The sequence below is a fragment of the Mesocricetus auratus genome, unplaced genomic scaffold (assembly GCF_017639785.1).
Source record: "Mesocricetus auratus isolate SY011 unplaced genomic scaffold, BCM_Maur_2.0 Super-Scaffold_100006, whole genome shotgun sequence".
Lineage (NCBI taxonomy): Eukaryota > Metazoa > Chordata > Mammalia > Rodentia > Cricetidae > Mesocricetus > Mesocricetus auratus.
In genome coordinates, this window is record NW_024429190.1 from 68,360,202 (window position 1) to 68,504,380 (window position 144,179).

Here is a 144,179-nt window from a genome sequence, read left to right on the forward strand (position 1 = left end):
TTTCAGTGTCTTTTAAGGCCACCTGCTCCTCTACCTTTGGGACAGCCACATCAGTGGGAAGTAGAAGTGCATTTGTAGTTCCTTACCTTGGTGCTCATTTTTCTATGGGGATGTCAGTGGTAGTGAGAAACCCTGTTTCTAGAATAACCCCAAACCACTGCTTCAAGACCTATATTTGTTGTTGACTGCAGTCTATACATGTACCTCAAATACCCATGCTAACAGCTTCTTATCCAAAGTAGCACTACAGGGAGATCACAGAATTCTTAAGAGCCATGGTCCACTGTGAGTCCTTCAAGTTATTGGGGTGCGATCCTAAAATCAGCCAGTAATGAGACCCTGATCCTTCTCTCCTCTCTTCCTCTACTGCCCCTCGCTGTCTCTCTTGGCTATGAGCTGAATAGTTTTGCCCACCATGTTCAGAACTTGCTATGGACCACTTCCTCACCACAGAGGCAACCAACCATTAACTGACACCTTCCGGACTGTGTGACAAAGTAGCCCCTTTCTCTTTGTAAGTTGTTTGTCTTGGGTATTTGTTATAGGTTTGTAATGCCTTTTTCTAGTGTTTGACTGATTGACAAGTTCTGGAAAGTTCAAAGAGTTCTGCCAATTGGTCTGATTTTGTATCTGAAGACTATATTCTGAAAGGGATCCTAAACTAATAACAGCATACCTGCTTGATATTCTCCAGGGTTAGTTTTAGTTTTGAGACAAAATTTACCAAAAAAATATGAGATTGTAGTTCTCAATGGAGGCTCTAGCACATCTGAGTGGGGGGTGGAAAGTTTTGGAATTGAGGTCAGTGGAAACAGGAGGACCCCTGCAGCTCTCTGTACAACTCATTTTGCCCAACTGGTGAGCACCAGGTTCGGTGAGAGACTATGTCCCAAAATTAACGTGGAAGAACTGCATTGTCTCTGTTGTTGCTAAAGGAAATGATTTCTTGATGCTTAATATTCTTCCCACACTTCTGATGCCAGGATGAAAACATTCTATGCATATGATGGACAGTGTTAAAAAAAACTCTTATTAACAAATCTACAAGCTTTATGTCCATTTAGGAGATAGTAGTGTAAGCACCGAGTCTCAGAAATCTGAAGAAAATAAAAGAAAACTGGGTTTGCAAAATGCAGTCTGGAATTGCTTGTCAGATTCTAATGAGTGGGTGTTGAAGCTTTGGGTCTAAAAACCCCCTCCTATCTTATGACTTTAAAGATATGTACTTGAAATTAAAGTTTTACAACAAGGTAAGAACCGATAAAGACACCTGACATCCTCTGTTCTTCGCACGAGATGTGTGCACATATATTAACATGCACACACAAGTACCACTTACATATAAAATAACAAATTCAAAATTTAAAAATGATAAAAAGAATGATCAATTCTGCAAAAACTACAAAACAATTCGAAGCGAGTAAATATATACATATATAATTTATATACACACATGTATAAATTATATATACACATATAACTTTGGAGAGAGAGAGAGAGAGGAGAGAGAGAGAGAAGAAGAAGAAGAAGAAGAAGAAGAAGAAGAAGAAGAAGAAGAAGAAGAAGAAGAAGAAGAAGAAGAAGAAGAAGAAGAAGAAGAAGAAGAAGAAGAAGAAGACTTCAGGTGTGATCTTTCTGGAAGGTGTCTGAATAACAGACCTTGAAAAATCTAACTAAATATAAGATATCTCATGCAATTGGTTAGGGATGTATATTGGCTTTACTTGGTAGATGTTGACTTGTTTTCTGAGGAAAAAACTATGGTAGCTAGCTCTAATTGACTATTTTGGACTAGTTTGCCAGGGAAGCTAGAGCTCTGCTGTCATGTATTATTGTTTCTGTTTACATTTGGTGCCTCAAAAATGTGTGTGTGTGTGTGTGTGTGTGTGTGTGTGTGTGTGTGTGTGTGTGTGTGTGTCCTGACTTGAGTGTTAGTACAGGAGATGGGATTTCTACAAGGAACATCCTAATCTTGACATGTGTGTAGCTAGTTGTTCCAATTTTAAAAAAACTGTTGGTTGGTCTTTGAGAGAATAGGAAATAATTTTCATTTTACATGACTTTTAGTAAGTCAAGCTTCTAACTTTTAAAAATGCTTATTATGATTGCCAAACTTTGGGGTGGTTAGAGCAAAAATAAAATTTTTAAAATGTAATAAAACCTCATTGATATACTCAAGTTTAGAATACAAGTCATATTAGAAAAATACTGACATCATTTTCTAAAGTATTTTGATAAATAAGTCATTTATTGAAGTCAGGCATAGTGGTGCATGCCTTTAATTTCAGCATCCAGGAGGCAGAGGCAGATGAATCTCTTTGAGTTTGAGGCCTCATATGCAGAGTTCCAAATCAGACAGAGCTGCATGTAGAGACCCCCTGTCTTTTCAAATGAACCATTAAACATAACTTTTGCCTATACCAACCAGTTCTCAAAAAAAATAGGCTTATAAATATAACATGCTGCACCTAAAGGGACGTTCCAGTGGTTTCAACAATTAACATAAGCAATAGGAGAATTTCTTTAGAGGTGGCTGAATTGGGTTCAGTGTAAATATTAAGTCCCAGGACTGGCTTTAAACTTTGGTCTACGCATTCTGCTCAATGTAAAAATATTTCATTTTTCCTTTTGAGGTTCTTGGGATTGAAGCTAGGACCTTATACACACTGGACAGGTACTCTGCCGCTGAGATGTAATCTCAGCGCTTTTTAAAAACTCTAACATTTATATTGAGTCAGGGTCTCATTAAGTTGCCCAAGCTAGCCTTCTGTTCATTGCATAACCCAGGTAAGTCTTGACCTTCCAACTTTCCTGTCTCAGGCTGCCAAGTGCTGCACTTTTAACCCATGGCACCTGGGGCTGGCAAGCAAGCAATTTCTTTTTTTTTCCATGTTGTTTATTTTTATCTGCATGAGTTGTTTAGCCCATATGTTTGTATGTGCGTCACATGCATGCAGTGCCCATGGAGGCTGTGAGAGGGCAGAAGTCACTGGAGAGCTAAAGTAGACATGTGCTTCCCTGTGAGTGCTAGGAACTAAATCCAAGTCTCTGAGAATGCAGCAAGTGCTCATAACCGTTGAGCCATCTCCAGGCCCTAAGCACAGGCATTTTCTGACCATAACTACTACATTAAAACTAGAAGCACATATAAGTATATACACAATGGAATATGACTCAGCAGTAAAAAAAAAAAGGATCTGTTTTTCACTTACAGGAACGAAGACTGAACTACGGAATAGGGTGTTAAGTGAGGTAAACCAAGAATAGACAGACAAATCTTGCATAGTCTTGATGACATGTAAATACTAAAGACTTTGATCTCAGGAAACTAAAGGGAAAATTAGTAAACACTGGGGACCTGGAGAGGAGGGAAAGGTGGAGAAAGGATTAAAGGGTTTCAGAGGTGCAGCTGGATAGGAACTTCTCATTTCAGAACACCACAGGATAACCATAATTGACAGCAATCACTTGTACATTCCGAAATAATTAGTAAAGAAAGTTTGACTGTTATCAACACTGAGAAGTGATGAATGTTTAAGGTTATATATGTACCAATTACCCAGCTCCAATTACTGCACGTTGTTGTACATCTGTTCAAACAGCACAGTGTATTTCATAAACAAATACAACTACTATGTACCAATTAAAAAGAAAACACATATTTACAAAACAAATCAGAAGATAAGCAGAAGGGTGAAGCTATATCTAACTGAGGAATCTTTCCCATTACAATAAGGCAAGAGTTTAGCATTGGTGGCATCGAAGGGCTCTTTTAGCATCCAAAGTTTGATAAAGAGTTCCCCTTTATGAATAGTTTATGATGTTCTAGGTCCTATGCTAATCACCTTCAAAACATCACCCTTTGCTGTGATTCTGGCAATGACTCTTTTATCAGAACCTATCTTCTGGATCCCTTTGCAAACATTACCTCTTCGATTCTCAGATCTTCTAACAGTTTGTCAAACTGGAGATCATTATTTTCCTTTTCTAAGTTAGCTGCAGAATTCTGGAAAAATCAAGGCCCTATGCTGCAAGTGCACTCTTTAGTTTTGCCAGCCTGCTCATTCCCCTTCTGGCAAGTGCAGGGTGGCAGGAAGCAGGGGAGTGGGCAGAAATGGAGAGCAGCAGGCCAGGTCAGGCAGCAACCTGAGCTGCAGTCAGCCCAGAGACACAAGTGGAGAATCTGAAACTAAATCCAACCCAGTCAGGCTGTAGATTCCAGAGCCAAGAAACTCAGATGCAAGCTAGACTGCCAAGTTGCAGCAAGAGAACCCTGGAGTACCAGTGTGAAGGAATTAGGCCACAGAGAGAAGCAGATCCCAGCTGTACATTTTTAAGGATTTGTTTACCTATGTATGTGCACGCACGTGTGCATGTGTGTGTGCTGTGTTATGGAAGCCAGAAGGAACTTCTAGAGCTGAAATTACAGGTGACTGTGAACCACCCCAGGTTTGGGAACTGAATTTGGTTTTCCTGAAACAGCTACACGAGCTCTTAACCCCAGAGCCCTCTCTCTCCAGCTGCAATCTTGTCCAATCTTGCAGTTGCGGATGAGAAGAAATTGGATCGAGTTATATCTAAACACAGCACATAATGGGCACAGAGGGCCCTTGAGAAACAGCCGGCCGTATTGTCGAAGGAAATGACTGGGGCTTGGGAATAGTCTGGGTTCTGCCACTCACTAGATGCCTGATGTTGGGCAGGGCTAGGGAACATTGCTGAGCTGTCGACTCTTTGCCTGGAGTAGAAATATTAAAACAGAAAGGCCTAGTCACTGACTCCCAGCCTATTCCCGACCAGGGCTGCATCTGCACAGCACTGGAAGCAGCCACCGCGTTGGAGGAAATGCATGCATCAGGATCTGGAACACTAGGAATGCAAGCCTGGAAGCTGGTGCTACTGTTACTTTTGTTATTGTATGCAAAGAAGCAGACAAAATGGAGATCCCCTTGCTGCTAAGTATTCTCATGGAAGCTGGCAGGCATTTGGTTTGTTTCTTTTGATGTTAACTGGACCCAATCCAGGTGTAAGAAGGTTCATCGTGAATCTCCAATAGGAGAGAAATCTTCCAGCTGCTGTTTGTTTTCATGGGTTTTTAAAAGCTTCCATGTAATTCAGCACAGATATTTGTCAGATAGATCTGTTTCCTTTTGGTGCTGTGCCGGTCTCACGCCCAGCACAGTATGCCCATTTGATGGAGCCAGGGAGCAGACGTGAGAGAGAAAGACCCCGAAAAGAGAATTTGCTGTTTTTAGCACGTCTCATTGTCTAAAACAATGGGTTTCATTATGACATCTTTATAAGAATGTGTATCATGTACTTTAAGACTATGCATTACGCCCCAACATCCTCTCTGGTCCCCATCCACTTTCTGCTCCTGTCCTCCATCCCCCTCCCCCAGCAAATCCCTCTTCTACCTTCAGGTTTTATTTTCAGTTTTAAATCTGAATTCCACAAACGAGAGAACATGCGAGATTTGTCTTTCCAAGCCTGGTTTATTTCATTTAACATGATGACCTCCAGTCCCGTCTGTTTTCCTACAAATGACTGAATTGCATGCTTTATGAGCAAATAAAATGTATTGTGTGCATATACCACACTTTCCTCCCATTCAGCCACTGATTTCCTCTGTTTGGCTATTGTGAACGGTGCCAATGAACATACACAGAAGCATCTCTGTTGTATGCTGATTTAAATTTAAGGAGGAGTTTTAGCATGCTAAATAATTCTACAAAACAGCCATTCATAGTTCCCAAAATGAAATAGAGCCTTTCCCAATCCATTGTTCACTATCTTTGTTTTTTTATAATAATTTCCAATAGATGTATGATGTGGTAATTCAATATATTCTTTTCCTGTACTCATTTACTCTCAAAGAAACACAGTAACTGTCTTTCAGAAGATAAAGAATAAAGAAAGAAGGAAATGGAGGAAGGGGATGATGAATATGGTGCCAAGAAATGACCAATTTTTGTCTCTGGTTTGGATGTACATTTACATAAAAAAACAAGAGGATGGAACACTGAAACAGATCACTGCAGCACCAATAAAGATGCTAAAATTCTGTTCATGATTAGCTGGATGCTGCTGGACTGACACAGCACTAGAATGGCTTTCAGAAGGAAGGCATAGCTAAGCAATTCATCTTAGACATTCTCATTAGCCGCATTCCAGGATGCACAGAAGCCAAGGCCTGGGCTGAAATACCATTGTGCTCTAAACTGGGCAGTGTTCTAATTTACTCATCCACTAAAGTGTGCTGCTGCATAGGGGATGGTACATTAGCCATTATCTTCTACTAGTCACAGAATGTCTACACTGTCTGTAGCCCAGGGACTTTTATACATGCAGTTGCCTCCCCTTAATCCTCATGCTTTCTCTGGCCCATATCCACAGAATTTCTAGTTTCAACACAGGGGTCACTTTCACACAAAGGCTTTCTTGATTGCCTGGAATGGATGAAGACCACTGTACTCCTTTTGTTCACTCACTGTCTTCCTTCCCACAACTTCTCCTCATCCGCTCCCATGAGTGGATCCCTTGCACTACATAGAGTAGAGTATCCTCCATGTCTATTCATTACTGTACAGTAAACATAGTGCCTGGCACATTATAGATACTTAAAATTGCATTTGTTGAGTAAATGCGTGATAAAAATGAATGTATGCAAATAGAATTAGACTAAAGAAGAGAGTCACATAAATACTCCTCCATGATGTCTTACTTAGTCTCTATTGCTGTGACAAAATACCACGACCAAAAGCAACCTGGGGAGGAAAGGGTTTATTTAATCTTACAACTTTTGGGTCACAACCTATCATTTTACCTTGATGGAAGTCAGGGTAAAAACTCAAGACAAGAACCTGGAGGCAGGAACTGAAGGAGAAGCCATGGAGGAGTGCTGATTTCTGTCTTACTCTGCCTGTTTCTCTTTCACCAGCAGGAGCACCTGCCTAGGGTGACACTGCCCACAATGAGCTGGGCCCTCTCATCTAAATCATTAATCAGGAAAATGCCCCCTAAAGACTTGTCTACATGCCAATCTCACAGAGGTATTTTCTCAATTAAGATCCAATCTTCCCAAATATTTGACATTTGTGTCATGTTGACAAAAACCAACCAGGACACATAGATGTTATATTAATTGGAGTACCATTAGCTTCAATGACAAAAGCTAAAATTTTAACAGCTTAATACAATAGACATGGGTTACTTGGCTGGATGATAATCTAGTGACTCTCCTCCAGTCAACTGAACACCAGGCTTCACTATCATTGGGGGAAAAGGGATGGCAGAAGAGAAGTCCTGCTTGCCTCTTCCCAGTACCTGCCTGGAAGAGATTCAGGCAGTTTCTTACACTTCATTTAAAAAGAAACATACAGAATACTAGCACCAAGAGCAAGATGATGATAAATGGGATACTTGTCTGGACATCCCCCCATGTGACACTATTACAGGTAATATGAAGGGCCAAGACTTTCGGTAGACAGCATAACTAGCCACAACAAATAACAAGCCAATGCAGACAAAATAAAGCCTCCACTGAAATGCACCGGTCTCACATGGCTGGTTAATTAGAGAGATTTCTGCATCATTTTGACTATGAACTCATGATCCTAATAAGAATGTTTGAATTACTAAGACTAATGTTCACAAAGCTCTTTTCAGGTTCCTGGAAACTTCCATAGATTTCCCAGGTGTCCCATGCTGTTATTAAATAGTGTATACTATTTGCCTTGACTGCCGACATTCTCTTCTAATCCCCAAACCTACCCTTATTTATTATCAGCATTCCAACAGAAGGTGGCATGAATGCATGCCTGTAAGAATCCTTAAAATATTTTAAAACAGAAGTAAAATAGAACGGCATGACATCTCTGTGGATCTTTTTTATTAGCATCAAACAGAAGAAATAATTTGAAGATCTGTAAGTGAGGATTGCTAACCAACTTCTTTGAATGCTTTACAAACACAAAATACTATCTAAATAATAGCAGATGATAAAAAAACTATATATACATAAAACTATATATAGTTTAATATATATTCCTTAAGATGAATTTATTAAAAATCATGGGTTCTACTGTGATATATGACATAGGAGGAGACTTTTATTGTGAGTTACTTTCTTGGGAAGGCACACTGATCTGGTGAGTAAGGGTGCAGTGGTGATTTTATTTGGGGATGGTGAATCCTCTGCTGACTGCTTCTGTTCTCCTGAACAATCAGTGAAGTCCCAGATACTGGCTGCTGGTAGCCCAAGGCAGATGGAATATCTGACCTGATAATTATGTGGCTTTAGACTCCATAAAAACAGGTGACAAATTGCTAGGTTAAGGCCAAAGTGATGTAGGAATCATTCCTTGCAGAAAGGCTATAAAGACGTAAGTTTGTGTCTTCATTTTCAGTGGCCATGACTTCAAAGGGGCTGCACACTAAGGTTGGGTGAACCACACAGATGGTGTCCAGTTTTTGCTCCAAAAGGTGCTTCTTTGTTGGACTGAGGAAAAGAGAGTTTGGGAAGAAAAGAAAACTCATTGAGTAAAAGCACTACCAACTGAGCCCTGTGGCCTGAGTTCAAACCTAGGACATATATAATATGTAGTAGAAAGATGAAACTGATTTGTTCATATGTTCACTGTGACACACACACACACACACACACACACACACGCAAGCAATGTAATTTTTAAAATTATAAAGAAACACACTGGGCTGTGATGGCATATACCTTTAATCCTAGCTCTTTGGAGGCAGAAGCAGGCAGATGTCTGTGATTTAGAGGCCAGCCTGGTCTACAGAGTAAGTTCCAGGATAGCCAGAAATAACTTTTTTAATTTTAATAACCTTCCTACTTTTAAGATACTGATGCTTGTTTTCTTTTGGAGACATCCTTGTCCATGGAACAACATTTAGTGAAAGTTGGACTCTTGTTAATGAGACTGTTAATTAATGGAAGAATGGATGGAGAGGATTCTTTTTTGACATTCTGTAGGGATTGCTAAAGAAACAGATCTTTGGTTCCCCAACCCCCTGCTACACTGTCTTTGGAGACCTGATATTTAACTTCTCCTTGCGTTTGAGTCACATCTTTCAAAAAAATTCATTTCCTTGCTTGAATTAACTAGAATCAGTTCCTGTGGTTTGAGACATGAGAACATAACAAAAGAAAAGAATTTAAAACATGTAATCAAATAATCACCCAATATGAGAATTCAAAAATACAATAAATGATTTCTTTTATGGTTTTAATAGTTGAGCAATTCTGTCAAGCAGACGACTCTGAAATCAGATCAGTCCAGTTTAAGGCCACATTAGATGCCAAAGAAATACCAAATTCAGATCAATTGCTTTGCATAGGACCAGAGATATTGCTAGTAACAGTTACTGATCTCTAATCTATATGTATTCTATTCACTGACAACTAGAAATCCATGTATTCAAGTAGGAGGGTAGACGTGAAAGGTTTCCCAAACTCTATTTCTACAGACTGTCACTGCTCAATAAACTGGACCAACAGAAACCTGGAAGTCCTATTCCCTGTCCCTCAATGACACATCATGCCATCAGTTAGCAATCCTGGTACTTTGGCTCTCAAGGAGTATCTTGGACTCCTTTTCCTTTCTCTCTCAACAGTAACTCCTCTATGGAAACTCTATCAACCTCTTCAGAACTGTCACCTCACAAACATGTAGGAAGATACATCTAGAGATTTGCCTGTTAAAAAAAAGTTTCTTCCTGACCACATTTATTCCTCATTACCAGTCTGAAGGAGAAAGAACAAGAGAACAATACATCAGAGAAAACACTGAAAATGCCTCACAACCTTCCAGGTCTTTGTTTGTAAAGGCCTAATCCCTAAAGCCCAAAGATTAGGGTGCAGACAAGGTATCTATGCCAGAATGATGAGACGAATATAATTTCCCAGAAACAAGGAAATTCCTGAGGTAGGAGAGTAGGTTGAATAATAAACAGAGACAGTCTGAGGGTCTAAATTCAGAGGGCATCTGGGATCTACTTCCTAGGCATAGTCCCTATAATAGTTGAAACCCTTCAGTAAGGGAATGACTGTCTTTGCAGAGATTTTGACACCCCAACCATTACAGGCAGACCCTGGATCTGAAGACTCATATGAAAAACAATGACCAATTCTCTGTGCTAACTCGGGATTGAGATGGAGCAGATGACTCAACAGTGAGGTGGCTTTATTCACACTCAAAAGTTTAGCATCACAGAAAATACTGGAACCATAGATTTAAAATAAGGAAGAAAGGGAGGAAGGAAGATGATAGGTAGCTATTGTTAAGATTTTCTACCAGTCTAAGAAGCTGGGAAGCATAAATAAGATATGAGCTTGAACAGGCAAAATAAAAAGGGAAGAAAAATAGAAAGTTTAAAGGACACCCACTTCCTTAAATGTAGATTTTCTAGAAACCCACCTGCTGCTACAAACTGTCCTTAAAACATTGGAAACTACTATAATCTTTTCATAAATATACAGTCTGTTCTAAAGAAGGCAAGGAAAAGCCACAGGGGTCCAAAAAAAGGAGGAAATGGAACTATAATTTGAGTGTCAGCAGCCGTTAAAGCTGTAAATGCCCTAGGTTTAATGACCACTTGGAAGACAAGAGATGAGAACTTGGCCTGTGTGAACTGGAGTATTGGAATTGGATTCCTTGTCTAACACTAAGGACTGTGCATTAAGAGAACTTAAATGGAAAGGCAGGCTATAAAAATATAAATATACCTGAGGCAAAAGATTACACACAAAGTAACTATAAACACCTCAACTCAGCTCCATGTGAAAAAATGAAATATATCAGTTGTAACAAAATTCTCAAGACTGGGGAATGGGCAATGTGTGAAAAGAGGTTTAAGAGTTCATGGATTGGAAGGCTAAACATTCTGGCATAGACAGCCCTATTTGTGCAGCACCCTTGACTGAGTCACATCAGGAGATGGCATCATGATGGGACCTCATGCATGAGAAAGCGATCAACACAGCAAGACCCAAGTCAACACAGCAAGACTCCAAGTGGGAAAGACTCAGGCTCACTCTGTCATAATGACTCAGTCTCATGGAACTCTAATCTTTTCTGATGGTAACCCCACCACAGCAGTGGCTTAGCTATGCCCCACCAGACCCCACTGTGCAATGTTTTTACCACCTAAACACCACCACACTGAGAGGCAGGGCAGGAAATCTACAGCCAAACCCCAGAAGAGCACAAACAGAGAAAACAAGCTTCCTCATAAATCAGAACCCGAGTCCTAACTCCACAATGATCTGGAGTTGGAATTTGTTAGTACCTACTTTAGAAAACCAAGGCTGATCACTGTAGTCACAGGTTTGAACAAATTTATGCAGAATCTAATGTAAGTTCCCTTAGAACATGGGTTGGTAGTCTATGGTAATTTATGCAAATTTGTTGCATAAATTCTGTAATCTCAGAACCAAAGCACTTTTCATGACACATGAAAATGATGTGAAATTGAGAGTTCTATCTTGAATTAAAGTTTTATTGAAACATCCACTCATTTATGCATCTATGGCTGACTTTGTCCTATAACTATAGTGTCAATGTAACAGAAAATATATGCTTCTCACCACTTCTGGGTGCACTACACATCACAGCGGTAAAGTCACAGCTTGAAAACATTTTCAGTGTCACTTACACAGCTACACTACACGTGATTCAGAAGTACAGGAAACTGATTTTAAGTGGTCTCGGTACTTTATGTAACAGGTTGGGAAATGTGTAACAGGTTGGGGTGTGTAAAGTACCCGTGTACAAAAATACAATAGTGATTCAGGCAAGACCATTGTGTGATGACTTTCAAGGTACAGCAGTTGCTTTTCTTTCATGAATGCATTGGTTTTCCTAGGGAAAAAAATGTTATAAACTGATTATTTAGACCCAGGGATCTGTGAGACACTTTCCCATGAACTTAGTTTGTCATGTCAGAAAAAAACACTTGACAGTGTTTGTGTCACTGGGAGGACTCAGTATTTCAGGGGGAAATTAAAACTTGAAGAGACAAGTATCCTTTACCAATAGCTTCATCATTTCCTAATACTTATTTTCTGATGATGTGGGTTAAAATTCTATGAACACTTTATATTTTTCAAATGTGGTATTTTTGATATTGCACAATAAAATGTTTTAAATTTTTGGATAATCTGTAAAACTCAGTGAGGCAATGTTTTTCACATGACCGAAGTTTAACATCATAAAAAAAATCCTGTGTGGATGAAAAACATATTCAAAGTATAGAACAGTCTAATGAATTTTAATGTGTCACAATATGAAAATTGCCTTAACAAGCTTTCAGATTCCACACTGACTGACTTTTAAGAAGCTGTACCTTGTTGAACAAGGATGCAGTATAGAGGAAGAAAATCTGAAGTTCCCTGAAGGGGTCTGAAGATGCTGTTCTTATATAAACATTGCGGAGTTCTTATAAGTCAGCAATGCAGAGGATCCTGAGACCACAACGTTTGAGAAATTCTCCTACAAACTGTGCACATGTCGACTTACAGGGCTAAACAGCGCTGCCAGTGGCTTTGGGTAGCCATGAGTATAGTTTGTCTAAACCCTGTAATGATGTTTTATTACAATTTTACTGTTGGTCGTACTTTTTCCATTACCATGCAGCATTTGATTGAATTCTCTGTCTACACTGAGTCATGACACTTTCTGTGTGCTTACAACTATCTGAAGTACCTAATGCAGGTGGGAAACAGAGCGTAAAGGTTACAGACTTTCCTTTGGCCATGCATCATCCTTGGGCCTCATTCACACCACCTCTTGCTCTTCAGCTGCATGTAATGACTGCACTGCCCAAGAGGGCACCTGCTGGTCATAGTTAATGAAAGGCAGCTGACCAATTAAAATGACCTGCATGTATAAAAGTATAACGTCTACAACAGAATGAAAAGCATGTGAACTAGCTCAGTATGTTTATGTTAGATACCTGTTGTTATGATAACTAAGACATCTTAGATATGTAAAATATATTCTTCAATAAATTCTCGTTGTTTCTCTTCCTTTTTGGAAATGGTATGAAGCTCAGCGGTATAGTGGGTGCCAGCATATGCAAGGTCCTGGATTCCAGGCCAGCACTAAAATGAGAGGAGGGGAGAGAAAGAGACACAAAGAGACAGAGGAGAGAGAAGTGGGAGGGAGGGAGGGAGGGAGGGAGGGAGGGAAGGAGGAGAGGAGGAGAGAGAGGGAGGGAGGAGATGGGGAGAGAGAGGGAGAGAGGAGAGGGGGAGAGAGAGGGAGAGAGGGAGAGAGAGAGGAGAGAGGGAGATAGAGAGGGGGCAAGACAGAGAGAGAGGGAGAGAGAGAGGGGGGAGAGAGAGAGGAGGGAGGGAGATAGAGAGGGGGAGACAGAGAGAGAGGGAGAGAGAGGGAGAGAGAGATTACATGAAGCCACTCAAAAAGTTTAAGTAGCGCATGCGGCCTGGCCAGTGTTTTATTTTTATTGGACGGCACACACTAGTCTAAGGGTATTAACTCAATTAAGTTTTAACTAGTTTGAATAAGTGGTTCCATTGTGTGCATAGCCTCCAAGAAGTCAGCTTCTTCCTTCTTGAGATATTTAAAGAGTTGTAATCCTTAATTAAAAATTGCTGACACATGGTTTATTGTTCTCAGAGTGGTCATGCAGCTTCAAACACTGCTGTTTAAATCAGTGAACAACCGTGCTTCATCCTGCCCTTTCAAAACAGCCCAGTTCAAGTGCTTCTCTCTCAGCTAAGTTCCAAATTTCTACTTCTACAGTGTGAGTAATTGCTTTAAATCTATTTTGCCATTAATATTAAATGTCAAAGAATCATGGTTCAATAGAGAAAAGCAAAGCTATAGGGACAAGTTTGTGATTCAGCTTGTGGGAAGGAAATGAAGCAAAAATAAAATAGAGCAAAGTCTTGAAGCTGCTGCATCTCTGCCTTGGAATGGCAGCAAGGGTGGGAAGGGGCCACAGTAAGAGGCAACGGTAAGAAAAAAGGCTGTTCATTTGCAGCAGTCACAATTACAGCTCTCAGAGCTCCCTCCATACAGCTATGAGTGTCAAGAACAGTTGCAGCAGGTAGCAATGTGTTCTCGCTGCCCAGTGATTCCCCAAATGTCTTCATATACACTCCAAAGTTTGTTCTCTAGTCTAGACATTAATTGGCCCTTAGATTTCGACAAACCTTTCCAATCTATTATCTGTTCTGGGCTTGGGGTGAGGTTTAGAGGAAACTCTCACAAGGCTTACCCATACTGTGCTTTGAGAGCACATAACTGTTGGTTTCTCCATGAGAGAGGAATTGGTCAAGAATGACTCATATCTTGGGTCTTGCCCATACCTGACTTAGATGACAGATGAGAACTTGGATGAAAAGCTAGTGCTGCAATAGCTTAAGACTCTTGGATCTGTTAGGGGTGGGGTAAATGTATTTTGCATGAGAAAGAAAATAAGTTTTGGAGGCCAGAAGATGGGATTAATGGACCAAATGAATGCTCCACATGCATTTCATACTCAGGTGTTGACATTTTGACAGCCACTGTACTTCTGGTACCTAAAGTTAGCATTTTAAGGAGGTAATTAAGGATAAATTAGGTCATAGTGGTGACATCCCAATCCAGAAGGACTGTTGCCCTTATAAAGGAATAAAACCCATAAAAATGTACCACAGATAAAAGGTCATATGATGCTATATCCATTGTCAAACCCAGGGAAGAAAAAAAATGTCACAAAGCAACTCTGCTGCACTTTTGTCTTAGCAGTCAACCTCTGTAACTTTGAAAACTAAAATTCTGATGGACCTGGTGGTACAGGTCTATAATCTCAGTTACTTGGAAGACTGAAGCTGAAAGATAACAAGTTCAAGGTCACCATGGACTACAGAGCAAGTTTAAGCCCAGCCTGAGCAACTTGGCAAAGCCTTACCTTAAAATAGAGAGTAAAACAACTGCTGTGAATGTAGCTCAGTGGAAGAGCAATTATCTAGAATATCTGAGGCCCCATGTTCAATCTTTAATACTCTGACACTGGTATAACAGACTCCGAGACCTTAGCACAACTGACACCATGCTAGAGGCTCCATTGTGACCTTAGAACACAGCATAGAGACCCCAACACCAGCCAAAATGAGAACAAAGATCTAATCTATCAAAGGCATAGTCCATAGTTCCAGGGTCTGGGAATGTCCCCAATAGGGCTAGCTTTGCTTTTTGGCCTCTGTAGTTTCACCTCTCACTAACTGTTCTTGCTAACTGAAGTGTGTCAACCAGATGTGGTTTTTATGTATATAAGGCAAAGAACGGTGAGGCTTGGGCTGCATGATTTAGGCAAGTTCCCCTTGCAGTCGCCAGTCAGCAATACAGATGTTCTATTTGGCTTTAAGAGTGTCCATGTGTTCTCTGGTGGAATTGCCTTACAACACTGGAATGAATGGAAGTAAGGAAAAGATGGAGGGAGAGAGGGAGGGGGAGGGAGGGAGGAGGGAGGGAAGGAAAGAGGGAGAAATATTTTGTTTCTTAAGACATTCAACAGATAGTGTTCCTCATCACCACCACCATCATCATCATCATCATCATCTTCATTATAGCAGCTTTAGAACACTAATATAGGACCTGACCGGTGCCAAGAAAGTGAAATCCTTGTTTGGCCAGTGGTAGGGAGGAGCTGTGGATTATACCTCTAGTCACTGTTACACTATCTCCCACAGCTCTATCACCCAAATCGTTTGCTCGCTCCTCAACCATGAGACTAAATGTCTAGGGATAATATTTCTGTGAGTCTGACATATCTCAGCTAACAATATCCATGAAGTGTAATACACCTAGGATGTCAAAAGCTAATCCAGTCAAGGGCAATATTTTTGCAAAATGTTGAAAGTCAATAACACTAGAAATTTATTCTGTGATCAAAAAGGAATGAAGTGGGTAAAGGGCAGATTTATCTCAGATTTTATCCCACTGGAACACTATAAAAGGATCAAGAAAGATCTCTGAAGAAAGCTGCTTTTGATATAAAGGTATAAATAGTTATATGCAAGTTTCATCCCTGACCCCCTGCTATTATATAACATAGCATCATTCGGTTTCCTTCAATTCCAAGTAGCTTAGTTACTTTATTTTTAATTTAGGATAGTAGTCTTACAGGAGAGAAAAAATAGCTTTGACTTTACCATACAGAAGGTCTTAGCTTGGACCCCTGTAATGAAAGGCAGTTAATAAGAGAAAAAAGTTTAAGAACATGCATAGACAATATATACACAGGAGATGAGTAACAAGGCTTAACAGCCATCTTCAATTGAACAATTTGCTAATAATTCTACTAATAATAACAGTTAATAATAATGGTGTTGGGCAAAGTGATCAACAAAGACTTGGAAAACAGTGTAAGGTTTGTTATACAGACTTAGACCACTGCTCTCTCCACTGATCAACATGCTTAGTAGTTTAGTCATCCTTATTTCTCTTACTACTGAGATAGAAACATCCTTACAAATGAATGTTACCTTTATAAACCCCCTCCACAGGAGAGTAACTTCTACTCTATTCTCAGGGTTTCTCCAATTTCTCCCTATTTCTCAAAGTAATTATCATGCCAAGGAGGTGTATTTTGGGGTGGCAAATTGTTGTGGAATAAGCCTTCTGTACACTGTGTCAGATGGAAAAGCCAAACTGAGAATGATAGGATGAGGAAAGGCAGAGTTAAAGGTGTCACAAGCCAGACAGAGAATGAGTCTGACACACGAAATGGGACAGAGGTAAAAGCCACAAGCCTTGGGGCAGCACACAGATTAACAGAAGTTGCAAGAGGTAGTTAGTAACAAGCCTGATCTATTGACCAAGCATTTATAAGTAATCTTAAGTCTCCATGTTGGCTATTTGAGAGCAGGAAGTTGGCACAGAAAAACTCAGCCTACAGCCTGTTCTGGTCTCCTACAGTATCTACCTCATAAAGTGTAAAGAAATGCGCGCGAGCGCACACACACACACACACACACACACACACACTTAGAAATTTTTCTAACACATAACAGATGTTAATAAATGTTAATAGATATTATTTGTAACACTTAATACCAAAAGCCTTTATTACTGTATGGTTTTTTTTCATTTTTTATTTGAGTATAGTGTTTCAGGCAATGGGGACTGGCATTAGGTGGTATGACAGCATGCCCAGTGACCAGACAGAGAGAAGAAAGTCTAATGGGAAAGAGTTGTGAGATGTTTCTCAGTGGTTTACTGTCTCTTCCACCAGCCAACTTCTATTTGTAGAATGGAGACCAGAAGGTTCGGAGAAATGTTTAAGATGTTGAATTTGCCAGTTTTTCTGTCCAAAGAGGCAGGAAAGGAGGTTCTGTCCTTGTTCTTAGTGTTTTTGCCTCGTATCGCAACAGGAATCAGTACATTTGTGAAGACAAAGGACAATTATGAGGCCAGTGTAATCTATTGTGGAAGTCCAACCAAGATCTACAAGTGGTGATGGAGAGGTCAAGCCCAGAATCGACTTGGCCACAGCGAAAGTGATGAACCGTGGCTGGGAAGGAGAAGAGTCTCTGACATGAGGAAAACGACACAGCAAATGACAGAAAATCAGTTCTGCGGATGGCACCAGGCTCTTCAAGTTCTTATGAAGGTTCCTTTACTCTGAGGACTCTCGCTGAGCAGGCTCAGACTGTACCAAACTGAAGAGGATATGGCATGTAACAGGTTCATAACTAGGCAAGTCTAAGGTGTGTGGGAAAACTAAGGTGTTAGGTGAAAGGTCAGTTTTAATCCCTCTTAGGAGAAGCCCTGATCTCTGGAGAGGCGTTCAAGTACGGAGAATGAGCCCAGGGAGGCATATGATTATTCTTTGATAACTGTGAGGCCTGAAAACTAACTTAAATTTATTTCCTACCCAAGAAAATGAGGATGCAACATACCCACCTGGGATATTTACAATGGGAAGCAAATAATTTAACTTGGGTTGTATATGAATGCACATTGCCATTGTCCAACCTATTTCCATTTCTCAGGAAATGTCAACCATCATCATCTTCAACTATTATTATATAACAATATACTATTGTATTGTGATCATGGATGGGCCCACTATACAATCCATTCTTACAAGTTATATAAGCATAGCACCTTCCGTAATTTCCCATACCTTCAGTTTCTCACCTGCAAAATAACAATTTTATGTCTCTGGGTTAGTAGAAGGAACTTCGGAGCGGTAACTAGTCAGACACCTGGTTCAGTGACCTGGTTCATGTAACCAGACAGTGGCATTTCTTCTGAGATGAGGCTGAATAGGGTAGCCCAGGCACCAGGAAGTGCAGCGGAAGTTCCGGGCTGGTGAGGGTTTAAAGTACACAGAGAGTCCTTTGAAGATATGAAGGTGAAGGTCCTTATTCCGTACTTGGAAAGAAGTGTTTTGATTCTCTGAGGTGACCTCTTGTCACCTCTCTAAAGCTAATAAGCGAAATCGAGTCGGTTTCCTGAAGGACGGGACCCATTAGCACTCAGCGTTACCTTGGCTTCTAGAACAGTGCAGGGCTCTCTTGAGCTACCGGCTGAATCCACTGAAAGCTCGGGCCTAGCGCCCACTGTCCAGCAGAGGCCGCCCTGGGCCGGGACTCCTGGGACCAGTGCGCAGGGAGGGGGAAGGCCAGTGGGTGGCCCTGTCCTCGCAGGAGGGCCATGTGGGCGGGGTTTGGCAACAGTGCAGGCGGGCCCTGGGCTCGCGCAGCTGGGATGGAGCAGAAGTGCGCCTGGCGCCGCAGGGCACACAGCTGACTCTGCGCGCCACCTCCGCTTCGCCTAGCGCCGCCAGACACCAAAGCTGCCACCGAAGCTGCTTGAACTGATCGCGCCGGGCGGTCAGCACCACCCCCTCCTCCCGCAGCCCACCGGGCGGTAGAGGAGCCACCGGTGCCCTATGCACTTGGTCAGCCCCAGGAAACTCTTCTCTAGCCGCGTCCAGCTCGGTACCGAGCGCCGGAGTAACATGGTCTGCAAGGCGCTCATCGCTCTCTGCATCTTCACCGCAGGTACTTGGCGCGCTCCGCCACGAGCCACGCGTGGGGAAGCCGGCACCAGGCTCCGGCTGAGCGGGGTGGGGGGAGCGACACCGGGAAGTAAGTCGCCACTGGAGGGTAGTGGGTCCGCAGGCGTGTGCGCACTTAGATTTGAGATGAGCGGTTTTGGCGGTCCTGGAGGGGAGAAAAGATTGGGTCTTTGCGGCGGCAGATTGTGCCCCCCACAAATTCAACCTTTGTGAAACAGGTGGCCGGCTAGCTGGCGCGTTAGAACACCAAACCCTGCAAGGAGACGACTACTCTCTACAGCTTCTCTTCTTCGCTGGGGGAGGGGGAGGTGTTGTCTCAGAGCGCACCTGCCACAGTCCCAGACACCACTTTTTGCCTTGGTTTGTCCTGCCATAGTACTCAGAGTCAGGGCAGACGTATGATAAAGCCACTGCTAAGAGGGCTTCAGCACCATGCGCGCTCAAGCGGGCTGGTCATCGCTTCAGGACTTAGAGGTCTCTGAAACTCCCGCGTCTCTTCTTATTTAGGCTTAGGGATGATGCAGCATGGTCTCCGGGGCAGCGGCCCAGGCTGGGGTCCAGTTTGCAATCATCGCAGGAGAATTGCAGGTCTACTGTGGCCAAGGTCCTCCCCCCCAAAATGTGCTTCCTGAATGAAATTAGTAACTTGGGTAAAAGCAGGGTACACACCCCCTTCTGCCTGTGCCCCCATTCCCAACTATCATTCTCTGATTCTACACTGCCTCTGTGTGTGACCCGATGGTCTAGGGACTACTAGCCAGCTGCCACGACCTTGGGCAGACAACCCAAGTCAGCCCTTGGACTGCAAAGATGAAATCAGGCACCATCGTCTGGGGTTGGGTACCTAGGTTTTTATCCAAAAAAAGTGTAGCTCAATAAAGGACTATGGATAGGGACAAGGCACTGGGGGGGGCGTTTGGTCGAGAGGAGGACAGGGAAGAGTAACCCAAGAGAGCAATCTGGTCTGTTTGAGAAAGGATCCAAAGCCACTGATTCAAGATTCAAGCTTTAGTTCAACGCCCCCCCCTCCTGTGTTGCTTGGATTCCTGTAAATGTGCCTCCCACCCCAGCCCAAAAGAAGTCACAGCTCCTTGAGAAGAATCTGGAAGCTTCCCTGCGCCTCTCAGAGGATAACACAGTTTTAAGGGAAAGTTCCCCAGCTTGAGCCAATAGCGCACTATTTCTCTGCAAGGTCTAGAGACCTGCCTGCAGATCTTTCCGGAACAGTCGGTGGGCGGCTTCCGTGGCAGCAATCCTCTTGGGAGAGGAGCCCTTAGACCTGACAGTGTAATGGCCTTCCCAGCTGGATTGCCTCCAAAGGTAGTTCCCTGGTCCTCCAAGGAGAAATGATGACCCGGAAGGAAACACTTTTACGGAGCTTAAGAAGCCTGCAGTGGGCTAATGGATAGATTTTGTTTGCTAAATTGATTTTGTTCCAGTATCCATTTATTATTTATTAGTATGCCTAATATCTTTGAACACTGGCACTGGCAAAACAAAAACACAAAAATGGGTTAATCCTAACAAGGAGTTCAGATAAGATGGTTTACTGATTGATTGGTAATTGATTATTCAGTTTCATTAGTCTTACTGTTCAGCTGTGTTCTGCTGAGAGAAAAATATCACCCATCGGGCCCTCCCCTCCCCAGAGCCAGGTGGCTGGTGTTTCAGAGACTGGTTGAGCAGCCCCAGCCCTATGCCCTCCAGGCTTCTACTGGAATCAGGGCCATCAGGGTCTGGAAGCCCAGGAAGACACATTGCCTCTTTCCCTTACTTGGTCTTCATGTTGCTATCCCATACAGGGAGCCATGACGCTGGGGGCAGCTCTCTCTGGAGTTTGTGGATCTCCGTGAATCTTTCCTTGGACATTCTGTTAATAAAACTGCTGACCATAAATAGGCTGGAAAATAATGTCAAAATTATCATGAGCGCCTCCGATTCCAAAGTGAAACATTTTCAGATTGACATATTTATCTAGAAGGCTCTGGATAATGGCAGGCATGTTCCGGCAGCTTGTCCTGCAGCTTCCCCAGCAAGCCATTCACCAAAGGATGTTTTTTTTTTCCTGTTCTATTTTTCTCTCCAGTTTTAGAGGCTTCAGAAAAACTTGAACAAAGCCTTAAAGTGATACTTCAGTGAACCAGAGACAGTGCTTGGCAGGACTTTAATGTTTAGGTTTAACAAACCCTTTTGATATATGCATAGTGTTTCATCCAGTATACATTACAGGCACTTGAAAATATGAGTGCATTATCAGCAGCCTTGACAGAAGACAGCTCAACATTTGTCCCCTGAATTACCTTAGGTGGGATGCATAGGAGTACTACATGGGAATTAAAATTCAAACTCCAAGGTTTGGCATAAGAACTATGCAGAAAGGGAGGGCAAAGACCACTGAATGACTTAGCTATTCTGACCTATAAGGCTCCTCACTTTTGTTCCCTCCACTGTCACTGCTGGCCCTTGGAGCTGGGTGGCCCCACTCATTTAAAAAAAAACCCTCGGTGAGATATATAAGGTATATAGAAGCTATTCAAATGGTCTTTTTAAACACTTAAGAAGACAAGAAATTCATTATGAGAGGAGTTCATGTATATGAGAAGCCAGTAATCTGGCTTCTGTCTACCACAGGCCTGGATAAGGAGGAGTACAGTGCACCCCATTCCCAAGCACCCTGGGGCACTCATTGGTCCTCTAGTCAACAAGACCAAGGGAGCTAGAATTTCAGTCTGCCCACCAGCAAGGGATCTGTGTGTGTGTGTGTGTGTGTGTGTGTGTGTGCACGTGTGCATGAGTTCTAATCTGTGTGTGTGTGTGCTGTGCACGTGTGCATGTGTTCTAATCTGTGTGTGTGTGCGTGTGGATGTGTGCATGTGTGTGTGCCTGTGTTCTGGCTCCATCAGCCCTCTCTTCTCTGCACAGCTGACATCAGCCACTGCTCTTTGCCGGTACAAGTTCTCATGTGTGTCAGTTCAGTGGCTGCATCACAAATGTACTGCAAAATCACCATCTTTCCCCAGCAAGGTGTATTGGAGTAACAAGGGGGAGTTGCCCACCTTCCTTTCACCTGAAATCTGTGGTCACAGTGGAAGACATGATATCTTCCTTTGTATAGAGACCTGAAAACTGCAGGCTCTTTATATTGTTCTCTGACAGAGGCAAAGCTTCTATGAGATTCAGGTGGATTCTGCAGTCTGACTATTTACAGTACCTACCAACTACCCTGCATTTCCCATATTTAAAATATGAGAATGTTAACTGACAGAGCATAGCTACAAGTAGACAGTGCTGGGGACATGGAAAATGTCCTGTAATGTTAGTCCTTGATGTTCGTAACTTTAATAAAGATAACTCTATCCAGCCCTGAGTACACAGGTTCCCCTCCCCAAATGCAGAACCCTTGTGTTTGCACTTGGACTCTGCAGATCACAGACTGCAGCTACCATGCCAAGGCTGAGGACCCTTCCAGCAAACTCGGTATGCAAATTAGGAAGACAGTCCACCGAGTCACTGAATTCCTAGTTTAAAAGGTTAAGAATGTAGTACAATGATCAGAAGGAAAAATGGGGGTCAGTTACAATTAAAGTAAAATCAAATCCTCACCAAGGAATTTTGCAAACTGATGAATTTAGAAAGCCCAAGTCAGCTACATCTATAAGGTCAGATCCCCAGAGCAACACATTTGCGGATAATTCAGAGTAAATGGGCCATTTTATCTGATGGTTCTGAGTGACTTTCTCCAGAACCCAGAGTCCTCAATAATGGCCTGATCTCTAATTGACCTGCTCTAATTGTGCTAGTGTTTTTATGAAGAAAATACTGGTCAAGTGTTCATACTAACACAACTTTCTAAAGCAATAATTTTCTCCGGGGGGGGGGGGAAGGGGGAGGGGAGCATGGCACCTACAAAAACAAAGAGTGGCATTAAAAAAATGTTTATCACCTCAGTGAGTCCAGAGTAGTTGAACTATGTACCTCCTTTTAAGAGTATCTGTCGAGAAATCAGTGTTTAGGAGTCAACTATTTGCCTTGCTCGTGAGATATCACGTGAAAAGTTAATGTTTCCTGTGGAAGACAATACCAGATCTAAGAAGTAGACCGGTCATGTCTGCTTCTCCCTGTGGTTGCTTTCTCATGGGATATTTGGGGTCAATAGGTTATCGCTCGGTTAATGTGCTAACAGTGTGACTACAAAGCCAGACTCATAGCGTGTTTATTACATCCTAAATGATTTAAATGACAGGATCTGATGTGATATTTTCTAGTGCATGCATCTTTTAAATATTCGTCATAATTCCTTACACTAGCACAACCCATTTATTTCAATGATATGTTTCTAACATTGTTTGCAGACCTTGAAAACTTTGTCATTTTTGTAAGTAGTAAGAATGATGAAATGACATAGAGAAGTATAGGAATCTGTCCACAGATGCTTTTACTAGGTGTGGTTATAGTATCAATGGAAAGTATAATACCTTAATTTTCCTTTGCCCCACATTGCCATATTTAGCAAATGAAACCTTAGGCTGTCCAGTCACATTTGAATTTCCAGTAAGTAGTGTTTCTAAATATATCTTGTATAATATTAAAATTCAAGTTCACTGGGGGAATACTGTGTTTTACCTGGCAACTCTGTTTTGGTCTTTTGTCTTCAGACTACCTATGCAATGTGCCTGCTGTAGGATGACCTTCAGTTTGAACCTTGTTTCCCGGGGCCTTAGCTAACCAGCACTGCTTCAGTAAGAGTCTATTTGTGGGACAGACATAGAGATTTAACAGCAGCTCTCTTGGTTACAAACTGCATAGAGGGATTGGAGAGATGGCTCAGTGGTTAAGAGCACTGTCTGCTCTTCCAGAGGACCTGGTTCAATTCCCAGTCACCCAAGTTACAGCTCACAACTGTCTGTAACTCTGGTTCCAGGGATCCCATACCCTCACACAGACATACATCCAGGGAAAACATCAGTGCATATAAAATAAAAATCATTAGAAAAAGAACTGCATAGATCAGGACACAAAGGAAGTTTGCACTCCAGTGAGATATTTTGATTCTGTTTCCATACCAATCAACTGTCTATGGTTTTGGGTTTCTGACCAACAGGTGGCATTTCCATGGCTTCTTTCACTGGTCTTAATGAACCTTTCTGACCCTCTCTTTTAAAAAGAAATAGTATACTTCTAATAGTAGCAATGTTTTTGCCTAGAGCTGGATTTAGAAGCTGCCTGGAATATAGCTGGCAGCTGATTTAAAGGGAACATTACAGAATAGCTTTGGATTTCAGCACCCATTTTCTTGCCAACATCTTAAGACATCTTACAAATATTAATTATATAAGTTTTATATAATTCCTCCTGGATAGATTTATGGATATCACTTAAAAAGCTGTAGCTACATAGACCCTGAGGCAACACACATTAGGCAGAATTTTAAGGCAGATATTAAAAAGTCTTTTAAGCTATTTAACTTTGGAAGAAATTTGCACTCTTTATTCTCAGGGAAAAATCTGTGAATAGCTAACTGTTAAGTAAGGAAAATTGTGGAAAATTACCAGGTGTGATATTTAGAAGACATGTCTATTTGATATGAATGGTAAGCAATGGAATAAGACCTCTCCTTACATTCCAAATTCTGGTTTTCTTTTCCATAAGCAAGTAAATGAAGACATAATGTTCAATATGGGTGTTGAACATGAAAGGAATTAGGTGGGAGAGGGAATGCTTTTTTTCTGCCTGTGGTTGTAAATTTGGGACTACCATTGGTTAGATCATGTTGCATTTCCTAATATATAATTAATAAAATATATGTTATCCTTTACATTTGTGATAGCCTTTCCCACTTTGTATAGTCAGTCCCAAAGCATAACCACATCATTGGGTTTAATTACCCATCACTGCATTCTTGATGGAAAACTACTGGTGGTGTCTGAGATCTTAATCCACTCATTTGGTTATAATTGTGGAACTTATAAACAACAAGTATCCATTTCTAAGAAATTCTAGAAGTTATTGAGTCCGTGATCAAGGTGCTAGTGGGTTCTGCATCCTGAGCATGTACTTTCTCTTTAGCGAATGGAGCCTTCCTTTGTGTAGCTTCGTGGTAGATGACTCTAGGCAGCTCCCTGGGAACTCTCTTATAGCCACTATTCCATTCATGATGGCTTCACCATCATGATCTAATCACATCTCAGAGCCTCTGCCCCTCCTCATAGCACCTCTTTAGGAGATATGATTTTTAACACACAAATTTGGCTCGGGGAGGGGGGTGTTACTGGAGGACCAGAGAGATGGATCAGTAAGTAAAATCTTTGCCAAGCAAGTGTGAGGAATTAGGTTCAAGTTCTTGGTACCTGGGTGCAGAGACACAGGTCTGTAACAGAGAGAAAGGGGAAAGATGGAGAGTGTGAGGGAAACTGAGGTCCTCTTTCTTTGCCTGGTAAGGAGGCAAGGCTTTGGTGGGTAGGATGCTTGTCTGTCATGGGTGTTCTGGTACCATGAGAGGCAGTAACAAAGCATGCCAAACAAGAAGGAGCCCTGGTTGTTTTGACTTAAAAATGCAGCATTGACAGAGGTGGTACTTAGAGGAAAGTCCCCAAACTCTCCTTCTTAGAAGCACTGATCAAATATATCTGAGCAGAGACAAAGGATAAACTTTCAATAATGAATGATCATTCATCATTTGTATCTTAGGAAATGCTTTGAGGGAATTGTGATGTCAAATTACATATGGAAACAGGGTAAGTGTAATGTTGAAATGGAAACAGGGTCAGAAGGTAGGAAGAGCTATTCAGAATTTCACTAGATGACTTGGGTGTAGCAAGGGATGCAGAGCTGAAGGAAATCAAGAAGATTATCTGATGCTTGAATGGAAGAGTAGATAATGTAAAGCCTTCTTTCGCGCAACATACTTCATTCAGTCCTTCAAGACACTGTGATTCACTTTCCTTTAAATATTATGCCAAGTTCACACACAGTCTAGCACTTCCATTGCTCCGGTCCTACACATAACCACTGCCATTTTTTTACCTGGTGAACTGCAGTGGCCTCCCAGATGTCAGTCCTAGACTTTTCTTCCTGAGATCTGCTTTGTACAGGGAACCATCATTGGATCTGTTGGAAATGCATGGGGGCCTCACTGCTCTGTGCTAAGTCCTAACCCCATTGCACTCAACTGAAGGTCAAATCCTTAAAGAGACAGTCAAAATTTGCCCAAGGGGTCCGTTTGCTCTTGACCTGGGTATCTTCTTCAGAGTCCACTTGCCCACTTTGTCCCAGCCACCCTTCCTTTCTTACATCATGCTATGGTTAGCTACTGTCTAAAGCAAACTTTTTTTCAAGGGTTCACATGGGGAATTTTTCTAACCTTCTCTAAACCTTTCTGAAACTGCCCCAAATACTTAAGATGAGAGAGAGACAGAGAGAGAGAGAGAGAGACAGAGAGACAGAGAGAGAGAGAGAGAGAGAGAGAGAGAGAGAGAGAGAGAGATTTCTCCAGTGGTCTAAAAGCTATCACTAGGCCACTTCTGATGGGGATGCCCTTCTGTATATATGTTTCTTTTATTGGTTGGTGAATGAAACACTGTTTAGCCAATAGAGGAAGGATGATAGGCGGGACTAAGGGGAAGAAAATTCTGGGAAAGGTAGGCAGAGAGAGAGAGTGCAAAGAGTTGCCATGTAGCCTAGGAAGGAGTAACAGGTCTGGACCCTTCTTCGGTAAGATAAGACCATGTGGAAATACTTAGGTTAATGATTAAAAGAGAGCTAGCCAGTAAGAAGCCCTAGCCATCGACCAACAGTTGTATAGTTAATATAGTGTCCGTGTGCTTATTTGGGGCTGAGAAGGGCGGCAGGGCCTGGCAGGACAAGAATCTCCAGCAACACACTTCTTCTAGGTTTCACCAACACTAACCAGCAAGGAACTGGGGACCAAACCTTTAAAAAGCGAACCAATGGGGACATGGCAGAACCAAAAGGTAGCACATTTGCCTAACTACCACCTTCTCAATAAGCCCTACCCTGACCAATGTGTTAAAATTATAGTACAGTCTCGCTGCCAAGTCTGTGTCTCTGGTACACTTACGTGAGTCTGGCCTGTGCTTTCTTCACTTCCTGTGTCCCTTCATCCCTCACCACCACATCTCACTCCAGCACAGTTTCACAGGGGGTTTTGTCTCTCCTGCCTGTTCCAGCAGTCCTCGATGACAGAATACTTTGTGGCACACAGTGGGTCCTCAAAACGTATTTGCAGGATTGACAAAACACTTAGATGGAAACTTTCCATAGGCCATCCATAAATGAGACATTGCAAACTTGATGACCACCAGGTGTTCATGTCTAGTGTAATGCTTACACAGAGTGTTTTAAAGAAACAGCAGTGAGATCGTTGGTCCTCACTTTACAGGAAATAAGCTAACAAACAAAGAACCCTATCTAAGCTTTAAGATCAGCTATTTTGTAGCTATACACATATGGAATCCTGGAATTCTTCTTCTAAACTATAGTGCCCCTGCCTCTGAGCATCATTTTAGAGTGGTTGAAACTTCTTAACTCTGTGGCCAATTAAGAAAATGTCACCTCTGAGCTGGGCTAGGGCGGTCAAGGATATGATAGGGAGCCACAAATTGAACCACTTTGAGAATTTTCTCAATAACTAAAAATAGCTTAGTGACAAAATGTGGTTTGAGTCTAAAGGAAATACAAATGGTAGTTTCCCAGCAAAGCCTGAAAGAGCTAGGTAAATTCAGACCCTGAGTATTGCAGGTGTAAGTCACTAACATGCTCAAGGAGACAATGGGGAATATTCTTGGCCTTAGAGACCCTGTATTATAGCTTTCTTAATGAGTCTGAAACATGAGTTTTGTTTTTGTCTAAGCAATGCCTACAGATGATACTGAAGTTCTGGCTAAAATCAAGCCTGTATCCTAGAACAGAGAGGAAGGATGGGAGGATACTTGCTATTTATCCTGCAAGTAGACACACTTCTTGACACCGTTAATGTTAACTTTACCCAGCATTGCACATGCCTCATCTTTATCATACAATGTTTCCTCCCCCCCCCCCCCCACACACAAAGTCTGGTACTTTCCTTCTTATTCAAAACAAGAATGATTCTTTATGTGGTAGCTTCCAAGAAGAACATGATCTTTTTTTTAAGATTTTTTTTTATTTACTTATTATGAATACAACATCCTGCCTCCATGTATGTCTGCACTCCAGAAGAGGGCACCAGATCTCATTGTGGATGGTTGTGAGCCACCATGTGGTTGCTGGGAATTGAACTCATGACCTATGGAAGGGCAGTCAGTGCTCTTAACCTCTGAGCCATCTCTCCAGCCCTGAAGAACATGATCTTTAGAACATACTGATCTTGATGATGTCAACATGGAGAAGCAATTTATAAGTGAGGGAAAGATAATGGTTTATTTAAAACATTAGACTTATTTATTTCATACTTCTGTTTGTCCATCCCTGCAAAAGGCAAACTCACTGTCATCCATGATCAGTGGCCTTGACTGTGGACAGACAGGAATCAAATTCAAATGATCATGGGTTTGCACTGCAGGACCTGTAGGGAATGTGTGGTGTTGAGACTGTGGCATTGCAATAGAGCAATGTTGTAAGAAGCAGTTGAAACGAGTAAGATGAGAAGCAATGTCTAATATCTTATGGGAGGAAAAAGGGCATACAGCAAGAAGAGAAAGTTTGGGGACCCCAAATCTCAAAATCAAGTGTGGCTGCAGATGGAGTGATGTTCTGTCATTCTGAGACCAGGGCTGATCAGCGAAGACACCCTGTATTCAGCATTCATCCTGAGCAGGAGTAGTAACTGCCTTTGAGTGAATGGCTACGCTACTGTGCAAACATGGCTACAGTTTATAGTTGCCAACATATGGGAAAAGAAAAACCACAGGATACGTGTATGCCTGCATTCAAGGGGGTTGGAAGGATAAGGTGAGTCTCTCTCTCCCCCCATTTCTCTGAAGTTTTCAATAACATACTATGAATACTTCAAGCCCATCTTTTGCAACAGTTCATGTGGCTATCGTAACTGCCAGACAGCTGTTGCAATTCTCAGCCTATTGACTTTAAAGTCATTCTGACAGAACCTCTAAAATAAAATGAGAAAGGTTTACTGATGCAATGGGCAAAGGTTTTAGAAAAAGTGACTTAACATAATAATCTTAAATTTTCTAAACTTGGGTGCTGTATAAGGTAGTGCTCAGGAATGCCATCTTGGATCATTTTTTAAAGATTTTATTTACTTATTATGTATACAGCACTCTGCCTCCATGTATGCCTGCAGGCCAGAAGAGCGAACCAGATCTCATTACAGACTGTTGCGAGCCACCATATGGTTGCTGGGGATTGAATTTAGGACCTCCATAAGAGCAGCCAGTGTTCGTAACTTCTGAGCCATCTCTCCAGCCCCTCTTGGATCATTTTTAAGGGGTTCTGAGCTATCAGATCAACTTAAGACATGTTATAATTCTCTTCTAAAACCTAAACTCTCTTCAGAATTTGTTACTATGGAATCTACTTTGTTAACACATCCTATGTTTCTCAAAATCAAAATTGTCAGCTTAGATATCAAATAAAAAATAGCCTTCAGAAGACTATATTATTTCTTTCCTTTGGCAACATTCAATATATGATACAATCTTTTCAACAAGGTAATCAATATAGTGTGGTTTGGGAAGATGCTGGAGGAGTCATTATTAATCCTTTGCAGCATTTTCAGAGAAAATGAGGGTGTGCTGGGGACAGGAAGACAGAGCAGCAGGAACCTGAGTTCTGACTCCAGCCAACCCCCTCCAATGTGACAAAACTGTGTGCATGTTGGGGACCAGCTTGTTAATATTGTTAGCTTTACTGGGTACCACACATCCCTCTGCGTTTGTTTCCGCGGCATCATAATCTGATCCTCCATTAGCCTTGTGAGGGATGCAATACTGTTCCCAATTTGCAGTTGAGGTCGTGGGGCTTCGAAAGTTAAGTAATAAGCCATTCACCTGCAGTCAATAAGCAACGGAGCTAAGATTCGAGCCTACAACTTTCATCTTTACCCACTTCTACCCTCGCTACCTTGAACTGCCAAGATAGTTGCTAAATCACTTCGTGTTCCCAACTTTGATTCTTATCTCTGTCCCACGTGCTACAACTGTGGTTGAGAGCCTGCCTTACATCAATCTTTCCTTAAGCTGTGACACTGAAGTGGTCACTTTCCTCTCACAGGATCATCATCGGTATTCGAGGACCCATTCAGCCAAGAACAGATTGCCTATACACATAGTAAGAGAGGTAAATGAACCCAAATCTGCTTAAGACCCTTCCAGGTGTGCATATGGAAGGGTCTAGGTTCCATTTTCACTAACAGAATGTCAGCTCCTTGTTGAGGTAGATAATTCCAGGTAGGTAAGATTAGACGCCTGTGGAGTTTTGTTAGACCAGAAAGTTAAGACCTTCTCATGATGTCAGAGGACTCAAAGATGCTTAATGAAACTCTAACTGGCCCAAGATGATGCATTTTGATTATCAATGAGAATAATAATTGGAATAGACTGAAGCTTACTAAATGTGTTTGCTAATGAGCACAAAATGATTTTGAAACCAGGACAGTGAAATAACACAGATGTTATTGATCTTCACTAGAAGATGCTAATAAACCAACAGATTATTTTTGAAAAATAATATATAACTACAGAGAATCAAGTGTTGTTTATTCATTGATTTCCAGATCTCCCTGCCTTTATAATGTGAGGTACACTGTGTGATGGGCCATATGATGAAGAGCTGATTGGTTGTTTCTGCAGAGGTGTTGCAGCTAGAAAGTCCAGAAGGTGCAATAGAAACAGTTACCTTGATACACAGACTCATGAATTAGGGGCTTTTGATCAGTGGTGGCCTACATCTTGAAGTGTGGCATAACCACACTTGTCCCTCTCGCACCATCGCTTTTGATATAGTCCTGCCACATTCAAAGGGAACCGACATCCCATTAAGCTTCTTCAGCCAACTTGGGAAGGTGATAGTGAATCCCATGGGAATGATGTCAGAAAGTTCCAGAAAACAGGGAAGCTGACAGTCTCAAAGGCCTGGTTTTTTCAGCAAATAGGTTATAAGAAATGAAAGAAAGAGGTTGAGAGAAAGATGTGCAGAAGAAGGAGAAAGCTGTAGACTGCGAGGAGACTTGAGAACAGAGCAACCAATCCCAACTACACAACTTATTCAGGTTTTGAACCAAGCCAAAACTCTGTAATTAAGTGATGACATTTAAGACACATTTGTGAATGAGAACACTGACTTGTTCTTTAATGAGGCTAAGGTTTTGTTTCTTTTAACCATGATAACCATATACACATTATTTTCCAACGATCTCATCCTTTAGAGACCCTTATTATTATACTTAGAAAAAATGCCATTGTTCCTAAGATTTGCTTCAAAATAATATGGGAGCAGGAAAATAGGGTTGGTTACTATATGAAGTAACTGTTTTCAGTTAGTAACCATTGAGTAAAGGGGATGCAGGGATTCTTTACTCTGTTCCATTTAGTAGGTGATTACATTTTTGTTATAGAAAGTTCTTAGAAAGGAGCTCATCCTAGCCCAGAGCCTGTCTTCAACTGACTCACAAAAGAAAAACTAGTTTTCTCCGAAGGAGTCTCACTGGGCATATGAACCACACTGATGAACCTGCCCCATATCTAGCAATAGATGGCCAACACAAAATGAACTCAGTGGTAATTTTTGGAGATTTACTTTGTCTCATTTGGGGGAGGGGCATTTTTGTTTTTTACCATATAGGTCTTTTACTTATATATTATGGTTTCCAGTTTGGCATTTTTATGGGATTGCTGTGTGTTTGAATATATGTGTCTCTGTGTCTGTATGTATTAGTTGTGCTTTTTTTTAAATCTTATTATGGTTAGTTTGTTTTAGTTGCCTGTTTGTTTACTAATAATAGAGGGACAGGAAGAGTGTGGATTTGGGTGGGTGGGAAGGTGGGGAGGATCTTGGAGGAACTGTGATGTGGTACAGACTCAACGGAGTATATTGTATGGAAAAAATCTATTTCCAATAAAAGTTAAAATTATTTTTTAAAAGGCTGTTCTCTCTCTGCTGACCAAATCTGATTTGAGTTATTTGGGAGTGTGAGTCTCTAGAGAGAAAGGGGCATGTCTTAATTTCACACCCCTCCATCCCATGCATGAGTCCATGGAGCAAATGCTCTCTGCTCATTAAATTTAACTACAGAAACTGGAGCCTGATGGCCCAATGTAAATGTTTTCTTGTAAACATTAAGTTCCCTGGCTTCAGGGAATCCAAAGTCCATTCAGCTTTGCCCTTTTCTCTTTAAGAGGTAAGACTTAAAGGCTTAGTCAGAGAAGTGACATATTAACACAGAACAACAAAGATACCATCTACTGCCACTCACAGGAATGTAGATGAGCACAGAACCCTGTGGGACCAACTTTGGGGGAAAATAATATCTTGGTAGAGGAAAACAGTCTGGGATGTACAATACAACGTGAATTGGGACTTGCATAGAGATGGGTACCATAAGGACCTAGAGAGAGAACAAAAGACAGATGGAAGGCTGCTTCATCTGATGACATAGGAGCAAATGACTTAGAAAGGAATTATAATTGCTTTCCAGAGAAGCTTGTTATGTTTGGGCAGTCACACCACCAGCACATTCTTACGAAAGAAAATTCTGCGCTTTCTATTTATGTGGACGAAGCAAGGATTGTCTTGCAGACTCCTTGAGTTGAGTCAGGGCTAACCGCTATGGGGATTCTTAGAGGAAGGAGGCAATCCAAGAGCATCCTCTGAAAGATACACTTCTTGGGAAAGAGGGGAAAGTGATACTTTATAGGTGTGTGTTCTTGTTTAAATGCCAGTTTGTTCTTACAATGCACAGCCCAACCTTTGAAATGCATCGTCAAAACAGTCTATAAGCACAGCCTGGAATTTCAGCACTCAGGAGAGCCAGGAAGGCAGGTATTCAAGGCTCTTCAGCTAGAGAGTGAGTTCAAGACCAGCCTGGGGCACACGAGACTGTCTCAAAACAAAATAAAATAAAACGAAAGGACAAAAACCAGTTGATGATAGTGTTTTAAAATACACAGCCATGTACATGTCTCCAAGATATGTATAACTAAACTATACCTCAAATGCTAAAGCAAAATCCCCAGAACCTATAGAGGCCAGCAAATGAGGACCTCTGACAGCAGGTATCACTGTGGAAATGAAGCGGTTGTCTGACCTAGTGTCTGTCTGGGCTTGGCCTCTCTTCTCCTTCTCAACTTTGCCTGCATCTACAGTCTCAAGGGTTTGTCCAAGAGGGTAGCTTTCCTTTCTGGGCTTTAATGTCACTAGAAAGACACTTCTCTCCTTTGAACTTGGGACACCAGAGATCTATCCTGGCATCATCAACCAAGACTGCAGAGGATTGGAAGGATGTGCACCCTCCTGGGACACACTCTTCTATTTTCTTCATTACCCAGCAGCTGAGGTTGCCAAAAGTCAACCTTGTCCCTAAACACTGCCTCCTTCGAACTGCTGGGAGCTTCTTGTCACCCTGAACTGTGCCAACTGCCAAGCTTGGTATAAATATAGATTAGCTATTGTCTCCATTTCCTAAGGCTCCGCAAAAAAATCACCACAAAATTGTATGGCTTAAAACAGCAGCCATTTCTCTTTTCATGGGTCTGAAAACTGAAGTCTCTCTCTCTCTCTCTCTCTCTCTCTCTCTCTCTCTCTCTCTCTCTCTCTTTTTCACCCTCCCTTTTTCTCTATCCCTCTCTCTTCTTCTCTCTCCCCCTCCCTCTCTCCTTCCCTCCCCTCCCCCAAGGAGCACCCTTTCTTTCCTCTCTCAGCTTCTGGTAGCCCCAAGTTTTCCTTGGCTTTAATCCCTGCCTCTGACTTCACAGGACCTTTCCCCCTCTGATGCTGCTAGCTGCCCATGTGCATTCTCTCTGATAAGGACATTGAATATCAACCATGTCGTATGGGACTAGCACTCACCTTCATTCAGTGTGACTTTCTCTTAACTTGATGTCATCTGCAGAGACAGTGTTTCCAAGCGTGGTCACATTGACCATTCTAGGAGTTTTGGTGACTAAATATGCTTTCTTGTTTTTTTGCTATAATAGAAAGGTGTGGGGGTGTTGTTGTTTCATTTTTTTGTTTATTATTCTTATCATTTACCTATTCCTCTTCATGGGAAAGATGAAGACTGTTTAGATCAGATGTTTCCTAGTCTCCCTTCAGTGGGAATTAGAAGAGGATATTTCTTTACTACACAGAGACACCCTACCTAGCCCCTGACCATTAAATAACAATAGCATGCTGTGCATTGTGACAAACAATAGAAAAATTAGGAAAAAGAACAAGGAAGAAAATGCCTTTATACATTTCAAAAATATGAGACTTACTGGAAACCAGCAGTAGAAATGAATGTGGTTTTCAGTGCCTCTCATTACAGCTCCACACAGACGAAGGGATTGTGCTAAGCAATAGCTGCTCTGATTGGCCGGCCATTCTGCCAAGTGTGGGAGGTCTTAAGGTGATTCTAGAACTTTCTTATTTGGACAGGGCTATAGCAATAGCATGTGTGCTATTTTGGATGCCTATTTCATGTCTTCTCTGTGACTTTTAAATACAACGCTGTCATCTATAGCTGAGAAGGGGGTTTCTGGAGGTGTAAATCAGTATCCTGCTGGCTCTCAGTATAGCCCATTGCTGTGTAGCTGGCACCTGTGCTCTGTCTGGGACAGGATCTGTTTCTAAAAACATTGTTTTCTCATTTCTAAGTAGTGTGTTATGAGATGTGGGGATGCAGGAGGTCATGAGAGCCCTTTCTGGAACAAAAACACATAAATTGTGACATTTTAGGAGAATGGATGCCTGTTTGCTACTGTAAACTCTGTATGTGTGTGTGTGTGTGTGTGTGTGTGTGTGTGAGTGTGTGTGTGTGTGTTTGAGCTTTTGTGTGAAATGGGGGAGGTGCGCTATGTATGATGTACATAGTGTTTCCTTTCATCTTCCTTTACTAAAACAATTGGAATTTTCTAAAGGCTATCAAGTAACATAAGAATGACTCATTAGAGAAAATTAATATTCAAAAGATTCATATATTTCTAGAGAATCTAAAATTTCCCTTCCCTCCCATAGACAGGTAAAATGTTTCATACTATAAGACCCCTAATCATACCTATCTCTCCTGAGGAACAGCTAAGATGTTATTCTGCAAATGTGAATATTGATTTGGTCCTGAACCTACATACTTGAGGGCCTTTTTAAGTTACAGCTCTTCAGAATGAAAACTATCACTTGGAACTCCTGGGAAGAACACAGTTTTATCCATTGGAGATTTCGTGACTTACAGTGTTTACCTGTGTAAGTTAGAGAAGGGAGGGTCAAGCTCTGGGTCTCTAAATAGACAAACCTCTTGGAGGAGAAGCAGGCTCATGCCCAGATGAGACATTGCAATGCAAGAGAATTGTTTCATTATATTTTTAAGATCTCAGAGGGAGTCACTGAGCTGCCAGAATGATGTGGAAAGAGCCCGGTAGCCAGCGTCGGTGCCTTAGAGACTGGGAGTAAAGAGCTTTCAGGGTTTTGTTTTGCTTTCTGAAACAACTGAGATGAAAAGAGTTAATCAGGAGATCTCTGGTTACATAAGGGTGAACTGGTCAGATGGGTCATATATCTGGTTTGGGGCACATGTTTTAGATGACCAAACTTTTCCATGGAAGATTGTACTGGATGATAACTCTCAGAATAAAGGAAATGACAAGAACCATTAAAGGTTGAAAGTGAGCTTCTCTGCTACTGACATCCGAGAAAATCCTGGCCTCTCCAGAGACATGTGACCAAGAGAGTGAAGCAGACAGGTCCTGGAGGGCCTGATGGGGCTGGAAGTGGGTCACAGTTGGTGAGGGAGGTGCTGTCTCTTGGCAATTCAAACTGACTTAGACTTTACCAGCTCCCCCTATACACACTCCACCCCACCCCCACTCCCACCCCCACCTCCATGGTTGGGCTGGCTACCTTTTCAGAGGTAGCATCCTTTATAGTCTGAGACCTGACTTGAAACTTTAGGGAAAACCAGGAGTAGGTCCTGAATGCACCCCCAAGCTCCAGGCTCAGTAGGCCCACAGAACTCCTCTGGAAATGACTGAGCTGGGGACATCCACCGTTTTGAGTTTCTGGGAAGGTGCAGAAAACCTGAAGTAGAGAGTCAAGTTGGTATTTAATGGGTTTTTGGTTTGTTTGCTTATTTTTATTTTTGTTGGTTTGTGTTATTATTTTGGTCTTTTATCTATTTTGGTCAAGCTTTACCAATAGCAGCAGCTTGGACTTGGAAAAGTGCCTATATTCTTTGCTGCATCATCTCTGCAAGTTGTTCTCTTGTAGTTGTTGTTTGTTTTACTTTTAGCAGAGGGTCTCACATATATCAGACTGGCCAAGGATAACCTTGAATTTCTGATCCTTCTGAGTGTTGGGATGGCAGGCGTGTGTTCACCATGCTCATTTTACATGGTGCTGGGGATCCAACTAGGGCTTTGTAAATTCTTTTTTTTCCTTTTTTTATTTTAATTTTAAATAGCTTGTTTTACATGTCAATCCCATTTCCCTCTCCCTCCCCTCCTCCTGCATCCCCCCACAATCCCTCCCATCCCCACACCCTATTGCCAATTCCTTCCACATAGGGGATATCTAGAGTCTGTCATTTCACTCAGGGTAGGGTCCAGGCACTTCCCTAAGAGTCCAGGCAGAGAGATCAACCCTCTTTGTGTTATGGACACACGATGTCTGTTAGTATTCGAGGGATAAACACTGATCCACTGCTCAGGACCCCATAGGTAGCCCATGCCTCCTCACTGACTCTCACATTCAGGGGGTCTGGATCGGGCCCATGCTGGCCTCCCAGCTGTCGGTCTGGGGTCCAAGAGCTCTCCCCTGTTCGGATCAGCTGTCTCTGCTGGTTCTGCGAAAGAAAAACCACATGATCATCTCACTAGATGCTGAAAAAGTCTTTGACAAAATCCAGCACCCCTTCATGATAAAGGTACAAGAGAGATCAGGGATAACAGGAACATACTTGAATATAATAAAAGCAACATACAGTAAACCAACAGCTAACATCAAACTAAATGGAGAGAAATTCAAAGCAATTCCTCTAAAATCAGGAACAAGACAAGGCTGTCCACTCTTTCCATATCTCGTAACTATTGTACTTGAAGTTCTAGCTACAGCAATAAGACAACAAAAGGAGATAAAGGGGATACAAATAGGAAAAGAAGAAGTTAAACTTTCACTATTTGCAGATGATATGATAGTTTACATAAGTGACCCAAAAAACTCCGCAAGGGCTTTGTAAATTCTAATCATGCTCTCCACCAATTGAGCTACATCCCCAACCCAGCTTCAGAATTTGTAACGACCCTAATCTGACTTGTGTTTGACTAAACGACTTCCAGCTCCCAGCTTCAAACTTGGAACTATAAGAACAATGCAAAGTTCTGCCCTTCATATACACTGAATAGTTCTATCCTATTGATGCAGATGACCTAGCCTAGCATGTTCAGAAGATACCCACCAACCCTGAACCTACATGACAGCAATGTCTCCTGGCTGTCATCGAAAAGGACAGGTAGTGGGTCCTGGCTGTCATCTACAATAGTGATGCTGGCCCTCCTTGTGTTCCTGAGTGACCATCTTACACTGTTTGTATATTTTTGTGATTTTGTTTTTATAAAAATATTTTTAAACATTACATGTAAGTAATGCTGGATTTTTTTGTGATAAGGAATTTGGCACAAGCATTGGCTGGGAGCTGTGTAAATTTGGGTAACCTAATTAGCAGATCAAAATCAACCTGAGAAATTTAGGCTGAAGCCATGTAAAGTTATTTTCTAACAGTGTTAGGGCCACGTGGCTTTCAAAGAGTATTGGATTAGCCCGGCCAGTACTTTCTGCTTGTACAGCTCTATTTTGAAATAAAAGTTCCGCTTATACGTGGAAAATGATTAAGATCTGCATAGGCTTAATTTAACAAAGATTATCAACAACAGGTTCTGGTGACTGAAATAAAGTGCAACAAATGAGCTTACATCTATATGTTTGCATGTTTTGAAAAATGAAAAGAAAAACCTTATTTTAAAATGTATTGCATAGTTGTAATAAGGTCACTAAGAAGAACCAGCCTCCATTGTCATCCATTAACCAAAAGGATTACGTGGTCATTTTTGGTATCTCTTGTTTAATGACCTAAAATGACTTCTTAACCTAAGACTTTCCCAAAGTCAATTGATTCATGCATGAACACCTACAAGTCCATGAATTGTGTGAATCATATCAAACATGCTGTGTCTTCTGGTTTGGTACTATTTTGGGGGCTGGTGGGGGAAGAAGACCTGTAGCTGTTACCTAATACCTAGGTTCTGTACTTCCAGTGAAGTTAAGAACAGCTGATATTCGTTCTGTGTTCAATTTGACCATTAAATGATTTAGACTTAAACAAACGCACAAGTCTCCTTGGAATGCTTTAGTAATTATTACAGTTTACTTGAGCTGTGGCTTCTACCACATCCATTCATTTTGCCCTCAGATCATCCTCAAAGGCAGAGGTTGACTTTTCAAGTTGTGGATCAGGAAATGGAGGGGCAAAATGGCTCAGAGACATGGGAGTCAGCCATGGTTGTTTTGGCCTCTTGGTCTTGTGAGCTTTTCACCAGAGTCAAATATAAAGAGAATCCCAAAAGACCCAGTTTAAGGGTAGTGACTGTGGTAGAGTGCTTGCCTACCATAGTGAAGCCTTGAGTTTAATCCTCAACTCAAAAACAACTACACACCCTCCTGTTCAATACACAAAGCTCAATAGTTTAGAGACCACTTTGACTAATAAAGTTCCTCAGTCATCGGCAGGGAGATATAAGCCACAGACACCTATCTCCACACTGCCTCCGACCCAGCCTGAGCATCTCTTTTCAGAGTTCATATCTATGCCGGTGAAGACAAGCTTCTTGATTTCAGTGCAGAAAAGAATTTCAGAACAAGTCAGAAGCAAAGTGGGAGTTTATTGAAACAATTCTTTGTCAGAGTGAAGAGATGGGCTGTTCTCGTATGCTTTCTACTAGTATGATAAAACACTGATCAAAACCAACTTGGGAAGGAAAGGATTTATATGGTTTGCATCCATCATCAGAGAAAGTCAGGACAAGAACTCAGGCAGGGACCATAGAGGCTGCTGCTCACTGGCTCCTTCCATTTGGCTCGCTCAGTTTGCTTTCATATACACCCCATGATCCAAGAGCAGCACTGCCTACAATGGGCTGGGCCCTTCCTCATCAATCATCAATCAAGAAAATGCTCCACAGCTGCCCCACAGGTCAGTTTGGATGGGGACATTTTCTCAACTGAGGTTCCCTTTTCTCAGATGACCTCAAGAGTTTGCGTCAGTTTGGCAAAAATACTAATCAACAAAACTGAACCAAAAAAAAAAATCAACAAACAGTGCTTGGGAAAAGAAAAGTACACACCCAAGAGCATGGTTGTTGGCATCCCAAGAGTGAGGCGTGCTCAATTGTTTTTATAACAGCCATATGTGCCATTTGGGTGGCTACGGGAGTTGTGTCTCACAGAGTTGCTTAGGAACCTGGATGAGATCACAGGTGATGACTGAGGTGAGATAACAGCTGATAAGGAAAAACTGTAGGTCACAAGGTTCATAGAAGAGAAAGATAACACCATGTTACCATAAACAAAGTTTAAAGTCTTGTTTATGGAATTTCTCAGAAATTTCAGGTTCAAATCTGAGAAAGGAGTAAGATTGCACTCAAAGATCATCTGTGCTTAGGCCTTGAGCATGCCTCATTGCTATTTTAATATTCCTATTTAGTATATGGGTTCTTTTAGTTTGTTTTGTTTTTTAGAAGGAAGATTGTCTTTGACTAGCAATCTTTACAGCAGGTTCTGTTAACTTAGTCTGCTGGAATTCTTGCCTCTGGACTAGCAAAAGACTGCATCCAGGCTCCAGTCCTTTCCCTTCCCATACTTCTTACTGTCCCCTGCCTTTTCATCCTGCCTCCGATCAAAAGAAACCAGACTAGAGGTTTGTAACTGTGTTCCATAGGATGGAGTTCTTCAGGATCTTTCTCTGTTAATTCTAATAAAATCGTTCATAAGACACCTGTGGCTTTCCCAGAGCATCTGGGTGCAATGTGCCAGTCCTCACAAGATTCCGATTGTCAACTGGTGCTCCCATTACAGACGTGAGAGAAACCAGGACACCGGATTGAGGTGACATGTACAAAAGCTACAGAGCCAGGACTCCATGTTGATCTTATGACCCTAGCTTGTGCTTGTTCATTGCACGACATCTGTCTCTGTGGTGCTCTGAGGGTGTCAGGAAGAGGTGAGGTTGAGTACACAGGTGGCGTTTATCCTGTGGGGCCATCTTTATAGAAAGGTGTTGGAGAGGGAGCTGCTTATAAAAGAAATTCCAAGTGAAGGTAAACAGGCCATTCCCAAGAGTTTAAATTGGAAGGATTTTTCTAAGAGTACAGAATGTTCCTCTACACTAAGCAAACAAAGACTAACCAGACCTGTGACAAACAAGAAAAGTTCTGAGCATGACATTTTCTCAACCTGGAAGTGCAGCCTATGACTTAGAAGACACATTTTGTGGGGGGGGGGTGTTGAGAGGGGGTGCGCTTTTTTTCTTTCAGAAGCAAACCCAACCAAAAAAATAATAGTAATAATGATAATGATAAAAGAAAACAAGACAGATGTAGTAACTCCATGTCCTCATTGGCTTTTTGCAAAATACTATAGAAATTGAAGTACAATAATTATTGTTATTTCTAATGTTAAACCTTTTTATTAGATGAGAGTTTGATATTAAGTAAATGGAAGAGATTTTTTTTTAATTTTTGTCTTTTAAGACAGGGTCTCTATGGCAGCGGCTGCCAACCTGTAGGTCAAGACCTCCACAAGGGTTGTTTTTCAGATATTTACATTATAATTCATAACAGTAGCAAAATTATGAAAAGCAATGAAATAATTTGATTTCATGATGTGGTATATTTCAACATAAACTACTGTATTAAATATGGCAGCATTAAGAAGGTTGAAAATCACTGCTTTGTATAGTCCTGGCTGTCCTGGAGCCCTCTCCCTCTCTCTCTCTCTCTCTCTCTCTCTCTCTCTCTCTCTCTCTCTCTCTCTCTCTCTCTCTCTCTCTCCACACACACACACACATATATATATATATGGCTGGTCCCTAACTCACAGTGATCAGTGATCTGCCTGCCTCTGTCTCCTGAGTGCTGGGGTTAAAGGCATTTGTTACCATGACCAGCAAAATCTTTTTTATGGTGTATCTATTCACTTATTTAGTCTTATTTTTTATTTTAAAAACAATTGTTCAGTTCCCTAACATTTTTATTAGCAAATAAATTAATTATCCATAATAATTGGCTTCATTATGACATATTCATACATGTATATAATGTAGTATTTAATTCCTTTCTAAATTATTTATTTTATTTTTGAGATTATAATGTAATTACATCCTTTACCCCTCTTCTGTTTTCCCTCCAAACCCTCCCATATTTCAAATTCATAGATTCTTTTTTCATTAATTTTTGTTACATGCATTTTTACATACACATATATACTCCTAAATATTACTTTTTCCATCTATATAATGCTACTTGTATGTTCTTATGACTGATCATTGGTAATGAATAACCACTTGGTGTGATCATCCCTGGGGAAGGCTATCTCTTCTGCTCTCAGCATTCCTCAGTTATCTGTAGCTTTGGGGGTATAGTTTAAGCCTTATATTCTTTCTCCAAGCCACTTCATCAAGTGTCTTGTTGTCCTTGCTTCTTCAGCTCACGTTTAAGTAATCATGTTGGCAGGACTTTATGGGTATAGCTTCCTTTATGGGTAAACTCCCTGATCCTTTTGCTACTAACAATCTTTCTGCCCATCTTTTGCAATGATCACTGAGTCTTAGGTGGGGGAATTCTTTTGTAGATGTATCCCTTGGGATTAGGCACCAGAGGTCTGCATTTTGATTGGTTGTAGTTTTTGTAATAGGCTCTAGGTATGTGTATCACGACTAAACCCTTAGTGTTATCATGCCATGCTAGTAGTTGTGGTTCACAACCATCATAGTTGGTTAACTAAACTTCACTATGAGTAGTAAGAGGTCAAAAAGAGAAAGAATAGGATGGGCTCTTTAATAAATGAAGTTCATTGCAGTAGTGGCAATCATACCTTGTCAGTAACCAACAGCTCTCTGATTAGACTTAAGACCAGCTCAACAAGATAGAAATTATACTAGCCAAGTGTTGATTGCTTGCCTCCTTTGGAAGTTTGCTTGTAGAAGAGATGTTTTTACAATCAGGGTCTACTGAAGGTTCACACCTTAAAATTCACTGGGAAATGCCTGATTTTTGTGTCTCAATTTTGTCTTCTAAGATATTTACATCTGAGAATAGGTACATAAGATGATGGAGAATGGCATGCTGATACAAGAAATTGTTCAAGTTGTCAGTCTGACTGGGAGCTCCTGTGATGGAGGAACCTCTCAGACAGGAACCTATTCTAGATGTTCAAAGGATGTGGGCTTGAGGACCAAGGCTCTGCTTTGAATTCTATCTCTTCTATATCACAGAGAAGGAAAGAGAGGGACCTCACACCTATTGAACCTAACAAAGTGCCACCTGCTGTGTTGGGCACATTACACACATTCTCATATTTTGGAAGGTTGGTGCCACTGGTTTCTGTTTCCAGTTGAGAAAACAGATGACATGGGATGCAATAATCTGCCCACGACTCTAACCAAGCACAGTGCATTCAGCCTTTGGTGAGTGTAAACCCAGTGATCAAACACAGGAGGTGAAGAGTAATGAGACACTTTACAAGTAATGGCATAGGGGACAACTTCTAAAACAAGTTCTTCCCAAACAAAGAAAGGAAAGGGCTGGTGTAACGGTGAATGTTTGCAATCCCAGTTCTGGAGAGAGTGAGAGGCAGCAGGATCACCCATATTTCCCTGGTGTGAACTGGAGTTTCCAGGAATGTGGGAGACACCTATGTTAAAGATTCTAAAAGGTTACCTAACTGACTATAACTTCTGTGATTATAGTGAGTTTGGATGCTGCAGATACATAGCCAAATTACCATGATGCTTTAGTCCCTTAATAATGGCATTCATTGCCCATCATCTTATCAAACCTATGTTTTTCCTATTTTTCTGTGTTTTGTCTTCGTCTTTAATGAGACAAACATCAAAATCTCCATGTGGACTGTTGGGTGATGGGAGATTAATTTACCCAGAATAATCCTGATATGTAGTGGTGCTTCCATAAATAAGTTTCTTTCCACCTGGTCCCACAGCTCTTCAGTCCTAAATAAACACACTGAGGCTTATATTAATTATTAATTGTTTGGTTGATGGCTCAGGCTTCTTATTGGCTGGCTCTCTCTTAATTATTAACCCATTTCTATTAATCTAAGTATTTCCACATGGTCTTGGCTTACTGGAGAATGCCGGATGTCCTATCTTCCCAGTAGCCACATAACGTTTCTCTTCCCAGGCTTCTCCTAGTCTGGTAGCCCTGCCTATACTTCCTGCCTGGCTACTGGCTAATCAGCATTTATTCATCAACTAATAAGAGAAACATATATTCACAGCATACAGGACACCCCTCAATCACTACACTTCTTGTTGGTAGTGCCATGATTTTGCCACTTAATTTGCTTGCTAGGTTGATGGGGTAGAAAGGGTTTGGTTTTGTTTTTTGGGAGGTTTTGTTGTGGTTGTTTGTTTTTGTATTTGAGTCTACTCGGCTTTTTCTAAAAAGCAGAAGCAAAAGGGAGACTCAAAGTAGAGGCTCCTGTGTAAATGTGGGGACAGGGAGGGCCAGAATAACACTTTGTTCTTCCATTGTTTTTCTCAAGTGAGGATCTATGGAGAGCTACAGCACAGAGAAGAGAATTGAGTGGGGATGATATGCTCCCTGAGAGAATGTGTATGGCTGTCAGGCATCTTTTGAACAGCATTCCAAAGTGTGGTGAACAACTTTCACGTCCCTTCTTGAAGCAGCTATAGTCCATTGTTTCGGGAGAAGTGGAAGGAAGACAACAACCAGGCTATACCCAAACAGGCCTGTAGTACTTCCATTGCAGGCAGGAGGTCCAGAGTGTTGTCCAAGCCTGGGACATGGTAGATAATGTGGACAGGATATCTTCAGCATTGGTAGGACCTGACAGTATTTCATTGCTTTAAGTGACAAACTGCTTTCAAAAAACCACAGAAAAGACTCACCACAGAAATGCTGTTTTTATTGGGTCTTTTGTTTGTTTAACATTACTTCAGAGATTGCAAATGATGAGCAGCATCTAAACCAAGTGATATGAAAACAGGAGCAACTTTCTGATGAGCTGGAGTGGTGGGAAAAGGGTTCATAAAAATGAGAAATAGTCCCTACCTCAAAGGGATGTGAGTATTAAGTCAAAATGGCCTTTAGTGCATTTTAACATGCAGTCACACTCAATAAATGTCATCTCCCAGTAGTATTCATGACAGCAAGAGTTACCTCTGCAATAAAATCAATAGCAGTGAATACATAAGTAGTAGCCACATGAAACTTCTCAAGATTTTCTTTTAAAGAAAAGGTCTACAACAGAGCTGGCCAATAAAACTGTCTTTGATGTTGGAAATCTTTCCTCTCTATGTTGTCCTACTCAGTAAGCCAAGGGCTGCACCTGACTACTGAGCATTTGAAGTGCAGCTAATGCAAATGAGAAAACTAAATTCTCACTTTATCTAATTTACATAGCTACACCCAACAAGTCATCTCTACATCAGACAGTGGAGGTCTAGCATCATAAAATTAGAAGATGTTCTAGCTAGCACAGGTCTGCCTGGGTCTTTTGTATATACATTATGTCTTCCAGTTTAGTGTTTATATGGGATTCCTGAGTGCTCAAAAGGGAAGGAAGGAAAAAAAAGAAAGAAGGAGAGAGGGAGGGAGGGAGGGAGGGAGAGAGGGAGAGAGGGAAGAAGGGAAGCAGGGAAGAAGAAGGGATGGAGAGAGGGGGAAGAGGAAGAGAAAGAGGAGAAAGAGAAAGAGAGAGTTTATCTAAAGTCTTCATTTTCACTGGCCTTAACCATTTTATAGATGTGACTGAGAAAATCAGTGGGAAATAGCCTTGGCCAGGGTCACCATAGTAAGTAAAGGACTGAGTTTGTACTAGAAGCCAATATTTCTGGTTTCTTGGGGGGAAATTTACAATATTCATCACTGAAATTCAGTTGTACTAGCTTGCACTTCAGAAAGCCACTGTTGCCCAAGTATTATGAGCTTCAGTGTCCGTATCACCCCCCCTTCTCACTCCAGGCACATTCCTGTTTCTTTGGTACCTGGTATGGCACACATGCTGTTTGCAGTAGGTCTAGAGTGAGCCATAACTCACTAGCAAGTATTTACTCTCTTATTTTGACAATACCTAATTGTAACATAACATATCCTAGCAGTTGGTCTACTACAAAGTGTTCAGCATCACTGTTCTCACAACTAATCCTTCTCATATTGTTACTTTTTCTGAATAACAAACATACCAAAAATACTGATTTTCTTAGATATTTATAAAACCAGAGATCAGCTACTTTATCCTTAAAAAGTTGAGGATGTCAAACTATTTAATCAGGTCATATAGTTGAGAAGGGGCCATCAGGGGAATTTGGGGTGACAGAGAAAAGGGAAAGGTCGAGAATCAGTCTCCCCACATAGACAGTCATCACAATGGCAAAATATGTCTAATTTAACTGTCCCAAATTCTGGAGTTTGTTAGAAGGATTTCAGCTTCAGGAGTATGATTGGCTGGTAAACTGTGGCGAATTCCAGTTGTTGCCAGTACCTAAGTACTGAGGAGCAGCTCTCCAAAGTAGGCAGCAGACAGAGCCTCAGAAAGCAAAAAGGATTCTGTCTTCCAAAAATTAGGGGTTCATTATCTGATTGCTACTCAAGGGCAGCTATTCTTTTCAATGCTGTGATCCTGCTCACACTGCTAAAGTAACTTCCAGAGAATATAAAGGACAAACATTATTCTTTACCCTACCCACCTTCTCTTCAGTTTTCTACCTTTCCTCTTTGGGGAGATAAACATTTAAAGTCTAAGACATTTGAAAGCAACTGTATATATGGGGAGTTAGAACGTACAATCATAAAAAGGCATAGACCAAACAAATCTGTGTTCACTCAGGTTAACACCAGCACTGCAAAAACCTGTCCTGCTCAAGGTTCAAAAACAACATAAGAAACCTGGAGAAAGAAAACGGTCACTGCAGTCATTGCATGACTAGATTCAAACATCTGATTCTCACCTACAGAAAATGTATATGTATGGGCAAACAAACGGGAAAACATGACCATTAAAGGGAAGAAGGCAATAAAAAATTTGCCTGAAAATGACCTGGTTGAGGCTTACTTACACATTTCAAAGCAGTGGTCTTAAAGACATTCAAAGAACTCAAGGGAATATGGAGAAAACTAAGGAAATCAATTATAAACAAAGTGGAACTATCAATAAAGAGACAGAAAGAAACAAAATTCCCGGAGCTGAGAGGTCCAATAACTGAACTGAAAAGTTCAGTAGATTGACTCAAAGTCACATTGGGGCTGACTAGAAACACTCAGTGGTTTTGAAGCAGAACAACTAAAATAATTTGATCTGAAAAATGAAGAAAAATTACCAAGGAAATCAGGACAGAGTATAATGTATCGGTGGGAAATTACAGCATTACATTATGGGAATCCCAGAAGGAGAAGAGAAGGAGAATGAGCAGGGAGATTAATTTTCAAAAGCTCCCAAACTACCCAAATTTGATGTGAAATGTGAGCACAAATACTTAAGAGTCTCATTGAACTCTAGAGAGGATGGACTGAATTAGTCAGGTCCTCTAAGGAAGGGAGCTGTAGGATGACTACATATGCTAGAAGGATTTATTAGAATGCTTACAGGATGCAGTCTGGCTGGTCCAACAATGAAAAATCAAGAGTCCAGTAACCATTGGTCCATGGGCTGTGTATCTCAGGAGTCCCAATCTGGTGCTGAAGGCCTGGAGATTTCCTGGAGAGCTGCTACTCTTCAGTCCATATTAGAAATCTAAAAAAGCCAGCTCTTTTCTTCTTTTTTTGTCTTTTTAAAATTTAAATTAGAAACATTCCTATTTTATATATCAATCCCAGTTCCATCTCCCTCCCATTCTCCCAGGCCCCTCACCAACTTCCATCCCATCCCTCTTCTGTTCCATAGAAAGGGTGAGGCCTTCTATGGGGGTTCATCAAAGTCTGTCACATCATTTGAGCAGGGCCTAGGCCCTCCCCCATGTGTCTAGACTGAGAGAATATCACTCTATGGGGAATGGACTCCCACTGTCCATTCATACACTAGGGATAAATACTGTGCCATTACTAGGGGCCCCATAGACTGCACAGGCCTCCTAACTGATACCCATGTGCAGGAGGCCTGGTTCTGTCCTATGCTGGTTTCCAAGCTGTCAGTCTGGGGTTCATGAGCTCCCCCTTGTTCAGGTCAGCTGTTTCTGTGGGTTTCCCCAGCATGGTCTTGACCTCTTTGCTCATCACTCCTCCCACTCTACAACTGAATTCCAGGAATTTGGCTCAGCGCTTAGCTGTGGGTCTCTGCTTCTGCTTCCATCAGCTACTGGACGAAGGCTCTAAGATGGCATGTAAGGTAGCCATCAATCTCATTATAGGGGAAAGGCATTTAAGATAGCCTTTTCCCTATTGCTTAGATTCTTAGTTGGGGTCATCTTTGTAGATCTCTGGAAATTTCCCTAGTGCCAGGTTTCTCTTCAACCCTATAATGGCTCCCTCTATTAAGGCATCTCTTTTCTTGCTCTCCTCTATTCTTCCCCAGGCTCAATCTTCCTGACCCCTCATGTCTTCCCCGCCTTCTCCCCTTCTTTTTCTCCTGACTCCCTCTCCCCTCCCAAGAAGCCAGTTCTTGTAACAGCTAAAGAGTACATCAGAAACAGGACGCAATTGCTAGCAAGTGTGAAGGCAAGCAGCCAAAAGTCAGAATTTCCACCTTCCCTGTCCTTTCACCGGGGCTGCCACCAGAAGGTCCTGTCTTACATGTGGTTTGTGTCTTCTCGTTCCTGTGGTATCCTTTTTCAAAGCCTTTCAACTGTGACCTACTGTGAGAAAAGCATTAAGCTGACCCACACTGGGGTCATTCTACCAGAGAGCTGACTATTATTTTCTAGACTATCGAAGTGGCACGAGCAAGGAAGGCCGCAAAGCTAACACAAACCAGAGAGGGCTGATAAAAAAATGGCAACCAAGAGTCCTGCATTACCTACATCAAAACCTAGATCAAAGGGAGGACAGTAATGGAGAAACAGGTGAAATCCAGAGAAAATCTGAAACTCGGTTAATGGCAATGCACTGACAATGTTGAAAAGAAGGTTGTCAACAATGTCAATAATAGAGGACGGCAGTGAGGAGTGCTTGGCAATTCTGTTATTGTACGAAGTTTCTGCAAATCTAAATTCACTACAAGGGTAACCTCAAAGCTTAGTTTGGCTCCTTGTTAAGGGAGTCAAATCAATAAGTGGTTTAAAGATGTTAAGCTGACCAGAAACAAGGGTGGAAAGATGCCAGCTCTCAACTGACCTTCTCTTTGTCCCCTTTGCATTTAATCCAGAACCCACTCATGGGATAGGGACACTCACACTTAGAGTGGGTGCCCCAGTTAACTCTCTCTAGATGCACTTTTGTAGACACACCCAAAGCTATGCCTCAACTCTGCCCTAGGTGTCTCTTAATCTAATCATGCCGATAATCAAAGTCAGCCAACAAAGAAGAAAGCCAACGGTATAGACTCAATCCCAGGTCCAGCAATAATGAAAGAGTAGGGGTTTGTAACCAGTGTGCACATGGACGAATCAGTGGAAAGAAAGTCACTGGGAAGCAACATCAAACATGGAGGGATTCCTGCCAAATCATTTTAACAGAGTTTTCCTTCAAAGCTGGCCAAGGGCTGGCACAGCAAAGGTGAGGAACATGATCAGCTATGCCTGGCAGGATTCTCACTAACCTCATATGGGAGGATTCTCATTAAGACTGGGCCAAGCAGGCCGAAGGCAGGACAAGGGTCCAAAGAGAAGGCCTGTGGAGAATAAGGCTCAGTGGAGCCTCATGGAAGTCGGGGAAAAGGGAGAATCTTTACCATCACTCGTCACTGTAATGTCACTTGGTTCCAATCTGAGTGACTCCCGTGGTACCAGCATTTGTCTAGCGACTTGACTCCTCTCTGAGTGATTTAGTTGTATCTGTTGAGTTGGCAGGGAGTAGCCTGGGCACAGATCCACGTGTGATTTCCTGTCCAGCACCTGGATCTTGGCCTTACCATCATTGGTCAGTATCCCCCCAAATTGATTGGCATGTGGAGTCTGGAGACAGCAAGTTTTGCCATTTTGCATGTGACTGGACAAATAATCTGGTACCTACAATCCACCAGGCAGTTCTTTCTCACACCAAAGGCCTTCAAATCATCTTTCTAGCCAATAAATGGTTACACAGATGGAAGAACTTTATAAACATGAATTCCACGAGCCTGCCAGTGTAGGTGAGGCAGATTAACAACAGTAAGTCTTTATATTTCTGTACATCCAGTACAGTGTTGGTACACTCTGTGTAGATTATTCCATAATGCCCATAAGCGCAGTCTCTACTCTTGGCACAGACTGTCACATTTGTTTGTCATTTGGGTTACTTCTGGAGTGATATCATCCATGAAAAGCCATCTCATGCAATGAAGCAACTTCACACAGAACAAGTTCTGGATTTGGGCCAAACTCCAATCTAAAATGATTTGCACAATAGCTCCATTTCTCCAGGTTTTGGCCATTGAGACACCTAAGAATTCTGTCTGCAGGGTGACAGATTGTATCATGGGGAGTGTTAATGCAAAGGGCTTCTCAGAGGGAACCCAGCAGAAGCTGACATTGGCATGGAGGCTGAGCTGTTGAAAACTCAAGTTCAAAGTTTTTTCTGGGTAATTTTTTTCAATGGCTTTAGTTCCAAAAACAATTTTCATAGGCTACCATATCCTGACTCTCCCAATTCCATAAATATTCTGAAGAGACATGTAAAAGGTCTTGAAATCTAACTAAATGCCTGTCTGCATATAAGGTCTTCTTGTTCTGTAGTCATTGGACTTGTGACTTCCCTGAGGAATATTTTTACATATGGAGGAGGTAAAACGGTGGCTAGAGTCTTGGGCAGAATGCGGCCATTATTCAGAGCACAGACAGTCAGCCGACACCCTGATGCTTACATGGGTTACTTGTTGAGGCTGCAAGCACAGAACTCTGTAGTCTGCCCAGAAAGCATGGTATGTGTTTCATTATTTCCGAAATATTAAAGGTTTTTCTCCCTCTTTTCGTTTTTGATCCTTACAAATCCCTTTAATTTTAACACCATCTCCTAGCCAACATTCACAATAAAATTAATGTGTGCTATGACTTCATTTCTTTTCAGCAGTTTATGATATTTAAGAGCAGGCCGACCATAATTTATTTATAGAGTTTGATCCTGTTTCTGCTCTTCTATTTCCTCTCCTGGAAAGCAGAGGGAAAGAACTGTAAATATATCAAAGAAATTAGACATTGAACTTTACTTTCCCCCAACTGCAGCACATAAAATTAAAGCATTTGTCTCGAGACAAAATTAAGAGAAAAGACATTGTATCATCTGAAAATCAGATTACAAAAGCATCAGGTCTAGATAATGATGTTTGTTCAGGTCAGGAAATAAAGAAGTTGATTTATTCTGGTTTTGAGCCCTACTAACTTTCTGTGGCTACCATACTCCATAACAAGCCCTTTCCCCCTTCCTGGATTTTGTATCATGTCATCTTCAAATAAGATGTGAAAACTTTTACATTTCTTATTCTGATTATTTGTTACTGGGTATAGAAGGAGGAAGAAGGAAGAAAAAACAACACTGGAGCGCTCATTAGTTGAACCAGAAACTAAGTGCACAGTCAGCCTTGATCCCCTGACAATATTCTGTTAACTGCAGAGGAGAGGCAATCTGAGCTCCACTATATACAGTGCATTCTTTCGCCATCAATCATCTTTCTATCCATATATCCCCAAGAAGGAACTCCTCCTTTTGATCATTTACTTCTGTTTCCCCTTTGCCCAAAAGTGTCAAAAGGCATGATAGAATTAATAAAACCTGAAGTCTCTGGTTTCTATTCATTCTGAGAGTATGGTTTTATCCCATAATGAAGAAATGCTTCAAGAGACAAAAGCAAATCATGGGCTGCTGTTCATGATAAAAATTAGAAATAGTTTTTCTGACAGAGAACCCACCAAACTAGACTGAACAGAAGCATCCAAGAAGCCAGGTTTGGGCTGCTAGTCATGCCTTGCTAGTGGCCACTGGGAAGGTGGCCAAGGCACACTCCTAGAGCTTCTCCTGAAGTTGAGGGAAAGGAGCAGAAGAACTACTGAGGTCCTCCTACTATTCCCTCTCAGTTCCAGAAATTTCCTGGATCACAGGACCTTGGCAGTGTGTCTTAGTTACTCTTCTTTTAATGTCAAGAAACATAATGACCAAGGCGACTTATAAAGAAATATTTAATTGGGACTTGCTTACAGTTTTAGAGTGTGAATGTGTGACCATGATGTCAGGGAATGTGGAAGCAGGCAGGTAGGCATGGCACTAGAGCATATATCTGATCCCCAAACATGAGGCAGAGAGAAAGAGAATGAACTGGGAATTACTTGGGATTTTGAAAACTCAAAGTCCACCTCCAATGACACACTTCCTCCAGCAAGGACACACCTCTTAATCCTTCCCAAACAGTTCCACCAGCTGGGGAACCAATGACTCACATGTACGAGATTCTCATTCAAACCACCGCACAGTTACATTGAGGGATCCAAACCTACTTCGTGGCCTCATTAGGTAGAACATCTGTTGCTTTTATTGTTGGTATGACCAAATATTTGACAGAAACGATTTAAAGAGGGAAGTTTTTATCTTGGCTTATGGATGCCTGGTCACATGAGAATGACAGCAGGAACATATAGCAGAGGCTAACTACTCAGTTCATGGCAGATAGGAAGTAGAAAGTAGAGAAGACAAAAAGAAAGACCGAAAGAAGCCAGGATGGAATATATCCCCCATCCAAAGACACACCTTCAGTGACCCACCTCCTCCAAGTAGGCCACCTCCTGCCTTCTGAATCTCCCTATGAATTACTATAGTGCTGTAAACTATTGGGAGGGCATTTACTCATTAGATCAGAACCAAGAACAAAGCCTCTTGGAGACTCCATCATGGACCCATCCAGAGATGTGTTTCCTTTTTTCCATTTTTTAAAATTTGTTTTTATTTCATTTTACATTCTAACCATAGTTATCCCTTCTACCCTCCCTAGCCCACTACCCTCCCCCCCCATCCACCTAGCTTATTGGAGCCCATTTCCTATGGTGAGATGCCATGCTCAGTCTTAAGGTATGAGAGAGGGGCCTGGCCCTGCCCCAACCTATTGTGCCAGACTATGTTGATTCCTCACGAGAGCCCTTACCCATGAGGAGGAGATGTGATTCTTCAACCTCAACACAATCAACTTGACAATTCATCCTAACCATGGCAGACCATGTAAACTTTATATTCTCATGAGTTTACAGACATTCAGGGAAAAAGCAAAGACTTTAGCAGCTACACCAGGGTTCCAGTGCCAGGGAGCATGGAGCCTCACCCAGAATGCCATTTTGCTCAAGCTGAGTGCAGTTATCACCCACCATTTTATCCTACATAGCATATGTGTCTTTCCTCCAGTCAGAGGACAGCAGTGAGAAGGCTCAGGGCCTCATATTTTACCACAACAGTTAAAGTGTCCATGTGGCTGTAAAAACAACCATGTCTCCAGAGGAATAGGGTGTTTTGAAAGCACCTGGTCAGAAGGCATGGCCTTGGGACTGCTCCTCCCTTCCCTGGACAGTTAAAGCTCAGAAAGGAAAGGTCACCAGGTAGAGCATGGTGTGATAGAATCAAATCCCTCCTGGGAAGGTAGCTCCTGACACCTTCTCTTTCAGCTGCTCCTCTCTCTTGCTGTCATGCCCCTGCCTAACCCCCCAGCCCCACCCCCGGAATCAACCATGTGCAACGTGTAGCCAGCAGACAGAGCTTTGTTTCCCACTCTTCCCAGAGTTCTAGAACTGATAGTTTGCTATGCATTCATCTTGAGATTTGTCAGCAGAGCTCCCAGGCCTCCCCGGAGTTGGAGGAGCCTGGTTGCATCTTTGGTTATTGTCAAAGTCTTTGGTTCCCTCAGAAAAACAAGGCAGTTCACAATCAGATGCCCAGCCTAGGTGCAGAGACAATGATTGCAATATCCTCACTCACATGCATTCCAGCCACTCTTCTGGGTTGTAAAACTCAGGTAAAAAGAAACTTCTCTCAGTATGAAGAGGCCACACTTTCCATAGCTAAATTTTAAAGTGACAACCTGTGGACAGGAGGTAAAAATACCCAGAGGTATCTGAGGACTCAACCATAGTAGACATTCCAGATCATTCTTTTCCAAACCTTACCTTTGCCTGGAGTGTGGCCCTGTCTCCCCTCTCAGGTCTGAGTAATCTCTAAAGTGTTAGGGACAGAAAACTTCATCTGTCAGTCACTAGCAGTTAGGTTCAGGCAAGGCAGACCTGCCTTCTAAGGGTACAGCTGGTTCAAAGGGATCTCAGTGCTCCCACAGAGCAGTGGGAGGAAAAACTGGACCAGGAAAAGGTAAATCTTTCTTGTGCCTGCCCTGACTCCATTGGGTTTAGATCCAGCAGGCATCCACTCCAACTGTGAGGGAGCTGTTCGGTCACCTGGCAGATGTGCTTTGAGGTTTACAGAGCATGCTCATCCTAGAGACACTCTTCGCCAGTGGCAGATCTCTAACCATGTTGCTTCCAACCTGTCTGCGTGTGCTGGGACAGAAATTGGATTTCTGTGTTACCACAAGTAAAACCTGATCAGGAACCAAATGCTTGGCCTCATAATTTGCTTCTGTTTTCCAGAGGCAAAGGTAAAACCTTGGAGAAACAGACCAATCCTTAGGAGGCAGCATGCAAGAATTGGGGGGGGCTGTTCTCAGCTCTCCCTCTGCTTCCAGCCCTTAGCTCTATGACGTGAGTAGTCACTCAGCCTCTGCTTTTAAGGCTTTGTGTCTGCAGTGAACAGTGGGATACAGAGATCTCAGAAACGAGCACTGGACATTTGGGGGCAAGTTAATACTAAAGCTTATCAATTCTAAAGTAGTATTTCCAAAAATTCTTTTATTTTTTTACCTTTACCACATATGAAGAATGTGTCTCAACTAATATATCATAATTTATCATCAACATTTTCCCTCCCCTTTTCATTATAATTGTTTATTTTTTGAATCTATAATATATAACTTCCCTCCTTTCTTTTCCTCTCTCCAAATCCTTTGATGTACCTCCTTCAGATTCATGGTCTGTTTTTCTTTGTTGTTAGGTATGTATGTACGAATGTGTATGTGTATAATATATAAATGCAAATTGCTCAGTCTTAATAATGCAGTACATATATTTTCAGGACTGACCATTTGGTATTGGATAACCAATTCTGTGCTCTTCCATGGGGAAGGCTATTTCTCCTGCTCTCAGCACTCCTTAGTTACCTGTCCTTTGTATAGGGTTGACATCTCCTGAGTTTTCTCCCTTTTATGTAAGCATGTCTGTTGGTGTTGTCCTTACTCAGGTCTTAATCGTGAGACTTCACGGATGTGGCTTCTCTGACATTTCTAGAAGACACAATCTCACAGCAAACCTCTGGCTCTTATGATCTTTCCATCCCCTCCTGTGGGATGATCCCTGAGCCTTGAGTGTAGGAGCTGTGTTATAGATGAATCAACAGTTGGGAGCGGGCTCTACAAATCCACATTTTGATTAGTTGTGGTTTTCTGTAATGGCCTCTGTGTGTTGCACGTAGACATTTCCTTGATGCTGCCTCTTCTCAACAACACAGGGAAAGGAGGTACATCTGAGATCCATACTTTTGAGACTTGGTTCCTAGACTGAAAGTACTTATGGGAAACATCTCGGAGCAGTCAGGCCAGCTCTTGGGCCTCCTTCTTCTGAGATGTTCTGAGTTCTGCACTGTGGGATCATCTGTTCCATGCCTTCCTCTATGGCAGGGAGGAGCTGGCTTGACTTTTAAGCACCCTTGCCTGTGATCCTAATCTTCTTCCAGCCTAGTCTAGATTCTTCTTTCCAGGAGAAAATTCTCAAGGTTTCTGAGGAGTCTGAGTTATTACAGCCCAGTTGCTGGATGCTGTCTTCCCCTCTCAGAGCCACAGGACACCTTGTACAGCCACAGCTCAATGATTTTATGTCATGGGCATTTTTCCATTCCTATAGAGTTCTTTGAGGTCACTGGTAGGGACAGTGTCTCTAGGGATTGTGCAAGGGAGAGAAGGAATATGGAATCAGTGTTCTGTCTCTGAGCAGGACAAAGATGGAAACATGAGAATCCCTGAGTCATGCCTGGTGGAGCAAGGCTGTTTGCTCCTTGTAGCCTGCCAGAGGCAGAGAGAGCAACCACTCAAGCATCTATAAGGCCTCACTCTGCTGTTGGAGGAATCCCTTCTTTTCCCATTAAGCATTGGATGCATTCAATTTTGCTTTTAACAATATATATAAAAAAAAGCCGTGACAGCACTTTCAACCATAGTCACTCACTCAATTTAAAGACTCCTATGTGTTGCCTCCATAATTTCTCCATTTAGCATTGGGATGTATATATTTTGTGCCATAGCAAGAAGGTAACTTCATTAAAAAAACACAAATGTAAGTCTAAAAGTTTCTGAACACTCTGCCTTTCATACACGCGCAGATGAAACTGGATGTTCTCAGAAAGTCTTCCATTGTGAGTCATTCTCCCTGACATTCTGTAAAGAGTGTCTTGGGATCCGGAGCCATCTTTGAGAAACTTGTTCATTTGTCATATTTGTAGAAAATTCCCCAGTTAATATACAATGTAGAACTCCGCTACCTCTTCCCTTGGTCTGCAGAGACTCCAAGAAAGCAGCAAAGGCCCATCTAAGAATAACTACATTCTGGGCTCTTTTGTTTGAAATGTTAAGTCCTTACAGTGTAACCTAGATGATTCCCTCCCGGATCCAGAAAGGGAGACAAAATGAAAACTGACAATTTGGGCACAAAGACTCAAGGACAGCTGGAAGGGGGCTCAGTGGCTACAGTCATGTGCTTCAAAAGAATTACAGTTGAAATCATTGATTCTGGCACACGTCATCTGCCTTATGAGCTTTGGTTCTTGGGAGATCATTTCCCTCATTTGCAGATAGTAAGACCATCATACTTTTGGCATGACTTTTCCTGAGAGGAGACACAAACAAATGCTGACTTATCCCAAATAGAGCCCTGACAACAGACCAAAGAAACTAAGTCCAACTGGCTGAACCAATGGATTGATTGGGTTTGCTTACAGAAGTACGGGGTTACTTGCAGAAGTATTTACAGGAGCAGTGATGGTTCAACGGCAGCTGCATCACTGAAGCACACACCAATGCTGCCTCCCTGAACCTCCATGCATGATTTGTGGGCAGCTGGAAAGGTCAGAGGGTCTCTTGCCTGAACTTGTTACTGCTTACATAACCTTGGAGAGAAGCTTTGGAGATATTATATTACAGTAGCTTCCTACAATTTAGGATTGTTCCTGAGTCTTGTAAGTTTCCTGTGTTTCCTGAGTTGGGAAGAACCTCTCTCCTCCCTACAGGAGGGATTGTTGCTATTTGGAGGCAATTTATATACAACAGTACTGTAAAATGTTATTCTGAAAATTAAGCAAAACAATGTAAAAATGTATTCTCTATAATGACATCATATTTAGGGACTTAAAATGATCACTTTTCACATGTTTCTAGGAGCCTTGTTTAATATTTTTGTTTCAGTTTCAATGTTTTTGAATCAATGATTGGTTTCATAAATTCACATTGTATAGATCATAAACTTGAGTGAAAAAAAAAACTTTAATGAGACCTGCTATCTAGGTAATGCTGGAGAACACGTTGAAGAGAGTCGTATTTCCCCCTACTAAATACAAGTAGGCTTTCATAGTATTTCTGTTTCCTCCTTATAGTATACTGTAAACAACCAAGAAAAACAGAGAAAGAGGAACCAACAAAGAAAGAGAGAGACAAAGAGAGACAAAAACAGAGAGAAACAGATAGAGGGAGTGGGAAAGAAAGGGAGAGAGAGAGACAGAGACAGAGACAGAGACAGGGAGGGAGGGAGGGAGGAAGGATAATAAAACAGCTCAGGGGTACAACTGAGGACACTACCTTCTGGATTCTGGTAGTCAGGTTCCTCATCTGTTTCTTTGCCTTTAAAAAGAGTCCAAGATAAGGAAAACTTACATATCCCACCCCCACTTACATTCTATGGTAGTACAGACTTCAAGATCAAGATAGCCATGAAGTTATAGGCTGTATAGAATATGCAGATTTTGGACATCTACTTTAACAGATTACTGTTCCCCTTGTTTTGATGTGGCTGTTTTATCAGGTAGTCCACAGAACTGAAGGCATCAGGGTTTGAGAGGTAAGCCTTGGATGTGAGGAAGACAATACTTTTATAGTACTCAGGGATAGGAAGTTTCCAAAATAATTTGGTATGCAAAATAGGTAGGGCTACAGGAGCAGAACATAAGCATAACAAGTTAGTCCCTCCTGAAACAACGACATGGTTGCAAGGTGGGAATTGACAAGGTACTCATTAGTGGTCAGATAATCTTTTGAAACAAAGGTAGGGTTGTAAAATGGTTATAAACAACTTTTTGAAACAAAGACGTAATTGCCATTCCTATAACATGCAGTGCAGAACCATTTGTAGTTAAGGTTCTAGTTGGGTCATAGTCCAATCTTTAAGAAACACTGGCTTAATCATAAACAGTAATGAACCTAGTTTATCTTTATCATAGGATGGCTTTTAACCCTAAAAGGGAGGCAGGCTGGTTCTTTAGTAGCAAACCATGAGCAATCCAGCCTCCTTCCCTGGCATAGTTAGTAGTTCTACAGTAGTCTCCTTGTGTCTCTGTGACATGCGTCACTGGCTAAGTTACTAGCTAAAGACATGACTCAGCTTCAGAAGACACTGGGGCACATTCAGCAAAGATGCACACAGATACTTGGCCAATTGCGAACAATGAGTTGTTGTCTTTTTCATCGTCAGCACAATCTGGGGAAGGAGGTACTGTTGTTATCCCATCTTATAGCTGAAGAGACTGAAGCCATGGAAGAGGAAAGTAAAGTGACTTACCCAGGTCAAAAGTAATGTGCCTGAGGTTCAGAAACTGTGTGTGAACAGTGATTTCTCCTCCCTCTGTCTGAATGCAGCATGAACACTGTCATCTCATATAATTCAACAGGAGCCAAAATCCACAAATAATAGACCTAAGAAAACCAGCTCTTGTTTTTTTGCCTCTTCTTTAAAACAATAATGCTTGGAAGATGGCATTTTTACAACTCATAGGACCTGCGATGCATAATAACCCATTTCAAGATTTATGTGTGCTTGGATGCCAGCAAAGCCTGCCAAAAATACTTTCCTGGTTTAAAAAAAATAAATGGATTTGGCTAGCTTTCACCTTTCCCAGTGGTTTTGAAAAGTTTCTTTTGCAGTTTGAAAGACAAAATACAGATTTAATTATCTTTTTCTAGATAATGTTCTAGCCGCCTAATTACACTAAAAGCATTAATTGTAGATATTATGAACAGCACTGCACAATAAAACATTTCCTCATGATTTAACCAGGCACACCAATTAAATAAAGTCCTGAACATCTTCCCCCAAAGCCCTTATTATCTCTGCATTCTCACAAACAAATAGCTCATTTACATAGAACCTGTAGCAGCAGGTGCAAGATGCGGTATACATGTGCTGATGTGTGTGGGAAACCGACATAAACAGCAGGGGCCAGTGCTAAAGGGGGTAATGTAAACATGCACAGGAAGGTGAATGCAATGGCCATTTGCTTCTGAGCATATACACCCACAGAGCCTGGAGTGAAAGGGGTGGAGCAGTTGTAGGTGACTCCAGGCTACCGGTAACTGCAACCTCTGGAAGTGTTAAGCAAAGGGAGGCAAACTTGGTGAAAGAACTAGATCTCTGCCATCATACCCATGCACAGAACGGTGGGGCTTGGTGTCGGACATGTCACTGCTATGCCAGCTCCATCAGCTCTCATCGCTTCCATTTCCTTGGCCATAAATTGGGTCACTTGAACTCTTTAAGACGAGAAACCCTGGTACACACTAAATGCCCAGTTGCACTTCCCTTCCCCATTTGTTTCATTCTTTTCCATCCCCAAGTTAGTTTTCCCTTGTTCTTTCTTCACAATTTAAATATTAATTCTGACAGATGCTCCAGAATTCTAAGCCCCAGTACAATTACTTGAAGAAAGAATCTAATTGACCCAACTTGGGTAAGATTTACCCTATTCATCAGCTGTGGTTGGAGAAGAGGAACTCAGTATCTGAGTATGACAACAGGGCCTGCTCCTTTGTAGGTTGGGGGTAGGACATTTTAGGAAAGAGTTCAAGGACTCTATAACACTTTTGAAATAATTATAAACATTAATAGTTGTTAAATAAGTTACTTCACATGCTTTACTATTTCTCATTATAAATGGTAGTTATTTTAAGGAAAGAGAGGAGAAGTCAAACTTGTCAGTGGCATTCAATAATTTCATAAAGTAAGATCACTTGAAAGAGTTCTTTTAAATTTGAAATAGCAGATACATTCAATATTTGTTTTCTTATAAGAAATAGAAGTATTTAAAACGTTAGCTACTATAAGTTGTGTCAATCTCAAGGGATAAAGTTGAGAAGTTGTAAAGTTTGCTGCTCAGTCTGATTAGTTCTTGAAGAAGCTAAACTTGAAAGGGTCTGTGTTGTTTTCTGATGGTTGTTCAATGAGGACCACACTATTTTCTGTTTTGAAAAGGATTAAAATCCACAGAAATGAGCCAGCCTCTTCTAGGGATAATAAATGGTTTTAGTCTTCTTTTCAATTATTCAAAACATAAACAGATAGTCAATGTCCTTCCACGAAGTCAGGAGTGTAATATGTGGTTAATTCTTTGAGAGACTCCATTATAGAAGAGATGGCTGTGTATACACCGAACCCAATGGTGAAATGAATGGCCAAGAGCACAGTGTATATGTTTATGCTAGAGGAGAAATGTCCAAGTATACAGTATACAGGGTACATTCAACTATGGGTGAGCTGGCTACATACACAGTCACATGACTGGGAGAGATGACTGTGAAAGACGGTCATGTTTATATGTAGGCAAAACTCTTATAGTGAAGTTATTAACACAACTATGGAAGCTATGTACAAATATGCCATGAATACATTTGCATGACTAAGGAAGAGGTCTGCACATATACAGTGTAAAACAACTATGGGTACTAGTCAGGTTTGACACATGCAAAAAATGGTTAGTATCAATGGCTTGGTATGTGAGACTGAAGGAATCTATTAAATAACTCAACAACACGGAATCTTTCATAACATGGATGTGTGCTCAGTTCTTGTTGAATGAATGAACTAATTGGTATACCTAAGTAGAATCATAGAAGTACTACCAAATGTTATCTGACAAATATAAGAAAAAAAGTAATTTGATCACTAATTAAATACTTCCTGTGGACCAGCTACTTACCAGAGTCTTCTTTAAACAAAACCTCATGGCTGTTTCCTCTGATTTGAAAAAAAAAACATGGAGGGTATGGTCAGACTTCTGACAATAAGCAGGCCAATGTGAGTTTGAAAGAACTTCAATAGAAGCTGTAAGTTCAGTTTGGTATGCAAAGAAGGATGGCAGGTAAGTTTATAATTGGAGACTAGTCTAACGCAGAAAAATGTCTTTAATGCTGGAGGCCTGGCTTGACCTAGGTATCTTAGTTACTGTTCTATAGCATTCCATTCAATCAGTTCAATCCTGTCACCATGTACTGGGAAGAAGTGTCAGGTTCCACAGATCTCAAGAGCATAGCCATACAAGACTACTTTCTACTGCAGATGCCAGTTGTAGACACAGGTTATCACAATTCTGACCAACTGCTACAAGGTGGAGTTTCTGCAGCCACTTCCTTAGATTTGGTTGACTTGTTAGCATGTCTCACAAAATTCAGAAACACATGTACTAGTTTGCTATAAGGTTTATTACTAAAGGTACATATAAACAGACCACAGAGCAGGTGCATAGAACAAGGCATGGAGGAAATGACATGGAGCTCCCGGCCCTATTGGGGCAAACCTACCACCTTCAAGAATCCCATTGTTTATGTATCAGTATGTTCTCCAAGCCCCACCCCTTTGGTGAGCATGCTTAATTAAATCACTGAACACTGGTAAAAAGCTCAGTCAACTCAGGTCAAGGGTTAGGTAATGTCAGTGCTCACCCTCCTGCTATTTGGGGTTTCCAGCTAGTAATTAGAAAGATGGTCTCATTACTTTGGAAAGTCTCAAGGTTTCAGAAACTATACACCAGAAAAGACCAATTGTGTCTTCCTAATGTCACAGGAAGGTCACTTGGTAATGGATGGATCATTGAAGCTAGAAGCAATGGCATCAAGGATGAGATCTTAGTAGCAAGGGAATAAATAATAAATGGGATCATTGGGGGAAAGATATATAGGAATAACATCAGAGAATTAGAATTCATAGCAAACAAGAGACGTCATGCATATGAAGCTGTTGTAGGGTAGGGGTTGGGAAACCTGTTAGAAGCACACTATATGGAAATAATGGAAGATCAAGATGTCAAAGATGACTTCTGAGTTCCAATTTTACCAATCAGGAAACTCTAAGTACTAGCTGGGAACTCTCACTCATGAAAATCAATCACAGGAGAAAGAAAGGTCAAAGGAAAAAACAACCACATTTTTGTTACAAGCAGAATGTAATGCAGAAATGTGCAGCGTGACCTCCTGATAGGAGTTTCCATTTAAGCAGTTATGAGCCACTACAATGTGTCCTGATAGCAGTCTTTCACCTCTGTAGTAATGTCTTCAATATCTTCCCCTACAGGACCAGTTTTTCCAGTTGTAAGGAGGAAGAGTTTTGCAGCTGAGGTATAAATAGGGATTAGTGAGTTTCTTCAGAATGCTGTTGGCCTCAGCACAGCAAAGATCTGGCCAGACATGAAACTCAGATGTGCTGAAGCCATATCAGAGACAATGGAAAAACCTCTAGCCTCTGTCTATGATCCAGGAGACATGAACTTATAGTCATCTAGACAAAGTCTTAAAAGGTTGCACATCATCGCTGGCCAAGTTAGAGACAAAGATGATCCTAGCAGAGAATTGAAGGCCAGGATCAGAAGGAGGGTGTGGGGAGAGGGTGGGACAAAATGGCTGCCAATCAAGCTTAATACTGTAATTAAGAAATCAGACTAATTTAACCAGGAATTTTCATCTGGATTCACCTGTCATATAAATGACAGTTCAAGGCCAACTGGTATTGTGAGGTTGTCACTAGTACTTGACAAAGATAATAACTGAAACCTTCAGGTCAGGTGACAATGCAAAGGGAACCCCTTTGTTGTGGATTTGTTCCAGGAGCTACAAAAATAACCGGTGGGATGAATTCATTAATTTGGAAGCCATAGGAACAGGTTTCAGGCTTCATAGTCAACGTTTCTGAAATACCATTTACATACATACATACATACATATCCAAGGGCACTTTTCATGGGCATAGGGGCTGTTTGAAACATTATTGGATTGTTACAGGTTATTAAAGCTAATATGTCAGGTTTCTACTTATACACATACCTGAATTACACACATATACATTGCATATGAACATGTACACATAATACCCCCCACACACATACACACATTCTTCTAATACTGAAGATTGCTACCTAGACAGGAATGCAGGCAAGGTCAAGCAATGTCCCTGAGTTGAATACGCAGTGTTGAGAGGTTTAGGGAGGACAAAGCTGCTTATTGGGAAACAGCATTAGATCTAAACCTACGGAGTGTTCATTTTCAGTCTAAGATAAGTTCTGACAAGAATATATTTATGTGCATATTTCTTGAAGTTGATGACAGAATCATTAGAAATGAGTTGACAAACCAATTCCTGACACTCACCCCCACTGAAAATAACCCATGTGCCCATGAGGCAGGGGGTTAACCTTCTGATACATGGGATATTCTGTTGGTAACAGAAAGGCTAAATTAATGAAGATTGTTGTGGCCCCCACATCACAGAGCTTAAATACAAGCTAGAAGGATAAACATTTTCCAAGTAATTTAATTTACATCCAAAGATAAAGTTCAAAACAATGAAAGGGATACAAATAAGTAAATAAATAACCTGACAGCATAGATAACCACAATGCCTGTCGCCTAATCAAAAATGGCCAGACACTTAAATAAACACGTAGTTGGGAATCACATGGAGAAGAAAAGCCAGCCAATGGGATCTGATCCAGAAGCGGTACAGATGGCAGAGTCAATAGTAAAGGACATTAAAGCAACCATGGTAAATGCACTTCGTGTGTGTAAGAAAATGGAAGTAAGCAACAATGCGCTGAAGAAAAGGGTGGGAAACTCCTGCAGAGTCAGACCAAATAGCAAAAAATGACTTACAATGTCTGGTATGCAAACAATGCATTAATATACATTCATTAGAATAATTAACGAGTTGAAGTACAATGGTTGCAATGTTTTAAAAATAAAAATTAGGGCGGGGCAATAACTAAACTCTTAGAAAGGCAGTGGGTTTGGGAACAACTTATAATTGGCTTAATGCTAGGGGCACAGGGAAACTTTGGAGGGTGGGCAGTGGGTCTGTACATTATATTGGTTGAGGTGACGGTTCATAGGATATGCAAGTATGAAATAATCAAAAGCAGTTAAATACATGTTATTGTGTATCAGTTGTACTTCACAAAAATAAGTAGAGCTGAGGAGAAGCCATTGGCATGTAAACTTTGAAGAACTGAGTTAATTCCCCCATATCCATTAAAGGTGTGATAGCATACAGTGGTGGTCCCAGTATTAAAGAGGTGTAGATCGGTAGATTCTCTGGCCAACCAAGCTTACTAAATTAATAAGCTCCAAGTCTATGAGAGACTCTATTTTAAAAATAAGATGGATAGCTCCTGACAAAAGATAGTCTAAGGTTGACCCCTGACCTCCAATATGCACATGTATCACCCCATATGTACCCCAGTATGCATGCTCACACATGTACATGCACACACAAGCAAGATAAAAATATAAAGACTAGACTTTTAAAGGAGAGAACATTCAATGTTCATAGTAATCATCACAGAAGACTTCCAAGAAGGCAAAAGGACCTTGCTCAAGTGGCAGAAGAAATCCAGGGAGGTATTGAGGCAGAGGCTGAGTACTGAAGGCTAAGATTTATCTTCTGGATAGAAGAGAAGAATAAGGCAAAGAGCAGAGCAAACAGTATTCCTCCATTTTCAAGGGTAATTTCTTCTTGAAACCCTGATGAAGCAAATTCCTGTAAGTCTAAAACAACTGCTGCTAATTCCAAGAGATGCCAATGTAGCCTGAAAGCCAGAATTAAACCACTGATGCTAAAGAGCATCAAATTGGTTTTGGATATTATCATGTCAGTAGAGGACACTAGTCCTAGTCATCGTAGTTTGTCCTTTCTGCATTAATTATTTTGTGACAAGACTGGATGCCTTGGTTTAGTTTGTTAATGGCAATTGAGTACCATGTACTTAAACCATTTTAGCCACTCAATAGTAAATAAATCAATAAAAACAATGCAGATAATGTATAGATTATCACTTGCAACACAGTGGCATAAACTTGCAAAGCAGAAATGCTTGGGATATAGCACCACTGGGAAGATGACCTCACACAAAGCCAATTGTTTCTTGATGATAGATCAATGGTTTCCTAAGGACAGGCTGATTGTGTAGGGTGAGACTGGGGAGGGGCATGAAGAATCTCTTATGGTCAACCTGTTTAACATAGCTTCTAGGAAAGTACACCTTGTGAAAGATGTCTTCAAGACTAACCAATTGTGTGTTCAGAGAAGAATTAGACAGATGCTGAATGACATGGGGCCAACTGGGGAAGGTGGGATGTGATTGTGAATTAAAAAATACAGTACAGAAAACGTGACAATAAAATTCCAAACACATCTAATACAAATAAGTAATATGCAGCGGTGCTTCTCATATACCTGATATTATGTGTATTAGTTGTCATATTATGGAATCGGCACCATTACTATCCATGTTTCACATTTGAGGAAACAAAGGAACCATGAGATACAAAGACTGTGGTCTCAAAAGTTAGTGAAGAGCTGATTCAAGGTTTGAATGGGTCAGGTTGGCTGCACAGGTCCAAAGTTCTCTGCTGCCCTCCAGCATTTACTTGACAGATCATGGCTACTAAAGAAGTCAAGCCCAAGGATGATTCTGAGTGTTTCCACTTCTCTCCATGGCAGTTGACTTAGCCCAGGACAGTGTTCTCTCTACAATGGCCTGGATGCTTTCTCCAATTCCAAGGATACTACCCCTCCAATCATTCTGCTCTCCAGTCACATCTCTACTCTTGCCAGAATGATCTTTCCAAACCATGAGCTTCATTTGAAGCTCCTCTGTGGTCTGGACTCTCCAACCTTGTCACATTCCTCATTTGCATTTTAGGTTCCAGACATAAGATTTTGTACTCTCCCATTTCCGGGGTTTTGATGCTCTTTTAATTGGGAATGCTCTTTCCTTCTGCACCCTCCCCCACACTCCCAAACTATCCTCTACAAGGTCATTTCTTCAAGAAAATCTGCCGTGATCTCCTGGCCAACATTTGCTCCAAGATCCCTCCAAGGTACATGGACACCGCAAGTTCCTTCCACCTTGTCACCACAAACAATGAATTCTAAACTCATGCTTAGTGAGTGACCACTCCACTGACTCTGAAGCTCTGTGGAGGCAATGATTACTGGTTATTTTATTCCCAACACTCAGCACAATACACTGCATGGGGCCTAGTTGAGTTCTTTCAGCTGAACTATAAGTGAATATTGAGTTTGACAGACTATAGACAAGAAATCCAAGGTGTTCTTTGAACACCTTAAATCTGGCTGGTACTATTGGCAGAATTGGTGACAATTTAGAAAACTTGCTTTTGGAGGTGGTTATCAGGGAGATATTCAGTTGACATGTTGAATTTGGAGATAAAATGACATCCAAGAAGAAATGTCCTATGCACTGCTGTGGTATGGCAGGTCATGGGCTCACTTGACGAGGAAGCTGAAGCTCATTACCATTTTAGAGAACTTTCCTCTCATTGCCTCACTCAGTATTCTTTACCTATGCTGATTATTGCTTTATTACAGTGAAACAGAAACCAAATTAATATGAGGCATATTCCATACGTCAACTGATTTCCTCTGCGTCTTTAAGAAAGTTTGTTCATGTGTTATGTGCTTTGCTATTTCTCGCTTGGATAGAGAGGCAAGGAATGAGTTTCAGAGATAGGAGCCAAAACTGAAGTGCCCTTGATTCAATTACACAGCAAATAGAAATGCTATTTCTGATCTTGCAAAGCATAATTTTGGCTTTTCTGTACATTATTATTTGATAAGGACTTTTAAAAAGGTAGATTTTTCTGGATGAAGATCTGTGAATGCAATTATAGCCTCAACTGTATCCAGCCACATTAATCGGGCTTCAGCTTGCAGGGGCCTGACTAAGGATTAGGAAGTACTTTTTGGATAAGATGGGGAATCTGTCTGAAACAGCCTCTGAACATGCTTTGGTAGTCTATCAGAAAGTCCCATCCAGAGGACATCTGAATATCTATCCCACAATCTAAAAGAATGAGCCAGTCATTTACCTCTGAGCAGTGATATAAGGAATTTCTATGTCTGGGCTGGGCTCAAATATTTCTTCTTTTCTGATAAGTCATTGAGATAGAGGAGGAAGGACAGAGAGGGATATATTGACTTATTTCATTCTACTGCAAAGGATTTCTCTTAATAACTCCACATCCGTAGAAATAGGATCCTCTTCACTGAAGGCCTGAAGATGCCAGTGGAAGTCATATGCCCCAGTTTTGCCTCTTGCAAGCTGTTTAACTTGAATAAAGGAGAAGGATGATAGCTGGAACAAGGAGAGCTCGGGGAATCTGGTTTGGGTATCAACATAGAATTCTGGAAGGCAGGGGAACACAGACTGGGCACTTAGACCTAGAATCACTTTTCACATAAAGCCACCTCATATTTATGTGAAACTCTGTTGTGGTATTATTTGTTTACACTGTGAAGATGTGTCTTTGCCAAGGTGCCTTCTGATTGGTCTAATAAAGAGCTGAATGGCCAATAGCTATGCAGGAAGACATTAGGCAGAACTTCCAGGGACAGAGAGAACTCTGGGAAGAAGAAAGTTAGAGTCATCAGTCGTATTTGAAGGGATCAGGATGGGCAGTACAGAGATAAGGTAATGCCACTTGGCAGAACACAGATTAATATAAATTGGTTAACTTGAGTTATAAGATCTAGCTGAGTACAAGACTAAGTTAAGGCCAAGCTTTCATAATTAATACAACTCTGTGTCATTATTTGTGAGCTGGCAGTCCCAATGAGAAAATACTGCTACAAAAATCTGCCTTAGATTACATAAAGATTGGAGTTCCACCTCATAATTCCACCAGTGTGGGGGGTGGGGGGGGCACGAGAATATATGAAGTGAAGTAGTAAGGAAGACTGAATGTTTGCAGTTGGGTTTGTTTGGTTTTGTGTTTTTTTTTTCTTCTAAGCTACAGTACTTTGGAATTCTAATCAAGTACTATTCTTTGAGTTGGGCTATGAACAGAGCATTTTTTTAGTACAAATACTAATTTTATATGCATAGAGATAGAAAAGAATCATGATATGATAATCTATTTCTACAATTTCTGGCTTTCTTCATAATGTTTTTTTTTTCTTTTTTATTATTTATTTTTAAGTTTAAATTTAGGTTAGAAACAAGGTTGCTTCACAAATCAATTCCAGGTCCCTCTCCCTTTCCCCCCCCCCTCCTCCCGTGCCCTCCCACCAAAGCCCCCAATATCCCCTCATTTCCCCAGGAAGGGTTAGGCCCTCCATGGGGGTGTCCATAGTCTGTCATTTCATCTAGGGCAGGGCCTAGACCCTCCCCCAAGAGTTCAGGGTGAGAGTGCATCTCACATTGTTAGATGGGAGTCCAAAGTCCTTGTGTATACTGGGATTCAAGAGTTAACCCTTGTCAGTTCAGCTGTTTCTGGGGGTTAAACTAGCCCAGTCTTAATCCCTTTGGTCATCAGACCTCCCTCTCTGTTACTGGCTTTCTTGAGTTCAGCTCAGTGCTTAGCCATGGGAGTCTGTCTCTTCTTCCATCAGCCACTGAATGAAGAAGGTTCTGTTTCCCAGACTCTCTGGCCATAGGATTGTAGGCTGGCACTCCCCAGATCTATGTCTAAAATCCATATATGAGAGAGTACATGCCATGTTTCTCTTTTTGTGACTGGGTTACCTCACTCAGGATGATTTCTTCTAGTGTCATCCATTTGCCTGCAAATCTCAGGATTTGTTTTAATCTGCTGAATAGTACTCCATTGTGTAAATGAACCACATTTTCTCTATCCACTCTTCGGTTGAGGGGCATCTAGGTTGCTTCCAAGTTCTGGCTATTACAAATAAAGCTGCTATGAACATAGGGGAACTGATGTCCTTGTTGTATGAATGGGTATCTTTTGGATATATGCCTAAGAGTGGAGTTGCTGGGTCTTGTGGTAGGTTTATTCCCATTTTTCTGAGGAATCTCCATACTGATTTCCAAAGTGGCTGAACAAGTTGGCACTCCCACCAGCAATGGAGGACTGTTCCCCTTTTGCCACATCCTCTCCAGCATAAATTGTCCTTGGTGTTTTTGATTCTAGCCATTCTGACAGGAATGAGATGGTATCTCCGAGTTGTTTTGATTTGCATTTCCCAGATGGCTAAGGATGTTGAGAACTTTCTTAAGTGCCTCTCAGCCATTTTAGACTCCTCTATTGAAAATTCTCTGTTTAGTTCTGCAGCCCACTTTTTCATTGGATCCTTTGGTGTTTTGGAGACTTGCTTCTTGAGTTCTTTGTAAGTTTTGGAGATCAACCCTCTGTGAGATGTGGGGTTAGTGAATATTTTTCCCATTCTGTGGGCTGCCTTTTTGTCTTGCTAACTGTGTCCTTTGCCTTACAGAAGCTTCTCAGTTTCAGGAGGTTCCATTTATTAATTGTTGATCTCACTGTCTGTGGAAGTGGTGTTATGTTCAGGAAGCAGTCTCCTGTACCAATTCGTTCAAGGGTACCACCCACTTTCTCTTCTAAGAGGTTCAGTGTGGCTGGATTTATGTTGAGGTCTTTGATCCATTTGGACTTAAGTTTTGTGCATGACGATAAACATGGGTCGATCCGCATTCTACATGACTCAGCTCAATACCTGGAACCTGTGTAAAAATGCTGGCTGTAGTGGTGTGAGCTTGTAACTCCAGAGCTAGGGAAGTGGAGACCAGTAGATATGTGGAGCTTATTGGCCAGCCAGCCTTGGCTAACAGGCAAGCTCCAGATTCAGTGAGTGACCCTGCCTCAAAAACAAAATTAGTTTATCTCCCAAGGAACAATACCTAAGTGGGACTGCTAGCATGTATCCCACGCAGGTACACACTTTCCTGCACATGCACACATGAGTGGAGCACACAAGATGCTGTTTGTGTGGCTACATGTGCTCAAGAAGTAACTAAAGTTATTTTGAGCAGAAATGCAAACACTGAAGAAGGAGCTGTTATCTTCCTGGACTCATGAGTGTGTTAGGTAATGAAGGCAGACGAGAGGCTGGGAATTTTAGGCAAATTAAAAGTCTGAACGCTTCTGCCACAGGTAACAAATTGGGAGGTAATTAACCACACTAAATGAGAATTTGTCACAGAGTTTCTTCAAACAGCCCATTTCCCTTGTCACTTCAAGTATTTGATGAAAACTCATTACCCACAGTGTCGCTTACATAAAGCATGATCTTGCCTATCGATCGCAGCTGATTTACTTCATTATGGGCAATGTTTCTCAGATGGGATTCACCCTACAATATTAATAGGCAACCTTAACAACACCTTATCTTAATCTGCTGTGTGCCACTACAACAGAATACCACAGCCTGGGTCATTTATAAAGAGCCGGATCTTAAGTTCAGGAAGCCAGATAGACCACAGTGGCGGGGGCGGGCGTCTGAGGGAGGGTAACACCCCTGGTGGAGGGGGCGGGATGATAGAGCATGTACCCATGTACCCATATGCATGCATGCACAGGTACATGCTAGAAAGGTCATGATAGGACTGGAACCCAACTCATTTATTCATCCAAAACCCACTCTCACCATCGCTAACCCACTCTTGAAATAGCAGCATCAAAAGTACCACTTTCCAACACTGTGGCACCAGGGATTAGTTTTCTAGCGCATGAACTTTGTGCACTTTGAAAGCATAGCACAATTGGAAATAAGATCTGTCTCAGTTTTCTGCTAAGTGACAACTTTGTGCAAGTTGTAAGAATGCATGTTTTTGTAGCCTTGCAATGATGAGGTTTCCATTCTTTATCCTGGGAGAGAATGATAACATGGTTCCTGCTGCCCATGGGTGGCATAAATATCTGTGACAATATGTGGGGACACAGGAAGATTCCATGGGGGAAAATATGAAACCCAAGGACTCTCTTGGATCCTGGTGACAAGTTTAGTTGTGCTATACATTGTGGTTCAATGCATAACCTCCAATCTACCCTCAGTCCTAGTTTGTAAGATCTGGTTGTCATCAGAAAAATGCGGTATTGAAGATCCCTGGTCAGAAAGGCTGATAGTTAGGGGAACTGAGTCTCAACAAGGAGAATCAGCTTACTTGGCAGCTCTAGCCTGGCAGTCCTCACAGGCAGGGTCCTCTGAGCTCCAGACACTGTTCCTATCTTTCTTTCCAGCCTGGAATATACAATCCAGTGACAATCCTTGTTCTTGTGTGATATCTTTCAGGTTCTAAGCACTGCAGCCCAGTGCTCTCTTAGAGCTTAGGAGACAGTTTAAGAGGCAGAAGAACGCTAATTGATGACATCACAATGCACTCAGGAGGCAGAGGCAGGATATCTGTGAGTTCAAGGCTGGCCTGTTCTACATTTTCCAGGTCAGGTGAGGATTACATAGTGAGGCCCTGTCTGAATAGACAGACAGACAGACAGACAGACCTACAGACAGACCTACAGACAATATGTTATATGTTGTAATCCAGGCATACCTAGCCCTGCCCTTTAGGGACCTGACAAAGAGTGCCCACCCCTGTGTGCATGACAGACAGTACCCTGGACTCTGTACATGGGTGCAAAGGTCCCTTTAAGAGACACGCTCTGCCCACTCCCCTTTCTCTTTCCACTATTTCTCTGAGGAGGCAGATAGATCTTTGTCTCTCTGTCTTTCTGTCTCTTTTCTCTCTCCCTTTCACCACTCTCTTCCCTTCCCCAATAAAACTTCCTTCCCATGTAAGTTCTGCCTGGTGGTATATTTGTCCCTCATCCACCATGGGACCCTTCCAAGGTCTTCTGTATTCATGACACTATATAATAATAAATAATATAAATATAATGATAAATAATTAATGGTTTGTATCAGCATTTCACTTGTCCCTTTTCTAAATGACTTGACCTGCTTGCTTAAGCTTGTCTACAGCATATTTGGCAAAATAGACAATGCATTTGAAGCAGAGCTGGCCGTCCTAATAGCAAAGAGTTTCACACACAGCAAGGGCAAGTAGAAACATTAAACATCTACACAGAGGAAAGAAAAGAGATCTGAATTGTAGCAATCAGTAGAACGCCTCCTTGAATGTAAAGAACTCTCTCTCTCTCTCCCTCCCTCCCTCCCTTCCTCCATCCTCCCCTCCCTCCTCCTCTCCTTCCCAATATTGCTTTGATATCTGGTTGTTCTGTTAATAGCAGGTACTCCAAACACCATTGCTGAATTAGACAAGCCCAAGGTAATCTGCTAAATGATGCTTAAACTTTGCAATTGATGCTGCGGTGGTGAATTTTGATTATGAATTTTGATTGATTAAGGAATGACAAGGACATTGGTGAGGTATACCTTTGCAGGGAATGAGAGAGCATTTCTAGAGAGAATTGACTGAGGGCAGAAGACTCACCCTCAATGTGGATAGCACCATCTGATAGGGTAGGTCCCAGACTGAATTAAAAAAAGAAACAGGAAAAACTGAAGTAAGCAACAGAATGCATCTCTCTGGGTTCTGATTGGCTACAATGTGAGCAAGACCTGCCCCTTGCTCCCAGCACCACAGACCCAGCTCCTCTATGCCTTGCCTGCAGTGGCGGGCTATATCCCCCACTTTATCCCAAATCAAACAACTTGCCCCTCACATGGCTTCTTGCCAGTCATTTGGTCAGCGTGACAACAAATGAACAGAAGTGGCATTCTTGCGAATGTGTTCTAGCTTGCGCCTTATGGCATTATCAAAGACAGGCCAACCAGCCTTAAAATAACTAGGTGTGGGGCCTGGGCTCTTGTTGAGTGCTATTTCCTGGCCTGATGTACATATCAAGACTCTTTGAAAAATGCCTTTAACGTTTCTGAATGTTTTAAAATGTAAAAAGGCACAGGTAGTGTTTAACTTTTCCTTTTCTCTTTTTCTCTAATCCTTCCTTTCTTCTTTCTTTCATCCCCTCCTCTCTCTGATACATCTTTGGATATGTGGGGACAGCTTGTACTTCATCAGGCTTCTACTCAGAGATAGAGTCCAGGAAACATGGACATACAGTCACTCATTTCTTTGTTGAAGAGCATGGGAAGCATACCACTTCTAAGGCTCACAGTTGAAGCCATAGGGAAAAGGCAACTATCTCGGTTAGTTCCTAAAAAGTACCTCTTGAAAAATCACTACCGAATCAAAGGAGTGAGGGCATTAGACCCAGGTTCCAGTCACAGATGTCAACATAATTTGCTTAATGTTTATTGAGCTCTTGCTTGGTGCCAGGTACTATGAAAAGCATTTTTAATGATCTGCTGTTTTCAGTACACATTGTAGAAACTATGACCAATAGTACCTCAATTCTTAAGCTGTATATTCTTCTCTAACAGGAAGTCGAAGTTATGTATTTTTAATTACCAGGAAGTCTACACACAATCATCTCAGGCCTGGCTTGGCAGATATCATTAAGGAGAAAAACTCTTTAGTTCATTTATGCAACTCTTAGTAGACTGACTTTATCCTTGACTTCCACAAGGTATCTACCTCTGTGCCAGACACTACATCTGCATTAAAGACAAGCATGAAGCAAAACTCACAGTAGCAAAGAGCATTACCCCTTCTTACATTTTCATTTTATAAGGAGGCATAGAATTTTCTAGCAATCCCATAGCCTCTGTTCCATCCATTTTAATGACCATCACTGGAATACATTGATAGCCATTGGCAGTTCAAGAAGGCAATGGGCAGCTTTTATCCTCTTTGGGAAGACAGGCAATAAGGGATTAAGACTAGTTATTGGATCAGCCAAGCAGTGTCTACCTTCCATGAAGTATTAACCCTGACTATAAACCCTTTGAATGCAAGAGCTCAAGAGCTGGTGGCATCCTTAGTTGGTAATAATGAGATGGAATGAATAAGACAATTATACAAAGTCACCCAGCAAAGAGGTAGCTTGGCTTATCGTTTGAACCATTACAGGCAGCTTTATATAATAGCATGGTAATTACAAGAGCAGAAGGCATGAAGACAGACTATTTTCTTAAGTCTGAACACAGGTGTGCTGCTCCCTAGCTGAGAGAACACTAATAACCCAGCTAAGTCCCGCTGGGAATGAAGAAATTCAAACCTAAAAGTTTGTTCACAGCGTGACTCCATTGGTCTAAACAGCACAAGATGGGATAGGAAGTCCCTGGAGAGAGTCATGTGATGAGATGACATGGGGGAAGTCTCCAGAAGTTGGGAGGGCTCAGATGCTTTTTATCTATGAGTACAGTGACCTAACTACTTCTGGTAGCCCCAGCCACTGATGACAGTGTACACCTGACAAGTTGCCTGTGAAGAAAGAGATTCAGTCTTGAAGCAGGGCAATGTCATGGGCTTTGGTATCTTCTGTTCCGATGTTTCCAGGCCTATAGGGATGAAAAATGACTTGCTTGTGACTTGGGCCATTAGAGGTGGAAAATATACAATGGGTCCTCCCTTATCCAGGCAAGAGACCTTTGCATTTTATAAACACCCAGACAAAAAGACATTATTGTTTATGATTTATTAAAGCCACTGGAGGTCAAAATAGCAAAGTGGCCATACTAGTTAACCACAGAAGCCAGGCAATGTTGACACACACATCTAATCCCAGGACTCAGGAGACAAAGGCAGATGCATCTTCCTGAGTTCAAAGCCACCTAGGGCTACTCAAGATTGAATCAGCCTAAAAGAGTAACAGAGCTCACACCTTAAATCCCAGCACTAGAGATTTATAAAAATGGAACAGGACATTCATTCTCCAGCCACATTGAGGATAAGAAGGCATTCATTTCCCAGTCACAGTGAGGACAGGAGCTCCATTTCAGTCTGAGGTAGCAGCAACAGCTAGTGGCTTGGCTGCTTTGCTTCTCTGATTTTCAGCTTGAAGATTAAACCCAAATATCTGGGTCTTTTATTTTTCATGTTATAAGATTTTTTAAATTCCTTAACAGGAGAGGGACAGAGAGCTGGACTTAGCTTGTACACCTGTAGCCTTCCAGCACAGGATAAAGGAGAATCCCAGCCTCAGTTCTAGGAAATCTATCTGTGGTAAAGCACCTAAACTGGTGCCTGTATATTCTCCTTGCTCTTTACTTAGGAACATCTGGAAAACATCATAAAAGTGAGGTGTAGCAAGAGAGACACTACCCACCAAGGCTACCTGGGCACTACATTCAAGCCCATTCCTCGATTCCAGGCACTCCTTCAGACCATCTAAATCCATTGACCTTCCTACAGGGAGGTCACAGAGCCCTGGAGGAAGCATAGGCTGGCCACAGAGACATCCTCATTTCTAACACTGGAACATTCTAAGTCAACATTTTCTGTATGGAAATGTGACATGCTTGTGACACTGCCTAATGTGTGGTGGATGATGGCCACATTCAACCTGAAATGTCCATGTTCCTTCTTCCCACCATCCTCTGAAGAGCATCACTATGATGCCTTTAGCATTTGAAGCATCTGTCAATCATCTGATGTTATCCTTTCTCAGTAGTGCCTCCTGTGACTGAGCACCTTGGGCCTTTTCAACCAAGAGGAAATGGGTTTTTGTGGAACCTTGACTGACAGAGTTACATGTTAAAAAAGAAAATAGGATTTTTCCCCAAGAGGTACATCATTCTTTATAAATGTTGTTTTCTCATCATCATATTAGCATGCATAGCAGGGACAAAGAGCTGATGATGTGAGTAATGCTGACTGTGTGGATGGAGAAATTGAGTCATACAACATGTCTGCAGACTCTGATTTAGTGTTGGTGTAGCAGGTGCTCTCTGCCCACTTTTTGAACCAAATGGTGTCTCATTTCCATAAGCAATACACTCAAGGCAATATGGATTTTCTAGTAAAAACAAATGTCTTCTAAAACAGAGTTTTAGGGGCACACATATTCTGTCTAGACATACGATGGTTTTAAAATACCATATGGTTAGACCACACTCCAATTAGCAATGAATTTCCAGATGCTACATGAAACTTCTAGAGAATTGCATGCCCTGAGAAGCCCCAACCAAAGATAGCATGGGTAACATTTGTGAGTTACTCACCCAAAAATTATAAAGATCCAGCTTAGATACTGAAGGAAAACTCAATCTCTCCTCACCTCCTAGGATCTCTTGATGATCAGTCTATTTAATGTGGAGATATTGAGACAGGCTTGTCATTAAGTCAAGTCATAAGATAGATAGGATTTCAAGAGCTGATGGCTCTGCCCTATATCATTATTATGGAGACTAAATCCTGGACTCAAGATGTATGTAGCTCAATTGATAGATTGTTTGCCTAACATATACAAAGACCTGGGTTAAATCCCTAGCACTGCATAAAACCATAAAACTGGACATGATGGCTCATGCCTGAAACCCCAGCACTCAGGTGGTAGAGATAGAACAATCAGATAATCAGGGTCATCCTTAGATTTATAGTGAATGTAAGGCCAGCATGGGCTACAAGAGAACTTCTCAAAAGCAAAAGAAAAATAAGCCTTTAATCTCCAAATATAAGTCAGTAGAAATAACAGATGCCTGTTTAAAGCCCATCTGAAATTTTCATTAGCTATTCATTTTTATGGAACTTATAAACAAGCCAGAGAGGTAGAGGGGTACATTTCTATCATGACCCACCTTTTAACAGAAAGCATGCCTTATCTTCAAAGGATAGAAAACCCCCGTTTTTCTCAATCTGTATTTAGCCTGTTCTCTCTATCAGGCACTAACACGGCAAGGATAAGGTTCAGTCCTGTCATCTCGGTGGGAGGAGACATAGAGAAAATGACTGACAGTAGAATGTGCGCTACAGTTGGAGCCCATATGAAGTCTGAACAAAGGTGTTTTGTAGTTGGAGTATATTTCACAGAGGAGGTCAGGCTCCCTTTCTTAGAACTGGGGTGGCAGACTAGAATCAGAGAGGGTGGATTCTACTAGGAAGACCAAGAGCCAAAGAAGGGAGGCAGGCAGGTGGGACATTTCAGGAACTCATGGTTCTGTGCCCAAGAGTTCAGGATCTGTCCTGAAAACACAGTGAAGACTGTGGGAGCATTGAAGTTAAGAAGAAGGGCTCCTTTAATCATATACCATTTTTAAGAGCATTCTAATGGCACACACTAGACAGTATTATCTGAGGAGAGAAGAGAAATTTTTTCAAATGTGGGGATCAAAACTCACAAATGCCCCTGCATTTTCCAATTGTAGAGCAGCTAAAAGGCCAGGCTTGAGCAAGGTGGTGTAGGTTCAAGTTTTAGCTTAGAAAACTTGGTTTCCTTTTCTTGCTCTGACCATTTGTGAAACCCAAGACAAAAGATGCCATCCCTGTGAAGGTTGTAGGAAAGTCACAGGGTATGTTACATAGAAAGTACTCAACCTAGGCCCTGTAAACAATACTCACACATTCCCTCAATGTGAATGTGTGTGAGTGTGTATGTGTGTGTGTGTGAGAGAGAGAGTACAGTGTGTGTGTGTGTGTGTGTGTGTGTGTGTGTGTGTGTGTGTGTGTGTACATGCCACTGGCTCTTTAAGAGGTACTGTGTAGAGTGACTGTCAGCACTTAATACACAGCCCTTCTGCAGCCCAGGTCTCTGCCTGAAGACCACAGCTAGTACTTCAAACTAACTTGACAACATCAGAGGAGGGCTGACTGCACTTTTATTAAGTTTCATCAAATTTGTCAAAACTTTGTCAGATTTTTGAGGGCAAGGAAGGACAAGGAGAAAATGGGTGATGGACAGTCATAAAACCAAGCTGTATGAGACTCCAGCACCAGCTGTGGTTGCTGCTAATGGAGTTTGGGGACAGGGACAGAGGCTAGGGTGGTAAACATGACTCAGAACAGACGCTCTAGTCTACAGTGCTTCATAATCCCTCCCACTGATGGGAGAATATGCCTTAGTGTTCCATCCATCAGCCCCAGACTCCTTTCCCTCACATGGTAGGAAACCAGGATCAAGCCAAATACCCAGTCTTTCACATATCAAAGAGCTGTGAACAGGGACACTGATCTCCCATCAGGGCAATGCACATGGGGACAAGCAATTGTTTCTCAAATGGAGAATCTGCTTCTTTATGACATCCATCTGTCACACCTTCTTGCAACACGGAAGCTTAAGTCTGACCAAGTCAAGATCAGCTGCTGCTTATAAATACTCAAGGAGTAATTTAAGATTAAGTTGACCTTGTGCCCTTTTACTATACATCTGGTCTAAGATCTACTCTCCCTGGAGTCAGTCTATCTGACACATGTGGGCCTGACACTGCCCAGGCAGTGCACACCATGTCTGCTAATGTCACTCTGTCTTTAAGCAATTCTGGCACATCTATAAGAGAGAGGTAACAGGGTTTAGTATCTTCATTCTGGTAGCTTCCATTTTCTCAAGGAAATACTAAAACTCCATTGGTTTTCCAGAGTAAAATTACTCTGCTGTGGAGGGAAACTGGATGGAGCACAATGCTTTCCCACCCTTCTCTGAAGTCCTCTGGGGGCTCTTGCTTGCTAACTTTGTAATGGCAGCTGGTAGAGTTAGGTCTTCCAGCCATGGTGAGTCTGTGACACAGTAGGCCTGGAAGGGTCAGACATCAATTGTTCAAGCTCTGATTCCGTCTTTGGGGACACTGCTCAGTTCTTGCTCTTGGATTTGAAAGACAGATCACATGGCTTTCCCTGCCTGTATCTGTTCCCTTGTTTGCAGCTGAGAGGTTAAGTTCACTCTTCAGCCCTGACTATTTTCTTCAAATGCTCAAAAGTATGTACCTCTACCTGTTAGGCTTCTTCAGTTTGGTGTGCCTATGAGAAAATAAGTCATCTGTATGAAAAAGCAGAAATCATATGCCATAGAGGCCCTGAATGGTGAAACTTTAGCTCCTAAATGTGATGATGCTTAGAGGCAGACCTTTGTGAGCTAGCTAAGGTTGGGTGTGGATACGAGAGAGTGGGATCTTACCGATGGGATTCGTATCCTTGTAAAAGACACCATAGCACTCAGGAAGATGAGACAGAAGAACATCCCACAAGTTCAAGATTGACCTGGGTGACATAATGAGACCTAGGCCAGCTTGGGCTCCAAAGTGAGATCCAATCTCAAAGGAAGAAAAAAGATGTAGAAGAAAGAAGAGAGACAGAGAAATGCTAGCTATTCCACCCAAATTCCTAGAGGAAGGGCTTGTGAGAACATCTAGTTGATGGCCATCTATGAGCCAGGAAGAGTGTCCTCACCACTCTAAACTAAACTAAATTGCCTAGCACAATGATATTGGGTTTCCCATCTTCTACAACTGAGATACTTTGTGTTAAGCACTCAGTCTGTGGTATTTAGTTAGACCCACCACCACCACCACCCAGAAAACAAATTCAGGTGACATTCTCTAAGACAGTTGTGGCATGTTCATCTGGGATGTCTTTATGCTAGAAGAAGATCTGCCTTTGAAAAATGGGATACAGACGATACAGCAGAGCTGAGATTTTTAATGCCTTGTGGAAGTGATGGTACCCAACATTGTCACGCAATTTTGTGCATTATTGCTTGGTTGCGAGTAGAAATTGTCCAAGCTGGACCGCAAAGTGCTTTAAGTACTCTGCAGGTAGCCATAAGAAGTAAATGGCCACCTCTAGAGCTCTTTGGAAGCAGACAGGATGGGAGCAGAAAATGTACTAGTAAGAACCACACAAGGGAGTGGAGGTCTCCAGCCACACACCAGCGTGTGGAGCAGTCCCTTTCAGACCTCTACAATATAACAGAATAGCTTTTGGCTCTGCCGGGTATAACAATGCAAGTGTCATCCTGAACAACACACATCTTAGGTGGTATCATGTATGTTCTTATCCTTTTAGAAACATCTCAAATATCATCTTTTCCGTGACTTTTCTAAATGTCAACTGAAAATGACATTTGAATGTTTTTACATCCTGTAGTGCAGAGTTATTTATTAATCTTTTTTGAGACTTCAAATAAAACTTAGTTTTACTTTTATAAAGCATTTACCATATCACATTACAGGAAGTTGGATATGGTGTCTGAACTCTGAAGACAAAACTATGGACAGAGAAACTAGTCAGCAAACATTGGAAAGAATGTGGGAGTGAATGATGAATGAATGAGGTGAATGATAAATGGAAGAATGAATGATGAATGAGTTAATGAATTAATTAATGATAAATGAATGAATGAATGAATCTGTGCTCTTTTGGTGAGTCCTAATTTGTCTCAGACTTCTAGAGATTCTTTGACCCTGCTTCCAGACCAAAGCTGATGTCTCCATCTGTTCATGTATGAAGCTCTGAAATGCGTTTAACCACCGTCATATTTCCATCTTCAGAAAATTGAGTCAGCCATGGAGCTGCCATGATACAGAGGCAGTAAGCTTCAGAGAAACATGCAATGTCCCATACTTTACTAATATCCATCCCACTGTTGTTTTGCCATATTTTAAAGATTCCTCAGCTACTAAAAGATACCTAACAGACTGTACTACTCACTGTGTAACCTAAGCTTGGAGAGATGTCCTGTTGTTTTCTAATGGAGTAATTGTCTCATCATCCATATCCATAACCAACTCCTTAAAAAATTATTTCCTTGCCAGTCCCTGAATGGGGGGCTTCATTAGTGCAAGACAAGTTCTTCTAACACTCAGCCTCTGACCAATGTTTTTAAAATAAAATTAAACCAGTCATTTTAAAGGACCTCCAAAAAGATAAGTTTAGTGTAGTCTCTGTAGTACATATTTCATTAGCTCCCTCTTTTGTCATCTGTCTTATCTGTCATCTATTTATCATCTACCTATCTATCATCTGTCTGTCTATAATCTATTTATCTATCATCTACCTATATGTCTATCTATCTATCTATCTATCTATCTATCTATCTATCATCTGTCAGTCAAAGTGACAAATTCTATCCTGATTCTTCGAATGCCTCCCCTCTAGTCTTTTCCCCAATTCTTTGCTGGTATCTGTCCCATGCTCTGTTCTTACTGAATACTGTTTAGGCCTGCCCTTACCATTGTGAATCCTCAGGAGAAGACTCCTCAGGGCTATAGGGTTAGATAGTTGAGGACCTACCATGAGTCATAGCATACGTTATAGTAGAGAGACAGAGTGAAACAAATAATATCAGACAGGCAATTGTCCTGACAAAGCTGTGGTAGACACAGCTAATAGACAAATGACATGTAGAATAGATCAGATAATGTTAAGAGTAATCATGGGGAATGGTTTTTATTTTATCTTTTTAAAAAATGTTTTGCCTGCATGTGCATGCTTGTATGTCTGCACACCACATGCATGCAGTACCTGCGGAGCCCAGAAGACAGCACCAGATCCCCTTGAAACTGGACTTAGAGGGAGTTGTGAGCTGCCCCTTGGATACCGAGAATCAAACCTGGGTCCTCTGGAAGAACGGTCAGTGCTCTTAATCACTGAGCCGTATCTCCAGCCCCTTAGGAAGGAAGGTTTTAAGCATTTGGTTTTCTCTTCCTTCTTTGCTGCCTGCCTTCTACAAGTACTTACTTAATATTAACTGTGTCCTGGACACTGTCCTTGGGAAAACAACAATGAATAATGTCATGTCTTTGTGCCTTTACTAAGCTTACATGTTGGTACAAATGAAAATTTGTTTACCCTAAGACCCAGCAATCTCACTCTGGGGTAGATACCCAAAGGAACTGAAAGCAGGGAGACAGCAGATATCCACACGTTAGTGTCCATGGCAATAGTCTTCTCAAGGGCCAAAAGACAGGAGCAGACCACATGTCCATGGATGATGAGCAGATAAATACAAGGTGGAATAAATAGATAGATAGATAGATAGATAGATAGATAGATAGATAGATAGATAGATAGAGGGGTGGGTGAGTGGGTGGGTGGATGGATGGATGGATAGATAGATAGATAGACAGATAGATAGATAAATAGATAAATAGAGGGGTGGGTGAGTGGGTGGATAGATAGATAGATAGATAGATAGATAGATAGATAGATAGATAGATAGATAGATAGATAGATAGACAGACAGATAGATAACAATAGATGGGGCATTCTAGAGCACACTATTGTATGGGTAAGAGTTGAAGAGTTTGGGATAAGTGAAATAAGTGTATATTAAAAGGACCAAGCCTATATTATTCAACTCTCATGAGTCCCCTAGACAATCAGTTTCACACAGAATATAGAAAGACCCTGTGCACGAACTGCAAAGAGTGGGGAGGGAGGAGCTGCTTAATGAGAATGTGAGCCTGACTAAATGAAAAGGTTGTAGAGATGGATGGTGACACCTCTGAGACAATGTTAATAAACTTAATGCCACTGAGCTACACATGAAGATTGTTAAGATGGTAAACATTAGTTATGATTTTTACCACAGTAGTCTTTCTTACACTTTAAAAAATGACAAGAAGCTGGAGTGGGGATGATTTTAATTAGAATCGTCTAAGAAGGGCTTCTGAGGTGATTTTGAGTAAAAGCTAATCACAATGAGAAAAACATAAGATGACACGGGGTATTTCTGATTTTGTTCTAAACACAACAGAGTGCTTTTAAAGTGTTTTGATCAGTTGAAAAATGAAGCCAGACGGGGTAGCACACACCTTTAATTTCAATGCTCAAGAGGCAGAAGTGGGTAAGTCTGTGGAGTTCCAGGCCAGCCAGGCTACATAGTGAATCCTTGTCTCAAACAAAGGGAAAATAGAAAACACCTTAAAAGATTTTTAGATTAACTTAAAAGACTTTCTTGGTTATATGTGAAAAACAGAGAGCATTCTTCTGGGAGAAAGCCAGAAGCCAAGAGGTTGTTTAAGAGTTGAGATAATAATGATGACAGGGGAGCTATGTCAAGTTATAGTTCAAGGAAGAAACTTACTTGGGTATGAGGGGATGGCATGTCTACTTTTGGCTGAGAATTTTGCAAATGGAAGTTCTCTATACTAAGGTGGAAATGACCAGAGGCAAAGCTGGTTGGGGATGATGCATGTTATAGAGAGACAATCAAGAGATTGTTACACGGAGAGTGAGACATGAGCCCAGTGTCATTGGTTAACCTTAATTAATGAATGATAAAAGTGAATGACTGACAGAGGCTAGGAGCAAGGGAAAGTGGATAAGGGAAGAATTAATTCTAAACTTTACAAAATGTGATTTGGCAAAATCATGATTGTAAAAACAGCAGTCTAGAATTCCAATGATACTCTCAAACCACAAGTGAGGGCTTTGCTCTGAAACTTATCTTCCTTCCATAGGAGCATGCTTATAAAGCCACCAAGCCCTGCCTCGTGCTACATCAATATAGAAGGGACAGAGAGAGGAGCCAGGCTCTCCATGGCCTTTCTGGCTTTGAAATAGGAGCAGGGCCACCAAGGCCCCTCTGAAACTCTACCACACTCCTGCCAGTCACTGATTTCACTGTCCACCACACACACACACACACACACACACACACACACACACACACACACACACACCCTTGGCATTCCCAGTGTGCAGGTGTTATGCAATGACATTCAGTCACGCAAGCAAATGCTGTGAGTTTCATCAGAGGGCCTCACCTTCTAAGGACAGTGATTTAAACCAGCAGGAGACAAGATTATTTCTTTCTACCTGATGCTGGCCTTGAGTTGACTGATCCACTACTTGCTCCTGGGTTTCACACCAGGTTCTACTGGGAGTCACAAATTAAGGGCAGGGATTCATGAGGAGTCACTTTCACAATTCAATGTCACCTGCACAGTGGGGAAAAAAGAAATACCTGGAATTATACTATAAAACAGCTGTGCAGTTGACCACCTGTTTCGTGTGTGAGTGTGTGTGTATGTGTGTGTGTAATATATTTATATATGATTTTCATGTGATTAACTGTGTTTGTCCTGATTCTTTCTTTCATAGGATTGAGGGTACAGGGTGCTCTGACATCAGCCCCCTTGCCTGTTTCTCTTACAACAAAGATCACCCCACCTACAGTCACCTGGACTACCTCTGCTCAAAACACTGCTGTGGCCACCACTATCCCCGTGGCCAGTGACACTCACAACGCCACAGTCCTCCCCACGACTGCTGCGTCTCTGACATCTCAGCTCCCCAAGAACATTTCCACTGTCCCCAGAGAAGAGGCTGTCACCAGCCCATCTTTGAAGCAGAATGGCAGCAACACAGACCTCTCACCCACCGGCTTCCCCTCAACGAGCAGCAATGTCCACTCGACACCCACAGCCAAGGAACACAGCCTTGGTAGTCCCGAAACAAGTGTGCCAGAAACAAGTGTGCCTTCCACTTCGCCGCAGCCACCCACGCTCGTTGCTTCTCAGGCGCCAACCTCGACATCCACATCCCAAGCAACTTCCCCACCCGAGGCTCTGTCTGTCTCCAGTACCTCTAATCACAGCTCCACTGTGAGCAGCACCCAGCCCACAGGACCTGCGATGGCACCCGGGTCCCCAACCGAAGGTCACAGCTCTAGTCACACACCCACTTCTCATGGCACAGCGGAACCAGCACCCAAGGAGAAGTCACCCCAAGATGCTGAGCATGGCAAAGTGGTCTGTGAGTCTGAGACCACCACCCCCTTCCTGATCATGCAAGAAGTGGAGAATGCCTTAAGTTCAGGTGAGTCCCTCTCGAGATAAGATTGATGTTCTTGGTTATGCTGAGGTCAAGCACCCTCCCATGGCAGGCAGGTGGAATGCACCATACCTAAGGGTTATTATAAGACTTGGTAATTTTTAACAAGAATGCAAGTTTTCAGTCACTTACTATTTGGCATTCTTTGTAGTCTGTTGTCATCTGTCTGATGTGTCTTCATGCACTGTCACAGGGATTGTACATAAGTGAGACCATGGAGTAAAAAGAATTGGGTCAAGCTTTCCTAGGTTTTGTGTCCAACAACTTCCTAGTCCCCTCTCAAAATGGAGGAGACCTCCCCTCCCCAGCCCCAAACAGGATCTGTTTTTCCCTTTGGGTATCACAAAGCCAAAGAGAAAAAACAAAGTGGAGCACCAGGGGACCACAGTTGTTTATGGCAGAGAATGGAGAACTGGGAGTCTAAGTTCAGAAATCAGTGGTTTACCTTGAGGTGGGAACGTCATACATACAGGGTTTTCAAAACTAATGGGAAGAATCTCCCCCCTTCTATGGTGTGGTGCCTCTTGTTAAGGCAGCTGGTAGGTATGTCACAAATACAGATTCCAGTTATAACAAAGTTGGAAGTTGTCTGGCCATCACTCTGGAAGAAACTTAGATCCTACTAGTTTTGGCTAACCTGGCTGAGGGGGATGCTCTGGCTTTCAAAGACAAGATTAAGACCAAATAAAAATCCATCTAGGACCCTGGGTGACAGTTGCGGCTCTGAGCCCTGAGCTGGGCCACGCTCTTTCCCCATTCCCTTCTTTTTCCTCATCTTTAGTGTTCTGTCACACACTGTCCTCATGGCGATCAGATGGCAAACATGTGCTTAGGAGTGATCCTGACACAGAGTAACTCAGAACACTAAAATTTGGCCCAGAGTGCTAATGAAATGATGACCTTAGAAGCTGATCACTGTAGGGTAGAGGTAGAGAAGGCTTGTTTATTGACATTTCTGTTCCTGGTGGAAAAGAGCATGGATTTTACAGAACTCTGCATTCATTTTTATTCTCTCAAAACCCCTGTAAAGTTAGTGTCATGTTAGCCTCATTTTGCCACCTTGGAAATTATGGCAGATAGATTTTCAGGGTCTTTTCTAAAACTACACATACCAGACACCAATGTGAAACTATAAACTTCTGAACTGTGGGCATAAAAAACTTCCATGAAAACAATCGTCCATGTGGCGAGGCACCAGTGAGGCAAGAATGGCCAGAATTCAAAGCAGAAATGAACCCAAAGCCTTTCCTTGGGTGTCATGGGATAGGCTTGCATTGAGAATATAATATTTCAGGCTGATCATGTATGACAAGCTGTCAATGGTGAGAATAGACATCTTTTGATGAAAACAAACAAATGCTGGAAATGGAAATAGTACTGAGGAGTGACAGGAAAAGAGAAAGCTAAAATTAACAAAGGAAGGGCCAATAGGCTAATCAGGCAAGCAATCCCAGAAAACAGAGCAGTGGATACTATAGAAACATGTGGAACTTTCAAATAATAAAATATCCTTTTCAAATCTTATTTCAAAAGGCTGGGGGCATACCAGTGAGGTGAGGGGGACAAGAATGGAAGAGACATTCCAGCTGGGATGATGGAGTCCACTGCAGAGGCCTGGCTGAGGTGCAGGAAGCATAGGAAGGCTAGGCTTGAGACGGGAGAGAACGGAAACCAAGTCAGAATCACACCGTGAGGAAAGACCACCTCCATGGCAGCAGAGCCCTCCTATCCTACCTCCCTTCTGACATGTAGTCAGAAACCAGTTGAAGCCAGTAGTGTTTTGGAGAGCCAAGTGGAGAAGGAGGAGGGCAAGCCTGCAGAGGGCCAGAAGGAACCCATTCGTATCCCATTGACACCGGTTTACAAGTCCATGCCAGTACTAAACATGTCCGTAGATAGGTGCCTCTGTTGCTATCTCGTCCTGACTTCCTACCCAAGTATGGAGGAGGTACCTAAATCAGAATAGGTTGTGTAAAATCCATCTCTCATAAAGGGACCATCCAAATACAAGCCTGTGGGCATGGTCCCGTCCCCCTTTTCCTTCCTGGTTTGGGCTGTAACACCATTGCCTGGGTGTCTGCCTCCGTTTGCTTCTCCCTCCAGAATCCCATAGATGGACAACTTGATATTGTAGAGTACAAAATCTAAACTTGGTGAAATGAATCTCCAGGGTCTGATACATCTACTACTTCCTAAAATCCCCTACTTCCTTTACTGGAACTCTCAAAAATGTTCTGGTATTTTGACTTGGTCTTTAACTCACATAATCTTCTTTTCTTCAACCTAGCAGGGCCAAAGGTTCAAATTAGTGGCACAACTGGTCCTTGGTAGGTCAAGAGAATATGCACACAGAGTAAGTCTTTGTCAAGAGAAGCTTGAATGGATGGGAAGAGAGAAGAATAGCAGGGGAGGGTGATTCTCAAGTCCAAGTCAAGGTACATTCATAGAACATGGAGAATTTGTCCCTTAAGATCTCCTTTAATACAAAAGTACTTACAGTGCATCTGCCAGGACCCACAGTCTGTCCTTTGAGATTCAAGCAAAGAGAAAGAAGACAAGGAGTTCCTAATTCCACTCCTTGCTTCTAACCTAAGAACAAACCAAGACAGGCAGGATGAGTATGGAAGCCGTGAGATTCAGTCTGCTCACTGCATAGGCGAAGAGACTCTTCCCTGGAGGAGTAATGAGCCTTGCTCAAGGTTATGCCTCTCTCAGGAACAGAGCTGGGCCCAAGGTGATCTGGCTCTGGGCCAACCCAGAATTGCTGCACGCACCCCATCAGCCCTCAGCTCCCCTGAGTTTCTGCTTCCAGACAGCCAGACAGCTGGGCAGGGATGCTCTTGTTCTGAAATTTGTTGCTGCAGTGGTAAGACCACACTTTGTATGGCAGTTGGTCTTATTCTGGATGAGTTTACATAGCTTATTTCTATTAATCCATCTGGTCAACAAATACTTAGACCTGGTCTGCTGATGAATTGGGAAACAAAGCAAATGTTATGTGAGTTCAAATAAATCAGAGAAAGTGGGATACTCCATGCTGAAGGGAACTGGGAGTGGCAGGAAATACAGAGCATCTGAGAAAATGGGTCTGGAAGAAATTTGCCAAGGTGAGGGTCCAGAAGTACTGCAGGTGATGGATGCTGAGGAGAGAGTATTGCCACTGAAGGGCTGCCTGCTCTCAGTGAGGAAGCCATCACCTTCCCTAAACAGAGACAGTCTGTAACTGAAATCATACTTACCGGGTTTCAAAGACCCAGTGCAGAAAAGAACAGAAAGTCAACAGTTTTCTATTGCTTGCAGGCTGAGATGGCAATACTTTCAATATATGGAGTTAAATAAAAATTATATTTTTAAAAAATGAAGAAGCACCAGCTCCAAGCAGATCTCATGGTGCTGTGGCTCTAACAGTCTAATTGCTTCCCATCTGAACCAGGATGAAGGGCCAGGGTTTAGGTCATGCCCGCAAAAGTCAGCCTGCCCTGCACCCTTACAGACTCTCTACTCTAGAATGTTCCTACCCTCAAGCGACCTGGCATCTTTCCTGTGAGCTGGACACAGAGAATCCTCCTGCCTTAGGGCCTTTGCACTCACTGCCCCCTGCCTGAAACATCCACCGCCTCTGTTAAATGGATCAGCGCTGTTCCGTGTCCAGACTCTATTCAACTGCCGTCTCTTTAGCACACCTCCTCTCCACTAAGTGGAGTGATAACTGCCATCAGTGCAGAGCCCTTCACACGCTTCACGTGCCTTGTTACTGCTTGCCATTCTCTGGCTGCATCGCCTATATCAGGAGACTCCTTGCTTTCTGCTGCGAGGCTAACGGAAGGACCCTGATCCCAGAGAATAAGGGGGAGGTTATGTCTCCAACCCTCTGATGTGGCAGATCCCCAGCAGCGGTCGGTAGATCAATGAAAGTGTCCATCAGCCAGCACCAGGGAAGCTGTTGCATTTATCTGAGACCCGTTTTTATCAATAAGATGGACTAAGGAGAACATCTATAGGATGTGACTATTAGAATGTTTAGGTAACATGTACACTTAGCTATTGTACAGTGGCCCCCAAACAATGGCTTTGATTGTTGTTTTACTATTATTTGCTGTTTTATTAATTTTTTGATGTTGCAACTATCACCATCTTTATTATCATATTTGTCATAATAAAGGATGCCCACAATCTTCAACAAGCATTTAGTAAGCTAAGTATCCAGCTCTATATATAGTAAGGATACATGTAGCTATGAATAATAGTCACTTCTCTGGAAATTTACGAAGTAGCATGTATATGGCCCAGAAAGCAATACAGAGTTCCAGGTTGCCTGGGCAGGTACATCACCAATAAAGGAGGAAGGAGCTTCAGGAGGGGTTCCAGAGGCCCTAAGTCATGGGATAAGGTTGTTGGCTGTACCTGGAGTGTACTGATAGTCACTGAAAGGAAGTATAGTCTAAGAATTATACTTAAACAGTATTCAACAGCAGGAAAACTGTGCTTGGCAAACTGTAAGCAGTTGAGGACCAAAAAGATACAGCAGTTCATACATGGTTTCTGGTAGTTCATCATCAATTATAGATAGGTCATGTTATTTAACTACTCTACCATTAGGGCTTTTTACTTTGTGTTGAATACAGGAGAGGCTATCTTAAAGTCCTTTGTACTTGTTATACTATGACAAGGTTTTATTACACTGACCCAATGTCTAAGAAATAAGATCCTTGTTTGTGAGAGCCTTGCTTGGAGATTGGGCCGTTACCTAACACAGGCTCCCCTCACACAATCCTTAGAATGCACCAATGAGGAGGATCATCTGCATCTGTTCTAAAGGTGAAAACTATGCCCACAGAGACAGACTTACTCAAGCCTCAGGTGAGTGACAGGGCCAGGGCTCAAACTCCATCCTCCAGTCAAGGTTTCCTGCCACTGAATGCATCCTGCCTGACATAATGGAAACACAGAGTCAGGAGAGCTAACAGTCATCAGCACACTTGAATAGGCTACAAGGGATACTGTCTGATCTCAACACCTGGGTCACCAGAGGGAAGAGAAGGTGGTGTTGGCAGCCATCACAAGTCAGCTGAACAGCAGGCAAGCGTTCCGATTTGCAGCTTTTGTCTAACTAGTAAAGAAAAAAAAGGAGTAACTGGTGTTAAATTTGGGCCATGCTGTTATGAAGCCAGAGCTCTTTGTGTGTAAGTATTATGATGGTTTCCATTCCCTGAGCAAAGTCAGTGCAATGCACAGCTCAGGACACAGTGAGTGTGGGAGGAGGGGCTGAGATGCAGAGCAATTACACTCACTTCGTCGTCAGGCGACGCGCGCACACGCACTTCACAGTTGTGCTCAATCTGCTTGTGACAGCGTAAAATCCACGAGTTCACTGGGAATGTGATGCATTTCCCATCACAGCGAGAAGGGCAGGGCTGTGAAAATTGGTGGCATTTTCTGAACTGTAGATTGCTGGTTTGAAATCCAGCTTTTATTCATCGGGAACTATGCTAATAAACACCCTTAAAGGGCAGTGCTGCAGAGACATCTCTGTGTCTCCAGCTCCGGGAATTTTTGGTGTAGAAGACATCCGTATGTTTGAGATGAATGTAGACTTGAAAAAAACAATTAACTGATAGGAAAGAGAAGAGTATCACTCAAAAAACATACCTAGGAAAGGGTTAGGAGTGGAAAAAATGTGTATCATAATAAGTTAATGATCATATTTCAAAAAGATTACAAATCGGATAAAGAAGTTAACAGCAATTTAATATAAAAACATATGTATGAGAAGACCACATGAAAGGAACGTTAGCTTTCCTCAGTATAATTTTAGAATGCTCAGAATGTATCAGAAAGCAATACTCCTAAAGAGTAAGTTGTCCTGCATTCCGTTTACAAATACATCATACATGGTCGGACCTGGACCTCTTCAGTGGGTGACACTGCCCATCTTTCTGTTCTCTTCCTCCCACTTCCTATGTCTTCTCCATCACCAAGTATTATTATTATTTTTAATTAATTATTTATTTGTTTTTATGGTCATTGAGTGGTCTGCCTTCACATAAGTCTGTATACCATGTGTGCAATACCCACAGAGGTTAGAAGGGGAAATTGGGTCTTCTTGACTTGGAGTTACTGACAGTTGTGAGCTTCCATCTGGGTGCTGGGAACAGAACCCAGATCATCTGGAAGAGCAGCCAGAGGTCTCAACCACTGAGCCATCTCTCCAGCTCCACCAAGTATTATAGATATTCAACTATTAGCAGTTCTTAATCTCATTCCCACCTCCTCATATTCATTCTCAAGTGAGGTCTCTCAAAACCACATGACAGAAGTTTCCAAGCAAGCCTCTCCACCACTTCACCTCCCTAACCTTGCTGATTCACTACAGAGCAACCAGAATGGGGATTAAACACAAATCAGACAGAACTTGTATCACCATCTTCCATCAGTATCTCAGCCTTCAACACAAAGCTCCCAAGTTTGTACTTTATGTGGCCTCTACCACCTACCCCTCACTCTTAGCATCTCCATGACTAGCTGCGAGTCAGGTTCATGAGTCTGCTGGTCTTCCTCATGACAGGGTCATCATCTATACAGTGCTTCTTTCCAGAACTTTCTCCAACACCTCATTCATTCAGTCCTGGAATCTCAGCTCAACTATCACTTGTTATGGATGTTTCCTATGTGAATTCCAGGCCAGTGCTTATCTTTCAGTTACCGTTTGCACGCATTTCAGTTGTATCCCTTCTCCACAGCAGGATGATATACTTAGCCGTGTGTGGCTCTTTGCTTATTGTCATCACCTCTTCCCAAGATAAATGGGGATAGGGTGAGACTGTCTGTGTTGACTCAAAAATATATTCTAGCACCTAACTATGCCTAGCTCAGTGTAGGTGTTCAATAAATACTTAGTAAATCAACATTTTTTGTTTGTTTTATATAGAAACCTACACGTTTTCTTAACCTGGTACATTCTGAGTTATGAGTAGAAAATGAAAACATAATGGAACATCCTCACCTGTGTATACAAAGATACCTCTGTACCCTCTCAAGACCACAGACCACTTTTCGCTGCCATGATGTGTCTCCACCCTCTCCCACCCCCGACACACCCCTTTTTGCCCACATCCCGATGCCCACTTTGGACCTTACCATGAGCATTGGATGCTATGGCTGTTTTTATGAACTACATTCACACTGTCTTCTTATGGGCTGGATTCTTTTTGCTAACCTTCAAACCTTGCTAATTCCCAATGGAGTCTGACTATTAGATGCTATTTCAGTTAAAACACAATCATCTATTTCTCCTTTGACTTACCTTCACTACTTAAACCTTAATCTAATTTTGAAGTATTTCTGAGATACCCTTTTAAAAAATATATGTCAAAGTAATAAAACCAACTATTTACCATTTATATTGTCACCCAGTAACAAGACAACCATTGCATATTTTAATTGCCCCAATGCCATCTTTTATTTTATTTGGAGAATTTCTGTCTCCGTGGAACAATTTTTCTTTTCTATTCAGATTTGACATTCATCAGTGATAGGTGAAAGGTGATTTTGAAAATGCTTCACTGAGAAAATGAAAGTTAACATATAAATCCAGATAATGCTACTAAGAAACCTACAGCCTGGTGGTTCATCAGGAAATAGGGATGAGGATTGGTCCAATCTCATCTCCACTCTGGACCTCTAGACTGTTCTAGCTCAAGAGAGCATGTCATTTTAGCTACAGAGTAACTGACCAGGAAATGGAGGGCAGGTCATCATATACCCATCAGCTTTGTCAGAAAAGAGTCTAAAGATCTCATTCCAGGGTACTGAGTTGGGAGTTAGCAAAACTTACAAGTGATGCTGAATTGATATTGTCCTTAACACGCCCACTCCCTTGATCCCAGGAAAAATAATATTGGTTATAACAGATGGCATTTTTGCAGTGTTTCACATTCATGGCTAGATAGAAGAAGTAGACCACTGTCTTAAAGACAAATGTGAGTTTCATGCTAAAATGAAAAAATCTCACTAAGTCGGTAGAAATTAGCCATCGGGCACTCTATAGCATGTTTCCATTTAGAAATGGTGTGGAATAACTTCAAAGGTAGGCTGCAGCAAGGCAAGGGTGCTGATGATGACATAAACTCTACCCTGAAACTGTCTGGTTGAGATCTCTCCAGTGCCTTTTGCTACATGAAAGACCCTCGGGTAAGTTGGTCTATCACTGGACATCATCTTCAAGATGAGGTCACGCAGAACTGTACCTATTCTATAAAATTCTTACTAAGACTAAGACAATTGTACAAAATTCTTCTGGTACAGTTAGAAGTAAATGATGTCAGTTGTTATTATTACAGTTAGATTTAGGGGTGGCAACTGCTGGCTCAGACTCTTTTAGACTGGTTTTCTTAGATTGAAATCTTAGAATGTTTATAAAACATTTTAAGACTCCCAAAGGGACCCTTACAGTGAGTCTTGGGTAATAAAAGCCTATGAAAGTACCTGTCTTTAGTACAATACAGAAAAGGATAATCCAAATGGCGTGAAGGAGAATAACCGTTCCCCTCTGAAGCAGTAACACTTTCACTTGGGAAACCAAAGGGAGTGGGCTGAAAAATGAAACTGCTAGGGTTTTCTGGCTGAAAAGAGCAATCTTGGGGCACTAGGGGAAACAAGCTAAGAAGAGGCATACCAGTGAGGAGCGGAGCAGTGCCCTCCCCTAACCGGCATCACAGTTGGGAAATTAGTTTTCTTTCCAGTGTTTTTAACTGGAAAGCCACAGAGGCCTAAGTCTGGGAAAATTTAAACTTGGTAAATATAGTGTCTGAAAGCAGGCCCTAGGGGCCTTGGTGATTAATTACATGAGGACAAGGCTGAATTTAACTAATGGCTCTTAGGAGATCTCTGATTCCTTGGGATTACTGTAATTACATTGATGTCACTGCCCTCACCCAAAGTTGTTGGGGTGACTGACCTGGGGGATAAGTGACCTGAAACAGTAATAATTACAAACAATAAACATGCACATTACTTGGTGAAAGGGGAGGACTGGACCTCAGGCTCTGACAATGGCCTTAAAGGCTTGCGTGTATCCAGAGTGGCGTGTATTCCAGAGTTGCACAATCACTGGGCTGCACCAAAGGGAAAGGGGCTCGCACCTGGCAGAGTGAATGAGCTCAACCAGAGACCTCTGCCAACTCCTCCATCTTATCATTTTCCTCAGGATGGTTTTATCCATGGTTGGGCTTCACATTTACTATTATAGAGTGGAGATTATAACAATGGCACAACCTTCGTCTCTCAGTGTTCCTGGAGACAAGGTGGCTTCCTCCTGTAATATATTATCCCTCCAGGCAACGTTCACAGAGATGAGAGTTGAGGACCCCAGGCTAGTCCTTAATACTCCTCATTCCCTGCAGATGGGGTGTGGAACTCCCACTCTGGCCAACTAAATGTGAGCCGTGTTCCTGACAGCCCCGGGGTTGCTGGGTGGCAATCAGCCTAGGAGCAGTATGCTATGAGGAAGGGATAAGCAAGATCATTGCTATTCTCGGAAACTCCGGGTAGCTCATGTTACAGATGTCAAAGGAGAGCTGAGACTGAGCAATCTAAACAGGTAGTCAAAATAAATTCCAAATGAGAAGGAGGCCCCATTTGCGTTGGAAAAGACTGTAATTGTAAGTGAAGTGAAGAAACTTTAAAACCATGGTAACGGAGACCGGCCAGAAATGGTTTCGTTAATTGCAAGCCTGTGCCCCGTGCTTCCTTAGAGTGAGTACAGTGCCGTGCTCCCAGGAGACAGCAAAGTGAGAGGAAATGGCACTGGGGTATGTAGTTCATGGCATTTATTATCTTAACCAAGATTAAACTTCCCACTACTTATTTTTAGCTGTATACTTTATACAACAAAGTGTTTATCTATTGTTTATCTGTATGGTATATGGTATATGGCATAAATGTATTCATGTCTGTACACGTAGACAGTGTACATGCATGTGTGTGTACAGGGTGTGGAAGCTAGAGGTCAGGTGTCTTTCTCGGTCACTCTCCACCTTAGTTTTCCAGACAGGGTCTCACTGAAGCTGAAGGTCACCTGTTTGGCTGCAGGGGTTGCCAGTGAGCCAGGGACACACCCATCTTCTGCCTTCCCAGCACTGAGATTAGAGGTGTTCCCAGGCTTTTATGTGGGTACCAAGGATCCAAACTCAAGTCTTCATACTTGTGTGGCAAGGCCTTAACTGACTGAGCCATCTCTCTGGCCCACAGCAGTACTTTTAGGTCGAAGGTCAACTATTCTCCAAACCAGGTCTTCAAAACACATTAAGTCTAAAAGTACAGTTGTACCCCTGGCCCAAGTCTGAAGCAATCTTTGCCTACTAACTAACTGTTGGACATAGGTATGACAGAAGGGAAGGAATCCAGATGGGTAACAGTTGCCTGATTCCGGCCAGTTGGCTTCTTACCCTATGTTTGAGGGAATGACTACATAGCAAGTCAATGATGTAAAGGTTTAGGAAGGGCTTGGTAGAAAAAAGGAAGAATGTGCAGAAGCAAACGTGCGTTGTCTTCATTAAAACTCTTCTACAGATTAGCATGCAAAGCGTATGATGATCAAGAGTATTCTTCCCTACAGCACATTCACTAACAAAGGTGATTAGACCAGGCTGGGGAGACGGCTCAGCTGGCAAAGTGCTTGTGTACAAGCCTGAGGATCTGAGCTTGAGCCCGAGCACTCACCTAAGACAAAGGGCATGGTTTTGCATGTTTTTACTCTCAGTGTAAGGGGGAAGAGACAGGGAGGTCGCTGGGGCTCAATGGCCAGCTAGCCTCATCTAATTAGTGCACCCTGGATCCAAATGAGAGACACTGTCACACAAAGCAAAGTGGACACCTTCTGAGGAGTCATATCCAAAGCTGTCTGATGGGAGATCCTTCTGTATATGTTTCTCTTATTGGCTGATGAATATAACACTGTTTGGCTAGTGGCCAGGCAGGAAGGATAGGCAGGGCTCCCAGAAGAGGAGAATTCTGGTATGTATAGGCACACAGTAGTCATCATGTAGAGCCTGGGAAGAGAAGAAGCAGCTGGTGTTCTCTGGAAATATACAGATTAATAGAAATGGGTTAATAATTAAGACAGAGCTAGCCAATAGGAAGCCCTAGTCACTGGCCAATAGTTTTATAATTAATATAAGTCTAGTGTGTTTATTTGGGGTTCTCAAGGGCAGCAGAATCCTGCCAGGACAAAGAACCTGCTGTTGCAAAATGGTGCTCAACATGGGGCAGAGGACCTCCCCCATCAGCTGTCCTCTGACATGGCCAGAGGGCATACCCTTGTTGTTTTTATGAGGAAGTGTATGTGTGTGTGTGTGTGTGTGTGTGTGTGTGTGTGTGTGTGTGTGTGTGTGTATGTTGGTTCATATTCAGGGGTATCCTAGTTCTCAGTGAAATTCCTGTCCTATTGTGCTAGTGCACAAAACACTTCCTTCTGCCTTTTCTTCCCAGGGACTTTAGAGGCAGAAGGCAAGGACTAGCTTGTCTGCCCAAATCCTGCCCACCCAGAGAAATTATTCTTTCTCACCTCTTCTCAAGACTTGTTTCAACTTTTCCAGACCCACCCCCTCTCAGTTACAGGTAGAAATATCAAGTTTGGCATTGCCTACCTCCCTATCTACCTTCCTATCTGCCAATCCAAACCTGGACTCTCTTGTGTGGTTCCCAAACACGGATGCTTGCCGTGGCAAGCCACTGGCATGATGTTCTCTGTAGTCTGCATTCCTGGATCAAGAGGAAGTCAGGAGTCCATCCAAAACAGCCTTAGAGACTAGGGGTTCATTCAAAACAGCCTTGTGAGATTATAAACCAACAAAGGAAACAAATTTAACTCCCACAGAACGGAGTAGAGGAAGGGAGGAAAGGGGGCGAGAGTCAAGCAGGATCCATGGCCAGAAGTCAGCATGACCTTCAGTAGCACAAAGATGCCATCCATTTAGCGGTTATATATGAGGAGCAAGAACGGATTTCTTTCACTCCCTCATCTCATCCCACTTACAACACAAATCCCATCACTATCACCTCACTGCCACCAGACAGCTGGCACAGAGCCCTGGTTATGGCCAACTTTCAGCCTTCTTTCTCCACTCAGCCTCTGTCATAAAGTTTTGAACAACAAAAAAGTCTGTATTGAACATGAACAAATATTTCTTGTCATTTTCCTCTAAACAATATAGTCTAAACAGTGGCTATTTATATATCATGTACACTTGACTGGTTATACTAAATAATCCAAAGGTAATTTACAGTATATGGAAAATGTGCATAGACTATATGTAAATGCTTTTATATTTTCTATAAGGAACTTGAATGCCTTGGGTTTTTGTGTCTGCAGAGGACACGGTCTCTCATGGATGCTGTGAAATGACTGCTGCACTGCACATTTGGCAGCAATGTGGGCAGTTTTTTGGGACACACACACACAAACACACGCACATGCATGCTATGTGTACGTGCGTGCACACACACACATGCACTCAAAACTAGTGCCATGGAGTCTCATATCTTAACTTGCTGTCCCGTGACTTGTGACTGCTTCTAATTAGTCCTCTTCCCAACACACATCACTACCAAAGAAATGTCAGTTACCATGTATACAGAGTTATTTAATATCCAGTTGTTACTGTGCTTTGACTCATCTTCACAGTGTTTATAGGAGGACCCAAACTACTACACAGTCCTGAATTAGACCTTGACTCCGGAGAGTCAACAGAAGGCAGGCATTCAGAGTGAAGGCTTGATCTAACTTCTGGCCCAGTTCTAGCACTCCAGTGCAAGTGGCAGGAGCAGTTAGTGGATAGCAGCATGGATTCCAAGCAAGCATGTCCTCTGTAGCAGGCCCTTCTAGTTACCAACGTAGTCTGGGGCCCCACACCTCTGTCCTCAGTTTCTCCATCTGTAAAGCAGAGGTAGCAAAAGTATTTAGTTTATGCAGTTCTTACGGGGGATAGGTGTATTGAAATACTGAAACTACAGACTTAAGAGCAGGAGAGCATTAACTGCTGTTGTTTGTACTATCATTGCTTGTTGCTATCATTGATATCAGGAGGAAGGGTATCACTCTGCAAAGGTGGAAGAGTCTACCATGATAAATGGAAATCCAAGGCACACTCCATTCTGGTACTCAACACACCCACAGATAGACAGACACTTTGAAAGAGAAAGAACTCAAGGCAAAGTGCCCCTGGGTTCCTGATGACCTTCAATGAAGGAACTGTCACACACTCTGAAGTGGCCACCTGCTCCTGTCTATAGCTCTCTTACTTTGTGATCCAGGAAGAAGGAAGGAAAGTGTGATAATATGGAAGAGCAGTTGAGTTCTGTTAATGAGTCTTCTCAAATGCAGCAGGAGTATGTGCACACACCCAGGACCTGGGTCAAGCACTCACACATATGAACTAAATTCTCTGGCTGTGTGGCTCATATGTCAAAACAATGGATAGGAGCTAAGCACTCTCCTTTTGTTCATCCTTGGACACTCCTCCATTGCCTGTTCTAGCCCCTGTGGTCTCAGACAACATTTGTAATAGCACTGGTCAAGTGTAGTCACAGGGTGCTTGGATCCACTCTACCATGTCTTAGCATTTTCATTCTGGGTGCATTTGGCAAATATTCGCAACATAAATGTAGAATGAAAGGCTTATTTCATACTAACTGGGAAGGTGAGTCCACTCAAGGAAACAATTCTAAAAGTGGGAACTTCAGGGTTAAGTGATACAGGAGATAGCAGTGATGTGGGCAGAGAGCTCTTGAGTTTGAGACAGCAAGAAATTCCACACATCTGTGGGTTAGAGGCAAGCATGGAGAGAGAGGCCCCTTAAAATGTTTATTCCAGGACTGCCTCTGGGCATCGACAAAGGGAACAGTGTCTGGCTATATCTTAGCAGAGGCATGTCCTTTTAGGAGTTTGCTATGGCTGTTGCACAGGTCTAATCTGTCTATAGTCAGTTATTGCTAAATAACTCTTTCCCAGCCAACCCCTACAGCCATCCATGGAGCCTCACCATTAAAGAGTATGGAGGGTGAAGGTCTAGGGTGGGGCAGGATGGAGGCCTAGGGGTAGGTGCCTGGAAAAGACCCAGACCAGAGTATTCGGGATGAGTAGGTACAAAGCCTGTGTTCAAGAATGTCCTGGGACAGTGACTGGGGTCAAAACTTCCGGTGGTCATGCTTCCTGCCAATATCACAATGAGTGATTCAGCACCGAAGGAAAGTGTTAAGTACCCACCATGGGCCAGAGACAGTACCTGGTGCTAAAAGTGGGCAAAGGATGGGAGAAGATGCAAGATGCCTATGATGAGAATCAGCCTGAGAAAACTCAAAAACACAACCCAGTGTTTGAAAGCAGGAGGCACATTGTCAGTTACTCAACAGTGTCCATCAGAGAAAGCATCCCGGAAGCCTTGGTATTTAGTTAAGTCATAAGGGGGAAAAAAACAAAGCAAACAAATGAACCAAGAAGACACGAGCTGAAGAACCCATGGGCTACAGGAAGTAACTAGCATGGTGGCAATTACGATGCAAAAGGCAGGTGAAATAAACCCTGGGTTCAAATGTTACTTAGCTCCATGATTTACCAAATGTAAAACTTTTAATCAAGATCTCAACCTTTCTTGGCCACAACTTCCTCATCTATAAAATGGGAGTGTGTCTGTTCAGCTGAGAAAGGGAATTAAATGAGAGGTGTATCCTTCTTGGTAGGACTGGTCCCAAGTAAATCACCTGCAAAGGACAGGTGTCGTGGTAATCCTTGAATCTGTTTATTCTCATTCTGGGCCATTATGAAAGTGACATAGAAAGGGTACTGTGAGAAATCTAGGCTTTGGGGTGGCATGAACTTCAGGGAAGCTTTGGTTTCTGGATCTTCAAGAGCCCTTTGGCTAGGCAGAACATGTTGGCACCATGCAATGTGCTGGCACAGGGGGATGTCTTGTAGCTTGGCTTACACAATATGCAGATACATTTCCTCCAATTCTCCAGTGTCTGCCCATCCCACAGCTTTATGGCATGAGTCACACCTGGTCTGTAAATAATGGATCCCAAGGAGGAAGAACTAAACGCCCGCAAACTTCCTCACACCCCTTCCCAGCACATAGCCAGTGAGGTCCTGTATATTCCTTGTGGGCAAAACTTTCCCCACAGCCAAATCTTCCTCCTTTTTCTTCTCCAAGTCCCATCTTGGGAAAAAAAAGGAGAATAAAATGACAAGGGGAAATCCAGGTTAAACAAAAGTTGGGAGAACAGCATTTGTTTGCACAAGGCAAAAACAAACAAACAAACAAACAAAAATCCAAAGCCTCATCAGTTGAGAGAAGGTTCAGAACACAGGATCTTCTGGGCTCAGGCTAAATCTCCTTCCAGAAGATTCCAACTCCTGGGGTTGGAGATAGGGGTAGGGATGGGGTGGAGAGGGTGTAGCATTCCCTTCAAAGAGCCAGTGGGTGACCCAACATCTCATGGAAAGGTCTCAAACTTCAGTACAAACTACTTTACTTTATACATTTGCTTAGCATTGGTGGAACCAACTCTCTAAGGGCCCTTTGCCCAGTGCCCCCAAGGAGACTACCAGGTAAAATGTCACCTGTAACCTCCATCTCTGGTAATGAGGATGATGCCACCCGTGGTCACAGAAGGGTAGCCTTGAAGATGGGAACTGCTCCTGGAGCCGGATGGCCATGATGATGTGGAGAAGAGGCAGGACGCTGTCACGTCGTCTCCACACAAACAAGAACAGCACTTGGGTTGGGGAACGGCCTGTTTTATTTTAAAATGAGATGGTACATAAATAAACTGGGTAAATGGCAGAGCTGGAGGAAATCCAGGGGCTTAGAGTTAGGGAAGACACCCTGCAGAAAGTCAGACCTACAGCGCCCTACACTAGCCTCTCCTTAGGGTGGTTTAGGAGTCCTCTAGTGGAGCCCGCTATATTCCTTTCCCTTTGGTGTGGGGCGGGGGAGGAGGGATTAAATTAAAAGGTCAGTTTTTTAAAACTGTTCCTAATTGCAACAACTGCATCTTTTCTAATCGTCCAATGCCCCCTCAGCTTACCTTGCGGTTTTAGCCCTCCCTTTGAAAGCGCACAGTGGAGCTCTTAAGAGGTTCTCCTGAACTTTGAATTGTTCTAATTTCAGCACAGTTTGGAGGCCAAGAAGCTAAGAACGGCCTTTCAAAGCAGGAGCGGAGGTTTTCCATAAGAGCATCTGACCTCTGGCTTTCTCCACTCGGCCGGATCTGTGCATCTCCGCAATCGGCACCACCATCTACCAAATGCCATAAAAACAGAGAGATAATCACACTGACGATTACACTCATCTGGCTCAAAGGCCTTCTAAAAGCAACGAAATGGGCATGCAAGTTGTCCTGGAGTGTGCGAGCTCTGAAATGGTGGTGATGGCTGGTCTCCATGGAAACACCCAGCTCTTCTCATTGTTAGCGGTGACCTCTGGCTCTCTCCTGTAACCACTGGGAAAGTAGATGCCAGAAGTAGCCTTTCACCTAAAACTTTAGGGGGATTACTAAAGAGTTAAGAAGTAGCTTTGCTTCTTGGCTATGCCCTACTTCTTCTGGCAAAGGGCATGATGGGGAAAGCAATAAGCACAAGCCATTCACGGAAGGAAGGCGAACATAAAAGAGATGCCAAATAATTTACAACTGATAAGTCTCTAAGAATGTGTGCAAGATTCATGTGCAAGAGATAGGAGACGGTCCAGGATCATGCACTGAACAATTCCTCAGATTGGTGTGTGGGTGACATCTTGTTTTCCTGTATTAAAGTCACGTGGGCAGAACATACTAGTCAACCCAGTTGACTAAATAACCAGGCAATCGTGGTTACTCACAAGAGTCTAATTGATCTTTAATACTTCTAAGGTAGAATAAAAGTACATACATTATTAACCCAAACCCATACAGAAAGAGTTCTGTACTCCAAAGACATATTTGGAGGCAGGATGCTTATTTTTATAGGGTCACATGCCTTAATCTGTCAGTCTGTCTATTCACCTTCCCGTTAATACTGATTTAGGAACAAAATGTCAAGCTACAGCATGAAGCATTTGTGTTCCTTTATAACTATGTTGCTGCAGCAATGACAACAAAAGAGTTACCTGAACAATTGACCTTACTTTGCATACCAAAAGACTTCATTCTCTATAATCCAAATCTCCTGTTTGACCATAGAAGGTGGCCTTACTTCTCCAAGAGAAGAGAAGCGGTTCTTTTTTAATTGCTTTGATCTTATGGCATCGGAGAAATCTGCACATCTCCTAGCAAAGTGACCCCTTTGAAGTGGACACCACTGAAACTGCTGTGTGGTTCTAGTTTATTAAATTCAGCTTCATTGCTTCATAGTGGCACTTGAATGGGATACCTTTCTCCCAATATTTCATAAGGGACCCAACAAAACAGGAAAAGGAAGACACTGGAAAATGAAAACTCTTCTCCCTCTGCGGACAGTACTCTGCAACTGACCCACGTCATTCTTCAAAGAACTGTGAAATATTACTGTGTACTGCCCTTCGTATTCCAGAGCATCCAACAAGTCATGATAAATGCTAAAAGAAATATTAACCACTTACTGAACCTCACTTTGTTTTTGTTTTTTAGTTCAGTAACAATATTGAAGTCTTGGCTTTTGTTCCGTCTAGTTCTAACTTCCATCAGAACGGTCTGAGATAAATAGCTTTTTCCTCTTCCAGAGAGACATGGTGAGGTATTATGTACTCTGAAGCCACAGAGCTAGTTCCTTCATTGTCTTTTCTGGTCCATTTCTCCTTTACAGGCAGTATCGCCGCCATCACTGTGACAGTCATTGCCGTGGTGTTGTTGGTGTTTGGAGCTGCAGCATACCTAAAGATCAGGTGAGATACTCCTTCCTTTTGTGAGGCTCCAGGGCAAAGGCTGTTTCACCACGGGCTTGTTTGTGATGGGCGTCCCATCCCTCAGAAATACAGGCAGGGAAGTAAACGTGGTCAGGAAACCAGCCCCACACTAGATGGGGTGGATAGTTTGTAGAAGAAAACACTGAGTATGTGGCGTGCTGATGTCATAGGACAAGGTTTAAGTAGAGTCTGGAGTCTCTAGGCAGACACTCGGCACCTGAGTGAAATTTTAGCTCCTTGGGCTGACCTAGAGGTCACTCAGACCTGGCCCTTGCCCTCCGCATCTGGGTCTAGTTCAGGCTCCCCTTCAGTTCTCAGAGCTTGCCAACCCTGCCTCCCAGGTCTTCGGTCTCCCGTGCTACCCCACCCCCACAGCTTCATTTGAAGCACCTCCTAGTGCCTGTGAATGTGGATTCCTCTCCTCAGAGAGCTTTCCTTTCCAGTTTCAGGCCCTGTCATTTTTCCTTTTTGTTCTTCATTGCTTTCATCGCCAATGCTATCAATGTTTATTATATTTTTCATGCATTTGTGTGCTTGATTATTGTCTCTTTTCCTCATAAATATATGAGCTTCATGAGCCTTTGTCTCATGTGTTAGCTCAATAATAGACACAGGGGTGAAGCTTGCTAAAATAAGTGACAAAGATAATAGTACACATCATATATACTGTGTGCATACACACAGGTGTGCACACACCATATACACAAGTGCACACACATCAGACACAGATACACACACACATCATACATTAGACATAGATACACACACGTACACACACATTCATATACCATATACACATATGCACACACATCAGATATACACACACAGACATTTGACACAGACACACACATACCATATACACACACATCAGACACAAACGTACACATACATCAGGTACACAGACACATACCATGCAAACATACACACAGACATTAGACATAGACACATGCACATAAACACACACCATACAAGCATGCACGCGCGCGCGCACACACACACACACACACACACACACACACACACACACACACTCCTGTCTTACTGCTTTACACCGTATCTGTTTCTTCCTCACAGAACATCTGCTGGTCCTACCTCATCCCATTGTGCTTGTCCCTTATAAAGACACATCCCCTTCCCCTCATCAGCCCCCTCATCTCCACTGGTCACCCCAGTCCCGCACTCACCAGGGAATGCACCCAACCTCCTTCCCTTATATCACTCGACATCAAATTAATCTAATAATGGTATAAGAATGAGAGGGCTTCACAGCATCACTTCCACCTAGGGTACAAAGACAGAAGAGGACAGCTCTCAAGGAAAAGGGGAAACAAAATGGTCTGAGTTACTCATATCCAAAAGCCTTTATAAAAACACACAGACATTGCCTTCAGATTTAAAAACAAAACACCTTTGTCTTCATTAAGTCTGAATTTCTTTGAGTATCAAACTTAATTTTATGAATCACGTAGTTGTGAGTAGGACTCTTCACTCTTACTGTTATAGGTATCTTGTTTTTATGAATTAAGTAGCTTCACTGCTACTTTGTGACAGAGTATGCTAAAAAATATATCCCTGCCCCAGCCAGAGGAAATTACAGATAAATTATTATTTTTCAAATCACTGATGGTGCTATTCTACAGAACTATAACACCAAAAAGCATGACCTTGGCACAAATGTCCTCCTACTTGCTGTATTTTCCACAAACACATACCAAAAAAGATGCTAAGATCAACTAAAGAACTCTTTGTCTTGACTTTGAGAAAGAATTCAAATTTACCATTTCAAACAAATACTACCTATCTGCCAGCTTGATCAGTAATTAAACATTCATATTCTGAACGCTGAGAGATGTTAGTTCAAGTCCCAGCCCCACCATTTTATAGCAGCCTGCGCCAGTTATGATGAATCATTAACCCTCACACCCTTACCTGTGAAGAACGGTGGGCATATTGGGAGAGTGAATAGATACTGTGTGCCAAGAACAAGTCCTTCTGCCACCATCATCAAAAGCCTAAGCTGGGTAAAACCTTGGCAACAGAGCCAAACGTACATACACACACAGATATGCATACACACATAGATAAACACACATACACACAAACGTTTACCGATCACCAACCATGTGGCAGGCATCACTCTAAACAATGGGACCACCTCAGTGAAACAGCAGAGTCCTGCCATCATAGAATGCACCACACTTAGAACATGAGCACGCCATTACAAATTGTTCTGTGACTGATGAAAACTGGATAAAATGCCATTTGTAAACTATGTGCCTCTATTCCACGTGGAGATGGTCTACAGTGGTGGGAGCATAAGAACGCTGCCTATGAAGCCATCTCCCCACATTTGGCACTGTAAACTTAAGGATAAGCTCGTCACACCCATGCATTAGAAAGCCCCTAAGGAAAGCCCCTGTCTACTTCCCCATTACATTTGGTGGGGGGAGTGGTTAATTGTTTTCATGAGTCTTAGGCCATGCTAAAACCCCTTCAAGTGTTATCTTGCCAGATTCTCGGAAAATACCTCTAATTGATCCTTCTTCAAAAAATATAGTCAGCTCCATTGATGCCTGCCCCCTCTCTCCTCTCTCTCTCTCTCTCTCTCTCTCTCTCTCTCTCTCTCTCTCTCTCTCTCTCTCTCTGTGTTGTGTGTGTGTGTGTATTATGTGTGTATATGTATTATCTGTATGTGTGTGTGCACCTATGTGTGTGTGTGCATGTGTGTAACATTACCCTTCATCTTGCCTAGAAATTTGTTTTGCTTCTATCATCCCATATTTCTAAGCACAATTGCATGCAAGTGTTTTCTTATCTGGCAGACTCTGATCACTTGCCTACTAACTGAAATCCTACACTGTTAGCGTATGGCCTGTGCCTACAGGCTACAGTCTTGGCACAGCCAATGTCCCTGTGAGTGCAAAGCCACTGGAAAAGGCAGCCTCACCTCAAAAACACGGTGCGCCTTAGAAGCTCTGCTGACAGGGCTCAGTGCCTTTACCTTTCTCCTCAAGTGTTCATTTCCTCCAAAGGCATCGGGAAACTCATTAGCCATCTGTTTTCACACTTCTGTTCTCCCATGGCCTATGACCCCCAGTTTGATCACAGCATCTGCTGCCTGGAGAACTGTATCTTTTAGTAACCTGAGTCATCATAGGATGTGGCTCATACAATTGACCTGCCTGAACTTCTTAGAGCTCTCCCATTATGGACCCATCTTGACCAGCAGCAGTTTCATGTGGCGGGGGAACAGAAGCTCTGTGTTCATGCTCAGCACCACAGGGATTAAACTGGGATGCCTGCACCTGTTCAGTGAGGAGGCTGAGGGGAGTCACTGGGGGAGGCTGAATGCTGTGACAGCCATCGTTCTCAGAACTGGACACGTCATGTGATGCCAGTGAGATGGTATATTCCAACATGAGACTGGAAGAATGACTTATCGTTGGCATCCCTACTTGGTAGACACAAAGGATGCATAGGAGGAAGAGAAGAGGGGAAAGGAAAGGATGACTCGGCAGCTCGGTAGTGTGGCTGTGTGTGGTGTGGCAGCTTCCTGGTGGTACTGTGGGGTTGCATTTGTGTTAGACATTCATGAGCAGAAAGCATCTCAGGCTGTCTCTACTCCAAGGCTCATTTGCAAATTTAATGGGAAACAGAGGCCCTCCCTACCTCTTGCAGAAGGGTGTCTTTAATTAGTCATGATTGAAGTGTGGTGGAAGTCAGTTCTGTTTTGTTTAAATTGCTCGAATCTGCTCAGCTAGGAGATAATCTCCGCACACAAGGGCCCACATCTGCAGAAGTGGATGGAGCTGTGATTAGGTGTCCCGGGGACGATTCACAAAGCACATGTGATCTCAATGTTCAGACAAGACATGGCCTGGCTCTTCACATGTCTTTGTTAGCTGTCTTGCTTTGTGTCTCACAGTGACTGCAGATGGCTTCGACTTGTTGTTGGGTTTCATGACTAGCCCCAGCTGGCTGTGAAGGCCAGGATCTTTTAGAATTTGTTGTCCACATCCTGGATGTTTTCAGATTAGCTTCTGGAGTTCTGGGTATCTAGATTATTTGATTCACACCTCTGTGGCTTTCTGGACTCTGCTGAATAAAATTGTCAGTGGGGGTGAGGAACATATCACAAACAATTTCCAGCAACTCTGACCCTTATTCTGATAGGATAGGTCTGGATGGAGTCCTTATAACCTCATTTCCAGCTAGCTCGCCAATGATACCAAAACTGGTGGTCCAAGAACCATACTTCGAATAATTCTGCTTTATTCTTATATACTGGTACTTCTAAGAGATACTTTGCTGTGGAAGTCCCTCAGATGTACAGCCCTGTCCCTTCATGCCTCTATGACTTTGAACAAACTAGAGGCGTTTGGTTCATCCAGTTTCTTAATTCTCATGTGGCTGGCTCTAGAGAGGCCTCCTACTCACGCTGACATACCAAGTTCCTGGACACACCTTCCTGCTGTCTTCCACTTGCTTCCCAGGAACTAACAATGTATCCAGTCTCTTCCACTGGCACCATAAAAAGCCTCTGGTCCCACACCCAAGTACCAAATGAGAGCTTCAGAGTACAGCTAACTGCAAGGGACTAAATTTGATCAACAGCAAGAGTAATCTTAGAGGCTGGTTCACCTGTAGGGGTAGGGAAGTGGGAGCCACTTGTTTAAGCCACACAGACTTTCACTGATCATCTCTCCATGCTGGGCTGTTGACAGAGGTGGGGCTTCATCTGTGGTGATGGTCTGAGAGTGGTATGGTGTCTCTCACAGATGACAATAGCTGTAAAAACTGAAAGAGGTAAATGTCAAGGTGATTGGCTATTGAAGGTTTTAGTTTGAAAATAATAGCTTTGAAAAAAACAGACTATGAAAGAAGGCTTTGAAAATAATGTTTGGAAATGTGCCCATCGCTGGGATTTTGGTAGAAACAGACAGAACTGATAAAGACCTCAGTTGTGACAAGTTGCTACTAAGTTGCTGTAGTAACTGTGGCTAAGCCTGGCCCCTTGTGGCTTCAATCATCTTAGCTTTAAAACCATGCCCTAGAGTGTTCAAGTCCTAACTTGGACAGGCGTTACTCAAATCACTGGCCTCAGACGATGCCGTGTGGAGGTCTGATGGACACCACTGTCACTGCTGCCTGAAATTTTTCCATGAATTGACACATTCAATATGAAAAGTTGCTTTTATTTTTAATAGGAACTTGGTCCATGTTGTGTGTTCCTGTCCCCCAAGACCTTTGCATTCCTTCCCACCTCTGTTGCTAGGATGCATTCCAGACATCCACAGAACTCATCCCTCATCTCCTTAGGTGTCTGCTCAAATGATGCCTCCAGGAGACCTTCTCTGGGCACCATCCGGAACTGTGATCCCCACCTCACACCTGCTTTCTTTGTCCCACCACACGTACCACCACCTACCACAAAGTTATTTGTAATGTGTCTATTATGTCCCCATCTCAGAATATAAGGTCCCTAAGGACAAGTATTTAAGTGTACTTAGTTGGTCAAGGTGTCCCTAAGTTTCCAAAGTAGGGTCCCTTAGACTAAGTTTTCAATGAAAGGATCTAGGCAGGGTGTGACAACTAAAAATCTGGTGTCTCTGGTGTGACTGGAAAGAGGAGACAGTGACAGCTGCACCAAATGTCCTTGCTAACAGAATTCAGAGTCTGAAGTTTAATTACTAAAAGCTAATGACTACAGCCTTTTCCCCCAAACTTGAGTCCTGTCTTAATATCTGTGTTTCCTTCCTGCTCAACTTACAATAAGCACTTATGATTGAAAACTGGGTCTCCCCTGCCAAAAGAGGGATCATGGCGTGCATTCATCAACACAGGTGGAGGCTTTGTCAGGAGCTGGATTTCACCTTTGGAAAAGCAGCAGATGTTGTCTAAAATATGTCTTGTTTAAGCTCAAAGAAAGTGAAACACACACTCATTGTCAAGGACAATAAAGTAAAGACAAGAAGATGAAATGAGAGACTGGTCCATGTGTCCACTCTCAGGACAGCTGGAGTACAGACAAGAAGGGCAGTGCCATTGATGGGACACTGTGGGCACTGAGCTAAGTGCCACGAAATCACAGCATGGCATGGGGTCTGGCCGCAATTCTCCTCCTCATTCCTCTCATTAAGTCTAGTGGAACCTTTGACCTCCAGCATTCTTTATTGAGATTTTTCCCCAACCTTCAACTTTGTATAGCATTGACACAAGCCATAAGAACCCTCTTTAGTTCTGACCAAAGTAACATCTGCCCACTTTCTATGCTACTCGATGTAAACTGACACTTTCAAATGTTTACACTTTAACCATAGCATCAAGCTTAACATATTAACTGTACAGATAGTTACAGAGAAAATAAGATACAGTCTGCCCCTGAGAAGTTCATTTAAGAGGAACCAATTTACAACAAACAGAAAACACAGAGCAGGTACCAATCCATATTGAGAAATCACACAAACAAAATTGCCTTGACCTAACAATAATGTCACTCATACTTACTGCTTCTCAGATTGAAATTAGATAAAATGTTGCCCCACGGAGTCAAGAGAAGGTTTTGTTATCAGGTATCCTACTAAATAATATTGGCAAAGCCATCTAAATTCCTTTAGCCCTGCTTTCCTAACGTTAGCTGGGGGACAATGTTTCCTCTTTTACTTCTTAGACTTTGCTTACCCTTGTCCATCTGGAAAGCTCCCGATGCCCAATCACAATGTGCTATGGCTTAAGAAGCTCTGGCCCAGAAAGAAAGGTTTAAGTGCTCACTAAGTCTCTCCCCGTATCACGTACCCACAACTGTGTTTCATTTCCTGTGTCCACAACAACATCAGATTTACCAAGCCCAGTTTGAACCCTAGCATATCCAACTCTTGTTCTAGCCCCTGGATGACCTAAGAGCAAACCTTGCAAGTTCAATACATTTCCCATTTTTCTCTCTTCTTTCCCCCCCATTTTTTGTTTATCCATATCCTTTGCATTTCTTTCCTCACTCAGTAGCACTCATTGTTCAACTGTAAAGATGAAGAAAAATGGAAGCCGAGTGTTCTTCATTCTCCTCTTGTTTTTTGTTGTTGTTTTGTTTTTTATTTTTTTTTTGGATTTGCTTGTAATTTCCCCTTTATCCTTTTTTTGTCTTTTTTTATTTCTAAATTTAAATTAGAAACAAGGTTGTTTCACATGTCAATCCCAGTTCCCTCTCCCTTCCCTCCTCCCATGCCCTCCCACCAAACCCCAATCCCCACTCCTTTCCCCAGGGAGGGGTGTCCACAGTCTGTCATTTCATCAAGGGCAGAGCCTAGGGCCTCCCCCAAGAATCCAGGCTGAGAGAGCATCTCTCATTGTGGGATGGGCACCCAAAGTCCATTTGTATGTCAGGGATAAATACTGATCTACTACCCAAGGCCCCAGGCCTCCTCACTGACACCCACATTCAGGGGACTCTGGATCAGTCTCATGCTATCAGTCTGGGGTTCAAGAGCTCCCCCTTGTTCAGGTCATCTGTTTCTGGGAGTTAAACCAGTCCAGTCTTGACCCCTATGCTCCTCAGTTCTCCCTATCACTGGGTTTCTTCAGTTCAGCTCAGTGTTTAGCTGTGGGAGTCTGCCTCTGCTTCCATCAGTCATTGGTTGAAGGTTCTATTTCCCAGCCTTTCTGGCAGTGGGATTGTATGCTGGCACTCCCCTGATCCATGTCTAAAATCCATACATGAGTGAGTTCATACCATGTTTGCCTTTTTGTGACTGAGTTACCTCACTCAGCATGGTTTCTTCTAGTGCTGTCCATTGCCTGCAAATTTAAAGATTCCATTGTTTTTTCCCACTGAATAGTACTCCAGTGTGTAAATGTACCACATTTTCTCTATCTACTCTTCAGTTGAGGGGCATCTAGGTTGATTCCAGATTCTGGCTATTACAAATAATGCTGCTATGAATGTAGTGGAACTGATGCCCTTGTTGTATGAATATGCATCTTTTGGGTATATGCCTAAGAGTGGAGTTGCTGGGTCTTGTGGTAGGCTGATTCCCATTTTCCTGAGGAATCTCCATACTGATTTCCAGCAGTAGAGGAGTGTTCCCCTTTCTCCACATCCCCTCCAGCATAAACTGTCATTGGTGTTTTTGATTTTAGTGGTTCTGACAGGAGCAAGATGGGATTTCAGAGTTGTTTTGATTTGCATTTCCCTGATGGCTAGGGATATTGAGCACTTTCTTAAGTGCCTCTCAGCCATTTTAGACTTCTCTATTGAGAATTCTCTATTTATTTCTATAGCCCACTTTTTAATTGGTTCCTTTGGTGTTTTGGAAACTTGCTTCTTGAGTTCTTTGTAAATTTTAGAGATCAGCCCTCTGTCAGATGTGGGGTTAGTGAATATCTTTTCTCATTCTGTGGGCTGCATTTTTTGTCTTGTTGACTGTGCCCTTTGCCTTCCAGAAGCTTCTCAGTTTCAGGAGGTCCCATTTATTAATTGTTGACCTCACTGTCTGTGCCACTGGTGTTATGTTCAGGAAGTGGTCTCCTGTACCAACTCGTTGAAGAGTACCTCCCACTTTCTCTTCTAAGAGTTTCAGTGTGGCTGGATTTATGTTGAGGTCTTTGATCCATTTGGACTTAAGTTTTATGCATGGCGATAAACATGGATTTTTCTACATTCTTCTATATGCCAGCATCCAGTTATGCCAGCACCATTTGTTGAAGATGTTTTCTTTTTTCCATTGAATATTTTTAGCTTCTTTGTCAAAGATCAGATGTTCATACTTGTATGGGTTAATATCAGGGTGTTCAATTTGATTCCATTGGTCTACCTGTCTCCTCTTGTTTGTACAGCAGATACCTCTTTCAATATAGTAAACTCAGGGGTAGCATTGACACAAGTGCCTAAATTAACCATAGACTGTAAAACCTGGGGGCTACTGGAGTTTTAATCCTTTGACTTCACTGTGTCATAATAATATTTTATAAAATTCAAATGACAATAATATCAGAAAATGGACTTATTACTATGCCTGGAGCATAGTTTCAGTAGTTGAATGCTCTGTTTCACTGTTTGCAAATGTAGCATGAACTTGTGTGAGTTTCATTACAATAAAAGTTACAAAGCAGCATTGGCTGATATTTATTGAGTGCCAAGCCTTTAAAAGGCATTACCTCATTGAATCCTTCTAACAACTTTAATGCATTTTTTAACTCCCCATTTTATAAATGAAGGAACAAGGAGGTCAAAAACCTACTCAGGACATACATCTATTGGCCAAACTGACAATGTATGAGAATAAAATTATATGAAAGGGATTAAAATGCCACAAGAAGTTAAATTACCTTCAAGGCAAAGCAGAGTCTCTCTATCGATGAAGGCATGGGGTTATTAGGAACATGTTTGCCAAACTCACAGCAGTAAGTCATGCTGAAATAGAGGGTGGACCTCGGTGTTAGAATGCCTGGGGTTTTTTTCTCATTGGGCAGCTCCCATTTCTCAGCTGTCCTATTAGTGGTTGATTGGAACAGGGTTTTTTTAAGTAAGAGGAGGGTTGACCCTGGCTAGCTCGTGATCTTCACCTACCGCAATGACCTCTGCTCTCCCTGTGTGTCCAGGCTGCTACCTGTGTTCTCTCTCTTTCTCACATCTACACACGTGTGGTCATGGGCCAACAGTGTAAACAGATTGTTTTGGGGAGCATTTTCAAGTGTCCAGGATATGAAGAGGCACACTGAGTCAGCTTGCAGAAGTTATACTGGAACTCGGAAACGAGTACAGCAAGGATCTGGTTCTGGAAAGAAAAAAAAATTCATGTCTTTGCCAGTCCCTGGCTGGCGTCAGTGAGCTGCAGGAGAAAGTGGAGCAAGTGTCCTTTGTGTCCCTCAGGCTGTGTTTCTATTTTGCTTTCTCTTCACCTCTGGCTGAGAGAAGACTATGGGGACCAGGCATGTTTATCTGCACCGTTTTTAGCATCCATGATTTCCAGTCCAACCTCAGCCCCCAGGATCTAAATTCAGCTCTTATCCTTCACATTCCCAGAGTCTGATTGTCACCTCAGCCCAGCAAAGAGCGCAGTCTACACAGACTCTGATGGGGCATTGGCACTGTGAAAGGCTGTGACATGTGTAAGAATTCACACGCTACCATGAACCTCATGTTTGTGTACTCTTTCAAGCCCGTCATTCATTTTAGTCTCTAAATGGCCATGCCATTTGCAGGGAAGTGCCCATCTTTGTGAACAGATTCACTTTTGTGAGTGCTCAAGACGTATCTTTTTCGGTCCCTGTGTCTTCCACTGATAATTATGGAATACTTACTGTGTGCCAGATATTCTAGAAATCTAGAAATAGAACCATGAATAGACACAGCAACCACTACCCTCATGAAACATGTAGTCTAGTTGAAGAAGAGAAGTAATTGCAAGGCAGTTATAGGAATCGCATAGTGTTTTGGAAGATGTGTGAGCTAGGAAGCAGTGAGTGCAAAGGTCCTGAGGCAACAGAGCTGGGCATGGGAGACAGAAAGAAAGCATTTGAGCTGAGAAAGCAGGGTCTTTGGTAGCAACTAATTTTCTCAGAAAAGTAGAAGCCTTTGTGACTTTGTGAAGCATTGGAAAGACTTTAACTTATACACTTACATGAGCAGCCATTCAGTGGCACACACCTCTAATCCCAGTACTTGGGAGGCAGAGGCAGGTGGATCTCTGTGATTTTGAGGCCAGCCTGGTCTACAGAACGAGTTCTAGGACAGCATCCAATTCTGTAGAGAAACCCTGTCTCAGAAAAAAGAAAAGGAAAATGGAACGGCAATCTGACCTCAGTGTCTTACAGAAATCATAAATGAGCTGCAGCCCCTTAGGGTAACCAGCACATCCTTGTTAGTCCATGTGGCCATTGGACTAAGGGGCCCAACATCCTGGGTAGGGGGTGAGTTCTGATAAGTTCATTTATAGATTGGGGTGGGGATTTGACACATAGCTCAAATGGATGGCATGGGGCATGTCAAGTACACTTCCTGAAGGCCATTTTCCTCATCAGAGAAACACTGCCTTACCCCCAGTCTTGATTTTGAGGATCAACTCAAAACTGGATATAGACACACTGTATAAATGACAACACCAAGAGCAGCGGTAACGGCAATATTGCTTTTGGGGAAATTCCCTCCAGGACCTACATCAAGATTCTGGGCCCCAAGCTCCCAAGTTTCCCTTCCTTTCTTACTGGAAAGCTGTGGAAATGGAGCCTCCCTTCCCTTCTCCTGCACTGGAGGTGAAGGAGAAAAAGACTCAGCTGATGTCAACAGAAAAGGCCAGACCAGCTCCTAGGCGGATGTTGATAACTGAGGCTGACATGGTCCAGGGTTATCCTGCGGGACGGTCTCATGCCTTTCCCTCCCACGGACCTGTGAGCATCCTGGGTTCAGGCTGCAGGGTATTCATTAACTTGTCCACAGATGGCACATCTACGAGTGACCTCATCTTCTTCTTCTCACACAGGCATTCCTCCTACGGAAGGTTGCTGGATGACCATGACTACGGGTCCTGGGGAAACTACAACAACCCTCTCTATGACGACTCCTAACAAAGAAATGTGGCTGGGGACAAGAAGAGTCTGTCCTTTATTTATAAGTGCTTATTCAGTAGAATTAATAACAAGTACCTGATGCTCATTGAACGACAATCGCAAGCCCTGTTTTGTTGGTATGATTGTTTTTGTTTTTTCATTTTTTCCTCCCTCTCCTCTGCTGCTACTGCAACATCCCCCTTCTGGTACAAAAGAACCATTTTGTAAGGCCAGTGGAGGCCGATTTGCAGCTGACATGGCCATCTTTGCACTGACCAGGCCAGTCAACCATGAGGTGGAAGCTGCAGCCCAGCCACAGGACCCACTTCGGAAGGACTGAGGAAAAGGGCTCGGGGATTTAATTTTAGGGGAACTTTTGGTTTGGGTTATTTCTTAAACGTCTCTATAGGAAATTACATAAGTATCTGAATCCCTGGAGGCTAGCACCCTGTGTGGAGGAAGCAGGGGTTTCTTGATTTCTTTTTAATCCCTACCTGCCTGGCTGTATCTGACAGGATGCCTACCTGGTCCTACAAGCAGATAGACAACTCTTTGCTGCCTAATTAAGGAAAGATGAAAGAGGGCTGTGCCCAGGAGGCCACCAGGCAAGAGCAAAGTAGCATAGTGGGCTGTCAATCTCAGCACTCTCTCAACCTGTTCTCCCCATCCTAGCCATGGGATTCCAGCCCACTCCCCATCCAAGCCACTCCCCATCCAAGCCACACTCCCCATCCAGGCCACGTCCCATCCAGGTGACTGAAGGCAATGGGGATCCAGCCCACTGGCTTTCTGAAAAGTTACAGCACAGTTCCAAAAGAGAAACAGGGAGGAGGGGGAGGAGGTGAGCTTGAAGGACAGGAAGGGACAGGTATGTAGAACACAAGGGTGGGGAAGAAGGGAGAGACAAAAGCTTACATGCATCAAGGACTTGAAGCAAGTAGGAGCTAGCTCTCCATGGTAGTGGGAGATATCTAAATCTTGGAGGAGCCCATAGAACTCTCACTTCAGGCCCATAAAGCATCGGGTTCACTGCCTTACTGTCTATATTGGGTAATAGCTATATGCTATTTAAAAAAAGTTAAGAGGCAGTTAATCTTCCATAGGAAGGAGACACCAAAAAGTACCTGTTTGTTCTCCCCAACACCTACATTACTCTTTCCTCTTTCTTCCTTTTAACGAAAGAACACCTCTGGGTTTCCAGTCTCAAAATTCTGTCCAACAAATTTTGAGAAATAGTCATTTTTCTTGACCGGCATTCATTTATTTCACTTATTACCCATCAGGAAATGGTTTTGCCTTCTTCCCCCAGGGACATTTGAAAATGTCTAGTGGCAATTTTTGATAGTTGCTACTTCTCTGGGAGCACTACGAAGGGGTAGAAACCTGCTAAACCCCCTACTTTTCCTGGGACAACCTGCCACCACAAACAGCCTCCTAGCCGGAAACATCAAAGGCTGACATGGAGGTTGAGATTTATTGTGATGTCCTTGTGATGTGAAAAGACACTCACACATCAGTAAAACCCTTTCATCTTTAACAAAGTGAAACATCAATCTTTTTTCTCCAAAGTGTTTAGTTTGTTGACTGATAAGTTGATTTCTGGCACATGCAGTTGCCTTATATCCGCTTTGTTTCTAGAGTGCTTTACTGCAGGGCTACACCACGGTTCTTCTGCAACTTCTGAATTGGTACCCAGATTCTTATGTCCTGATTTCACATAGTGGAAAACATACATCTTAAAATATGTTACATTGTCCTATGATGTCATAGAGAATAAGAAACCATAAGTCTTTAATTCCTCAGACACATCCTGCTCCATGACTCTGTTGAAGAAAAGCACTATAATGCTATCCTGAACCCCTCTGGTGTGGAGACCATAAATAGGGAGGGGTACTTCCCACAATCAGCCATTCCAGGGAAAACTCTTCCTAAACCTCAGAGGTGCCAAAAGGAAGGAGCAATCCTCAAAGATAGTCTGTAAGCAGAATGGGTAGAAAGGAATGGGTTTGCAGAAATGAAGCTATCCCTGAATATGAACACACACACACACACACACACACACACACACACCTCCTCATAAAAACAACAAGGGTATGCTTGACCTAAACAACTGTCCCTCAGTACTACCCTGACCCATTCACAGGTCTCCAGTTAGGCAAAGGACAAGCAATACAAAAACAGGATTCTACATCTAATTTTCCTCCACCAGCCAGAACCACTTTTGACACACAGCACAAAGCTCTCCATGAAATACTTCAGAAGAGTGGACTTCAGATATCGCTTCTGGGGTCAGTCCTAGGCCAGAGGAAGCAGCTTCCTCCCGAGAACCCTCACCTGTTAGAAACCAAGCACACAGAAGAGGTTTTTTCACACCAAAGGATGCCATTGTGCATGAGCATGTGATTGCCTTTGCTCTGGTTAATTTCCAGTTGCTTCCAGGAAAACACAGCACGGTCACATGCAACAAGGTGGCAGTTTTCCCTCAAAACTCATGAACGACCCTTGATATGTCTGTTAGTATAAAATATGCAAGTGTAAGAACTTACTTTGCCAAATATATCTCTCTTCTTTTGAATTGGCCAAGAGATTTCTGCATCTTTATTCTACAAATGTCGACACACACACACACACACACACACACACACACACACACACACACCTCTGAAATACATGCCAATAATTGATGTCCTTTACCTCAGGGAGTGTTAGTTCAAGTCTACACAAGGGAAATTAGTGGTCCTAGATCTAAAAAGTCACACCCCAACGTGGATAGGACTGGCTGTGATGCTTCTGGAGGAAGTCAGAGTAGAAAGCAAGCTAGGAGCCTCTTCTCAATGGACTGCAAATGACCAGGGGATGGTATGCAACTCTACTTTCTTTTCCTGTGGCCCTGGTGGGACCCCTTGTCCACCTTGCACAGCTGTGTCTTCACTTAGAAAATAGGGGTGATGCTTTCATAGTAGCCTCGCCCCTTCCTACCTCACAGACATAATGTGAGGATTACTGAAATTGTGTCTACAGTGTTTTCAGTTTCTGGAAAAAAACTATTTATGGACGTTTCAAGTATTATATAGATATATAAGTGATCTCAGTTTCTTATTTGCTATTATACTGGTATCTTGTTTTTACTTATTCTCTAAAACAACAGTTAATGTCATGGCCACATCAAATGGCTATCAGAGCTCTGAACATCCCTCCTATGCACCTGACTGATGCAGGGTTAACTGTTCCTGGAACCACAAAGGATGATCTCCCCTCTGACTGAAAGTTGACCCAGGACACAGGTCTCACAGATATGCATCAGGATCCAGGGTAGGATGACACACAATAGATGCCTGAGCACTAATGGCAGAAGACCTCTGACTTTCACATCCCGAGGTCTTGGAGTAGATTATGGTCTAATGTGACCTGTTCGCCCTTCATCTTGCTTGCAGAGGTGCATGGTTTAATCCTGTGCATCTTGAAAATTTGTGATTGGTCCAGTTGCTAATTTGCACGTCGATTCACCTTTGCCTTTAACCTTCTTTTGAGGGCAAATGGATGTACCATTTCAACTTTGATCTCGGGAATGTTAGTTGATACTTGCTCGTTGCCACATTTCTCTCTTGGAGTGAGTTAGCTGACATTGTCAAAAGATGAGAAGGTGTGCAACTTCTTGGATATTTGATGATGTCATATCTACATTTGTTGTAAGATCTATTGCATACCAATTATAAATCTACCAATTAAAGTGGTTAAAAGCCTGCGTCTAGCTGTGGTGATTCATATTATGAGATGTTTTGTTATCCAGGTCACTGGGTTCATTTTTACTGGCCGTATTAAGTAGCTCCAATTTGTTCTTAATGAAACTGTATCCCTCTCCCCCATCAATAAATAATATTTTCTGTAGCATGGGAAGGTCGCACTGATCTTGAAACAGGCTGGGGAAGTATTAGTGTTGAACGAACCTTCTGAACAGTGATTTCACTCCCAAATATTCTGTGTGTTTTATCCAGCAGTAAACATTTTGATTCAGTAAGTGAGCCAGCAAGCATAATCAAGTCACATTAGGAGTGCATGTGGTGTTTGCTTCACTCTGTTTCAAAAAATTAAATTCAGCATATTCATCCTTATCTGACAGCTAATTAACAGGCAATTTCAGCCATCCAGAGTATAATTTCAACCCCAAGAAGCTAACCAAATATTATTTTGATTTTGAAGGAAATAGCCATAGTAAATCCCATGCATTTTGCTGCATATGGGAGGAGTGAACCAGCTGCAATCTAGAAAAAAATGTTTCCTTCTTTCTTCCCCTTGAGACATAGCATAATTGAGTCCTACCAGGCTTTGAACTTACTATGCAGCTCAAGCTGGTCTTGAGCTCCTGACTTTCTACCCACGTCTTAGTGCTAGAATTATAGGCATACACCACAAGAACCTCGTAGACATTACTGACTAGATGATGAATGTATTCTTAAAATCAGGTTTGGTCCATTTAATTGCCCGGTTACCAGTAACACAGCATCGAAGACTTGCTAGGACATCATAAGGAAGGGAGACCAAATCTGGAACAAGTCCCTCCTGTTGGTTGTTTTCGGTGATGTCATCTGGCTATATGTCCCTTGGAGGCTCTGGCAGCAGAGGCCTGGTCAGCAGTCTGTGGCACTCCTAGGGGTTATTGTAAGATCTTTGTGAAGGAAGAAAGTTAGGTATTCAGAGCAAGTCCTTGAAGGAAGACTCGGGACCCTGGACCCTCTCCTCTGTCTTTTGCTTTTCAGCTGCATGAGTTGAGCAGCTTCCTCGACTTTCACGCCAACTCCGGGCCCATGAGGAGCAGGACCATGGACTGACACCTCTGAAAACATAAGCCAGAACAAACCTCCTTAGCATCTGCTTCACACAGACAGACTACTGACCTATGATTACTCCTTGAGGCCCGCCTTGAGCACAAAAGCAACAGATGACTCCTACCTGATGCTTTATTATGCAAGGATTATAACTTTCTAGAGGACTTAAGTTCAGTTCCCAGCACCCTTGATAGGCAGTTTACAACTACCTATAACTACAGATCGCTAGTTCGCTCTCTCTCTCTTTCTCTCTCTCTCTTTCTCTGTCATTCTCTCTCTGTGTCTGTCTCACACAGACATATGCTTTTAAAAAAGATAGCAGTTTCAAAAGAAAATGAAAATTTAAAAGATAACCATGTCACAAAATTAATGATCATAACATGACAAATGCATAAATAAAACAAGTAATTTTTTAACTATTTAGATTTTTAAAAAGCTTGCCTGAATGGAAGTGGAAACAAAGTGCTTTAAATGTAATAGAAATCAAAGGCTTAAAGAGAGTGTGTAGTAAAGTACTTGCTGTGAAGGCATGAGGACCTGAGTTCGGATCCCAGCACCCACATAAAAGCCATGCATGACATGGCTGTAACCACAAAGCTGGAGTTCAGGGTCAGGGACAGGGACAGGGGTATCCTGATGACATACTGGCCAGACAGTTCAATAAAAGTGGTTCAGAGAGAGATGGGAGGGGAAACTTAACTCAAAAAGAGCAATAGAGATAGATACCTGATAACATCCTCTGGCCTTCTCCTGCATTCAGACACACATGAATATGTACACGAACACATGTACACACAAAGAATATGTAGCGTTGACACGCCCTAAGTTCTTAGGTTCAAATCAGTATCTTTCCTTACTTTACACTTTGTTGTCAACCTATCGACAATAGTTAATGTGTTGGCCTTTGTCAGAAAGCACTGAATCAAAACTAATGGTTGCAAAGCACTGATCTTGTTGAGGGAAAGTTGTAAGAGGTGGTGTTGCTTCCCTTAAAAGACCTCGTCCTTGGCCAGTGCAGAGCCTGCTATACGCCTGTCAACAGAATACTTCACGGAACGAACACACCATCAATTTGCCTTAACAAATGCATCAAGTTCTATGTGAACCAATAAATTGAATATTTACAATAAAAAATAAGTGATCGTAACTCACTGGAGAACTGATGCCAATGAGCGTATTGTGTATTAGAGGTCATTATACACTCCCCACATACACAGATGGAAAACTCTAAGATGTGAGGCTTATTCAATACACTAAGTTGGTCCATACACTTGGTAATGAATGAGATGAACTAGCTCTCCCAATAGTTTAAGTCTAGTTAGTGGCAGGATTGGGACTCAAACCAACTCTTTCTGTCATCGGAGCCCTTTCCACCCAAGAGACCAGTGTTCATAAGCCTAACCATGCCACCTCCCGCTAACACGGGACTTTCCACCCCTTGCTCCGTCCCTGCTCAGCTAATTTGAGCAATCTCAAGTGGTCTGGCATGTAGCCAACAGCAAGCCCAGTCGGTTCCCAGCACATGTTCCCTGCCAGGCACTGTCACCCTTGTGATAGCTCCTGCTATCTGCCAAGCCGTGTTCTCTAGGAGGAGAGGCCATCACCACGGAGCCATGCGCTCTTGGAATTTCAGAGTGAACCTCTCATTTCCCTGATACCCACAGGAATCAGCTTTGAGTCCCCAGCAGAGTAGATTAGGGATGCTGCCTTTGTAGTCACCCCTGCCGCTACTCAATGGTACTTCATTGTGTCAGCTTGTCTTCCCTCAGAGCAGTAATGATTGTAGGGGTGAGCCCCACAAAGATATGCACCCCTACAAATGACAATGTCTTTTCCTCACTGAGCACTTACCGTGAGCCACATACTGTTTTGAGCACTTGATATGGCTTAAAATTCCTGTGACACAGATACTATTAAAATGGTCATAGTATGGGTGAAGACACTAAGGGCCAAAGATGGTGGGGCAGAAATGAAATGTTTACCAGTGGTCTTCAGAATCCGTGTTCTGGACCACTTTCAAACAGAATCCTCATTCCATGCTAGAATGTCCTTGCACCTGTATTCTGCCAGCCATCAGCCATTCCTGTCCATGTGGGACAACCCTCAGCTAGAGCCGGGTGCCCAGCACAGAAGCAGGATCTTCCCTATATCGAGTATCGAGGGTTCTGAAGTGGCCCACCCCACATCTGGATACCTGCATGGTGACACTTGCTCTTGCTAATGCTTTTGGTCTTTTGAAGGCAGCACAACCACTGATTAGTCGCATGGCAGTCGCTATGTTGTCTCTATCTACATCCTGTTCTTCTGTTCAAGGTCACTATACGTTTCTACTTTGTTTTCTCCCAGTAGCACAACACCCCAGACTAGGTGAGAAATGCTGGAAGGAGATTCATTGTGACTCAACTTCCATGGGCAACATTGTCAAGGAGCTGCACTTGGCGGCAACCGTTTTATTTAGTCTCACAGTGGTACAAGGAATCATATAGCAAGAGACTGAGAGAGAGACAGAGAGACAGAGAGACAGAGAGACAGAGAGACAGAGAGACAGAGAGACAGAGAGAGAGACAGAGAGAGAGAGAGAGAGAGAGAGAGAGAGAGAGAGAGAGAGAGAGTACCCTGGTCTCTCCCATAGAAGTCAGAAATATTCAGTTGTAAGGGTTAGTCTTAGTTAGGGTTTTATTACTGTGAAGAGACACCATGATCACAGCAACTCCTATAAAGAAAAACATTTAACTGGGGCTGGCTTACAGCTCAGAGGTTTACTCCATTATCGTCATGGCAGGAAGCATGGTGGTGTGTAGGGCAGACATGGTGCTGGAAGAGCTAAGAGTTCTACATCTGGATCGGCAGGCAGCAGGAAGAGACTGCCACATTGGACCTGGCTTGAGCATCTGAAATTTCAAAGCTCACCACCCCTTAGTGACACACCTCCTCCAACAAAGTCATCTCTGCTCCAATAATACATCCTAATAGTGTTACTTCCTATGGACCCTTGGAGGCCATTTTTATTCAAACCACCACATGGCTCCACACCAATGGCTCCTCTAATCTCAGTCATCTTCCACAGGCCCTACCCCAAAACGTCATAGACAGATGTTTCTACAATCTCTATGCATCACCATTGATATTAAATCTCATCATCATGGATACTAAATGAGTTCTGGAGGACAAATTAAGTTAGGTACAATGGTTTGGCTCTCAAATGCCCTGTACAGGCTTGTCTGTTAAAGCCTGACCCCTAAAATGGCACTATAAGGAAACAGTAGGGCCCTCAGGAGGCAGAGCCTAGCTAGAGGCTAGTAGGTCATTAGGACATGGTTTTGAAAGGAGTCGTGTGACCTTCACACCCTCCTCACTCTCATTTGTTCCTGACCATGAGGTGAGCAGGGTTTTTTCCCTTATGTTCCTATCATGGTCATGATGTTTTACCACAGGCCCAATGGAAGGAGGACAATCAGCCATCGCTGAAACCTCCAAGCCATCAGCAGGGAAAAAATAAATCTCTTCATGGATTAATTTTCTCAGGTATGTCATTAAAGTGATGGAAAGCTGACTGATATGGGCATAATATGAAATATAGTCACCCGCTTAATCACTACCAACTCAACATCAGGAGTCTCCAGGCTTCAGACCCACAAAATGATTAGTGACAAAGTCCAGAACTCCATCTTGTCTCCCTACTATCTTCTCCTTGGCACATGGACAGAACTGAGTTTGACAAATAACGCTGGGTGGAGTGTTGAAAAGCTCAACCAGTCATAAAGCCAGGTGTTGTCAGGAAGGTTGAGAAACGGAAGTTCAGCGCCAGCCCTGGGGCCAAGGACAGTCAGCTCTGCTACAGGGGTTATCAGGAAAAGCAAAAACAAGAGCACTGCTCCGCACATTCCAGGAACTTACATTAAAATGTTAAAGCAAAATTAAGTATTTCATAAAGAACTTGGGGTCTTACACACACTTAGAAAAATCGGGAGGAAGAGAGTGGTTAAGGAAGCCATCAGCAGTCACTGCTCAAATTCTAAGGTGTCAGACTGCACAAAGGGGGGGGAGAGCTCTCAGGGACTCACAGGAGCTCAGCTGAGAGCAACGCTTTCTGGAGAAGAATGAGTTACCTTTTTTTTTGTATCTTCCCTTTCTTGTCTGAAAATCTGTCATAGGCAAAGGTAAGCTAGAGCCGCATAAGAAAAGTGATCCAAGAGGTACCCTATCTGGCTGTTTTGCATTAGGAAAGAGGTCTTAGAAAAGGTGACCATTGCAAGCCCAAAGCAAAGTCTGGCATGCTTCCTCCTTGAGGAGCTAGGCATAACTGTAGGTCACTGCATCTCTAGGCAGACATATCCCATTCCTAGTTAACACATAGTCTTCCTCTGGTGCCAAATTATAGCACTTTAACTCCTTAGGTGTGTGTGTGTGTGTGTGTGTGTGTGTGTGTGTGTGTGTGTGTGTGTGTGTGTGTGTGTGTGTACACGCACATATACATATCAAAGTATAGAAAAAAATGCATAGATACTAAAATTTCCTCTTCACCCAGTCACATAACCATGTTGCAGTTTATACCTTTCACCTTCCACTAGCTAAGACTTGTTCCCAGGGCCCTCTGTCAACATCTCATGTGCTCGTGACTTCTCCAGGCAAAGTGACTCAACCTTTCTATCAAAACACCAATAAAGCCTGAGGCCTGGAAGGAAGAAAGAGAACTACTGAGCTGAGTAATATTCCTGCCCAATTTAAACATTTTCAAAAGACAAATGAACTAAGAAAAAAATGAGACAAATGAGGAAAGAATGGGAGGAGGAGAGCTGCATGTAAATACATAATGTGCCAAACCTTCTCTTTCTCCCTCCTTATTTTCACAGCTCTTTCTTCTCCCATCACTTCAGCCTACCTCACCTTCCTCCCTCAAAAAGAAAACAAATGTACAGGGAGAAAATGAAGACTGTGTTTAAACCCATTCAGCACTTAACCTACTACACTCAAAGTCATGGACCATTCTACATGCCATATACCCGCCAACCCCTGGAAGCTCCCCCATCTCCATTTGTGGGTCTCTGAAAACTATGCATTCCTTAGAAAGATTAGGGTGGCATGAGAATAAAGAAAGAAAAGGCACAGACACATGTACAAAGGAAATCTAGGTCTGTAAACTAAGACTCTTCAAGCACATAGGTCTGGGTACTTTGCTAACATAAAAATCCTCACAGCCGGTCTACCATGGAGACTCTACCAACAGAGGCTCATGGAGTGGGTAGCTGTGACTTCTGTTTGGTAGTGAATCTAGATCCAGATTCAAAGAGTTTGACCTTAGACCCCAGTGCTGTAGTCCCAAAGTTGGTACTTTCATCTATCTCCTTACCAGTCCTTGTTGGTCATTGACCATGTACCCCAGCTCTGAACTACACAGAACTTAGGGTACGGAGAAATAAGAGTCACACTTTTTTTTCAAATTACTCATTTTGTACCATATCTTTTCTTCTTGTTGGATGTTTGGGCAACGTAACATCTGAACATCGGTCTGTCCTTAAGTCTCAGTACTGATGATCAGTAGGTTGGACAGTGTTAGACCTCAGATTCCTCATTTATAAAACATAGATTGCAAGGCTTTCCTGGCAGTGCCATTACAAAGACTAAATAAAGCAGGCAGGTGAACATCTGTCTTCTCCGTATTCACTTGGGAGGCTGAGGAAGGAGGGGTGTGAGTGAGTGGGTTCAGGGTCAACCTGGGCCGTGTAATGACAATGTCTCTCAAAAATCAAACAACAAAAAGACTAAGTAAGATCTGTATGCACAGTGCTCAATCAACACTTACCCTTGTCCCTTGCCGTTTTTCTCTGTTCTAAGAAGGAATGAGAGAACAGAGCTAGAAATGCAGACGCTATTGGTGGGTGAGTGACAGCTGAAAAAGGAAGGGTTGAGAAACCCGGGTTTTGCTCCTGAAAACCCTGTTAGCAAAATAAAGTATCAAATAATTAGGAAAAGAAAACGCTCCACACTTTGGCATGCTTTTTATAACATCAAGATTTCACATGTAAAAATAAACATGTGCTATAAAATCTACACTTCAAAATATTCGGGCTAGGAAGTGTGGGTTTTGGCTAATTAATAGGGAAATGTATCTGGTGGATTGAAGGTGCTTCCTTTTTGCTGATGGAGTCTTGGGAACAGGAGGCCATAAAGAACAGTTTATGTTTTAACAAAATGGCACCGATAAGGGTATCAGAATAAGCAAGCTAAAACACGGCCGCTACCGGATATCCAAGGAACCCCAAAGAAAATAGTGATGCAATCTGTTATATAACTGTTTTTTGACAGACTGCCACTTCTGTGTGGTCCCATATAAATATAGTCTTGAGGTCAGGGACCTTTACCTGAGTCTTTGCCCCATTTCTGCCAGCATGCCTATGTCCGTCTGTCTTCCTGTGAGCCTACATGTATGCCTGTGCCTGTCTGGGTGTGGCCCGTGTGGCTCAAAGTAGGCTTTGGCAAGATGCCTGGCTGGTGACCTTTGCCCAGAGTGAATAAAGCCTGGCTTATCTGCCCCAGATGACTGGAGTGTTTTTCAACACCCCACCACCACCACACCACACCCCAGACTTCCCGTGACTCTCCTTTTTTACTGGCATCAGAGCATTGACCTCACGTGGGGTCTTGGCAATTAGAATGGGTAGTTTTCATTGTGCTGAAGATCCAGACATTCCCAACATCTATGTCGTGGAAGACCAAGTTTTCTTTGCTAAACTCATGTACAGGACTAACTGCAAAGGTCTAGATGTCTTCTTTCACAGTGGTCCCCTGCTCTCTCTTCAGGAACAGTGAACACCCCTTCAGCTACCAGAGGGAGCATCTCCTGACTTCACAGCTGCCTCTCAGCTTCCCCTGAAATCAGTTTACAGTTCTCTTTGTCAAAGTCCACATCCCAGGCTTTGTTTGTAGGAGTTTACAAAAACCATCAAGAATTCCTTTACCACAACATGTCCTTTAGGATCGTGGCATCTGGCCACGTTTAGATGCCTATCATCACATTTTACACCTCTTACTCCAGCACATCAGATTATCTTATCACGAATTAGCATTGACCCCTAAGGAAGCATTGGTTTCAGCAGTGGAGCAATAACAACTGCAAAGATGCTTCACTTGGGATAAAGTTCTGCTTATAAGAAACCTTCCTAAGACTGAGCTTCTCAGTATAAACCATCTTAAGTCAAGTAGTGCTTGCTTCCAAATATACCATGAATCATGGATGATGTCTTTGCTTAAAATGGGGATTCCTGCCTGTTAACTAATTATACTGACATCAATTCCCACTGAGCTAGAAAAAGATCTCAAGTCTCAGGTGAGTTATTTTTGGCAGAGGTAATTCCATGCCCCAGAGATGAAGTTCTTTGCATAATCAGGTTTCAACATGTCAGTAGCAATTTGGAATGATATTAAAGTGTTTCTGACTTTTGAAAGGCTTCCAAATGTCCCTAAGACTGTTCAGTGTATTCTAAGAAGAAAAATAAAAGCTGAACATTTTGTCAGTTTAAAGAATATATTAATACATGAATACTGGGCTCCATGCTTGGACATTCTGTCCTGAAATAGGCAACCCTGTATCCAAAGGAAAAAGAACAGCCTGGAAAAGTTAACGTCACAAGCTTGAAATGCTTAACAAAGAGAAGTCATGAAGTATGTTAATAGCCCACTAATTTAAAAAAATAAAAACAACTTACATTTAGTTCATTTCCAAGTGGCTATCCAATTTAATTAATTGTCCCCTTCTAGGAATTTGAAACATTGAAAGACAGGAATGATGCCCAAAATATTGACAGCAAAAGAAAGCAGCATTCTTCAAAAGCATCATGTGAAATAAATAGGGAAGGTGGAAAAGAAATAGCCTTTGGTCTAGAAGAGAAGAAGCCATTGGTCTAGAAGGAAAAGGTCAGGTGGAAAAACAACCATGCCCACAGATATTTCATGAAAGAAAAGCATAACCCACAGATATGCAAGAATATTTCCAACCTTGCTAGTAATTTTCAAAATTTTGACTAAGCCAGAAATATCAGTTTGTGTAATAAATTCAGGTGAAAAATTAACTCCCAACTTTCAAAACCAGAAAGAGTCTCAGGAGTCCCCCACATATGCACCAAAGGGCTTTTGGCAGTTGATAGTTGCTGAAAATCATTCTGTTTTGATGGCATGGTCCACTGTAGTTTGCCCATGCTCCAGTAGCTAGCCACACATACATGTACATACAGGTAGCACTGGTTAGATTTAGTGAGTTGTATTTTTTAGAAAAGGACATGAAATCATGTCCTATTGGGATGTATTGACCTATTGGGAATGATCTGAAGGAAGCTGGAGGGAAGCATTCAGGGATGGATATGATCATATGTCATTATATATATGCAGGTAATTCTCAAAGAATAATTTTTTAAAGAACAATAAAAAGTTAAGTCAGAAATTGAAATAAAAACCAAGGCATCCGATGCTACTTTTCATGGAATCCTGTTGTATTTCTAGTGGGATATAAATTGGCACAAATCTTCAATAGATCAGAAGTCTGAGAAGCACACTTCAGAATAGTGTCTATTTCAGAGGCCTGTGTGCAGGAGGCTCACTGGGCACTGTTGTGGAATATTAGTTGAAGATGTGCTATATTTGTTTATGCTGTAGAATATTTGTTTAATGATGCAAGGATGTGCTGCCTTCTTTTGTTGCATTTATTTAATTCAGTGAAGCTGTGTTACTTTACCTGTCTAAAACACCTGATTGGTATAATAAAAAACTGAATGACCAATAGCAAGGCAGGAGAGAGAAAGAGGCCAGGCTGCCAGACAGAGAGAATAAATAGAAGAAAGAGTCAGGGCCAGGCAGAAAGAATAAATAGAAGAAAAGTCAGGGCCAGGCAGAGAGAATAAATAGAAGGAAGAGAAGGGGGGGGGGGGTTGAGAAAAAAAACAGGAGAGGAAGATGAGGACAACAGGAGCCAGCTACCCAGCAACACTGCCAGCCACAGAGTAAGAAGAAAGGAGAGACAGATATAGAAAGGTAGACGCCCAGAGGCAAATGGTAGACAGGGCAATTTAATTTAAGAAAAGCTGGCTAGAAATAAGCCAAGCTAAGGCCAGGCATTCATAAGAAAGAAAGCATCTCTGTGTGTTTATTTAAGAGCTGGGTGGTGGGCCCCCAAAGAGTAAAGAAAAAAAAAAACTACAGGGGACAGATTTGGGGATAAGCACTTGAAAAGGAGGGAGGGGAGCTTAGCAGGGAGGATCTGTAAAACTGTGCCTACAAAAGTCTTTACCAACCTGGTGTCAGCATGTGGGATTGAATTTCCACACAGAACGACAAAAGCCTTAAAGGAATTTTAGAAACAAAGGAACAGAGAAAAGCATGGGTTCTTTGTAGCAGCATTTTTCTCAGGTGGGCTCTGTTTTGCTAGCAACAAGTCTTCCTGACTCAGCATAAACAAACAAACAAAAAAGACAAGGTTCTTTTAAGAGCCTCTGTTAACAACTGAAGGGTGTGTACCTACAGCTAGAAGTAGCAGTGACCACATCTCCAAGCCAGCAGCTTTTGCTGGATGTCAGCACAGACTGAGATAGTGAGCTGGAATCACGCTTACGCCCGCCATCTTGGAAAAACTGCAGTTTAAACAGCCGAGGTTTTAACAGATATGTGGCCAGAAAAACATAAACATTTACAGTAAAGTCAGACATGGATAAAGAAAAACCTCTAAAGGTTTACAGTGTGTTTAAAACTATACTTAGGATTGAGAGAGAAAAAGAAACGGCATAGTGGTAAATAAACAGAGAAGCTGGCTGTGGTGGCACAAGCTGGTAGGATTTGCTGCAGAGGCAGAAGCAGGCAGATTTCCAGAGAAACCCCGTCTCAGAGAAATAAATAAAGAAATAAAAATAAAAGAAATAGAATAATAATAATAGATAAATAAGCCACATAAAGATGAAAAATACACAGAGAGTCTGGATACTGTACACTATTGTGTTTTTCAGTTTTTTGATTGCTAAGGAAGGAACAACTACTAAAGTATACTTGATTATAAATGCTGCTGAATTAATCCAACTTATATATTTCAAAAATGCTTTGACTTCTAACTTGAAATATAAGGACCGGTTACTTGGGAAAAGAGTTTTTGTTTATGTTTCCACAGAAAATGTAAAGCTGAGGATTCCTTCCAGGCTTCTGTGGTTTGATTAACCAAGAACCCTGGAAGCAGTGGCCCAAGGGATTCAACAGCTAAAATGATGCAGCCTTACAGACCCCGAAAAAAAAGGACTTATACAGGTTTCTGAGTTTTGTCATGATCCCCATAGTATGATCAGTGCCCCCTTCCAGCACGAAGCAGTTTGGAACAAGCGACGTCCAAATCCCCATATTGTTTAGAAATCTTTGTTTTGATTTGAATGGCGTTGTTTATAATTGGTTAATGATCACAACCAATCTCTTTTTGAAGGTAAAAGGGGAATTATGGTATGGAAATGAATCCTTTGTATTAGTATGGTTTTCCATTTATTGATACAAATTCAAGGTCAATTTTGTGATGTGTATATTTCTCCTCCTGATTAAGTATTGTGCTTATACTGATCTTTTAAAATGTAATGCATAATTAAATACAGACTATAGACAGTTACTTATAATAGTCAGAACTTATAGTTAGGTAAGTTAGGTTTCTAGATATATAGAGATGGATTTGAGATAGATAGTCTTCAGACCTTTCAAAGACCTTCAGAAAATGGCATTTAAAATGTTTCAGGGTTTTCTTGAAAATGAGAAATGTCTGCTTCTGGCATCATCAATTACGTCTGAGAGGAAGATGGGCATTGAAGAAACTCGGTTATGGAGTTTACTTTCAACATAGCAAGATTAGCCATTTGGCCAAGAAACTGCTCTTGCCTGGACTGTTTGACTGTTGCTGTATAAACTGGACATGCAAGACCCACAGGAAAGTGACTGCTGAACTCAAACAGTCCTTAAGGGTTCCTGATTCATAGAAGAGTCTACACAGATAAATGACTGACAGACTGCCAATGTAGATCAGTTTGAAATTTCCTGTTTTGCTGAGAAGTCTTCTGGACACATTGTGGCCTATGGGCTGAAGATGGATGCCCCAACATTACAGAGAAACTTCAGGTGACTTTCCAGGCAGCAAGATGTCTCTGTCAATCCTAGTGTTTATATATTATCCTTCTGTGGTCTTTGATAGAGTTGAAGGCAGATAGTTATAATTATAGTTTTCCTTAGTTATGATAAAAGATAAGCTACATATAGGACTTTGGACTCACAAGGATGGAATAGATGATATTTTCTTTAAATCTTGCTGAATGTTGATAGACAAAATGTTGTAACTGTGTTCTTGCTTGATAGCTGTACTGTTATATATAATTTGACTATGTTAAAGTTAAGACCTTTCTTTTTGCTTAGACAGAAAAAAGGAGATGACGGGGAAGTCCTGTGTATATGTCAATAAAGCACTGTTGGCCAATAGGGAAGCAAGAGAGGTGGGACTAGGAGTCGAAGAGAACTCTGGGAAGGAGAAACACAGGGAGTCACGATGTAGCTGCAATAGGGGTAAGAAGTTGGAACCCTATTCTCCGGTAAGAGAAATACTTAGATTAACAATTATGGGTTAAATACTTAAGTCAGAGCTAGCCAGCAAGAAACAAACAAACAGCTTCATAATTAATACATCGTCTTGTGTGTTATTTGGGGACTATAATGCAAAGCAGCTGGCAAGGAAAGGCTTCACTCAACACCCACCCTCCAAGAATCTCTGGGGTAAAAGGCACTTAGACATTTTTTCAGATTGGTCACTATTTATTCTCCTGCCTCCTCGTCTGACAGGACCATAACCTTGGACAAGGCATCACACTCCATCCCATAGTAATTCCCAGAAACAGAACCCAACTGGTGGTAACCTGCCACCAACATGGCTTCCAGGTGGCAGAGAAAAGTGCACAGACCTGAACAGGGATACCCCTGGAACTCCACAATACTCACGGTACTCAGCTCCTTGCGTCATTCAGTTCTGCTTGCTTCACATAAGGAAAACTACCATCCTAGTCATTATAGCTAACCTTGAAACTACAGGAGACATTCATCTTGCCTGGCTTCAGTTGCCAATTCTAAAGTGTTTACTCTCTTGGCTGCCTTAGTAGCTGGGCCTCTGAAGTCCACTCACTGGTCACCATGAATTCTTCAGACCGTGGTTGCTGCATTTGTCCATGTGCTGTTAACATGGAAAAATGTTCACCAAGACCAACCTGAGTGGATCGCTGGGTAAGGGTCAATTACTTCTGCTAGCAGAGACACAGCCTCCTTTGCCTCTTGCTTCCTTGGTTTATATAGTCTTTGAAGCAACCAAGCAGAAATCCTACCTTAGTAAGTGCTTGCTGTGTAGCTTAGTGGAACCCAGAGTCGCAGGAAAGGGAAGTGTAAGATCTGTAGCAAGGTCACTGGGCTGGTAGCAAGCAAGTTCACTACTGTTTTTACCTCTTTTTCCTTGGGTGAGATTATTACACATTTTAAAATCTTATCACCATACAAAATCCATTGATTGGAGATGAATAGTAATAGTAGAGCTTAGTGTCCCATCCCCATAAGGCACCCTCTTATAGAGAGCACCTCAGCCAAAACTTCAACAGCACTTAGTAGGTTGCTGCTGGGTCCTGAAGCCTATGGGGTAACAGTGGCCACCTTGATGATGTATCTGCCACTGCACCTGGTTTGTTACAACTGATCTTTAGTTTCATTGAAATTCCATGTGGAATTCCATGCTACAGATCACACTGTCTCTGAACTCTTAGTTGATGGAGTTTGCATCACCCTGAACCTAGAAAATACCCTAAATTTGAGGCAGGTGTTAAATCTAGTGTAGAAGGAGTCCCACAGCCTGACTTCCTGCAGACCCTTTCTGTCTTAGGCTCACAGAAATTGACAGTTTTATTCATCACTCAGTATGTGGGCTAAAGCAATATTCCCAAGTGTGCAATATACTGTCTCTATACATCAGAGATCCCTACCAAGTATTGAACTCCTTTTCGGTGATAGGAAGTACAAAGTATGATCACCTCTGTACTTTGGAGACAATGCTCCAGTGTGCCACAGACCATTAGGCTAAAAGCTGCATTGTGCTATAGGCACTGAAATTTTCTGAGGGTTTGGCCCCTACCCTCTAGAGCACATCATCTTAATTTTCTGTTGTTACGTTAAAAGTTACCACAGATTCATCTTAAAACAATACCCATGTACTACCACACAACTCTGTAAGTCAGAAGTCCAAGGAGGTTAATCTGGCTTCTCTGTTTAAAATCTCACAAGGTCACCAAGTGTCACCTGCACATTGTCCAGTTTGCTGCAGAAGAGTGCTTCACTGTCCCAGCCACCACGTACCACAGTCTAGATGTGTCCCATGTAGCACCGGGAGATTTTATTGCTTCCAAATCTTTAAAATAATGCTTGAACCTGAAATGCCAAATCACACTAGCTGTGCTTACAACCTCCACTATTTCTTCTCAAATCAAAACCTGTGGACTATGTGCCCACCAACTGTTCTATATAAATAAAACAGTGAGTGATTTTCATATTTCAATGAAATCTCTCCTACTGGCTGAAACTCATGCCTTCGGCACAAGTTTAATTGCTGTCTTTAATATATATATGTTATTAAAATATATATGCTAAATATATATTTCTGTCTACATCACAACTTACAAATCTATTCATTATGTGAATAACAATGTCCTATGACAAGGGGTTTCAGAAATAGTTTTTAAGTGGTCAAGCAATTTTAAGCAAATATAGCCTTGTAAATACCAGAATCCCATTTAAACTGAATTACAGTGGTCCTGTAGCTCCTCAAAGCTCTGTTTTTACTGTGATGGTGCACTTTTGGTACTAATTGCCCCATCACATTCTACTTCCTTGGTAGTGGGTAACACACAAAAGAACCATTTCAAAAGAAATGTGACCAACTATCTCTCAATATGGCATTCATCATTAACTCTATGAGGTTATGATGTCTGTGATAAGTGTCCTTTTGTCATAGGTAGTTATATTTCAAAGGATCATCTTCCACTTTGGTAATGTCCCTGCCAGCACCACAGAATTCCCTACCACGTGGAAAGCACATTATTTTACTTTCTTTTGGAAGATGGATTTGTTCGCTATGAAGTTTACTTTGGAACAAATTGCTACTTGCCTATATCCAATTTCTCCTTCCTCCTCTATTTCAGAACTTCCTGTTTTAGAGGGACACCGTGATGCTCAAATAAAGACTGCCTATGTGTCACCTGTCAGAGGAGAACCATCACAAGGCTTGGTTCTAGTCAATGAGATATAAAGTGCACTGTCTATGGGGAACCACTGGGAAGTCTCCTCAGGACAGCGGTATCCTCGCTCTCCCCTCTTCCTGCTGGCAGAATGGGATTGTGATGGATGTTATACCAGCAGTCGTCTTTGCTGTGAAAGAACTTTAAAGACAAAAGTCAAGATGGTTTCATAATGAGAAAGCATTCTGTAGCCCTGATGGCACTATGAAGCCCTATGCCAGCACTATCTAGATTGCCTGCTCCCAGACTTGAGAGAAATAAATGAATCTATTATTCTAGTTACAGCTATTTGAGAGTTAGTCTCTCTTCTGTGTAACTGAAGTTGTTGTTAGTGAGAACTTTGCAAAAAGGTTGCATTTAGGAAAAGATGCAAAAGCTACAATGTTCTCATGCCTATAGTGATGGTATTCTACAACAGGTGACAAGTAAAGAAATTTTAGGTTACTTGTTCAGTAGCATTCAAAGTTCCTTATTTATTGTTATGTTTTCTAATACTATCTTTGTGTGCATGCTTGTGTGCCAGTGTGTGTGTGTGTGTGTGTGTGTGTGTGAGTGTGCAGACACATGGAGTTCAAAGATTTATTTACTCCAATGCATGTCAATTCATAGAGTATATTTATTGTACTGATGGTCCATGTTGTGGAATTTTGTTCATGTATTCTGAGTTACAGTGTTTACCTGAGCATTATTGTTACATTTGCGTTTCAACAAATCTGCTAACTCTTGGAATCATTTTGGTGAAATTGTAATCCCATGCGATGACTAAAATAACTATACATGCATATCAGTGTGAGGAGCCGCCCTCGCTATCGCTATTGCCGTTAGAAGATGGCGCTGACATCCACTGTCAGTTGGAGTTAACTGTCGCTGTCAGTTGGAGTTAACTGTCGCTGTCAGTTGGAGTTAACCGTTTAAACTGTGCCTCTCCCGTGACGTCATCTGGGGTGATGTGCAAACCACCAATCCCGGCTCTACACATCTCACTCGGAGCTCCTAGGCTTATATAAGGGGCTGGGTTTCTTAGCTTGGGGTCTCCCTCTAAGAAGCTGATCATCTATCTCTCAAGATGCATTAAAGCTTTACTGCAGAAGGATCCGAGTGTTCTGCGTCGTTCTTGCTGGCGAGACGGTAGCGCGGGACATCTGGTGCCGAAACCCGGGAACTCTTCAACATCGCCGGCGCCGCGGGAGACCCCTCGGAAGACGGGGCGGATTCAGAACTGCAGGGACGTAGGTTCAGAGAGGTATGCTTTATCCTGAACAACCCTTTTCTCGACTTTGGCCTTAGTTTGTCATCACCGTGGGACGGGTCAGTGGAGGCTTTGGTGCTAGTCCTGTTTGTCCTTCTCCTTCATCGTGGCTGGTGCTGACAGAACGGCGCTGTCCGTCTGGCGCTGTCCGTCTGGCGCTGTCCATCTGGCGCTGTCCATCTGGCGCTGTCAGTCTGGTGCTGTCAGTCTGGTGCTGTCAGTCTGGTGCTGTCAGTCTGGTAACGGAGTTGAGCGCGTTTTTAGATAAGCTGTCAGCGCGATGGGGTCGTCACAGTCAGTGGTTACAGCCTTACAGACTGTGCTAAAACAAAGAGATCTTAAAATTGCACCACGAACACTTCAAAATTTTGTGAAGGAGGTAGATAGAGTGGCACCATGGTATGCTTGTTCCGGGTCCCTCACTGTGGCCTCATGGAACAAGCTAGGTAAAGAACTAGACAGGAAGCATGCAGAAGGAGATCTCTGCTTAGGTACCAAAGCCATTTGGAAGCTAGTTAAAAACTGCTTGGAGGATGAGGCCTGTCACCCTGCTATAATAGAAAGTCAGGGAACCTTAGAGGAAGTTCAGGATAGCATGTCAGAAACTGAACGGAGTGAGAGAATGGGAGCTCGCAAAAGAAAAGACATGTCTAAGAAAAAAGGCCCTCCCCAGGAAGTTAAGAAAGGGGAGAGAAAGAAGGGAGTTATCATTCACCCCTTAACAAATCTAAGAAAAAGAAAAAGCCAGAATCTAGTCTATACCCTGCAGTAGAGCTAGAAGCCTTGGAGCTAGATAATTCTGATTCTGACACTCTGGATTCTAGCGAAGAAGGTGGTCTAGAGGAGGAGGTGGCACGGTATGAGGAAAAAAGATATCACCCTGATAGACACCGGCCACTGAAAACAAAAATGAATGTGAGGCCACCGCCTATAAATCCGGCGGGCTCACGCCCCTCAGCGCCTCCGCCATATGAGCTTCGGCTGAATACTGGTACTGACTCCTTTTTACCTTTAGAGGAACGGAGAAAAATACAAATGGCTTTTCCAGTATTCGAGAATGTGGAAGGCGGAAGAGTACATACCCCCGTAGATTACAATCAAATTAAAGAATTGGCCGAATCCGTTCGTAATTATGGGGTCAATGCTAACTTTACCACATTACAGGTGGAAAGGCTTGCTAATTTTGCCATGACTCCCACTGACTGGCAAACGACAGTGAAAGCAGTGCTTCCCAACATGGGACAATACATGGAATGGAAGGCTCTCTGGTATGATGCAGCCCAGGCACAAGCTAGAGTTAATGCCACGGCTGAAGATGAGAATCAGAGGCAGTGGACATTTGAAATGCTGACAGGTCAGGGTCAACATGCCCTTAATCAAACCAACTACATCTGGGGCGTCTATGGTCAGGTGTCGGCCGCCGCTATTAAAGCATGGAAGGCCCTCACAAAAGGGGAGAGTCCAGTGGACACCTTACAAAGATTGTCCAAGGACCCCAAGAGCCATTTTCAGACTTTGTGGCCAGAATGACAGAGGCCGCCAGTCGCATCTTTGGTGATTCAGAACAAGCTATGCCCCTGATTGAGCAACTTGTCTATGAACAAGCAACCCAGGAATGTCGAGCGGCTATCGCCCTCGCAAAAGCAAAGGTTTACAAGATTGGCTCAGAGTGTGCAGGGAGCTGGGGGGACCCCTAACCAATGCAGGACTAGCTGCCGCCATTTTACAAACGCACAGGTATAGAGATTTATCTAATCGAAAAGCTTGTTTTAATTGTGGGAGAATGGGGCACCTTAAGAAAGATTGTCAAGCCCCTGAAAGAACAAGAGAATCGAAGCTTTGCTATCGTTGTGGTAAAGGTTATCATAGGGCTAGCGAATGCAGGTCAGTCCGGGATGTAAAAGGGAGGCTTCTGCCCCCTATTGAAGAATCCAAGGTACCCCAATCAAAAAACGGGTCACGGGGCCCATGGTCCCAGGGCCCTCAGAAATATGGGAACCAATTTCAGAAAAGCAATCAAGAGGAAGTAGAGGTTTCCGAGGAACCTCCGGAATGGACTTGCGTGCCGCCTCCGACTTCTTACTCATGCCCCAAATGAATGTTCAACCGGTCCCAGTCCATTCCCCTGGACCTTTGCCCCCTGCCACCATTGGGCTTATTCTGGGCCGTGGCTCCTTAACTTTACAGGGACTCATTATATATCCTGGAATTGTTGACCCGTATCATAAAGAGGAGATTCAAGTTCTCTGTTCTAGCCCTCGGGGTGTATTTTCTATAAAGCAGGGAGATAGAATTGCACAACTGGTGTTGCTGCCCTCCCTCGGGGATGGAGAAACCTACACTTTACAAAAAAGGGCTATGGGATCTTCTGGAAGTGATTCAGCCTATCTGGCTATACCCCTAAATGAGAGACCTACAATAAAATTGTTAATTAATGGAAAAGAATTTGAAGGGATAATGGATTCGGGAGCAGACAAAAGCATTATTTCACTCCATTGGTGGCCGAAGTCTTGGCCCACTGTTGTTTCATCTCATTCTCTACAAGGTCTTGGATACCAGTCCTCTCCTGCCATCAGTGCCTCAGCCTTAACCTGGCGGGATGCTGAAGGCAAACAGGGATGTTTTACCCCCTATGTGTTGCCACTCCCTGTAAATTTATGGGGACGAGATGTGTTACAAGCCATGGGCATGACCCTAACTAATGAATACTCCCCCCAGGCATCAGCCATTATGGCAAAGATGGGGTATACAAATGGTAGAGGCTTGGGTAGGCAAGAACAAGGCAGAATAAAACCCATTACACAACACGGAAATCGGGGTAGAAAAGGACTGGGTTTTATTTAGGGGCCGTTGAGGCTTCACGACCCATACCATGGAAAACAGAGGAGCCGTTATGGGTCTCTCAATGGCCTCTATCCTCTGAAAAATTAGAGGCTGTCACAAGATTAGTGCAAGAACAGGAACGGCTGGGGCATCTAGAGCCTTCTACCTCCCCATGGAATACACCAATTTTTGTTATTAAGAAGAAATCTGGGAAGTGGAGATTACTCCACGACCTGCGAGCCATTAACAATCAGATGCATCTTTTTGGCCCTGTTCAAAGAGGCCTTCCTTTGCTTTCTGCACTTCCTCAAGATTGGAAGCTTATTATTATAGATATTAAGGATTGTTTCTTCTCTATTCCACTTTACCCACGGGATAGACCAAGGTTTGCCTTCACTATCCCTTCTCTTAATCATATGGAACCAGACAAGAGATTTCAGTGGAAGGTACTGCCGCAAGGCATGGCCAATAGCCCAACAATATGTCAGCTATATGTGCAGGAGGCTTTGGAGCCAATTAGGAAGCAATTTACATCTTTAATCGTTATCCATTATATGGACGATATTCTTATTTGTCACAAAGAGTTAGATGTTTTACAAAAGGCTTTTCCCATGCTGGTGGCTGAATTAAAACAGTGGGGATTAGAGATTGCCTCAGAAAAGGTTCAAATTGCAGATACAGGGCTCTTTTTGGGCTCAAAGATTACTCCCAAAAATATAGTTCCTCAGAAAATAGAAATTCGCAAAGACCACTTACAAACATTAAATGATTTTCAGAAACTTCTGGGAGATATAAATTGGTTGAGGCCCTTTTTAAAAATTCCATCTGCTGATCTAAAACCCCTCTTCGATCTCCTGGAGGGTGAGCCTCATATCTCCTCACCCAGAAAATTTACCCCTGCCGCCCACCGAGCCTTACAGATGGTGGAAGAGGCCTTACAGGAAGCACAATTACAACGAATTGAGGAGTCACTACCTTTTAATCTGTGTGTTTTTAAGACAGCTCAATTGCCAACTGCAGTCCTGTGGCAACATGGACCATTACTTTGGATTCATCCAAATGCTTCCCCTGCTAAGATTATTGACTGGTACCCTGATGCTGTTGCACAGCTCGCGCTTCGCGGAATAAAAGCAGCTGTTACACATTTTGGCAGGGGTCCTGATTCCTTGATTGTGCCTTATACTGCTGCACAAGTTCAGACCTTGGCAGCCACATCTAGTGATTGGGCAGTTTTAGTTACTTCCTTTTCAGGACAAATTGATAATCATTTTCCAAAGCATCCAATTTTACAGTTTGCCCTAAACCAGGCTATAGTGTTTCCACAAGTGACAGCTAAAGACCCACTCCCAGATGGGACTGTGGTGTACACTGATGGATCAAAAACTGGTATGGGAGCTTATGTGGTCAAGGATAGGGTTATATCTAAACAATATAATGAAACTTCACCTCAAGTTGTAGAATGTCTGATAGTACTGGAGGTTCTTGAGGCTTTTCCAGGACCCCTCAATATTGTATCAGATTCCTCTTATGTGGTTAATGCAGTTAATCTCCTTGAGATAGCTGGAATAATAAGATCCTCCAGCAGAGTTGCTAACATCTTTCAGAAGATACAAGCTGCCTTGTTAAATAGGAGATTTCCTGTTTTCATTACCCATGTCCGAGCACATTCTGGACTCCCAGGTCCCATGTCCTTAGGGAATGACTTAGCGGACAAGGCTACAAAGCTGGTGGCCGCTGCCTTGTCTACCCATGCACAAGCAGCAAAAGAATTCCATAAGCGCTTTCATGTGACGGCTGAGACCTTGCGCCGTCGTTTTGCTCTATCCAGGAAAGAGGCTAGGGAAATTGTTACTCAATGCCAGAATTGCTGCGAATTCTTACCTACTCCCCACATGGGAATAAACCCACGTGGCATTAGACCATTGCAGATGTGGCAGATGGATGTTACTCATATTCCCTCTTTTGGAAGGCTTCAATATGTTCATGTTTCTGTTGACACCTGTTCTGGCGTAATGTTTGCCACACCCCTAACAGGGGAAAAGGCCTCATATGTGATTCAACATTGCCTTGAGGCCTGGAGTGCTTGGGGAAAACCCAGAATTTTAAAAACAGACAATGGACCAGCATATACCTCTCAAAAATTCCGACAGTTTTGTCGGCAAATGGATGTTACCCATCTAACTGGCCTACCTTATAACCCTCAAGGACAGGGCATTGTGGAACGTGCCCATCGTACACTCAAATCATATCTGATTAAACAAAAGGGGAGTATTGAGGATGTTCTACCCTCGGTACCAAGAGTTGCTGTATCCATGGCACTTTTTACCCTTAATTTCTTGAACTGTGATGCCCAAGGCCACACTGCGGCTGATCGCCACAGTTTAGAGCCTGATAGGCCAAAAGAAATGGTAAAATGGAAAGATGTCTTGACTGATCTCTGGAAAGGCCCGGATCCTATTCTTATAAGATCCAGGGGAGCTGTGTGTGTTTTTCCACAGGAGGAAGAAAACCCCCTGTGGATCCCTGAAAGACTCACTCGAAGAGCTCCTTCACAACTCCAGAATAAGAAGGATGGAGGCCAAGTGGGTGATGAAGACTCTCCTACTCGGGATGATGGTTCCTAGTATGATGGGAGAGTTACGGTGGGCCATCATGTCTACCTTCCCCCTACCGATGCCAGTGATGCAGAATGCCCAGGTGTTCCCTAGATTTTTCACAACTAATAGAGAGTTGGGGCTTGCCTTTTTGCCTTTAGATCCTCAGATACAGAGTTTTCAGGATGAGAGAACCTTGTCATTAGTAGGAAGCTTGTGCTTTACTGTGATTTCTTCATTAAAGGATAATTTTATTCATATGGATCCAGAAAGATCTAATGCTAATCCTTTTGAATTAATGGAAGCTGTACTGATCTTTCTCCTATGATAGTGAGAAGGGACAGATTACTTTTGATTGGAAAGGGGCATTAGGCAACAGTCTGAGTGAGGGACAGAGCTCTGGATCATCTGATTGGTCCTCCTCCAATGTTAAGTATACCCCTTTTAAGAGAACTAATTATTCAGCTGCCCTTTATTTGGGTTGTGAGTAATGATACCTTAGGTAAGAATCAGAAAGAAATAAATTGTTCTGCTTAGAATTGTTTTTATGCATTATGCTGGGATGCTATTAAGCACCCTTTTGCTTTGGTAATGCGCATGCCTCGATTTATTCCAGCTCCTGTTGAGGCGCCAAGTAATTTGAGTTTGTTTAGGGAAAAGCGAGATTTTTGGGATCTCTGCTATTATTGTGGGCCTGATAGCCACCGCCGCGGTTACTGCTTCGGTTACCGCCTCGGCCCTTGCACTTTCTGCCACTGTGCAGACAACTCAAACCATTAATGAACTATAGGCCACTGTGACCATGGTCCTAGATAAACAGGCCACTGCCAATTCTCAGATACAAGGAGGCCTGATGTTGGTAAACCAACAGATTAATTTGGTTCAGGAACAATTGGATATATTGTGGCAGATGGCCAAATTGGGATGTGAACAAAGTTGCCTGGCCTTTGTGTCACTTAGTACAATATGAGAATTTTACAAGAGCAGCTAACCTGTCAAAAGCTCTGTCTCAACATTTATTACAGAATTGGACTTTTGAGTTTGAGCAGACACTCCGTGAGTTGAGAATGGCGATCCTGCAAGTGAATTCGACGCATCTGGATCTTTCTCTGATGGAAGACCTCTCCCCCTGGATTTCATCTGCATTTTCTTATTTTAAGGAATGGGTGGGGGTAGGATCATTTAGCCTAGTTCTCTGCTGTGGAATAGTGTTGATGCTTTGGATGGTGTGTACGCTCAGAGCCCAAACAAAAGGAGAAAGTGGTGGTGGCACAAGCACTTGCTGCCTTAGAACACGGAGCATCCCCTGACATTTGGTTAACCATGTTAAAGCAATAGGTCGCTGGCCTCCCAGCTCTTGCACCCCACGAGGCTAGTCTCATTGCACGGGATAGAGTGGGTAGGCTTCAGCAGCCCAAGGAGTTGCAAGGCTAAGCACTGCACAGGAGAGGTCTGCGGTATAACGACTTTCTCCTGGGAGATAAGTCATCTTGCATGAAGGTTCTATGTCATGATCTCCTTCCCCCAGAAAAAAGACATCGGACTGGTCAGGACTTCCTCTGGGGATAAGACCCTGGAGAGGAGCTTTGTACATGTTCCGAATTTGCACATGGGGATTTGACCTCTATCTCCACTCCAAAGTTGTGGGTGTCCTATTGCTTCAAAAATAAATGAATAGGGGGAGATGTGAGGAGCCGCCCTCGCTATCGCTATTGCCGTTAGAAGATGGCGCTGACATCCACTGTCAGTTGGAGTTAACTGTCGCTGTCAGTTGGAGTTAACTGTCGCTGTCAGTTGGAGTTAACCGTTTAAACTGTGCCTCTCCCGTGACGTCATCTGGGGTGATGTGCAAACCACCAATCCCGGCTCTACACATCTCACTCGGAGCTCCTAGGCTTATATAAGGGGCTGGGTTTCTTAGCTTGGGGTCTCCCTCTAAGAAGCTGATCATCTATCTCTCAAGATGCATTAAAGCTTTACTGCAGAAGGATCCGAGTGTTCTGCGTCGTTCTTGCTGGCGAGACGGTAGCGCGGGACATATCAGTATGTAACAACAATTAATGATAAAAAAAGAGGCTATGAATTTGAAAGAAAGCAAGAGGAAGGATATGGGAGAATTTGGAGGGGAAGAGTGAAGGAGGAAATGGTGAATTTATACTGTGATTTCAAAAAATAAAAGAAATCATTAAGAAATAACAACTATAAATCATGACACCAAGAAAATGAAATGGTAGCAAAAAGTTATAGAAAAATGTTCAGATTATGTGGCTTCCTATGTATCCTAGTCTGTAATGGCCTCACCTCCTATTTAGGTATTTGGAGATGTGAGGTAGATGGAGAGGATGTAGATCTCAGAACTGGAAAGAAAAAGTAATGAAGTATCCAAAGACATATACACAGGGACTCTAAGCTTGCCTGTAAACTACCTAGAATTATGATAAAGAATGAATGGAAAATATTCATCACACACTGGGGCCAAAATAACATGTAAGTGCATGCATGCATGCTCACATATACATCCATTCATTCATATATGTGTAAGATAAGCAGAAAGTACTTATTAAATTTTGCATGAACCAAACGCAAGAGCACATTTGGGATAAAATTATGTATAGATAGAGGAGGAGGAGAGGGTCATTTTGAAGAGGTGTTAACAGCTGAAACTGGAGGGCGGACCATCCACAAGGACTATCTGACATACTGATCTATTGAGCATTGTGGGAAGGAAATAACAGCCAAGAATTTGAGGGGATCTTGCCTCTGCCATTCCATCTCATTCCTTAGGGAGCCTGGGGGAAATCTGTCACTGTTTTCAGCAGTGACTGAGCTCTCTGGGGTTCAAAACTGATGTGAGCACAGTAGTGGAGATGGGTCAAACATCTGACCCAAGTGGTCCTTTAACACGCAAGTATCCTCAGAACACTTTTGGTTGGTTAGGAGCAAAACTAGGATTTCTCTTCTAATGAGAATCTGTGATATCTACTTGACAACATGCTGTTTCTTTTTCTTATATTGTACGTATGTATGAAATTTTCAAGAGAATAAAAAATAATTGTTTTACAAAGAAGAAGATATTTGAGAAGTGATTAGGTCATGGAGCTATTGGGAACTGGACTTGTATGAAAGCATCCCAGAGGGGTTTCTGGGCATCCCAGAGGGGTTGTTTCTGGCATGAAGAGGACCACTATCTCTGAAGAAGTTTCTCACTAAAAACTAAATTTCTTTTACACTGAACTTAGATGTCCCAGCTTTCCAGAACTGTGAAAACTAAATTTTAATTATTTAGGAACCATCAGTCTATTGACCTTTGCTCTACTAGCCTAAGTGGATGAAGACTCCAGCTATGGCTCAATAAGAGAGGCCTGGTAAGCTGTGCACAGCATTAGAGTAGGTTAGTGACTGCTGGTACTTTGGGTCACTGAGATCCTAAGGGCGAAAGTTTTCAGGGTTATATGGAGATGGAAACTCTTCATCTCCCTGACAGCTCACGCTTACATAATCACAAAGGTCACTGTATTTTGTCTGCTCTCTGTATCCTTCAACACCTAGTCTTGTCGGAGATTTCAGCTTGCTAGAGTAAGAACTAAGCGTCTCTGTTTCTGGGACCTGGGACTGTTAGACTGAGTAAATGCTCCATTTCCCTCGAGTCTCTTCCGCCGAAAACAAACACCTGCCCACTTCCCTGGCCTAACAAAATCTTAGCAGGCTGACAACTGGAGACAGCTCCACAAGTTTGCCTTCCAGGTCTTTTGCCTTTTCCCCAAGAACAAGCCATGGTTTTCTCAAGAATCCACAAATATTGATCAACGTTGTCACCCATGCCCCAGACTCACCAGGTCTTAAATTCTGAAGAATAGAACCAGCACATGGCTACTTCCCTTCCCAACTGTCCAATGAGAAGGATGGTCAATGTTGTGAATCCCGACGTCCAGGAGGAAGCTCTAGCATGGCTATGCAGTAAACCTTGAGAAAGGGATGCCAGCTTCATAAAGAAAATGCTAAGGGCTTAGCCTTAAGAATTCCAAAACCTTCGCACATAACTTCTCCTAAATAATTTAGAAGTTGTGCTTATTAGTCAAATCATTAGCCACAGTACTCCAGGACCACTGAAGAGATAGTGCCTCAGGCTTGAAAGGGTCCAGATTTGAAAAGATCCTGACAGAAGTGCCCTAAGGTGCCTAAGGAAGAGGTGACAAGAGAAATCACTGTCTATTCTCAAGGGACATAGGAGGACAAGGTACATCTTACCAACAAACTGATAAAGTATGAACAGCCTGAATATGTCAAGTGCCAGGGTGTGTTTGAATTTAAATACAGATCAAGACA

At 42.5% G+C, this 144,179-nt stretch overlaps 1 protein-coding gene and 3 long non-coding RNA genes across 4 annotated transcripts; 1 reads left to right on the forward strand and 3 right to left on the reverse strand.

Annotated features, from left to right (window-relative positions):
- Positions 1-8,035: 8,035 nt before the first annotated feature.
- On the reverse strand, positions 8,036-18,593 carry LOC121140707. The gene is made up of 2 exons (XR_005877629.1): positions 18,174-18,593; positions 8,036-8,500 (listed from the first exon to the last, which is right to left on the reverse strand). It is a non-coding gene; the product is annotated as an uncharacterized LOC121140707 (long non-coding RNA).
- A 139-nt stretch (positions 18,594-18,732) lies between these two features.
- On the forward strand, positions 18,733-117,782 carry Parm1 (prostate androgen-regulated mucin-like protein 1). The gene is made up of 4 exons (XM_040747395.1): positions 18,733-19,042; positions 83,850-84,566; positions 102,397-102,475; positions 113,971-117,782. Exons 1-4 carry the CDS (start codon positions 18,931-18,933, stop codon positions 114,053-114,055), a joined length of 993 nt encoding a protein of 330 aa, XP_040603329.1. The 5' UTR covers positions 18,733-18,930; the 3' UTR covers positions 114,056-117,782.
- Positions 97,213-101,115, reverse strand: LOC121140877. The gene is made up of 3 exons (XR_005877824.1): positions 100,665-101,115; positions 100,198-100,370; positions 97,213-97,512 (listed from the first exon to the last, which is right to left on the reverse strand). It is a non-coding gene; the product is annotated as an uncharacterized LOC121140877 (long non-coding RNA).
- A 705-nt stretch (positions 117,783-118,487) lies between the features above and the next one.
- On the reverse strand, positions 118,488-120,860 carry LOC121140876. Its single transcript, XR_005877823.1, has 2 exons — positions 120,715-120,860; positions 118,488-118,871 (listed from the first exon to the last, which is right to left on the reverse strand). It is a non-coding gene; the product is annotated as an uncharacterized LOC121140876 (long non-coding RNA).
- Positions 120,861-144,179: the final 23,319 nt, after the last annotated feature.

Coding starts and splice junctions, on each gene's coding strand:
- Parm1 (XM_040747395.1), top strand. CDS start 18,931: ATGCACTTGGTCAGCCCCAGGAAACTCTTCTCTAGCCGCGTCCAGCTC. Junction 19,043..83,849: donor TCTCTGCATCTTCACCGCAG/GTACTTGGCGCG, acceptor TTTCTTTCATAG/GATTGAGGGTACAGGGTGCT. Junction 84,567..102,396: donor GGAGAATGCCTTAAGTTCAG/GTGAGTCCCTCT, acceptor TCTCCTTTACAG/GCAGTATCGCCGCCATCACT.